Source organism: Anomaloglossus baeobatrachus, chromosome 7 (genome assembly GCF_048569485.1).
Source record: "Anomaloglossus baeobatrachus isolate aAnoBae1 chromosome 7, aAnoBae1.hap1, whole genome shotgun sequence".
NCBI classification, from domain to species: Eukaryota; Metazoa; Chordata; class Amphibia; order Anura; family Aromobatidae; genus Anomaloglossus; species Anomaloglossus baeobatrachus.
Window position 1 is genome coordinate 306,612,089 of NC_134359.1, and position 122,128 is coordinate 306,734,216.

At 50.5% G+C, this 122,128-nt stretch overlaps 2 protein-coding genes across 3 annotated transcripts in view; both read left to right on the plus strand.

The window, feature by feature from the left end:
- The window catches only part of LOC142246837 (uncharacterized), a 7,087-nt gene extending 6,967 nt beyond the window's left edge, over positions 1 to 120 (plus strand). The window contains exon 4 of the mRNA XM_075319886.1: positions 1 to 120. This exon is cut by the window's left edge and continues 792 nt beyond it. Within this exon, the coding sequence (XP_075176001.1) occupies positions 1 to 83 (83 nt within the window). The 3' untranslated portion in view covers positions 84 to 120.
- A 12,073-nt stretch (positions 121 to 12,193) lies between these two features.
- On the plus strand, positions 12,194 to 73,523 carry LOC142245712 (uncharacterized). Of its 2 annotated transcripts, none has more exons than XM_075318655.1 (7): positions 12,194 to 12,455; positions 27,255 to 27,523; positions 44,555 to 44,785; positions 46,134 to 46,183; positions 62,424 to 62,757; positions 62,865 to 63,071; positions 70,534 to 73,523. In XM_075318655.1, exons 1-7 carry the CDS (start codon positions 12,433 to 12,435, stop codon positions 71,850 to 71,852), a joined length of 2,433 nt encoding a protein of 810 aa, XP_075174770.1. In that variant the 5' UTR covers positions 12,194 to 12,432; the 3' UTR covers positions 71,853 to 73,523. The 2 variants fall into 2 exon arrangements, with proteins under 2 accessions (XP_075174770.1, XP_075174771.1); XM_075318656.1 differs by lacking the exon at positions 46,134 to 46,183 and adding an exon at positions 46,234 to 46,283.
- Positions 73,524 to 122,128: the final 48,605 nt, after the last annotated feature.

Consider the following 122,128-nt stretch of genomic DNA (forward strand, 5'->3'; position numbering starts at 1 on the left):
AACGAAGATACGAGGCGGAAATGAGGGAATATCAGCGGATGATACAACATCTCAAGAAGAAATCTCACTGTGTTCTCCAGTGAGGAGGCTGTAATATGAGGTCACCATGAAGGCATAGAGAACCTGATAGACCCGTCTGCACATCTGTCACAACTCACCTATGATCTATGACTCCGTCTCCCCAGACAGACCAACCAGTATTTATTTTCCAGGAGGACAGTGGATGGGCATACTGACGTCCATTGTGGACTGTTGGGCTTCAGGTTGACCCTCCGCTTTTCTCTCAGATGTATGGCTGCTTCAGTGGATTTCTCTTCCTGGCTGACAATCCCTACAGGTGCGTTAGCCGTGGGCATATTGGCTTATCTTTGAGACAACGCTGCTTTTCTTACAATGTCATAATGCATATTAAAAGGCTTGATAAGGTTTGTTGTTTTCACATCCCGGGTTATGCCCCACACTGATGACAATCTGTAATAACGTCATCTCTGGAGCAGGACATCTTTACAGAAGGGCACAGGGATCATTGTTAGTTTTCACAAACGATGGACGTTGACTTCTGTGGGCAAAGTTTGTCTACATTGGGAACTATATGATTTTCCCTGTTTGGGCATATTCCTGGATTTGTGAAGCTGAGTTGTTGAGGGTGAGGCCGAGGTTATTCTGAGGGCCGATGTTGTCTTCGACGGATAAATGGCCACGACTGGAGTACATTGGTTATGTCATTGGGTCTACAGCTATAGGCATAATGCATCTTCTGCTACAATGTTCTACAATAAACACTACAAGCATGTTTCTCTCTCTTTTCTTTGTTGTAATAAATTGAGGGAATGAGGAGGGTGGGTGTCCGAGTGCATGTGGAGGTCCTGGGCTGGTGCGGTTACACATGGTCTGCGGGTTGTGAGGCCGGTGGATGTGGAGGTCCTGGGCTGCTGCGGTTACACATGGTCTGCGGGTTGTGAGGCCGGTGGATGTAGAAGTCCAAGGCTGGTGCGGTTACACATGGTCTGTGGGTTGTGAGGCCGGGTGGATGTGGAGCTCCTGGACTGGTGCGGTTACACGTGGTCTGTGGTTGTGCGTCGGGTGGATGTGGAGGTCCTGGGCTGGTGCGGTTACACCTGGTCTGCGGGTTGTGAGGCCGGGTGCATGTGGAGGTCCTGGACTGCTGCGGTTACACATGGTCTGCGGGTTGTGAGGCCGGTGGATGTAGAAGTCCAAGGCTGGTGCGGTTACACATGGTCTGTGGGTTGTGAGGCCGGGTGGATGTGGAGCTCCTGGACTGGTGCGGTTACACCTGGTCTGCGGGTTGTGCGTCGGGTGGATGTGGAGGTCCGGGGCTGGTGCGGTTACACCTGGTCTGCGGGTTGTGTGTCGGGTAGATGTGGAGGTCCGGGGCTGGTTCGGTTACACCTGGTCTGCGGGTTGTGCGTCGGGTGGATGTGGAGGTCTTGGGCTGGTGCGGTTACACATGGTCTGCGGGTTGTGCGTTGGGTGGATGTGGAGGTCCTGGGCTGGTGCGGTTACACATGGTCTGCGGGTTGTGAGGCTGGGTGTGTGTGGAGGTCCGGGGCTGGTGCGGTTACACATGGTCTGCAGGTTGTGCGTCGGGTGGATGTGGAGGTCCTGGGCTGGTGCGGTTACACCTGGTCTGCGGGTTGTGCGTCGGGTGGATGTGGAGGTCCTGGGCTGGTGCGGTTACACATGGTCTGCGGGTTGTGAGGCCGGGTGTATGTGGAGGTCCTGGGCTGGTGTGGTTACACCTGGTCTGCGGGTTGTGAGGCCGGTGGATGTAGAAGTCCAAGGCTGGTGCGGTTACACATGGTCTGTGGGTTGTGAGGCCGGGTGGATGTGGAACTCCTGGACTGGTGGGGTAACACGTGGTCTGTGGTTGTGCGTCGGGTGGATGTGGAGGTCCTGGGCTGGTGCGGTTACACATGGTCTGCGGGTTGTGAGGCTGGGTGCATGTGGAGGTCCTGGGCTGGTGCGGTTACACATGGTCTGCGGGTTGTGAGGCCGGGTGCATGTGGAGGTCCTGGGCTGGACACGGGATGAGGCCTAAATGAAACCCATAGGGTCTGAGGTCACTGTTACTTCCTCTGAGTCATGTAGAGAATTCTTAGATTTGGTGATCGCTAGAGATGAGTCTGAGGGGATTTATGGAGCCACCATTCCAAGACAGTTTATATACACAGATACCTGGACTTCTTAGGTAGTCACTGACCACAATGGATTAGGAGCGCTTTCTATGGCCAATAATGGCGGAAATAAAAAATTGCACAAATGATAATTTCTTTTGGGAATCACAAATTTTGAGACAGATTCAGAGAGAAGGGTTATCCCAAGAGTGTCCTGAAGGGTGCGATCAGGAAGACGAGGAGTATAGGACAGGCGGAAAATAAACCACAGCATCAGTGCAAGAAAATATGCCCCCCCCCACCCCCCCCTGTCAGGACATAACAGTGAGGAGTGTAAAGCTCGTCATTTTACTTCTTATTTTCATAAATCAATAGTGCACATGAAATAGTCAGCTGTGTAATAATCTCATCAGACTCATCTGCTTCTCTCTGCCAGGATTGATCTGTCATTAGAAAATCTGTAGGAAGGCTTTCATATTCCTGAGATAGGAGATGGCAGCTGCTGCTGATGAGATTCTATGGAGATAGAACAGGGAGGGGGGAGCTCTGCCTCTAGCACTCCCTCTGCCTTCAGTGCCTCCTTCTGCCTCTAGCTCCTCCCTATATCTATAGCTCCTCCCTGTCTTTAGCTTTGCCTTTTTCATCTAGCTCCTCCCTCTACTTCTAGCTCCTCCCTCTGCATATAGCTTCTCCCTCTACCCATAGCTCCTCCATCTTCCTCTAGCTGACCCTCTGCACCTAGCTCCTCCTCTATCTCTGTTTCCTCTTTCTACCTCTAGCGCCTCCCTCTGCCTCCTCCCTTTGCCTCTAGATCCCCTCTCTACCTCTAGATCCTCCTTTACCTCTAGCTCCTCCCTCTGCATCTAGCACCTCCCTCTAGATATAGCCCCTCCTTCTTCCTCTAACTCCACCCTCTGCACCTAGCTCCACTACCTCTTGTCTCTGCCTCTAGCTCCTCCTTTGCTTCTAGCTCCTTTCTCTTCCTCTTTCTCCTCCCTCTGGCTTAGCCCCTCTCATGCCAGCCTCTCCTTTTACCTCTAGCTCCACCCTCTGCCTCCTCCCTTTGCCTCTAGCTCCTCCCTCGGCCTCCTCCCTTTGCCTCTAGCTCCACCCTCTGCCCCCTCCCTCTGCCTCTAGCTCCTCCCTCTGCCTCCTCCCTTTGCCTCTAGCTCCTCCCTCTGCCTCTAGCGCCTCCCTCTGCCTCCTCCCTTTGCCTCTAGCGCCACCCTCTGCCTCTAGCGCCTCCCTCTGCCTCCTCCCTTTGCCTATAGCTCCACCCTCTGCCTCTAGCTCCTCCCTCTGCATCCTCCCTTTGCCTCTAGCTCCACCCTCCTCCTCTAGCTCCTCTCTCTGCCTCCTCCCTTTGCCTCTAGCTCCTCCCTCTGCCTCTAGCTCCTCCGTCTGCCTTTAGCTCCTCCCTCTTCCTCCTCCCTTTGCCTCTAGCTCCTCCCTCTGCCCCTAGCTTCCCAGGTCTCCTGTGTAGTCTTCAGAATAATAAAACCTTAAAAAAAAAACCTTAAGGATTTTGTTGCAGATGTCGCATCAATAATAAAGCACTGACGCCGCACACGGCCCGGACTCCCTATCCCCGGATTTGGTGGGGACTTTCTGATGTTCCCACTGTCGGTGCTGAGCGATGACCCCATCCAGGTGGAGGAGCCTTCATTCCAGCATTACTGGAGCTTCTTTCTATCAATCAGCCTCTATATTCCCGTCCACCTCTTGTGATGGATTTTCTGGACTCCGGTATGGCGGTCGCTGCTTCACAATACAATAAACCAACAGAGACATAACATTAGGGGCGTATGAAATCATAGCCTGGCTGAACATTTTTGTAAAAGTATTCACCCCCTTGGCTTTTTACCTATTTTGTTATATTATACTGAATCTCTCAATTAGTGCCACAAAAAATAATGCAATAATTAATAAATACATCCCACATAGAGAAAGAAATGCAATACACAGTGTAGCCACTAGAGGGCAGTGCAGTAGATGAAATCCAGCTGTAACAATATATATTGTGTGCAATAATTGTACAAAGCCAAATCATATTACACTAAATTCATATAATGTTCTATTACAAATAACCCAGATTATGCAAAAGGAAAGAAGGTAGATAACAAGACATAAAGAATTCATAGATAGAAAACGTTTTTAGGTGTGCACTCAAAAAACAGATACTGCAGATAAAGTAGAAAAGATTCACACAGCAGCCAAAAAAATATAATAAAGACCTGATGTCTGACTGCAAAAGTGCAGGGAGCAAATGACCTGCAGGGATCACTGGTCACCCTGACGCGCCTTTCGCATAAGCTTCGTCCTGATGGTCATCACCCTCACGTGCGTTTTTCATAAGCTTCATCCTGAAGGTCATTTGTTTGTTGTCTCCCTAATGGAGAAATTTGGCATCTTCCCTCATTTTTCATACCTCGTGTATTTCTGCGTCTCTTGTGCTGTATATATGTTATTTTCCTGTGGAGGGAGTCATGTCATTGTGCATATCCCCTTCTCTTTTATTCATGTTTTTATCATTTTTTGGTGTTGTAATAAAGATTATTATTTTTATCTTGGCTTAAACTCAGGTCATTTATTGGTTTTCTGTGTTTAAATATTTGTGTAATATGATTTGAGTGTGATACATCAGCACTAAATAACGTAAGATGGGAAGGTGAAGTGAGAAGAATATAGGCAACAATTACATAAAATAAATAAAAATTGCCATGTGCATATGTATTCACCCCTTTTGTTATGAAGCCCTTAAAAATTTCTGGTGCAAGTAATTACCAGCATAAGTCACATGCTTGGTGAAAAGAAGTCCACCTATGTGCAATCTAACTGTCCAAGGGTCTTTCGGTATATAGAAACCTTTTCTGAAAGGCTACAGAGGCTGCAGCACAATTAAGTAACAAGTACTACTAACCAAACAACACCATGAAGACCAAGGAGATCTCCAAACAACACAATGAAGACCAAAGAAATCTCCAAACACCATGAGGAACAAGGAGATCTTCAAACAACACCATGAAGAAAAAGGAGATCTCCAAAAAACACCAGAAAGACCAACGAGTTCTTCAAACATCACTATTAAGACCAAAGAAATCTCCAAACAACAACATGAAGACCAAAGAGATCTCCAAACAATATCATGAAGACACATAAGATCTTCAAACAACATGAAGACCAAGGAGATTTCCAAATAACACCATGAAGACCAAGGAGATCTCCAAACGACAGCATAAAGACCAAGGAGATCTCTAAACACACCATAAAGACCAAGGAGATCTCGAAACAATATCATGAAGACACAAAAGATCTCCAAACAACATGAAGACCAAGAAGAGCTCCAAACAACATCATGAAGACCAAAGCGATCTCCAAACAGCATCTTGAAGACCAAGAAAACCTCCAAACAATTCCATATAGACTAAGGAGATCTCCCTACAACACCATGAAGACCAAGGAGATCTACAAACAAAAACAAGTCAAAGACAAAGTGGTGAGGAGTACAAGTCAGGGTTGGGTTCTAAAAAAATATCCCAATCTTTGATGATCCCGTGAAGCACCATCAAATCCATTATCTCTTAAATGAAAAGAAGGTAGCACAACAAACCTGCTAAGAGAGGGTCACCTGCCAAAACTCTCAGCCTGGCCAAGGAGGGCATTAATCAGAGAAGCAACGCTGAGACAAAAGATAACCCTGAAGGAGCTGCAGAGTTCCCCAGCAGAGACTGGAATATCTGGCCATATGACCGCAATACGTCGTACTCTCCATAGATCTGGCCTTTATAGAAGAGTGGCCAGGAAAAGCCTTTACCTACAGCTAAAACTTGAAAAGTTAATTTTGATTTTGCCAATAGACATGTGAGTCTCCCCAAATGTATGGAGGAAGGTGCTGGGGTCAGATGACATCAAAACTGAACTCTCTGGCCACCAAGGTAAATGCTATGTCTGGTGCTGTACTGTATTGTGTCATGTTGATACTTTGATCTTCAGGAATATGCAGCTTTATTGAGGGCTCTTATTGACTTTATTTATAGACGTTCTTAGTTCATCCCTCCACTATCTGCCTTTGAGTGCCAGATATTTTCTATTTCAGGTCTTCAGGTCTACCACCCTACTTCTTCCCCTGTTCCTCCTCACAGACCTTGTTGTCTCTTCTCCATCAGGAGGAGCAAACAATTTTGTGACTTGGAATGTTCTTACACTTTCCACCCTCCCTCTGACAACACGACCCGGTGACATTGGTAAACGACACTCAGTTTATTGTAGAAGACGTTAAAACAGAAAACGTTGAGATCTCTATAGAGTGCAGCTCCCAAATGTGGAAGGATCTGGTATATAAGATTTCGGGTCTCCTGGATATTCCCAGCATCGCTCTAGAAGATTTTTTTTCTCCTGCACCATCTTCCGATTAGAAACAATGTGACACATGCAACAGCTCCATAGACAACCGTCTTCTGTTAGGAGAAAGATAGACACATTGAGTTGCACGCCATCAGTGGAGGCAGAGTCTATCTTCTCTACACATACATTGTCGTGATAATGTCAGATACAACCATGAGATCTACACAAATTACGACGTCAGACCCAAAGACTGCTGATCTGTGCCTCCTGTGAGATCCCCAAAGACTAATGCTCCATATATGATGGATGTCTGTAAAGCTTTAGCCTTGACATGTCACACACTGCGTCCTACACAAAGCTGCTTGGCCATCAGGTAATATGGTGAAGAACCATAGGCTATCTCCAACTCATCCTTCTCTCCACAGATATCATTCTACCTTTGGTCTCGGCTCAGTTCTGTATCTTCACCTGATAGAAGCCAATCACTGATCAGCCTACTACTTCTACTATTATGTCAGTACACCCTGTGTGTAGGACGACTTATCTCCACCGTCTCCTCATATTAATTTACCACATATTAGAGCCGGTCACAGTCCAGGGATAAGACGTACATTGTCCTATGGGAAATAACTGCAGATGCAGAAATCTCCTGTCATAAGGAAGTTACGGTGAAGTGTAATGATAAATATGGAAATTCTTGTTCTGTAATTCAGCCTCTTAGTAAGTAAATAAGTGACAGGGGTCATGGATGGTTGGAGAGTTGGACCCCATCTACAGGGCTCAGATGTCATAACATCCGTATACATTTCTGATATTTTAGAGGAACATTCTTAGCCTCATGGTAGTTTATGTATCCAATTCACTATATCTACATTGTCAATCCCACTGGATTCAGCACCGATCTTCCCCTGGTCGGTAACATTGTGGATTCACCGTGTACCAGTTACCTACCAATATCTGGGACTGCTGCTGTTGGTTTTTCTTATGAACTGGAAGAGAAAGAGACAAAGAAGAATAAAAAACATCATATAATAAATTGCATCTCCCTGGAGGTGCCATCAATCATCCTAAAGAAAGTTCTAGAAGTGAGAAGAGTTTTTCTGGATTTGGTTTCTGGATTCTGGAGATGGTTTTGGGCTCCTGTCTCCTCGATTAGAGGACACAAGTCACAAGCGCCTCCATTACCTCTCTGGAAGGATTGGAGAAAGACTTCTTGCTTGTGTAGAGGAATCGGGTTCTTCTCATTCTCGGCAAAGAGCACCAGTTCGGAGGCCCATCGGGAGATGCTGGGCTGGTTGGTAAGAATCCTCTGCTTCTCTTCCTCATCACTCTTGAGTAAGTCGTCCACCACCACCATCACATTGTCTCGACCTTAGAAGAGAAGACGTCCCACCATTATCTTTACACTCAGAGCAAGGAGCAAAATAATCTCCTAGGAATCAGAACTTAGTCTGGCACTGGAAAGGCTCTAATGTTTGATGTGATTTATTTTATTATTGATGATTCCGCAAGAAAAAAAGCAGTAAACAAACACCAAACTAAAGGTACCGTCACACTAAGTGACGCTCCAGCGATCTCACCAGCGACCTGACCTGGCAGGGATCGCTGGAGCGTCGCTACACGGGTCGCTGGTGAGCTGTCAAACTGGCAGATCTCACCAGCAACCAGTGACCAGCCCCCAGCCTGCTGCGACGCATGGAAGCGACGCTGCGCTTGGTAAATATCGGGTAACCAAGCAAAATCTTTTGCTTGGTTACCCGATATTTACCTTGGTTACCAGCGCACACCGCTTAGCGCTGGCTCCCTGCACTCGTAGCAAGAGTACACATCGGGTTAATAAGCAAACTGCTTTGCTTATTTACCCGATGTGTACTCTGGCTACGTGTGCAGGGAGCAGGGAGCCGGCACTGGCAGCCTGAGAGCGGCGGACGCTAGTAACCAAGGTAAATATCGGGTAACCAAGCAAAGCACTTTGCTTGGTTACCCGATATTTACCTTAGTTACCAGTGTCCGCAGCTGTCAGAAGCCGGCTCCCTGCTCCCTGCACATTCAGTTTGTTGCTCTCTCGCTGTTACACACAGCGATGTGTGCTTCACAGCAGGAGAGCAACGTCCAAAAAATGGTCCAGGACATTCAGCAACAACCAGCGACCTCGCAGCAGGGGCCGGGTTGTTGCTGGATGTCACACACAGCGACACCGCTAGTAAGATCGCTGTTGCGTCACAAAAACCGTGCCTCAGCAGCGATGTCGCTAGTGATGTCGCTTAGTGTGATGTAGCCTTAGGGGCACTTTGCACACTACGACATCGCAGGTGCGATGTCGGTGGGGTCCAATTGAAAGTGACGCACATCCGGCGTCGCAGTCGATATCGTAGTGTGTAAAGCCTTTTTGATACGAATAACGAGCGCAAAATCGTCGTAATCGTATCATCGGTGTAGCGTCGGTCATTTTCATAATTTGGAAATGACCGATGTTGTTCCTCGTTCCTGTGGCAGCGCACATCGCTGTGTGTGAAGCCGCAGGAGCGAGGAACATCTCCTACCTGTGTCCCGGCTGCAATGCGGAAGGAAGGATGTGGGTGGGATGTTTACGGCCCGCTCATCTCCGCCCCTCCGCTTCTATTGGCCGCCTGCCGTGTGACGTCGTTGTGACGCCGCACAACCCGCCCCCTTAGGAAGGAGGCGGTTCGCCGGCCAGAGCGACGTCGCAGGACAGGTGAGTGCGTGTGAAGCTGCCGTAGCGATAATGTTCGCTACGCCAGCTATCACCATGATATCGCAGCTGCGACGGGGGCGGGGACTATCGCGCTTGGCATCGCAAGCATCGGCTTCCGATGTCGTAGTGTGCAAAGTGCCCCTTAAGGATCACTGTTCATTCAGAGGTGTAACTCTACTCTCACAAGAGCCTGACGGGAACCTGATGGATGTCCCACCTTTCTGTTCAGAAGTGTCTAGATGACAATGGATCCATCAAAGCTGTCATGTTCCCACCTAACATAAAACGTATATACTGTAAATCCGCTGTCTTGCTATTTGTACAAGATACTATTGGGCCACCTCAACACCCACATGAAACTGTTACACTTCGAGGGTCCAACACTGAGAAGCTTCAGTCCTTTGTGTGACTGGGATAACAAGTGATTTACTAAAATATAAACATTGGAGAAACACTCAGATGGAGAAGGACAATGGTATCTCTGATGTAACAGAGTTCTGGACACTTGTAAATACTGCCCAACATGTCTAGAGTCAGAAAAATACCAGAATAAAAGAGGATCAGAGAGGTAAAGTTCAATCTTCCCAAGCCATGGGTTGCCTAGAAGATACTAGATTGTCCTCATAGTCAAGAGATCATTGAAGGATCCATTGCAATCTGACGCACAAGAATCTCCCGTGTGTCCAGATTTAGAAAAATCACAATCATGTAATGAAGTAAAGCTTGGCAATGAAACCGTCGTATCCCTCACCCCAGACTCTTCATCCAGACTTTACCTAATGTCTCCGAGAGTTCCTGGAGCTCCAGGTCGTACAGGGAGTCGGTGACGTCTGTGAGGTTTAGTCTCCCCTGACGCTTGGTGTGGTAGAGGATGGAGAAGGAATGGTTCTGTATCTCTGACCTCCATGCCGCTTGGTTCTTGTTACTTATGGGCAGGTGGGTGACTCTGCCCAGGAGGTCTCGGTAGGTCGGGGACCTCAGGTGGTTGAGCATCCATAGAGCGTTGTCTTCCGCTGCTCGGGAGGTCACCACTACATCCAGCTTTTCTGACTTCATTCTGGCAACTGATAGAAGACAAGACAAGTCGTTCAGTTCTTAATATCATGGAAATTGCAGGTTCTCATTCTACCAGTAATAATTTAAAGGGGTTCTCCACAAACAAAATAAAAAACAACATCCTAACCCGCTGGACCGGCGCCGATCTCCTGATCTGCTGCAGCCTTCCGTCACTGTTCTCTCCAATCAGGGGGACGGCGCCGGTCTGGGGAGTTCATACATTGCTGTGGATTCATCATTTGCGTTTTTTTGGTTTTTATCGCTTTCTTTTTTCTATGGTATTCATTGATATTCTCTGCCCCATATTCTACAGATAACACATGCAGCTCGGGAAGTTTGCTTAAAAATAAAAATGCTTTTAATTTTATTTTTTCTTCTCATTTTTTTGCGTCTTTTCAGGAGACTGGGGCGATTATTGCTAAAGACTTGCGATTATTTAAAAAGTCACAATTGATGAATTGGCCGCAAACATCAGAAAAACAAAAAACGCAACCAGAGTGATGCAAAATAAAAAGGGAAACACATAAAAACTGCGTCCAGAATGGCGCAAAATAAAAAGGAAAACAGATAAAAGACCATGTCCAGAATGGCGCAAAATAAAAAGAGAACACATAAAAGATCGTGCCCAGAATGGTGCAAAATAAAAAGGAAAACAGATAAAAGACCATGTCCAGAATGGCGCAAAATAAAAAGGGAACACATAAAAACCGCGTCCAGAATGGCACAAAATAAAAAGGGAACACATAAAAGACCGCGTCCAGAATGGCACAAAATAAAAAGAGAACACATAAAAGACTGTGTCCAGAATGGCACAAAATAAAAAGGGAACACATAAAAGACCGCGTCCAGAATGGTGCAAAATAAAAAGGAAAACAGATAAAAGACCATGTCCAGAATGGCGCAAAATAAAAAGGGAACACATAAAAACCGCGTCCAGAATGGCGCAAAATAAAAAGGGAACACATAAAAACCGCGTCCAGAATGGCGCAAAATAAAAAGGGAACACATAAAAACCGCGTCCAGAATGGCGTAAAATAAAAAGGGAACACATAAAAACCGCGTCCAGAATGGCGCAAAATAAAAAGGGAACACATAAAAACCGTGTCCAGAATGCTGCAAAATAAAAAGGGAAACACATAAAAGCTGCGTCCAGAATGGCGCAAAATAAAAAGGAAAACAGATAAAAGACCATGTCCAGAATGGCGCAAAATAAAAAGAGAACACATAAAAGATCGTGCCCAGAATGGCGCAAAATAAAAAGGGAACACATAAAAACCGCGTCCAGAATGGCGCAGAATAAAAAGGGAACACATAAAAACCGTGTCCAGAATGGCGCAAAATAAAAAGGGAAACACATAAAAGCTGCGTCCAGAATGGCGCAAAATAAAAAGGGAACACATAAAAACCGCGTCCAGAATGGCGCAAAATAAAAAGGGAAACACATAAAAGCTGCGTCCAGAATGGTGCAAAATAAAAAGGAAAACAGATAAAAGACCATGTCCAGAATGGCGCAAAATAAAAAGGGAACACATAAAAACCGTGTCCAGAATGGCGCAAAATAAAAAGGGAAACACATAAAAGCTGCGTCCAGAATGGCGCAAAATAAAAAGGAAAACAGATAAAAGACCATGCCCAGAATGGCGCAAAATAAAAAGGGAGACACATAAAAGAGATAAAGCAAAGAAAAGACTGGAAAACAGATAGAAAAAGGGCAAAAGTAGAAATGAATCAGGGCCAAAATCTCATCTGGTCACAAGATCTGACCCCGACTCTGAGATCTGCCCGACCCCGACCCCCGACAATACCCCAATATACAGCGGCCGCGTCTCCTCGCCCCCTCTATACGGAAGAAACCTGCAGCCTAAAGTAAAAGTGAAAGTAGAAAACAACCAGAGAAGAGGAGGAGGAGGAGGAGGAGGAGGACCAGTGACTTCCAGGAAAAGACTGAGACACCATAGACCGAGAGACAGAGAAAGAGACAGAGAAAGAGACAGAGAAAGAGACAGAGAAAGAGACAGAGAAAGAGACAGAAAGAGACAGAGAAAGAGAGAGACAGAGACAGAGGGAGAGAGACGAAAACCCAGGAACAAAGAGGACTACGGCAAGAGAGAAAGAAAGAGAGAAAAGACAGGAACCAGACAGACAGTAAAAAAGGACGGAGCATCAACTAAGGAATAAGACATGAGCTACCGGTCTGGAGCAAGGTGAGTGCAAAGAGGGCAAAGTCTGCGGCTGACACTATATATATATATATATATAGTCACATATACACTACTTCTACAACAGCAGCAGCTCATGTGCCCCCAACACCAGCAGCTCATGTGCCCCCAACACCGGCAGCTCATGTGCCCCCCAACACCAGCAGCTCATGTGCTCCCCAACACCAGCAGCTCATGTGCTCCCCAACACCAGCAGCTCATGTGCCCCCCCGACACCAGCAGCTCATGTGCCCCCCCGACACCGGCAGCTCATGTGCCCCCCGACACCAGCAGCTCATGTGCCCCCCGACACCAGCAGCTCATGTGCCCCCGACACCAGCAGCTCATGTGCCCCCGACACCAGCAGCTCATGTGCCCCTGACACCAGCAGCTCATGTGCCCCCGACACCAGCAGCTCATGTGCCCCCGACACCAGCAGCTCATGTGCCCCCCGACACCGGCAGCTCATGTGCCCCCCGACACCAGCAGCTCATGTGCCCCCCGACACCAGCAGCTCATGTGCCCCCCGACACCAGCAGCTCATGTGCCCCCCAACACCAGCAGCTCATGTGCCCCCCAACACCAGCAGCTCATGTGCCCTCAACACCAGCAGCTCATGTGCCCCCGACACCAGCAGCTCATGTGCCCCCGACACCAGCAGCTCATGTGCCCCCGACACCAGCAGCTCATGTGCCCCAACACCAGCAGCTCATGTGCCCCCCGACACCAGCAGCTCATGTGCCCCCGACACCAGCAGCTCATGTGCCCCCCGACACCAGCAGCTCATGTGCCCCCAACTGTTACACATCGTGGCTCTCTTATTGCAAGGAATGAGGTGGTCCCCCATTCCTTGTCTGCCACGAGCCCTCCTGCTCAGCAGCGCCAAAGGTCTGGGAGACTGCAGGAGTTGCCTTCTCAGAGACACAGCAGAAGGGTGACACCTAGTGGTTCTCTCCTTGCAAGGAATGGAGCGGTCTCCCATCCCTTGCCTGCCACGAGCTCTCCTGCTCAGCATCACGGAGGCTCTGGGAGGTTGCGCAGTGTGCAAAGAATAGATGCTCATGGAAGCAGCAGGACTTCCCATGTCTCTGCACATTGTGAAACCGGGGATCCCGCCTTTATGACCCAGAGGCAGGAAGATGAGCATGTGCTCCACGTGACGTCTTCTGATTCGCTCACTGATATCACACGGCCCGATGACGAGGCTGGTGATGTGCTGAATCCTGACTGGCTGGGCCAGGACGTCACGAATCCTGATTGGGTCACGCCCGTCTCGCGCCCGCCCTTGGGTGGAGCTACACCTCCTTAAAAGCTCCCCCTGCCATCATGGCGGCGCGTGACCGTCCTTCTATGTTTGGATGTCTGGCAGCGTGCTGCCACGCCACTGCTCAGGCATTATTGTCTTTTGTGGGCTTTGCCCTTGCTGCTCAGGCAGCACCTGGTTTGCAGGTCTTGCCCCTGCCTTGCTGCTCCGGCAGTATCCTGTTTAGCAGGCTGTGTTCCTGTTCCAGGTGAGCTCCTTGAGTCTCTGTCGGACTCACTTGGTTTCTGAAGCACACGTGCGTGGGCACCTCTGTGCTACCCTCGTGCCATATTCCTGTGACTCCCGCTGGCACACGTGTGTAGGCACCTCTGTGCGTCCCCGTGCAACAGGTACACCGAGCCTTGAGATCCGTGCCATACAACCCTCACGGGTTAGGGCGGACCGGTGTACATAGATCGTCTGTGACGTTCCATACGATCACTAGCAGCAACCCTCTCACTCTTTCCTGACCATAGCAGCGGTCCCTTACACCGCACAGTGGACCTTGACCGGAGGAAGCTGTCCATTTCCCATCTTGGCACGCTTCCCCGGGTCCCCCTCGTAACACCCAACACCAGCAGCTCATGTGCCCCCGACACCAGCAGCTCATGTGCCCCCGACACCAGCAGCTCATGTGCCCCCGACACCAGCAGCTCATGTGCCCCCGACACCAGCAGCTCATGTGCCCCCGACACCAGCAGCTCATGTGCCCCCGACACCAGCAGCTCATGTGCCCCCGACACCAGCAGCTCATGTGCCCCCCGACACCAGCAGCTCATGTGCCCCCGACACCAGCAGCTCATGTGCCCCCCGACACCAGCAGCTGATGTGCCCCCCGACACCAGCAGCTGATGTGCCCCCCGACACCAGCAGCTGATGTGCCCCCCGACACCAGCAGCTGATGTGCCCCCCGACACCAGCAGCTGATGTGCCCCCCGACACCAGCAGCTGATGTGCCCCCCGACACCAGCAGCTGATGTGCCCCCCGACACCAGCAGCTGATGTGCCCCCCGACACCAGCAGCTGATGTGCCCCCCGACACCAGCAGCTGATGTGCCCCCCGACACCAGCAGCTGATGTGCCCCCCGACACCAGCAGCTGATGTGCCCCCCGACACCAGCAGCTGATGTGCCCCCCGACACCAGCAGCTCATGACATCTATGAAACCCTTTACTGGACAACCTCCTGCCACTGTTTTACTGTTGTTCTGTTGAGTTTTGCCAGCGTTCGCCCCCTTCCCCCTTGACATAAGCCATTGTGCATCAGGGTTAGTTTCGGGAAGTGACACTCTGGCCACTGTTCCTTGTTTCGCAGGATGGCTTCTTCAGGTGCTAGCTACGATCTCCCAGGATTGGTTAGTGGTACAGGTGTTATTATTTGGGAATTGTATGTATTTGAGGAATAAATGACGGGGTAATGCAGGGTCATTGACAGAATTTTTTTGTTATTATTTGTGCCCTATTTGGGGATTTTATATGGACAGTATATGGCGATTGTCACAAACCACCGGGGGGGTCACTCAGAAATCCCCCGCGCTGGCTACCAGTACGTCACAATCGGGGGGTAACAAGTGGGGGTCACCCCTCCTTTATACCTCCCGACCGACAGACAGAGCACGTGACGCGCTCTCTAGCGCCCCTCTTATAGTCAGGCCAATTATGGAATTGCCCGACAATAAGCAAGGAGGCCGCTATACTACTTATGCCGATTATTGAAGGGTCCCCGGTGAGAGTAGGGTATATATTTCCCCGACCTCCGCGGGCGGAATATATAAAATCCTCCCCAAATCTCACTGGCCTCCCCACAATAATCCTTGGCACAACTCGCTGCCACCAACCGCTTCACGGTAACTATTAGCCGAACACACAGACGTGGGATTCAAGATCGAGATAACAGAACAGCCCAAGATTAATTATATAATTTAATCAGCCTAAAGCACACTAGAAACTACAATATATACAATAGGGAATCTACAGAATATACATATGTCAGAGTACAGTTACAGATAAAGCATGGTTTACAAACAGGTATGCAATTCAATCAGTTACCTTGTGCGTCTGGCCACAGGGGGGCGCTGTAGACCAGGTTTCTAGGAACTCCCACAGATGTTTCCTGCACGTGACCCCCAGCGAAAGAACACTGGAAAATGGCCGAAGTAGGGTTATCAACCTGGGCAAATCCAGGTCCCCTCCTACCTTCGTGACCTCAGAGGGAGCACTGCTCCACCCCTGGCTGGAGTTATGGACAAAATCCACAACATGGAATATGGCCATAACTTTGCCTGGGAGCGTCGTAGGCGGACGCCGACGCTCTCATTGTGACAGCTATGAATTTAGCTACAGAACGAGAGGTTTCATGACTTGTCTACTAGTTCCACATTGGCTGATATCACGCCTGGGGTATTTCCCCAGGTCCTGCTCCCATAAAAAGGGTGTGCCAGCATCGTCCGCATGCGGAGACACCATTTTTATGGTTGCCATATTTATCGGAAATATGGCTTGCGAGATATGAACCATTTTTTACTGGAGTCGTTCTGTCTGGATACTTCCATAGCCTTGCTAACTAGATAGCAGCCCCTACTACAGGGTCACGGCAGGGAGTCATCCTGTGTCCATTGTTCCCACATCACCTCATTTCCATATCACAGGAGATGGCTGTTGGAGGTGTAAGTGGGATGTGACACCTTCCCAGATGGTGGACATTGAGAACAAGAAGGGAGGGGGCACTGCCATGGAGTGATGAGAGCGATTATGACTGGAAGTCATAATTCATCTTCATATCCCAGGGTTTGCCTCACACCTCCCCCCTTTTGAGGGCGCTAGGGGGCAGCACACTCCGGTGTTCCCCCGTGCGCCCGTCCGCGACCTCTCCTTGTCGGGACAGCCCGTCTGCGTTACCGTGGTCCCGGCCCCTTTTGTGGCGAATGGTGAAGTTGTATTGCTGGAGCGCAAGGCTCCATCGCAACAATCGCCCATTCGTCCCAGAGACGGTGTGCAACCAGCTGAGGGGATTGTGGTCCGTCTCCACGATGAAGTGGCGCCCGTATAGATAGGGTTGCAGACGCTGCAGGGCCCACACTATGGCCAGGCACTCCTTTTCCATCGTGGAATAGGCCACTTCCCGTGGTAACAGCTTCCTGCTCAGGTACAAGACTGGGTGCTCTTGGCTCGCAGAGTCCACCTGGCTGAGCACCGCACCGAGGCCGAAGTCACTGGCGTCGGTCTGTACTACAAACGGCCGCGTGAAGTCGGCTGCCTGTAGCACGGGCGGGCTGGACAGGGCGTCCTTTAGGGCCCGGAAGGCTGTCTCGCAGTCCATTGTCCAATCGACTGCAGAGGGCAGCTTCTTCTTGGTGAGGTCCGTCAAGGGCTTTGCCAGGCTACTATAGCATGGAACAAACCTCCTATAGTACCCAGCGGTCCCCAAGAAGGACATCACCTGCTTCTTGGTCCTGGGGGTGGGCCAGGATGCGATGGCTTCCACTTTCTCAGGCTCGGGCTTCAGTGTTCTCCCGCCTACCCGGTGACCGAGGTACTGGACCTCGCTCATGGCCAGCTGACACTTTCCCGGCTTGATGGTCAAACCTGCCTGGTGGATCCGCCTGAGCACCTGTGCTAGATGCTCTAGGTGATCTTCCCAGGTGGGACTGAAGACGGCAATGTCATCCAGGTACGCGGCCGCGTACCCTTCAAGTCCCTTGAGCAGGGTGTTGACCATCCGCTGGAAAGTGGCAGGGGCATTCCTCATCCCGAATGGCATCACCGTGGACTCGTACAGTCCAAATGGGGTAATAAAGGCAGAGCGTTCCCTGGCCTTGCGAGTCAGGGGGATCTGCCAATATCCCCGGCTCAGATCCATGATGGTCAGGTACTGAGCCTCGGCCAACTGATCGAGCAGGTCATCGATGCGTGGCATTGGGTACGCATCGGCGACCGTGACAGCATTGAGCCCCCTGTAGTCCACGCAGAACCGAGTGGTTCGGTCCTTCTTAGGGACGAGGACTACAGGCGAGGCCCAAGCGCTGTTGGATGCCTGGATCACCCCCAGCTTCAGCATCTCGTCAATCTCCTGGCGCATGTGTTGCTGCACCTCCAGGGAGACCCGATATGCTGAACGCCGGATCGGGGGATGATCCCCAGTGTCCACGTGATGGACAGCCAAGTTAGTCCTTCCGGGCTGGTTGGTAAACAACCCCCGGAAGGGGTGTAGGGTGGCCCACAGCTGGGACCGTTGGTCCTCCAAGAGCTGGTGGCCAACCTCCACATCCTCAATGGATCCGCCTGCCCTAACCTGGGCTAGCATATCCAAGAGGGTCTCCGCTTCTCCCTCCTCGGGCAGGTTGCACACGGGGAGCGCACATGCCTCCCGCTCATGATGTGCCTTCATCATGTTCACATGGAAGGGCTTCCGCCTTCCACGGGCAGGGTCCAGGGTGACCAGGTACGTCACAGGGTTGAGCTGCTGGTACACGAGGTATGGGCCTTCCCAGGCTGCCTGAAGCTTGTCCTGTGGTACGGGGACCAGTACCCACACCTTTTGACCCACTTGGTAGGTCCTCTCACAAGCGTTCTGGTCGTACCAACGCTTCTGATCGGCCTGGGCTTGAGCCATATTGTCGTGTACCAGTTGCGTCAAGGCCTGCATTTTGTCCCGGAAGCGCATGACATACTCGATAACCGACACTCCAGGGGTGGCCAAATCCCCTTCCCAAGCCTCTTTCACCAGAGCCAGGGGGCCCCGCACACGTCGCCCGTACAGGAGCTCAAACGGTGAGAATCCTGTTGAGGCCTGTGGAACCTCCCGGTAAGCAAATAACAGGTGTGGGAGATACCGCTCCCAGTCACGCCCATGGGAGTCGACCAACATCTTAAGCATCTGCTTTAAGGTGCCATTAAACCGCTCGCACAGGCCATTAGTCTGTGGATGGTACGGGCTGGCCACCAGATGTCGCACCTGGACTTGCTTACAGAGGGCCTCCATCAGCTGGGACATGAATTGGGTCCCCCGGTCAGTGAGCATTTCCTGGGGAAAACCCACTCGGGAGAAAATCTCCAGCAATGCGGTGGCCACCTTGTCAGCCCGAATGGACGACAAGGCCACTGCTTCTGGGTACCGGGTGGCATAGTCCACTACCGTCAGTATGAAGCGTTTCCCGGAGCTGCTGGGGATGGCCAGCGGGCCGACCAGATCCACAGCCACCCTCCTGAAAGGCTCATCGATGATGGGCAGAGATACCAGTGGGGCTTTGGGGCGTGGCCCCGCCTTCCCCACTCTCTGACAGGTTTCACACGAACGGCAGTAGGCAGCCACATCGGCCCCCATTTTTGGCCAGTAGAAATGCTGGTTTAACCTGGCCTTGGTCTTAGCGATCCCCTAGGTGTCCGGCCATCGGAATCTCATGTGCGATCCGCAACAACTCCGTCCGGAACGGATAGGGTACCACCAACTGTCGGTCCCTGGGCCACGCCTCCGGTGAACCCTGCTGGACCGTGGCCCGGTACAGCCGTCCTTGGTCCCAGACCACTCGCTCCGGGTCCGAGTCCGAGGGAGGCTGTGCCGCCTGCTCCTTAAGAGCTTTCAGGCTGTCGTCAGCTTCTAACGCTGCCTGAAACCCCTGACTAGATGTGGCCAGAATCGACGAGACTGTCACATCTTCGGTCAGTACCCCGGGACCTGTGTCCTGGCCTCCACCTGACTCGGCTGCCACTTGGTCAGAAGGGGAAGAGCTATCGGACCTCCGGGAGGCCCCTTGGCTTCCAGCACTCCCACTGCGGGTGACAGCGGCCACAGCCGCTGCGACCGTGGGTCGTGCCTGCTCCTCCTCCGTTCCTGACCAAGTCGCCGGTTCAGGCAGACCGACCTGGCTTCCTGACACCCCGGTTGTGGGGGAACCATGCACCGAGATCTTACCTGGGAGCACTTCCGCTCCTGGACCGGCCCCAATCTCACCTGCCTGTTCCCCTCCTGCAGCAACAGAACCCCGCTGTGAAATCTCTGGGGACCCCACATTTGCTGTGGTAGCCCCCACCCCACACACTGGTCCTCCCCCTGCAGCACCCTGCTCTCTGCTTATCCCTGCAGAGGGCAACAGATCCCAGCTCACAGGCTGATTACTTGTAGAGGCATTGTCACACCTTTCTCTGACCCCCTCCCCTGTCACAGCTGCAGCTGTGTGTGTGTCTATGGTGTCTGTGCAAGCAGAAATATCAGAGTTCACTCCCCCCTCTCTCACATCATTCATAGATAACACATTAACATTGTCAGGAGTCATGTCCGTACTGGCTGAAGGTTCAGCCCTTGGTGGGGGCCCAAACTGGGAGGTTATCTGCCCCAAATCTGTCCCAAGTAGCACGTTTGCGGGGATCCAATCAGTTACCCCCACCTCCCTCACCCCTCGCCCTGCGCCCCAGTCCACATAAATGTCAGTAACAGGCAGCGCCGGGTCAATGCCTCCAATCCCGGAGACAGCGAGGGTTTTTCCCGGGATCAAGTCTTGGGGGGACACCATGTCAGGCCGCACCAGAGTCACCTCCGAGGCGCTGTCTCGCAGTCCTATGGTCACAGACCGGCCGACGGTGACAGGTTGGAAGCTGTCCAGGGACCTACCACCACCCCCACCCACACAATACACCTTGGGCGGCCCTTGGGACGGGGACGGGGCCTTGGGACGCTGAGGGCACATGGCCTTGAAGTGTCCAGGTAGGTTGCACTGGTGGCACTGTCTTGGTTCTGCCACGGGCCTGGAGAGGGGAGTTGAGGGGGACACCCCCTGCAGTCTAGGGGCAGGTGGGGCAGTCGCAGAGTTCATCTTACCCCCTCTCCAGGTGCTGCTGGTGGCTGCTCTCCTGGCCTCAGGAGCCCGATTGTTGGTGTAGTCATCGGCCAGGGCAGCTGTAGCCGTGGACCCCTTTGGCTTCTGGTCTCGGATGAACTGGCGGAGATCCTCAGGGCAGTTCCACAAGAGTTGCTCCGTGATGAACAAGTCCAGGATCTCCGGTCCGGTGGAAAGCTGCAGGCCTTGGGTCCAGTGGTCGGCAGCTCGGGCAAGTGCCCGCCGGTGGTCAGCCCAGGAGTCCTTTGGTCCCTTTTGCAGGGTCCGGAACTTCTTGCGGTAGGACTCTGGAGTGAGGTTGTACTGTTGGATCAGGGCCCGCTTGATGGTGTCGTAGCCCTGATCTGCCTCAGCAGGCAAGTCCCCAAGGATATCCAGGGCCTTACCCCTTAGACGGGGGGTCAGGTATTTGGCCCACTGATCCTTGTCCAGATGGTGCTGCAAGCACGTCCGTTCAAAAGCAGTCAGGAAAGAGTCCAAGTCTCCATCCTTCTCCAGCACTGGGAAGTCCTCAACACGGACCTTTGGAAGTTTGGTGTTTTGAAGGTCACATGTGGCTGATGAGGGCCGGAGCTGAGCTAGCTGCAGCTGGTAGTCACGGTCTGCCTGTCGCTCTCGCTCTTCACGCGCTGCCTGCCGCTCCGCAGCCTCACGCGCTGCTTGCCGTTCCGCAGCCTCAGCGTCACGCGCTGCTTGCCGCTCCGCAGCCTCAGCGTCACGCGCTGCCTGTCGCCCACGCTCGGCCATGAGTATCTCGTAGGTATCCCGGTCTCCAGCCATAAGCCTGGCCAAGGCAGCTTGAAGGAGGGCCTCTGCACCTCTCAGGCCGGAGGGATCGGCAAGTGGTGATCTGCGGCACGCTGCAGAGCCAGGTGATTCACTGTCCATTTCAGAGCGGAGGGCTGGCATCTGGCTCGTTGAGGACCCTTGGGCGAGCTCCTCCTCATTTTGTCCAGCAGTGCCAGGTTGTGCGATGTCCTCTGCAGAGCTGTTCTCTGGCGTCTGGCTCCTGGAGGACTCGTGGACAACCTCCTCATCGTCTCTGGCCTTAGCATCGGCCATTCCTTTGGCTTTGCTCCTGGTGCCATCAGCCATTCTTGCAGACTTTTGGTCACTGACACAGAACTGACACCTGATGCCTCCACACACCTTACAGTATCTGCACTCTGACACTCTAGTGTTGAGCTAGTCTGAAGACCCCAGCAGCCACAGCTGCTGCAGGCAGTCTTTAGTGTCTGGGAGTATGGGTCTCACACTCACACACACTATTATCTCGATCCCACCGCTATGCCACCAATATGTCACAAACCACCGGGGGGGTCACTCAGAAATCCCCCGCGCTGGCTACCAGTACGTCACAATCGGGGGGTAACAAGTGGGGGTCACCCCTCCTTTATACCTCCCGACCGACAGACAGAGCACGTGACGCGCTCTCTAGCGCCCCTCTTATAGTCAGGCCAATTATGGAATTGCCCGACAATAAGCAAGGAGGCCGCTATACTACTTATGCCGATTATTGAAGGGTCCCCGGTGAGAGTAGGGTATATATTCCCCCGACCTCCGCGGGCGGAATATATAAAACCTCCCCGAATCTCACTGGCCTCCCCACAATAATCCTTGGCACAACTCGCTGCCACCAACCGCTTCACGGTAACTATTAGCCGAACACACAGACGTGGGATTCAAGATCGAGATAACAGAACAGCCCAAGATTAATTATATAATTTAATCAGCCTAAAGCACACTAGAAACTACAATATATACAATAGGGAATCTACAGAATATACATATGTCAGAGTACAGTTACAGATAAAGCATGGTTTACAAACAGGTATGCAATTCAATCAGTTACCTTGTGCGTCTGGCCACAGGGGGGCGCTGTAGACCAGGTTTCCAGGAACTCCCACAGATGTTTCCTACACGTGACCCCCAGCGAAAGAACACTGGAAAATGGCCGAAGTAGGGTTATCAACCTGGGCAAATCCAGGTCCCCTCCTACCTTCGTGACCTCAGAGGGAGCACTGCTCCACCCCTGGCTGGAGTTATGGACAAAATCCACAACATGGAATATGGCCATAACTTTGCCTGGGAGCGTCGTAGGCGGACGCCGACGCTCTCTTTGTGACAGCTATGAATTTAGCTACAGAACGAGAGGTTTCATGACTTGTCTACTAGTTCCACATTGGCTGATATCACGCCTGGGGTATTTCCCCAGGTCCTGCTCCCATAAAAAGGGTGTGCCAGCATCGACCGCATGCGGAGACACCATTTTTATGGTTGCCATATTTATCGGAAATATGGCTTGCGAGATATGAACCATTTTTTACTGGAGTCGTTCTGTCTGGATACTTCCATAGCCTTGCTAACTAGATAGCAGCCCCTACTACAGGGTCACGGCAGGGAGTCATCCTGTGTCCATTGTTCCCACATCACCTCATTTCCATATCACAGGAGATGGCTGTTGGAGGTGTAAGTGGGATGTGACACCTTCCCAGATGGTGGACATTGAGAACAAGAAGGGAGGGGGCACTGCCATGGAGTGATGAGAGCGATTATGACTGGAAGTCATAATTCATCTTCATATCCCAGGGTTTGCCTCACTGCGATATTACTTTACCATTTTATATTTCTATTATTTAAAAACTTTCCAAAACAAGGAACACAAAGGGAACCCAGTGCTGTTCTGGGAAACGGCAAAAGCGGTCTTGAGGGGTCGCCTGATTGGATATGCGGCCATGATCAAAAGGAAGACCAATGAGAATTATAATGCCCAGAGTGAAGCAGTGCGGGTAGCATACACAAAGTATTTGGCAAATAGATCTCCCACGACAAAAGACAGATGGCTGGAGGCGAAAAGGGGGTTCGATGAATGGGCCAAAAAAAAGCATCAACTATTTTGGTCGCACAGGGAAGCAGAGCTACATAGATTTGGCAACAAGGCGGGGAGGATGCTGGCAAATTTGGCAAGGGGTAGCAGGAAAATGACAGTGATTTCCAAACTAAAAAGAAAGGGGGGGGGGTGACCACAGATCCTAAGGAAATTAATAAATTGCTGGGACATTTTTATAGAAAACTATATGGGCCAGGAAACAATGACATGACTGACGAGGCAGAGTGGTTAAGACACGCGCACTTGCCTAGCGTAACAGAGGAAGATCTTAGTGACCTAAATGCAGATATCACAGTTGAGGAGGTGACTAGAACAATCGGGGAGCTTAACACCAACAAGGCACCAGGCCCCGACGCTTTATAACAGCGAGTTTTATAAGGCTATGAGAGATCTGATCTCGCCGGATTTAACTGCGGTGTTTAATGCATTTTTGGAAGGAGAGGAAATTCCTAAAAATTCAAACGTAGCATATATCAAATTACTCCCTAAGGGAACTAAAGACCTGGATGATCCCTCTAGCTATAGACCCATATCACTTATAAACCAGGATTTAAAAATAATATCTAAGATTATGGCTAATAGATTGGCCATGATTCTTCCAAGGATCATTACAGAGCACCAGGTAGGGTTTATTAAAGGGAGAAATGCTGTCACTAATATCCGGAAGACAATACTAGTGGTGGATGCGGTGAGATTGGAACAGATAGAGAGGGGGGCAAGACCCGCTCTAGTTACACTCGACGCAGAAAAAGCGTTTGACAATGTAAATTGGAGCTGGCTGGACAAAGTACTAGAGGCCACAGGGATTGTAGGCAAAATGAGGCTTTACATTAGGAATCTTTACGCTAACTCGGGAGCTAGGGTACACACTCCAGGTTTTTTATCAGACGTGTTCCCTTTGATGAAGGGAACAAGACAAGGCTGCCCGCTATCTCCCCTTTTATTCGACTTGGCCATTGAACCATTGTCAAGAATATTGCAGGGCCCGAATAGTTTTAAAGGGATTAAGGTAAGGGGAACTGAAATAAAGACAGCGCTTTTTGCCGATGATGTCATACTATATATGGGGGACCCTAACGTGGATTTGCCACAGACTCTAGCCCTAATTGAAAAATTTGGATTAGTCTCAGGATTCAAATTGAATAAAAAAAAGTGTGAGATCCTGTTCCTAAAAGGGGGGAATGTAAGGGATGGTTGTATATGTGGCATTCCTATAGCACAGACATCACTTAAATACCTGGGAATTATTATAGGAAGAACGGTGGAATCAATTTACGAGATGAATTATGGCCCGCTAATTAGGAAAATTATAGCACAACTAAAGGGATGGAAGGGTCTGCCTCTACCACTACTGGCAAGGTGCCACCTGATAAAAATGATGAGCTTTCCTAGACTGTTGTACCCATTCCAGACGATCCCGATATTGCTAAAACTGACGGACGTAAATAGGCTCAACTCAGCGTATGCGGATTTTATATGGAGGGGAAGGAAACCTAGAATAAAGTTACGATCACTGATGAAGTCAACGGATGAAGGAGGTCTCAGTTTCCCGGATGTTCGGGGTTACAACCTGGTGTGTATAATGAGACATGTGTTTGATTGGATGAGAGGAACGAGCAGGCACTCAGACTATGACATGGAAGTCAAGTATGCATCACCGTGGGATTTGGCGTCCATTTTACACTCCCCATTGTCCAGGGCAGATGGGCACATAAGGAACTCAATCTTATTCCGAGACACTATGCTAACATGGAAACTGGTAAGAAAGAAATTGGGACGTATCTAAGTACTTAAATCCCTGGGCATCTCCGAACTTTCCCATGGGACGGGAAAATAAGCTATTTACTAGATGGAAAGAGAAGGGCGTCGAGAGAATGAAGGATGTCATGAATGTGGAGGAGAGAAGGTGGCTGACAGGACGGGAAGTGCTTGACAAGTATGACCTTAATAGCTCACATATCATCCAATATGAACAACTGAAGCATGGAGTATTTGTAGATTTGGGGGAGCTTGGAAAGGAATTGAATAAGAGTTTGATTGATGAGCTTATGGAAAGTGATGTAGCAAGTGTAAATGTTTCCCAAATTTACTGAACATTTCGGGGAATGCTTATATCTGGGGAGGATAGCCGTACTCTAACAGCGTGGGGGAAACAATTGAAAGGGCAGGAAGTTGTAGGGGATATATTGAAGGGATGGGTACAGATGCGGAAACATGTTACCAATGAGAGATGGAGAGACACCCAATTTAGAATTTTACACAGGGCTATTATGGGCTTCAACATTCCGGGAAGAGATATGCGGTGTCCTAAATGTCAAAGAGAAAAAAACAGATATGCTACATGGACTATGGGAGTGTAAGGAAATTCACAAGTTTTGGAATCAAGTTAGATTATTTGTCCAGGCAACATGGGGAATTTCTGGAAATCTAGAGCTAATGGTGTGGATTTTTCCTTCCTTTGAGGGAGGAGTAAGAGGGGGATCGGACATGCCGGGAAAGAAGAAATATACAATAGTACATGACATAGCCATGATAGCCAAACGGTCCATCTTAAAGCATTGGATACAAAGGGAGGGACCATCCATAAAAGAGGTCATCGGGGAATTACATGATTTATTAAGGCTGGAGAAAGTGGAAGCGGAAAGGGACAAAGACAGGTTGACACCCAAGTTCTTTGGGAAATGGAGAAACTTCATTGAAAGTCAATTTACTCAGGGAGAAATAGATAATCTGATGACATCTTTTATACAATTGGAATGGTACCTTCTGAATGACAGCCAGGACAACCTGGGTAAATTGAAAATCACGTAGGTGTGGGTTCCGGAGGGAAGGGGAGACGAGACGCTAAGGTAGCAGCAAGACGTGCCAGAAAATTTGGAAGCATTCGGGGTTGGCACAGGGGCTTAATGATTCTAATTGACTTGTATCGCGTCTGTTATTTCTTAGTACTTTTGCCTTGGTTTAATAGAGACCATATCAATCAGATAAACAGTTTAAAATATCAAGTTGGGGCATCGCACCCTATTATGTCACATATTGTCAGACAAAAGTTTTTCCTTGTGTAACCATGAATATCTTGTTATGTTTATAAAAAATTGGAAAATCAATAAAAAGTTTTTGAAAAAAAAAAAAAAAACTTTCCAAAATGGCAATCAGTAGGGTGAGGTTTACTTTGTTGTCCTAGACTCCATTTTCTAAAGAATGGCCCAGTTTAGCTCTCACCGGTCATAAACCATTTCCAAAATACTTGACACACTATGAAGCAGAGGAGAAAATGGTACAAAAATCCCCCCCCCCCCCCAAAGTAAGAAGGTAGTAATTAGGATCTGTCGTGTGAGAGCAACTTTCCTCCATCTGGAATCATGGTCTTGGCTTTCTTCGAAAAAATGTTCTCCAATGAAGACCATAATATCCAACCCCCTCCTCTCCCGCTTACGGTGACCCCTCTTAGTGATATGAAGACCCGGCTGTAATTATAGGTACAGGAGACATGATACAGTCAGCAGACCACTATATACACAACACACAAGGATGTCCACAGTGTGATGGCAGATGACCTGGAGGGTCCAGAACATTTACCCAATAATGATGAGGAATGTCCCAGTACAGCCGGAGTTGAATGCTCTTTCCTGACACCATTAAGATCATATTAAGTGTGTGCAGACCATAATATCCAACCTCCCCTCCCTCCCTGCTTATGGTGACCCCTCTTAGTGATATGAAGACCACAAATCACGTGCTGCTTTCATTCTGGTCACACCTTCACTGTTTCTCTTGTAGTAACAGGATTGTCGTGGGGATCAGTTCCAGATCTTCAGAGCGAGACTTAAAATGGTTAATGGATTTCATAGAATGGACATTCCGGGATCACATGTCCGAGGTGAAGCATCTGCCAATCTCCAACTACAATAGGACAGAGTGGGAGAAAAATGTGAGGACATGCTCAGCCGTGATCCTGTATCACACCAAACACCAGGGACGGCTCAATATGACGGATGTGGATGGAGCGTTATATGATGATGAACTAAAAATGCTCTCAGAAACCCCAGGTAAGGATGACGTATGCTTCATTATTACATGGGGGCCTCGCGTAGCGCTCTGTCTAATCAGGACTCATATGTTAATGAACCTCTGTGACTTTTGATATTTTATGAAATCTTGGTCACCAGTGAAATGATTTCTTAGAGGCTTTGATGTCTCATTTCAGACACTGACTGCTTGGTCTTGGGATTTAATTCTAAAAAGGTCTTTCATGTGAAATCGAAGTCTTACGTTTTCAGTATTGGTCACGCTTGCTCAGGCTTCGTTTCCACCAGGCAGTACTGGACTCCTTGTCCAGTCTGAATTTCCTTGGTCAGTATAGGTCATTCTTGTTCGGCCATGGTCTCCACCAGGCAGTAATGGTGTTCTTGTCATGTCTGATTTTCCCTGATCAGTGTTGGTCATGCTTGGTCTCCACCAGACAGTAATGGTCTTCTTGTCCAGTCTGATTTTCCCTGGTCAGTATTGGTCATGCTTGTTCAGGCTTGAACTCCACCAGGCAGTAATGGTCTTTGTCACAAACCACCGGGGGGGTCACTCAGAAATCCCCCGCGCTGGCTACCAGTACGTCACAATCGGGGGGGTAACAAGTGGGGGTCACCCCTCCTTTATACCTCCCGACCGACAGACAGAGCACGTGATGCGCTCTCTAGCGCCCCTCTTATAGTCAGGCCAATTATGGAATTGCCCGACAATAAGCAAGGAGGCCGCTATACTACTTATGCCGATTATTGAAGGGTCCCCGGTGAGAGTAGGGTATATATTCCCCCGACCTCCGCGGGCGGAATATATAAAATCTCCCCGAATCTCACTGGCCTCCCCACAATAATCCTTGGCACAAACTCGCTGCCACCAACCGCTTCACGGTAACTATTAGCCGAACACACAGACGTGGGATTCAAGATCGAGATAACAGAACAGCCCAAGATTAATTATATAATTTAATCAGCCTAAAGCACACTAGAAACTACAATATATACAATAGGGAATCTACAGAATATACATATGTCAGAGTACAGTTACAGATAAAGCATGGTTTACAAACAGGTATGCAATTCAATCAGTTACCTTGTGCGTCTGGCCACAGGGGGGTGCTGTAGACCAGGTTTCTAGGAACTCCCACAGATGTTTCCTGCACGTGACCCCCAGCGAAAGAACACTGGAAAATGGCCGAAGTAGGGTTATCAACCTGGGCAAATCCAGGTCCCCTCCTACCTTAGTGACCTCAGAGGGAGCACTGCTCCACCCCTGGCTGGAGTTATGGACAAAATCCACAACATGGAATATGGCCATAACTTGGCCTGGGAGCGTCGTAGGCGGACGCCGACGCTCTCATTGTGACAGCTATGAATTTAGCTACGGAACGAGAGGACTCATGACTTGTCTACTAGTTCCCCATTGGCTGATATCACGCCTGGGGTATTTCCCCAGGTCCTGCTCCCATAAAAAGGGTGTGCCAGCATCGTCCGCATGCGGAGACACCATTTTTATGGTTGCCATATTTATCGGAAATATGGCTTGCGAGATATGAACCATTTTTTACTGGAGTCGTTCTGTCTGGATACTTCCATAGCCTTGCTAATTAGATAGCAGCCCCTACTACAGGGTCACGGCAGGGAGTCATCCTGTGTCCATTGTTCCCACGTCACCTAATCTCCATATCACAGGAGATGGCTGGGATGTGACACCTTCACAGATGCTGGACCTCTGAGAACAAGAAGGGAGGGGGCACTGCCATGGAGTGATGAGAGATTATGACTGGAAGTCATAATTCATCTTCATATCCCGGGATTTGCCTCACACCTCCCCCCTTTTGAGGGCGCTAGGGGGCAGCACACTCCGGTGTTCCCCCGTGCGCCCGTCCGCGACCTCTCCTTGTCGGGACAGCCCGTCTGCGTTACCGTGGTCACGGCCCCTTTTGTGGCGAATGGTGAAGTTGTATTGCTGGAGCGCAAGGCTCCATCGCAACAATCGCCCATTCGTCCCAGAGACGGTGTGCAACCAGCTGAGGGGATTGTGGTCCGTCTCCACGATGAAGTGGCGCCCGTATAGATAGGGTTGCAGACGCTGCAGGGCCCACACTATGGCCAGGCACTCCTTCTCCATCGTGGAATAGGCCACTTCCCTTGGTAACAGCTTCCTGCTCAGGTACAAGACTGGGTGCTCTTGGCTCGCAGAGTCCACCTGGCTGAGTACCGCACCGAGGCCGAAGTCACTGGCGTCGGTCTGTACTACAAACGGCCGCGTGAAGTCGGCTGCCTGTAGCACGGGCGGGCTGGACAGGGCGTCCTTTAGGGCCCGGAAGGCTGTCTCGCAGTCCACTGTCCAATCGACTGCAGAGGGCAGCTTCTTCTTGGTGAGGTCCGTCAAGGGCTTTGCCAGGCTACTATAGCATGGAACAAACCTCCTATAGTACCTAGCGGTCCCCAAGAAGGACATCACCTGCTTCTTGGTCCTGGGGGTGGGCCAGGATGCGATGGCTTCCACTTTCTCAGGCTCGGGCTTCAGTGTTCTCCCGCCTACCCGGTGACCGAGGTACTGGACCTCGCTCATGGCCAGCTGACACTTTCCCGGCTTGATGGTCAAACCTGCCCGGTGGATCCGCCTGAGCACCTGTGCTAGATGCTCTAGGTGGTCCTCCCAGGTGGGACTGAAGACGGCAATGTCATCTAGGTACGCGGCCGCGTACCCTTCAAGTCCCTTGAGCAGGGTGTTGACCATCCGCTGGAAAGTGGCAGGGGCATTCCTCATCCCGAATGGCATCACCGTGGACTCGTACAGTCCAAATGGGGTAATAAAGGCAGAGCGTTCCCTGGCCTTGCGAGTCAGGGGGATCTGCCAATATCCCCGGCTCAGATCCATGATGGTCAGGTACTGAGCCCCGGCCAACTGATCGAGCAGGTCATCGATGCGTGGCATTGGGTACGCATCGGCGACCGTGACAGCATTGAGCCCCCTGTAGTCCACGCAGAACCGAGTGGTTCGGTCCGTCTTAGGGACGAGGACTACAGGCGAGGCCCAAGCGCTGTTGGATGCCTGGATCACCCCCAGCTTCAGCATCTCGTCAATCTCCTGGCGCATGTGTTGCTGCACCTCCAGGGAAACCCGATATGCTGAACGCCGGATCGGGGGATGATCCCCAGTGTCCACGTGATGGACAGCCAAGTCAGTCCTTCCGGGCTGGTTGGTAAACAACCCCCGGAAGGGGTGTAGGGTGGCCCACAGCTGGGACCGTTGGTCCTCCAAGAGCTGGTGGCCAACCTCCACATCCTCAATGGATCCGCCTGCCCTAACCTGGGCTAGCATATCCAAGAGGGTTTCCGCTTCTCCCTCCTCGGGCAGGTTGCACACGGGGAGCGCACATGCCTCCCGCTCATGATGTGCCTTCATCATGTTCACATGGAAGGGCTTCCGCCTTCCACGGGCAGGGTCCAGGGTGACCAGGTACGTCACAGGGTTGAGCTGCTGGTACACGAGGTATGGGCCTTCCCAGGCTGCCTGAAGCTTGTCCTGTGGTACGGGGACCAGTACCCACACCTTTTGACCCACTTGGTAGGTCCTCTCACAAGCGTTCTGGTCGTACCAACGCTTCTGATCGGCCTGGGCTTGAGCCATATTGTCGTGTACCAGTTGCGTCAAGGCCTGCATTTTGTCCCGGAAGCGCATGACATACTCGATAACCGACACTCCAGGGGTGGCCAAATCCCCTTCCCAAGCCTCTTTCACCAGAGCCAGGGGGCCCCGCACACGTCGCCCGTACAGGAGCTCAAACGGTGAGAATCCTGTTGAGGCCTGTGGAACCTCCCGGTAAGCAAATAACAGGTGTGGGAGATACCGCTCCCAGTCACGCCCATGGGAGTCGACCAACATCTTAAGCATCTGCTTTAAGGTGCCATTAAACCGCTCGCACAGGCCATTAGTCTGTGGATGGTACGGGCTGGCCACCAGATGTCGCACCTGGACTTGCTTACAGAGGGCCTCCATCAGCTGGGACATGAATTGGGTCCCCCGGTCAGTGAGCATTTCCTGGGGAAAACCCACTCGGGAGAAAATCTCCAGCAATGCGGTGGCCACCTTGTCAGCCCGAATGGACGACAAGGCCACTGCTTCTGGGTACCGGGTGGCATAGTCCACTACCGTCAGTATGAAGCGTTTCCCGGAGCTGCTGGGGATGGCCAGCGGGCCGACCAGATCCACAGCCACCCTCCTGAAAGGCTCATCGATGATTGGCAGAAATACTAGTGGGGCTTTGGGGTGTGGCCCCGCCTTCCCCACTCTCTGACAGGTTTCACACGAACGGCAGTAGGCAGCCACATCGGCCCCCATTTTTGGCCAGTAGAAATGCTGGTTTAACCTGGCCTTGGTCTTAGCGATCCCTAGGTGTCCGGCCATCGGAATCTCATGTGCGATCCGCAACAACTCCGTCCGGAACGGATAGGGTACCACCAACTGTCGGTCCCTGGGCCACGCCTCCGGTGAACCCTGCTGGACCGTGGCCCGGTACAGCCGTCCTTGGTCCCAGACCACTCGCTCCGGGTCCGAGTCCGAGGGAGGCTGTGCCGCCTGCTCCTTAAGAGCTTTCAGGCTGTCGTCAGCTTCTAACGCTGCCTGAAACCCCTGACTAGATGTGGCCAGAATCGACGAGACTGTCACATCTTCAGTCAGTACCCCGGGACCTGTGTCCTGGCCTCCACCTGACTCGGCTGCCACTTGGTCAGAAGGGGAAGAGCTATCGGACCTCCGGGAGGCCCCTTGGCTTCCAGCACTCCCACTGCGGGTGACAGCGGCCACAGCCGCTGCGACCGTGGGTCGTGCCTGCTCCTCCTCCGTTCCTGACCAAGTCGCCGGTTCAGGCAGACCTACCTGGCTTCCTGACACCCCGGTTGTGGGGGAACCATGCACCGAGATCTTACCTGGGAGCACTTCCGCTCCTGGACCGGCCCCAATCTCACCTGCCTGTTCCCCTCCTGCAGCAACAGAACCCCGCTGTGAAATCTCTGGGGACCCCACATTTGCTGTGGTAGCCCCCACCCCACACACTGGTCCTCCCCCTGCAGCACCCTGCTCTCTGCTTATCCCTGCAGAGGGCAACAGATCCCAGCTCACAGGCTGATTACTTGTAGAGGCATTGTCACACCTTTCTCTGACCCCCTCCCCTGTCACAGCTGCAGCTGAGTGTGTGTCTATGGTGTCTATGCAAGCAGAAATATCAGAGTTCACTCCCTCCTCCCTTACATCATTCATAGATAACACATTAACATTGTTAGGAGTCATGTCAGTACGGGCTGAAGGTTCAGCCCTTGGGGGGGGGCCAAACTGGGAGGTTATCTGCCCCAAATCTGTCCCAAGTAGCACGTTTGCAGGGATCCGATCAGTTACCCCCACCTCCCTCACCCCTCGCCCTGCGCCCCAGTCCACATAAATGTCAGCAACAGGCAGCGCCGGGTCAATGCCTCCAATCCCGGAGACAGCGAGGGTTTTTCCCGGGATCAAGTCTTGGGGGGACACCATGTCAGGCCGCACCAGAGTCACCTCCGAGGCGCTGTCTCGCAATCCTATGGTCACAGACCGGCCGACGGTGACAGGTTGGAAGCTGTCCAGGGACCTACCACCACCCCCACCCACACAATACACCTTGGGCGGCCCTTGGGACGGAGCCGGGGCCTTGGGACGCTGAGGGCACATGGCCTTGAAGTGTCCAGGTAGGTTGCACTGGTGGCACCGTCTTGGTTCTGCCACGGGCCTGGAGAGGGGAGTTGAGGGGGACACCCCCTGCAGTCTAGGGGCAGGTGGGGCAGTCGCAGAGTTCATCTTACCCCCTCTCCAGGTGCTGCTGGTGGCTGCTCTCCTGGCCTCAGGAGCCCGATTGTTGGTGTAGTCATCGGCCAGGGCAGCTGTAGCCGTGGACCCCTTTGGCTTCTGGTCTCGGATGAACTGGCGGAGATCCTCAGGGCAGTTCCACAAGAGTTGCTCCGTGATGAACAAGTCCAGGATCTCCGGTCCAGTGGAAAGCTGCAGGCCTTGGGTCCAGAGGTCGGCAGCTCGGGCAAGTGCCCGCCGGTGGTCAGCCCAGGAGTCCTTTGGTCCCTTTTGCAGGGTCCGGAACTTCTTGCGGTAGGACTCTGGAGTGAGGTTGTACTGTTGGATCAGGGCCCGCTTGATGGTGTCGTAGCCCTGATCTGCCTCAGCAGGCAAGTCCCCAAGGATATCCAGGGCCTTACCCCTTAGACGGGGGATCAGGTATTTGGCCCACTGATCCTTGTCCAGATGGTGCTGCAAGCAAGTCCGTTCAAAAGCAGTCAGGAAAGAGTCCAAGTCTCCATCCTTCTCCAGCACTGGGAAGTCCTCAACACGGACCTTTGGAAGTTTGGTGTTTTGAAGGTCACATGTGGCTGATGAGGGCCGGAGCTGAGCTAGCTGCAGCTGGTAGTCACGGTCTGCCTGTCGCTCTCGCTCTCGCTCTTCACGCGCTGCCTGCCGCTCCGCAGCCTCACGCGCTGCTTGCCGTTCCGCAGCCTCAGCGTCACGCGCTGCTTGCCGCTCCGCAGCCTCAGCGTCACGCGCTGCCTGTCGCCCACGCTCGGCCATGAGTATCTCGTAGGTATCCCGGTCTCCAGCCATAAGCCTGGCCAAGGCAGCTTGAAGGAGGGCCTCTGCACCTCTCAGGCCGGAGGGATTGGCAAGTGGTGATCTGCGGCACGCTGCAGAGCCAGGTGATTCACTGTCCATTTCAGAGCGGAGGACTGGCATCTGGCTCGTTGAGGACCCTTGGGCGAGCTCCTCCTCATCTTGTCCAGCAGTGCCAGGTTGTGCAATGTCCTCTGCAGAGCTGTTCTCTGGCGTCGGGCTCTTGGAGGGCTCGTGGACAACCTCCTCATCGTCTCTGGCCTGAGCATCGGCCCTTCCTTTGGCTTTGCTCCTGGTGCCATCAGCCATTCTTGCAGACTTTGGTCACTGACACAGAACTGCCACCTGATGCACCCACACACCTTACAGTATCTGCACTCTGACACTCTAGTGTTGAGCTAGTCTGAAGACCCCAGCAGCCACAGCTGCTGCAGGCAGTCTTTAGTGTCTGGGAGTATGGGTCTCACACTCACACACACTATTATCTCGATCCCACCGCTATGCCACCAATATGTCACGAACCACCGGGGGGGTCACTCAGAAATCCCCCGCGCTGGCTACCAGTACGTCACAATCGGGGGGTAACAAGTGGGGGTCACCCCTCCTTTATACCTCCCGACCGACAGACAGAGCACGTGATGCGCTCTCTAGCGCCCCTCTTATAGTCAGGCCAATTATGGAATTGCCCGACAATAAGCAAGGAGGCCGCTATACTACTTATGCCGATTATTGAAGGGTTCCCGGTGAGAGTAGGGTATATATTCCCCCGACCTCCGCGGGCGGAATATATAAAATCTCCCCGAATCTCACTGGCCTCCCCACAATAATCCTTGGCACAAACTCGCTGCCACCAACCGCTTCACGGTAACTATTAGCCGAACACACAGACGTGGGATTCAAGATCGAGATAACAGAACAGCCCAAGATTAATTATATAATTTAATCAGCCTAAAGCACACTAGAAACTACAATATATACAATAGGGAATCTACAGAATATACATATGTCAGAGTACAGTTACAGATAAAGCATGGTTTACAAACAGGTATGCAATTCAATCAGTTACCTTGTGCGTCTGGCCACAGGGGGGCGCTGTAGACCAGGTTTCTAGGAACTCCCACAGATGTTTCCTGCACGTGACCCCCAGCGAAAGAACCCTGGAAAATGGCCGAAGTAGGGTTATCAACCTGGGCAAATCCAGGTCCCCTCCTACCTTAGTGACCTCAGAGGGAGCACTGCTCCACCCCTGGCTGGAGTTATGGACAAAATCCACAACATGGAATATGGCCATAACTTGGCCTGGGAGCGTCGTAGGCGGACGCCGACGCTCTCATTGTGACAGCTATGAATTTAGCTACGGAACGAGAGGACTCATGACTTGTCTACTAGTTCCCCATTGGCTGATATCACGCCTGGGGTATTTCCCCAGGTCCTGCTCCCATAAAAAGGGTGTGCCAGCATCGTCCGCATGCGGAGACACCATTTTTATGGTTGCCATATTTATCGGAAATATGGCTTGCGAGATATGAACCATTTTTTACTGGAGTCGTTCTGTCTGGATACTTCCATAGCCTTGCTAATTAGATAGCAGCCCCTACTACAGGGTCACGGCAGGGAGTCATCCTGTGTCCATTGTTCCCACGTCACCTAATCTCCATATCACAGGAGATGGCTGGGATGTGACACCTTCACAGATGCTGGACCTCTGAGAACAAGAAGGGAGGGGGCACTGCCATGGAGTGATGAGAGATTATGACTGGAAGTCATAATTCATCTTCATATCCCGGGAATTGCCTCACAGTCTTCTTGTCCAGTCTGATTTTCCCTGGTCAGTGTTGGTCATACTTAATCATGCTTAGTCTCCACCAGGCAGTAATAGTCTTCTTTTCCAGTCTGATTTTCCCTGGTCAGTGTTGGTCAGGCTTGGTCTCCACCAGACAGTAATGGTCTTCTTGTCCAGTCTGATTTTCCCTGGTCAGTGTTGGTCATGCGTCTTTAGGCTTGATCTCCGCCAGGCAGTAATGGTCTTCTTGTCCAGTCTGATTTTCCCTGGTCAGTGTTGGTCAGGCTTCGTCTCCACCAGACAGTAATGGTCTTCTTGTCCAGTCTGACTTTCCCTGGTCAGTATTGGTCATGCGTCTTTAGGCTTGATCTCCGCCAGGCAGTAATGGTCTTCTTGTCCAGTCTGATTTTCCCTGGTCAGTGTTGGTGAGGCTTGGTCTCCACAAGACAGTAATGGTCTTCTTGTCCAGTCTGATTTTCCCTGGTCAGTGTTGGTCAAGCTTGGTCTCCACAAGACAGTAATGGTCTTCTTGTCCAGTCTGATTTTCCCTGGTCAGTGTTGGTGAGGCTTGGTCTCCACCAGACAGTAATGGTCTTCTTGTCCAGTCTGATTTTCCCTGGTCAGTGTTGGTGAAGCTTGGTCTCAACCAGACAGTAATGGTCTTCTTGTCCAGTCTGATTTTCCCTGGTCAGTGTTGGTGAAGCTTGGTCTCCACCAGACAGTAATGGTCTTCTTATCCAGTCTGATTTTCCCTGGTCAGTGTTGGTCATGCTTAATCATGCTTGGTCTCCACCAGGCAGTAATGGTCTTCTTGTCCAGTCTGATTTTCCCTGGTCAGTGTTGGTGAGGCTTGGTCTCCACCAGACAGTAATGGTCTTCTTGTCCAGTCTGATTTTCCCTGGTCAGTGTTGGTCATGCTTCTTTAGGCTTGGTCTCCACCAGGCAGTAATGGTCTTCTTGTCCAGTCTGATTTTCCCTGGTCAGGCTTCTTTAGGCTTGGTCTCCACCAGGCAGTAATGGTCTTCTTGTCCAGTCTGATTTTCCCTGGTCAGTGTTGGTCATGCTTCTTTACTCTTGGTCTCCACCAGGCAGTAATGGTCTTCTTGTCCAGTCTGATTTTCCCTGGTCAGTGTTGGTGAGGCTTGGTCTCCACCAGACAGTAATGGTCTTCTTGTCCAGTCTGATTTTCCCTGGTCAGTGTTGGTCATGTGTCTTCAGGCTTGGTCTCCACCAGGCAGTAATGGTCTTCTTGTCCAGTCTGATTTTCCCTGGTCAGTGTTGGTCAAGCTTGGTCTCCACCAGACAGTAATGGTCTTCTTGTCCAGTCTGATTTTCCCTGGTCAGTGTTGGTCATGCATCTGTAGGCTTGGTCTCCACCAAGCAGTAATAGTTTTCTTATTTCGGATTTTCCCTGGTCAGTGTTGGTCAGGCTTGATCTCCCCCAGACAGTAATGGGTCTTCTTGTCCAGTCTGATTTTCCCTGGTCAGTGTTGGTCATGCGTCTTTAGGCTTGGTCTACACCAAGCAGTAATGGTTTTCTTGTCATGTCTGATTTTCCTTGGTCAGTGTTAGTCATGCTTGTTCAGGCTTGGTCTCCACCAGGCAGTAATGGTCTTCTTGTCATGTCTGATTTTCCCTGGTCAGTATTGGTCATGCTTGTTCAGGCTCGATCTCTACCAGGCAGTAATAGTCTTCTTGCCATGTCTGATTTTCCCTGGTCAATATTGGTCAGGCTTGGTCTCCACAAGGCAGTAATGGTCTTCTTGTCCAGTCTGATTTTCCCTGGTCAGTATTGGTCATGCTTGTTCAGGCTTGGTCTCCACCAGGCAGTAATGGTCTTCTTGCCCAGTCTGATTTTCCCTGGTCAGTGTTGGTCATGCGCCTTTAAGCTTGATCTCCGCCAGGCAGTAATGGTCTTCTTGTCCAGTCTGATTTTCCCTGGTCAGTGTTGGTCAGGCTTGGTCTCCACCAGACAGTAATGGTCTTCTTGTCCAGTCTGACTTTCCCTGGTCAGTATTGGTCATGCGTTTTTAGGCTTGATCTCCGCCAGGCAGTAATGGTCTTCTTGTCCAGTCTGATTTTCCCTGGTCAGTGTTGGTGAGGCTTGGTCTCCACCAGACAGTAATGGTCTTCTTGTCCAGTCTGATTTTCCCTGGTCAGTGTTGGTCATGCTTCTTTAGGCTTGGTCTCCACCAGGGAGTAATGGTCTTCTTGTCCAGTCTGACTTTCCCTGGTCAGTGTTGGTCAGGCTTGGTCTCCACAAGACAGTAATGGTCTTCTTGTCCAGTCTGATTTTCCCTGGTCAGTGTTGGTAAGGCTTGGTCTCCACCAGACAGTAATGGTCTTCTTGTCCAGTCTGATTTTCCCTGGTCAGTGTTGGTCAGGCTTGGTCTCCACCAGACAGTAATGGTCTTCTTGTCCAGTCTGATTTTCCCTGGTCAGTGTTGGTCATGCTTAATCATGCTTGGTCTCCACCAGGCAGTAATGGTCTTCTTGTCCAGTCTGATTTTCCCTGGTCAGTGTTGGTGAGGCTTGGTCTCCACCAGACAGTAATGGTCTTCTTGTCCAGTCTGATTTTCCCTGGTCAGTGTTGGTCATGCTTAATCATGCTTGGTCTCCACCAGGCAGTAATTGTCTTCTTGTCCAGTCTTATTTTCCCTGGTCAGTGTTGGTCAGGCGTGCTCTCCACCAGACAGTAATGGTCTTCTTGTCCAGTCTGATTTTCCCTGGTCAGTGTTGGTCATGCTTAATCATGCTTGGTCTCCACCAGGCAGTAATGGTCTTCTTGTCCAGTCTGATTTTCCTTGGTCAGTGTTGGTGAGGCTTGGTCTCCACCAGACAGTAATGGTCTTCTTTTCCAGTCTGATTTTCCCTGGTCAGTGTTGGTCAGGCTTGGTCTCCACAAGACAGTAATGGTCTTCTTGTCCAGTCTGATTTTCCCTGGTCAGTGTTGGTCAGGCTTGGTCTCCACCAGACAGTAATGGTCTTCTTGTCCAGTCTGATTTTCCCTGGTCAGTGTTGGTCAGGCTTGGTCTCCACAAGACAGTAATGGTCTTCTTGTCCAGTCTGATTTTCCCTGGTCAGTGTTGGTCAGGCTTGGTCTCCACCAGACAGTAATGGTCTTCTTGTCCAGTCTGATTTTCCCTGGTCAGTGTTGGTGAGGCTTGTTCTCCACCAGACAGTAATGGTCTTCTTGTCCAGTCTAATTTTCCCTGGTCAGTGTTGGTCATGCTTAATCATGCTTGGTCTCCACCAGGCAGTAATGGTCTTCTTGTCCAGTCTGATTTTCCCTGGTCAGTGTTGGTCAGGCTTGGTCTCCACCAGACAGTAATGGTCTTCTTGTCCAGTCTGATTTTCCCTGGTCAGTGTTGGTCATGCTTAATCATGCTTGGTCTCCACCAGGCAGTAATGGTCTTCTTGTCCAGTCTGATTTTCCCTGGTCAGTGTTGGTCATGCTTCTTTACTCTTGGTCTCCACCAGGCAGTAATGGTCTTCTTTTCCAGTCTGATTTTCCCTGGTCAGTGTTGGTGAGGCTTGGTCTCCATCAGACAGTAATGGCCTTCTTGCCCAGTCTGATTTTCCCTGGTCAGTGTTGGTCAGGCTTGGTCTCCACCAGACAGTAATGGTCTTCTTGTCCAGTCTGATTTTCCCTGGTCAGTGTTGGTCATGCGTCTGTAGGCTTGGTCTACACCAAGCAGTAATGGTTTGCTTGTCATGTCTGATTTTCCTTGTCAGTGTTAGTCATGCTTGTTCAGGCTTGGTCTCCACCAGGCAGTAATGGTCTTCTTGTCATGTCTGATTTTCCCTGGTCAGTATTGGTCATGCTTGTTCAGGCTCGATCTCTACCAGGCAGTAATAGTCTTCTTGTCATGTCTGATTTTCCCTGGTCAATATTGGTCAGGCTTGGTCTCCACGAGGCAGTAATGGTCTTCTTGTCCAGTCTGATTTTCCCTGGTCAGTGTTGGTCATGCTTCTTTAGGCTTGGTCTCCACAAGGGAGTAATGGTCTTCTTGTCCAGTCTGATTTTCCCTGGTCAGTGTTGGTCATGCTTAATCATGCTTGGTCTGCACCAGGCAGTAATGGTCTTCTTGTCCAGTCTGATTTTCCCTGGTCAGTGTTGGTCAGGCTTGGTCTCCACCAGACAGTAATGGTCTTCTTGTCCAGTCTGATTTTCCCTGGTCAGTGTTGGTCATGCTTAATCATGCTTGGTCTCCACCAGGCAGTAATGGTCTTCTTGTCCAGTCTGATTTTCCCTGGTCAGTGTTGGTGAGGCTTGGTCTCCATCAGACAGTAATGGCCTTCTTGCCCAGTCTGATTTTCCCTGGTCAGTGTTGGTCATGTGTCTTTAGGCTTGGTCTCCACCAGGCAGTAATGGTCTTCTTGTCCAGTCTGATCTTCCCTGGTCAGTGTTGGTCAAGCTTGGTCTCCACCAGACAGTAATGGTCTTCTTGTCCAGTCTGATTTTCCCTGGTCAGTGTTGGTCATGCGTCTGTAGGCATGGTCTCCACCAAGCAGTAATAGTTTTCTTGTCATGTCGGATTTTCCCTGGTCAGTGTTGGTCAGGCTTGTTCAGGCTTGGTCTCCACCAGGCAGTAATGGTCTTCTTGTCATGTCTGATTTTCCCTGGTCAGTATTGGTCATGCTTGTTCAGGCTCGATCTCTACCAGGCAGTAATAGTCTTCTTGTCATGTCTGATTTTCCCTGGTCAATATTGGTCAGGCTTGGTCTCCACGAGGCAGTAATGGTCTTCTTGTCCAGTCTGATTTTCCCTGGTCAGTATTGGTCATGCTTGTTCAGGCTTGGTCTCCACCAGGCAGTAATGGTCTTCTTGTCCAGTCTGATTTTCCCTGGTCAGTGTTGGTCAGGCTTGGTCTCCACCAGACAGTAATGGTCTTCTTGTCCAGTCTGACTTTCCCTGGTCAGTATTGGTCATGCGTCTTTAGGCTTGATCTCCGCCAGGCAGTAATGGTCTTCTTGTCCAGTCTGATTTTCCCTGGTCAGTGTTGGTCAGGCTTGGTCTCCACCAGACAGTAATGGTCTTCTTATCCAGTCTGATTTTCCCTGGTTAGTGTTGGTCATGCTTCTTTAGGCTTGGTCTCCACCAGGGAGTAATGGTCTTCTTGTCCAGTCTGATTTTCCCTGGTCAGTGTTGGTCAGGCTTGGTCTCCACAAGACAGTAATGGTCTTCTTGTCCAGTCTGATTTTCCCGGGTCAGTGTTGGTCAGGCTTGGTCTCCACCAGACAGTAATGGTCTTCTTGTCCAGTCTGATTTTCCCTGGTCAGTGTTGGTGAGGCTTGGTCTCCACCAGACAGTAATGGTCTTCTTGTCTAGTCTGATTTTCCCTGGTCAGTGTTGGTCATGCTTAATCATGCTTGGTCTCCACCAGGCAGTAATGGTCTTCTTGTCCAGTCTGATTTTCCCTGGTCAGTGTTGGTCAGGCTTGGTCTCCACCAGACAGTAATGGTCTTCTTTTCCAGTCTGATTTTCCCTGGTCAGTGTTGGTCATGCTTAATCATGCTTGGTCTCCACCAGGCAGTAATGGTCTTCTTGTCCAGTCTGATTTTCCCTGGTCAGTGTTGGTCATGCTTCTATACTCTTGGTCTCCACCAGGCAGTAATGGTCTTTTTGTCCAGTCTGATTTTCCTTGGTCAGTGTTGCTGAGGCTTGGTCTCCATCAGACAGTAATGGCCTTCTTGCCCAATCTGATTTTCCCTGGTCAGTGTTGGTCATGTGTCTTTAGGCTTGGTCTCCACCAGGCAGTAATGGTCTTCTTGTCCAGTCTGATTTTCCCTGGTCAGTGTTGGTCATGCGTCTGTAGGCTTGGTCTCCACCAAGCAGTAATAGTTTTCTTGTCATGTCGGATTTTCCCTGGTCAGTGTTGGTCAGGCTTTATCTCCCCCAGACAGTAATGGGTCTTCTTGTCCAGTCTGATTTTCCCTGGTCAGTGTTGATCATGCGTCTTTAGGCTTGGTCTACACAAAGCAGTAATGGTTTTCTTGTCATGTTTGATTTTCCTTGGTCAGTGTTAGTCATGCTTGTTCAGGCTTGGTCTCCACCAGGCAGTAATGGTCTTCTTGTCCAGTCTGATTTTCCCTGGTCAGTATTGGTCATGCTTGTTCAGGCTTGGTCTCCACCAGGCAGTAATGGTCTTCTTGTCCAGTCTGATTTTCCCTGGTCAGTGTTGGTCATGCTTCTATACTCTTGGTCTCCACCAGGCAGTAATGGTCTTCTTGTCCAGTCTGATTTTCCCTGGTCAGTGTTGGTCATGCTTAATCATGCTTGGTCTCCACCAGGCAGTAATGGTCTTCTTGCCCAGTCTGATTTTCCCTGGTCAATATTGGTCATGCTTGTTCAGGCTTGGTCTCCACCAGGCAGTAATGGTCTTCTTGTCATGTCTGATTTTCCCTGGTCAGTATTGGTCATGCTTGTTCAGGCTTGGTCTCCACCAGGCAGTAATGGTCTTCTTGTCATGTCTGATTTTCCCTGGTCAGTATTGGTCATGCTTGTTCAGGCTCGATCTCTACCAGGCAGTAATAGTCTTCTTGTCATGTCTGATTTTCCCTGGTCAATATTGGTCAGGCTTGTTTAGGCTTGGTCTCCACCAGGCAGTAATGGTCTTCTTGCCCAGTCTGATTTTCCCTGGCCAGTGTTGCTTTGTCTTGTCCACTATTAGTCTATACTTTCCAGTCTTCGTCTTCACTTACTCTTCTCCAGTCTTGATTTTATTTCTTCATTCTTTGTCTTCACTGTCCATTGGTCTTCTCTGCACGATGTTGGATTAACTACCTTAACAAAAAAAACACTAAAATAATATCTTTCTTATATATTCGTTGTTAAAAATATGAAAACATGGTCATTAGAACCTAGACATAGCAAAATGTATGCCAGGTAGTGTGGGGTCAAGAACGCTCAGGTCCAAAGACTACATAACCAAATACAAAGCACAAAATATGTAAGGACACTCACTCTCAGATGAGGTAACATTTTCTGTGGCCTTATATTTTAATGTTGCCTATTGGTCTTATGGTTCTTGCACATGGGCCAGTCACATTGCTTTGCCTCCTATACTCCCTGGTGAAGGTTGCTCCACTTCTTGCCATTTATGACCTATTCTATTGATATTTAATGATTGGATTGGAACATTTATCAAACAGGACATTGTGGTTATTATTTTAGCCATTATTTATTCATTGTATTCAGTAGGGTACGGGCTTCTACCTTACATGAGGGTCCCTTATTCCTCCGGCTCTGGGTTATGTGGTGGCTTTTCATGGTTTGGTGACCACTTTAGTTTGCATTAGGATCGTTCAGGGTCAGTCCACGTTAAGAGGGTGCGCCATATCGTTATTTTAGGGTGCCTTCCCCCGTGGTTAGGAAGGAATATTTTAGGGTAAGAAATGTCTTCCCCATTAGTCCCCCCACCTTAGTTTTTTTATTGATCCTTTGTGCTTTGTATTTGATTATTTAGCTATCTGTAGCATATATCTGAGCGTTCTTGACCCCACACTACATGGCATACCGTACATTTTACTATGTCCAGTTTCTAATGCCCATGTTTTTAACAACTGATACATCATAAAGATACTATGTTTAGTTTTTTTTCCCTGTATATGAATAATAATAATATAATAAAATGAATGAATGAAATAAATGAAATAATAATTTCATATTTTCATAGGTTGTCTTTCCAGTCTCAGGTTATTAGTCTCTGCTTTCCAGTTTTGGTCTTCTCTGACCAATATGCATGTCCTAGTACAGCTTTGGTCTCCCCTTTTTAGTCTAGGTCTTCTATGTTTAGTTTTTGTCTTCCTTGTCAAGTATTATTTTTCCCTTCTCATTCTTAGTTTTTTTCTTCATGTCCTGTCTTGGCATCACTATGTGGAAGTGGTCTCCTTTTCCATGTCCACCATTGGAGTCTTACTTCAGTATTGGGGTCACCTGTCATATCTTGGTCTTTTCTATGCATTCCTGGTCGCATTGTCTTGGTCGCCCCTGCATTGTCTTTGTCTCCCCTGTCCATTCTTGATCTCCCCTGCATTGTCTTGGTCTCCCCTGTCCATTCTTGGTCTCCCATGACTTGCTTTGGTCACCCCTGTCCATTTTTGGTCTCCCCTGCAATGTCTTGGTCTCCCCTATCCATTCTTGGTCTCCCCTGCATTGTCTTGGTCTCCTCTGTCCATTTTTGGTCTCCCCTGCATTGTCTTGGTCACCCCTGTCCATTCTTGAACTCCCCTGCATTTTCTTGGTCTCTCTTGTCCATTTTTGGTCTCCCCAGCATTGTCTTGGTCTCCCCTGCCCATTCTTCGTCTCCCTTGCATTCTCTTGGTCTCCCCTGTCCATTTTTGATCTCCCCTGCATTGGCATGGTCTCTCCTGTCCATTCTTGGTCTCCCCTGCATTGTCTTGGTCTCCCCTGCATCGTCTTAGTCTCCCCTGTCCATTCTTAATCTATTTTTTTCCCACTTTTGCTCCCTCTTGTGCATTTTTGGTCTATGCTGTGACATTATAAAGACTGCCAGTGATATGAGAGGTGTTAGTTGTTTGTAATTGTTGGGTCTTATCACAGATTGTTTATTTTCATGGTGTCTTCTTTTATCGTATCTTATGTATGAAATCTCCCTTTCTCCAGGCAGAAGTAACGTTCTGGTCGTGTTGGATGATTTGGAGAATTGCTCGGATACAGAGAGGCAGAGGATCCTGGAAGCACAGCCCAAACTGAAGAGGTTTTCCTCTGATCTCCTCCTTTTCCCTGAAGAAGGCAAATATGAAGAAGCCATGAAGAAGAAGGAAGAATTCATTAAGCTCCTTGGCATTAAAGCAGCAACCAGGGATCCCCAACCCAACTCCACGAAGACTAAAGGTAAGAAAGTGGGAAAGACAATTGTATAAAATACCAGTATTATATGATAGGTATTTATGACTGGATCCTCACAGTCCATATAGACGGCTTGTACTTCACAGACGTTTGCCCCATTTGTAATAAATGATTGGAGGTTTCAGTCAGTAGTACAGGATGATGAAGATCGGGGATGGACACCCCACCACTCATCCATGTCCCTGTGGAGGATGAGGAGTAGAGGATTCCAATAATCAGAGCTTGCTGTCTGTGTATGGAGAAATAGAGAAGATTAATCCTTCACGATCAGAAGCCTGAAATATCATCACGAGTCCAGCCTAAAGCCTGCTTTACACATATCAATTTCTCGTGCGATCGCATTTGCGATCGTACCCGCCCACATCGTTTTTGCGGCACAGGCAATCTGTTGCCCATGTCACACAAAGTCGTAAACCCCCGTCACACATACTTACCTCCCAAACAACCTCGCTGTGGGCGGCGAACATCCACTTCCTGAAGGAAGAAGCGGCGGGGCGGAGATGAGCGGGACGTAAACATCCCGCCCACCTCCTTCCTTCCGCATTGCCAGCGGGACGAAGGTAAGCTGTGTTCGTCGTTCCCGGGGTGTCACACGGAGCGATGTGTGCTGCCCCGGGAACGATGAACAACCGGCGCACAGAAGGACGTGCGATTTTTAGAAAATGAGCGATGTGTCAACGAGCAACGATAAGGTGAGTATTTTTGCTCGTTAACAGTCGCTCGTAGCTGTCACACGCTATGATATATCAAACGGCGCCGGATGTGCGTCACTTACGACGTGACCCCGCCGACATATCGTTTGATATATCGTAGCGTGTAACGTGCCCTTAAACCACCATGTCTGGCAGAGGTGAAGTGTGACTTTCCTGTAAACAAAACAAAGACTCAACTCTTTACTTTAATCCCCTATCTAAATATCCTGAGCAGAGCGGCTTGTGGAGACCTCCACCCCCGGTAGCAGGACCCGGGCACTGTCTTCCCCTCTGCTCTAACCCTAGGTTCACAAGGTTATTTTTCAAGTTTTTTTTCTCTCTTGACTCATAGTTAGAATTAGAACAAAGTGAAAGTCCCTAATATAAACCCCTCAGAAACGCCCCATAGGCTGTAAGCAGTACACGTAGAGTGAGGCCGGTGGGGCCACCATGTCTGCACTACCAGGAGCTTCACTGTAATAGTCACCATCACTCCATCCATGAGGACCTCAAACTCTTCCCATGTGCCGGATCCTAGTACCTCGCCCGACAGGCTGCACATCACTTCACCAGGTGGCCATGTACAGAGACAAGATAGAGGTCCCGTGAGTTTAACAAGAACATTCTTCTTTTTTTCAAAGCTGCTCAGTCCACGACACAAAACACAAGACATGTTGAACCAAAAACAAAGGTAAGAAAGTCCTTTGTGTAGATCACTGTTGTGTCTTCCTTTCTCCGCAGATTCATCCAGTTCCTTCTTTCCTTCCATCCCTTCCTGGCCCTCATTTGATGTAATCGCTGGTAAGTTGCTAGGAGGTTGCTGGTGAGATGTCACACTGCGACGCTCCAGCGATCCCACCAGCAACCTTACCTGGCAGGGATCGCTGGAGCGTCGCTACACAAGTTGCTGGTGAGCTCACCAGCAACCAGTGACCAGCCCCCAGCGCCGCGTGGAAGATGCTGCGCTTGGTAACTAAGGTAAATATCGGGTAACCAACCCGATATTTACCTTGGTTACCACCGCACGGAGCTACACGTGCGCTGGCTCCCTGCTCTCCTAGTTACAGCACACATCGGGTTAATTACCCGATGTGTGCTGCAGCTCCATGTGCACAGAGCAGGGAGCAGCGCACAATGCTTAGCGCTGGCTCCCTGCTCTCCTAGTTACAGCACACATCGGGTTAATTAACCTGATGTGTGCTGCAGCTACATGTGCACAGAGCAGGAGCCGGAAGCACAGGCAGTGAGAGCGGCGGAGGCTGGTATCAAAGGTAAATATCGGGTAACCAAGGACAGGGCTTCTTGGTTACCCGATGTTTACATTGGTTACCAGCCTCAGCAGAAGCTGGCTCCCTGCTCACTGCACATTAGTTGTTGCTGTCTCGCTGTCACACACAGCGATCTGTGCTTCACAGCGGGACAGCAACAACTAAAAAATGGCCCAGGACATTCAGCAACAACCAACGACCTCACAGCAGGGGCCAGGTTGTTGCTGGATGTCACACACAGCAACATCGCTAGCAACGTCACAAAAGTTGTTCGTTACCAGCGATGTTGCTAGCGATGTTGCTTAGTGTGACGGGGCCTTAAGGTATGCCTGGTGGACAATGTAGCATTGAATCAACTTATTATTAACTGACGGGAATACCGCAGTCGGAGATTGCAATATCTCTTCCCATTCCTCTCCCTGTAGAGAGGGAATTAGAGATCTCCATCTATCCTGGGCTGGCAAGGGGTCCGACTCCACCCCCACCGACAACAGGTAAGTATATATGGCTGAGATTAAACCCCGAGGTCCCTGTGATTTTAGGATACCTATCATCGGGAGTGTTGATATCAGTTTCCCCGTTCCAATTTTCTGCATATGGGATTGAATCGCTGTGCGAATCTGCAGGTATCTAAAAAATTGCGACCTTGGGATATTATATTCAGTTTGGATCTGGTCAAAGGATTTGAAGGTTGTGGTTCCCGGGGCATATAGATCACCCAGTGTAATGACATTGTGAGTGACCCAAAATTGTGCTGAGGGGTGATCTCTCAGAGTATGGAAGTGGCTATTCCCCCATAATGGGAGTTCCGCCACCAGTCCCTCAAAATGTGCCACTCTCTTAGCTTGTCGCCAGACCAATCTTGCCAGCTTGAGGAGGGGTAGTTGCCGTGATATTCTCAGTCCATCTAATTCCAAAAAACCCACCAAACAGTCAGTCCCGGCCGCGTGTGCCAAGTGACTCTCGGAGTTCGGCAGTTGACAACCAGGCATCCAGGCCACTAGTGCTTTAAGCTGCCCCGCCAGATAGTACAGGAAGAACTCCGGTGAAGCCATCCCTCCCAGTCTCTTGGATCTCTGTAAAATGGATAACCGAAGTTTGGGTCTGGATCTCCCCCATATGAAAGAGGTAGTAAGCGAGTTCAGCGTAGAGAAGAAGGATTTGGGTACGGATACTGCACTATGTTGTAGTGTGTAGCTAAGCTTTGGAAGTAATATCATTTTGATTAAATTTATTCTGCCAACCACTGAACCACTGACAGGGGTAGCTTGCTCCACAAGTTATATTTAAGTGTAACGTGCTCCAGAAGTGGTGTTATACTCGTCTGCAGGTCTAGTGTATGGTCTTTCTGTATGTGTATTCCCAGGTATTTAAAGCTAGTTACCACTTGCAGAGGTGACCTACCCTCCATTGAAATTCCAGACCCATGCATTAATGGCATCAAAGCCGACTTATCCCAGTTGATGCGTAGTCCCGAAAACTCCCCAAATGTATCTATAGTGTCTATAACCACCGGTAGAGTCTCTTGCACTCGATCTAAGAAGACAACCATGTCATCCGCATACAATCCTATTTGATCTGTGCGGTCGGCTATAGTGATTCCAGTGATCTGTGGACGAGAGCGGATTCTAATTGCCAAAGCTTCAATAACTAGTGCAAACAATGCTGGAGACTGAGGGCATCCCTGTCTTGTGCCCCGATTCAATGAGAAGGGCGTACATAGCACCATTGACTAGTATACTGGCTGTCGGGGACCTATACAACATATGAATCCAGTTACTGAATTTAGGCCCAAAGGCGAATCTCTGGAGGCAGGCAAATAAAAATGGCCATTCTACCGAGTCAAAAGTCTTGGCCGCATCCAGCGAGGCCAAGGCCCACTCGTTCTCCTGGACCAGTGTGCTATATTGCACTATGGACTGGACCCGTCTTATATTTATAGAGGTGTTTTCCCGGCATAAATCCGGTTTGATCTGGGTGAACTATACTCAATATAACTGAATTAAGCCTGGACGCCAGTATTTTGGTAAAGATCTTATAATCCACGTTAACTAGGGATATAGGACGGTATGAACCGCAGTCTAGTGGGTCTTTACCCTCCTTCCTCAGCACGACTATATGTGCTTCGTACAAGGAGGCAGGTAGAGAGTCACCGGCTGAAAAATGTGAGAAAACCTCTAAAAGAATCGGGGCCAATACGTCACAATATTTACTATAGAATTCTATGGGAAGGCCATCTGGACCCGGAGATTTCCCCCTAGCCATATCTGAGATGGCTGTAATCACTTCATCCAGTGTGATGTCCGCATCCAGAGACTCCCATTGCGATCTGCTCAAAGTGGGAAACTCCAGATCCGATAGATATGCCCCACAGCTTTGAACTCCATGAGGGCTTCTAGAAGTATATACGGTTTTATAATATTCATGAAAGCACTCCAAGATATCTTCAGGGGATGTGGCTGTGGAGCCGTCCACCCTCCGTATACCAAGTATTGTATTTGAGGTGTTATGCTGCCGAACCATATATGCCAGTAATTTACTAGACTGGTTTCCAAGCTCAAAGTAAGATTGTCGAGTGAAGACCAGTTTGCGTTTGGACTTGGTCTCAGAGTGTTGCATATACAGCCTGTATGAATGCATCCAGGTTGCTCTGTTCCCATCGGTTGGGGCTGTAATATATTCTGCCTCTAGGTCCTTAAGTCTCCCCTCCACCATGTCATCCTCATTTCTAGTCGCTCTTTTAAGATATGTTATGGTTGAAGAATGACACCCCTGAAGGTAAGCCTTGAGAGTATCCCACACCAAGTTAATAATCCAGGGTTTAGGGTGGATTTTTAGAAAATGTTCTATTTGGGTCAGAGTCCTATCGCTTTGATCAATTAATTTCAACCAAAAGGGGTTTAAAGGGTGTACCACATCATCCACCCAGGTCGCGACGTTGCTTGACCCAAAAATATAATCCAGTCTGGACAGCGTACGTCTAGTGGAGGAGTGACATGTATATTCTCGAGTGTTAGGGTGTCGGAGTCGCCAAAGGTCTATCCACCCGCCTCCCTCCACGCATTGCTGTAAGTCAGTCGAATCCGGGGTCGATTGTTGTCTCCCCCCATCTACCCGAAACCTGTCCTGCTCCTCATTCATCACAAGGTTAAAATCCCCCATGCATAACACATATGCATCTGGGTAGCTGAGGGCAAAGCTCAGTGCCTGTTTAAGAACGGAAACGCGAGCCGGTGGGGGGTTATAAATGCATAGTAGTACATAATCTCTAGAATCTATAGACGCATATATAAACACAAACCGCCCCTCCGGGTCATGCCTTACCACCTTTGCTTCCCATCGTCTGTTTTTATGGACCAATAAAGAGACTCCTCTGGAGTAGGTGGTGTGGAACGCATGCGTCGACCATTGTACCCATGGTTTGTTTACTAGTCTGGCTGTGTCTCGTGTGAGGTGAGTTTCTACTGGTGCCACCAGCTGAGCCCTGATTTGCTTAATTTGGGAAAATACCTTGATACGTTTTTTGGGCAACTTAAGGCCTCTGACATTCCAGGTCATAACTATCATCTCTGACCCCATATCATATAAATCTGTTTATAGAACCAGGATCCCAAGTATAAGGCGCGTTTCACCCCGCAATTAGATGTGGTTAACCCACCAATAGTTTTAAGCCTATCTCTGCGAAGAAATAAAGTTAATGCAATAGCAGCTGTAAACATAGAAAAACAATATCGAACTTCAGGACCTTTCCGATAAGTCCTGTAAAACATTTCAAACATCAATGGGGATACCACCACTGAATGCAGTGTCCTGGTATAGGTGGTATTAGAGTGCACAAAATAGGGCTCCCATCTCACAGGAACCAACTCCTGGCCAATTCCTCCATCACTCAAGGCACGGAGAAGTCTTGTCTTTCTCCAAAGGGGGCTTCAAGCTTTAATGGGAGATGAAGGGCACCAGAGGGCTCAGCAAATGTCACTTAGTAGACGTAGCCTCATTGCTTCTGCCCCTTAGGTCTCGGGTGTAACTGTAACCAGTCCTCAGCCTCAGCAGGTGTAGTGAAAAACAGAGACGACCCTTCATGCACTATGCGGAGTCGGGCAGGGTATAGCATAGAATAGATGATGTTTCGCTCCCTTAATTTTTTCTTCACATCCATGAAGTGGGCCCTCTGTTTCTGGAGGTCCACCGAAAAGTCTGGGAAGATCGAGAGTGTAACATTGTTAAACTTAAGTGGGCTCTTCTGTCGGGCTAGGCGGAGTGCTGTGTCTCTATCTCTGCAGTTGAGCATCCTTGCTAAGAAGGGACGCGGCGGTGCACCTGGAATAGGAGGTCTCATTGGAACTCTGTGCGCCCTCTCCACCGCAAACGTCGAGGAGAACTCGATCCCAAGATTAGATTTCAGCCACTCCTCCAGGAACTGTCGCGGGCAGAGGAGGGGACGCCGCGCTCTCCCACTGCTCGGGTCCGGCTACCGCTGCTGCTGCGGCCTGCTGCTGCTCGGTGGCTCGAGCGATGGGCCGGATCCCGGGGACTCGAGCGGCGCCCGTGAGTGAAAGGGGTTTGGTGGTTGGGATAGTTTATTGTCCGTGACGCCACCCACGGTTGTGGTGATTGTGTGGACACCACCGCTGCTCTGTCTGGGGATCCCGGGAGTGGTGGTATGGAGCAGCCAGTTGTTGATTTGCCCCTCCGTGGGTAGGGGGTTTGGTGGTCCCGGGGCCCAGTGATGGGGTTGGGATGGTGGACAGGCGAGTTATGGGGCCTGTGGAGGTGCAGGGATGCAGGGGCAGTGCTGTGCCGCACGGCACGGAGGTACTCACTCAGCCAAAGGATGATGACAAAGTTCTCGGTAAACAAACGGCTGGTTGGACGGGTCCCTCGGACGGCTACGGTGCTGATGTTCCCTGCAGTTAGCGGTGACGGTCTCTTCCCTGCACCTATGTATAGTCCTTTGGTAGCGATGGATTCCCACCGGTAACCCGCTCCCCGACCTGGATATGAGCCGGAGGAGCCCCTCTCTTGCCCGCAGGCGCTGGCCCTGGGAAACTGGTGCCTTGGCGGTGGCGGTGTCTCCCCTTAACGGTCGGACTGTTGCCTTCAATCGGGACTTGGTTGTTGGGAGACCCAGTGGTCCCCTTCACTGACGGATTTGGCAAATTATGGCGACTCCTAGCCTTGCCGGGATCCGAAAGGCCCCTGCCCTGGTGCTGACTGTTCTTTGTATACCGCTCCGGTACCGCCAGGTCACCACCCGCCCACGGTCCTTTCGGCAACCTCCGAGCAATCTCTCCTGCAGACGGTCACTGCCGTCTGCCAACCTTGCTGTCTCAGTCCGGGGCACACACCCGGACCAACTTCAGGCTTCTTGCTGTCACTTTTCTCTGTCACTTCTTCCTTCTCTCACTACACCTCCACTGTTTACTCCTTTTACTTCAAACTCCAAACTCTATCTCCCTGGTTTTCCCGCCTCCAGGGCTGTGAACTCCTCGGTGGGTGGAGCCAACCGCCTGGCCCACCCCCTGGTGTGGACATCAGCCCCTGGAGGAAGGCAACAAGGATTTGTGTTCTGACCTTGGTGTTCCTGCAGGGAATCTGGGGTGCGTGTGGTGTTGTGACCTGTGACCCCTGGCTTGCCCAGGGCGTCACATTCCCCCTTAGCAAAACGCAGACCGTCCTCGGGCTGCCCGTCCAACACCGGTTTTATTTTCGTTTTGTTTTTCTGAAAAGATAAAAAAAACGGTAACGGTACAAGTAGAGAATCATCATCCCACATCGGGAGGCACATTTCTTAAACGTTACGGTTTTAAACGGTTAACGGTTACGGTCTCCACTCTCTCCCACCCAAGCAACCTGGCCCTGATGCTGCCCCTAGAAAACAGGCAGCACCCCTTGACCCCAGTCCTGCACCAAGTTACCCGAGCGGGATCTGTCCTTCCCCTCCAGAGGGTAGCCACTGGTTCCTGCGGTGGCTGGGCCCCAGCCGGCTCTACTGCGGGCCCTCCCTCCAACCTGCCTCTCCGGAGGCGGCAATTGCGGAAACGGTAACGGTAACACAACTTAATTACAAGCCACTTAACGTCTGTGGTTGCCCTGCAAGTTCACGGGCTTGTCCATGAGTAGTTCCTCATGCAAACAATTTTTCAACGGTCCCCACGGGGACAACGGTGCCGGCAACGGCCGGTTTTCCAAATCACGGTTAATCAGGTGACTGTTCGGTAATCATCACTTATCATCTTTTGCAAACTTTTAAACACACACAGACTTTCTGGTCCCAACGGGGATGGTGCAACGGTACTCCGCTGCCATCACTCGGAGTCCTCAGCTAAGGCGGATCCATCCCCCTCCACCAGCATATCCAGCATGCACTGACATGCCTGCTGTGACAGGGGCACCCGGTACCCATTTCCACCGGTACGCGGGGTATGGAAAACCACTGGGTCCCCTACATAGCGGGAACGCTCACTTGCCTCCTCAAGCTCAGCAGCGGACCCGGGGCTGGGGCCGGAGTCATCATCTCTTGTTCCTGCGTCAGGCGGGTTACCGCCAGCTGCCGCAGCCTCCCGGCCTCCAGCATCCAACACTTCAGACCCTTCTGCGGTAGCACGGAGCAGCAGATTAGGCGAGCTTACACTGAGGCGCCCCATAAGTAACGGCAAGGGTGATGCATAGGCCGAGACTAGGCCGGGCCCCTCAGCCGCAGCGGCCGGTCCTGGTAGGACATAGGGACGTGGGTCACCAGTCGACTCTGTTACATCCATTCCCCCTCCGTACATCGGGGCAGTTGTAATCAGCATCTCCACCTCATTGGTCCACTGCTCCATCATCCGGAAGATCTGATCCTGCTGACGCTGGTGGAATTGAATCACCCGGGCCTTCATCCAGGCCACGGTCCCGGGCTCGGGGTCTGGCACAGTCACTGCCGGGACTTCTGGCACCATTCTGTTAAGGGGCCGCGGTCCTAGCGGTTCCCCCTGGTGCACTTCAGGGACGTCCTGGACGTCTGCAGCCGGCTGGCCCGCCGGGGCGGCTTGGCAGGGTATCGCTACCGGTTGGGCAGGTAGCGGGCCTAATGGCGGAGCGGCAGCAGCTATCACGGGTAGCGGGGAGAGAGGCAGGGTGAGCGGAAGCCGGCCGGGCCCCTCAGCTCCAATGGCCGATCCGTCAGGAATACAGGGGCGTGGGTCGCTTACCCGCTCCTCCAGATCCTCTTCCACCTCGCGTCTCCGCATAGCAGCCACCGCGTCCGCCATGTCGGTCTCCCAGTCCTCCAGGAGGAGTTGCATGCGGGCCTGCAGACGGTTACTCAGCGGGACGGTCCGGTCCCTCAACCACGTCGCCGTGCCGGGCGCGGGGGCTTCCTCGTTGGGAGTTGGGTTATGCATCTTGGTAACGAGGTCTTCCAGGAACCCAATATCGCTGCAGAGTCCTGGCGTCCCTGCTTTTATAGCTGCGTTCACATGCAGCCAGTCGCCATTCCGTCTCTCTTAGCCTCTTTCCGGCCCCTCCTCTATCGGGGCGGGGTTTTGGCCTTCGCGCCTCTGCTACTTGAGAAGACGCTCGAGTGGGAACTCTTCGCGCCAAAGATGGCGGCTTCTGAAATTTTCCGGCCGGACACCTCCGGCGGTCACAAGGCGCACCTCTACCAAACGGCAGAGCGGTAGGATCCTGTTTGTGACGCCAAGTTGTCGCGGGCGGAGGAGGGGACGCCGCGCTCTCCCACTGCTCGGGTCCGGCTGCTGCTGCGGCCTGCTGCTGCTCGGTGGCTCGAGCGATGGGCCGGATCCCGGGGACTCGAGCGGCGCTCCTCGCCCGTGAGTGAATGGGGTTTGGTGGTTGGGATAGTTTACGGTCGGACTGTTGCCTTCAATCGGGACTTTTGTTGTTGGGAGACCCAGTGGTCCCCTTCACTGACGGATTTGGCAAATTATGGCGACTCCTAGCCTTGCCGGGATCCGAAAGGCCCCTGCCCTGGTGCTGACTGTTCTTTGTATATCGCTCCGGTACCGCCGGGTCACCACCCGCCCACGGTCCTTTCGGCAACCTCCGAGCAATCTCTCCTGTAGACGGTCACCGCCGTCTGCCAACCTTGCTGTCTCAGTCCGGGGCACACACCCGGACCAACTTCAGGCTTCTTGCTGTCACTTTTCTCTGTCACTTCTTCCTTCTCTCACTACACCTCCACTGTTTACTCCTTTTACTTCAAACTCCAAACTCTATCTCCCTGGTTTTCCCGCTTCCAGGGCTGTGAACTCCTCGGTGGGTGGAGCCAACCGCCTGGCCCACCCCCTGGTGTGGACATCAGCCCCTGGAGGAAGGCAACAAGGATTTGTGTTCTGACCTTGGTGTTCCTGCAGGGAATGTGGGGTGCGTGTGGTGTTGTGACCTGTGACCCCTGGCTTGCCCAGAGCGTCACAGAACCGTTCCGGATGCTGACACTCCGAGTGTTCTGGCAGTCCTATGATCCGTATATTGTTTAGACGCATGCGATTCTCCAGATCATCTGCTTTCTGGCGCCATGCATTTGTTGATCCGGCCATTGTAGTCATTTTAGTTTTAAGTGGTTTTATTTGATCTTCCAGTTCTGACACTCGTGTCTCAACTTCTGTTGTTCGGGCCCTCAGGGATTGCATGTCTTGACGCAAGCGGCCCACCTCTGAGTGTACCTCCTCAATCTTCCCTGTGAGGGAGCTATTGCTTGTAGAAATTGCTTGTAGAAGCTGTTCATACACCTGTCTTAGGGTTAAATCATTTTGCTCTTCTGACCCATCAGCCAGTGGTGCTTGATCCTTTAGAGTGGTATTTCTCCTGGCTTTAGGGGCATCTGCCTGACTGACCACCCCTTGCATACTCTTTAAGCTTATCAATAGCTCCACTTTGTTTAGGGGGACTCATGTTGATTCACTGGGGGTTTGCCGCTTCTGCACCCCTCTATTAGCGTGCCCCCGTGCGATCAAATCCGTGCCTCTGCAATGTATATTTTTATAATATGTCCGTCTCCACTTGCCCACCTCTTCCAGAGAGCCAGAAAACTGCAACTTTTATATTGTAAAATAACAATGAAGGGAGTCCCAGGGCAGCACAGCACTTAGAGTATATTTATCAGGGTGATGCAGGCCTGCACAGTGTGGGCACTTCAATATGTGTCTCTCCTATGCTTTCATGTGTCAGAGAGTCTGCAGGGCCCGTCTTTCAAGGCTCACACTCCAAACCCTCCAGCACCCTAGGGGTTAATGCCTCCTGCACAGCCGCCGGCTCTAAGTGTGCTGCTCACTGATTGCCAGACACACAGCTAAGGGGGAGATAACTCCCTGTGCTCACCGCTCCCGGGTCTTCCTCTGTGGGTATATGCCTGTTGCTCCTCTTGGCTCCTGGAGTCACACGCCGCCGCTCACCATGCAGCTGCAGGGAAGATGGCCACCGCGTCCCACGCTCCAGCCCCAGGGGATTCAGTGATGTGCAGGGCTCAGGGAGCAGCTCCAGTTGAACAGCCAGCCCCCAGACAATGCCTCTGCTCCTGGATCGTCCCTCAGGGTATGTTTCCTGCACTCCTCCTTGCTCTCTGGAGTCACACAGCGCCGCTCCCTGAAGGTGCCGGCCGCGGGGAAGATGGCTGCCGCTCCACGTGCTGCAGCCTCAGGAGATTAGTCTGCGCTGGCAGGATTAAAAGAAAAATAGCACCGATGGGGATCGACAGGCTCCAGGCGACGTCCCTTGTCATAGCAGCTGGTGGGCAGGTTGTCGGATCAGGTACCGGGTGTTAAACAGCGAGGATGAAGTCAGGATTAGAGGGGCTCCTTCTCTGTGCGTCCTCTCTGGTAAGCTACATCACTCCGCCCCCTTCCGCCACCATTTTGCGCACGTTGCGCCCGCAGCCTGCATTGTATCAGCGTAGGGATAAAGCGAGCAGCTGCTGGGGAGAATGTAGTCCTCTTAATAACACAAAAAGCCCTTTTCAGGGCTTCCTGCAGCATAGGTCAGTGTAGTGTCCAGAGGGACAGTGTCACTACCTCCATGGTACCGTTCAGAAACCAGAATACAATAGCTCTTTTAAGAACAAAGTCACAGCAGAAGGGAGAGATTGTGGATTAGATAGGAAATCTGGACCTGTTTTCACAATGTTTACGGTTTCACAGCCTAACTTGTGCCGTCTGTCCACATCAGCCACATTAATACATTGCTAATGTGGCGCCCCTGTGGCTTCAGGTGCCACAGGGTACTGCACCTCACCCGGGGTACAGTATTCACCTTGGATACGGAGGAGGTCATAGTCGGTAAACCACCACAACACATCCAACACATAACACGGGAGCTCTGTCACTGGGACTGGGCTGGGGTGGACATCACAAGGTATGGGAACTCCTGCCCACTAGTTCAGCTACCCAGGAGGTGGAGCACCTGCAGGGGAAGTGAGGAGCCATCTGACACGTAATTCAGTTAGCACCAGGAGTTAGCTTCAGGTGGAGTCCGCGCCAGGTCGGACTCAGGATGAGAAGTAAGAAGACACTGAACAAAAAGGGGCCCGTGGTCCAGAGCTGGAAGCTCGACCCAGGTTCTTAGGAAGATGGAGGATCCCAGGGTTCGCAGGGAGTGCAACAGGCACCCGTGACCCGTTCCAGGACCCACGGTCACGGAACTGGGCCAGGCCACCGTGACAACCCAGATCGACACCGGCCCACTGACGAGTAATCCCCAAGGCCACGGCAGTGTCAATAAATTGGGAATAAGGGTTGTGGAGTTTTGTATTTGTGACGCCACCTGTGGTGTGCGGCCAGGTATTAGCCGCCGCTGCGGGAGGTCTTCTCTGGGGTGGATGACAACGCAGCCCAGATTTGAGCAGAGGCCAGGGCAAATGCAAAATGAGCATCACCAGTATGCGGAACCACATGGCAGCCAAGCACCCCAGTAGGTGGGCAGAACATCAGAGTACCAAATTTCTGTCTGCGGGTCAAACCACTGCCATGTCGCCTGTGCTACGTCCTTCACAATCTGCTGGAAGTAGGCGCTCATTCATCCTGCCCACAAGGTGCAATTGCACAGACACAGCAAACATCAACCACATCCACGTCCTTGTCACAGGGAAGCGTCCAGTTGTCTGTTCCTGAGATCTTGGAAAGGAAGCATAAATACCCAGCCATGCACCCACAGGCACAAAACCTAAACTCACACATTGCCAAATTGCTAGCCGTGGGCTGTTTAGGCTTGTGGTAACACAGTGTTTCCGTGATCTCCTGGCTGTGGCTGCGCCACAATACAGTGTTCCCAGCTGCCATTATTTTGCCCGTTGTGTCGTCCCCGCATTACACAAGCACGTGTTAAAAAATCTCAAATGGGCTCCGATCAACGCCGTAACCAGGAAGGTCCACCTAACAGCCGACACGTGGACCCGTTGTTGTGGACAGGAACGATACATATCTGTCACGGCACACTGGGTGAACATGGCAGAGGCTGGGACAATGTCACAAACTGTAACATCACACATCCTACCCACGCCAAGAATAGCGGGCCCAACTTCTAACAGTGTTTCCGCCTCATCATATGGCTCTTCCAATCCTCCTCCTCCTGCTCCTCATCCTCTGCTGAATTACCCTCCTCATCACTGCCAAGCTGGGAGCTGTGCATCGGCAAAGCGGCAACACCCTCTGCTGAAGCTGATCTGTTTAGGTCACAAACCACACACTGCAGCAGAGCTGTGGCAAGGTATAAAAGAGCAGACCGATCAGTGGATCTCCCCACTGCACCTGCAACCCGGTCTGGTCATCTGCAACAATGAGCGTAACCTGGAGGCGGCTTAAAAGGTCGGCAAGCTGCCATGCACATGTACCAGAAATATGTTGTTCAGAAATTTATTTTTATATTTAGTTGTTCAGAAATTTATGAAAACATAGTCTGACTTGCCATACTTACTTCAGAAGGTGCGCCGTATTAGCGCCCATTTCCACCATTCCTCTACCGCTTTTGCTGGTCTTACAGCGCTGCGAAAGCGCTTTAATTTGCCATGTCACGACTCATGTGTGAGCTGCCCTCGTGGTGGAACTCTGCATATCATATGTAGGCGAGGATTAGTGAGCAGCAGAGGACAGTAGCTGAATACCAGCTCCAACATGCCCGTCAGACTGAGAGTCAGCCATCACACAACTGTTCAGTGGGTGTGGATCGCTGACATTTGTGAGGTTCTTGAGAACTTTGAGTGCTGCACCAAGCTCGTGAGCGGTGATCAGGCTATTATCAGCTTAACCATCCTGCTGCTGTGTTTGCTGAAACAATCACTGCATAATCTCAAAGAGGAAGCCTTGAATGCCCAGCACAAGGCTATGGAGCTAGATATCCCCATGGGTGATACTACCCAGCCCAGCCAAAATTCTGAAGCAACATTGGGTGATGATGAGGAGGATGAGGAGGAAGAAGACTTGTTTTTCTGCGATAGTGAAGGGACTCCCAATGCTACACAAGGGACTCGCAACCCCAGCTTCATGTCTGTCCAGCATGGATTGGCTGAAGAGGACGAGGTGGAAGAGGAGGCGAGTCACCATGAGGATAAGATTGGTGTTGTTCCTCCTGGTGGGGACACAGAACCTTTGCCTGTTTGCAGCTTGGCCCCCATGGCACAGCTCATGTGTAAGTGTCTGTGGCAAGACCCTCGCGTGATACACATTTTATCCAACAACCTTTACTGGTTAGCCACCTTTCTGGACCCATAGTACAAGGAGAAATTTCCTTCTCTCTTTTTGGAGTCTCCAAAGGGTTGCACAATGGAATCCTTCAAGAGGCTTGTTGTAGATGAATCGATGAAAACATCAACCTCAGACAACGCTGGTGGCAGAGTTACCGGCTCCTTTCAACACCAAGGATTAATGGGGAGAGACACCAACAGCAGGTCCAACTGAGGTGGGGGGAAAATGTGTGAAAACTGGGCCATTTTCAATAAACCAGGACATCAGCAAAGGCCATCTGTGCCTGTAACAATGCCAAAGAGGGAGAAGCTGCACAACATGGTCAAGGGGTACTTAAGTGACCATGTCTGCGTTCTTTCTGATTCTTCAGTTCCCTTTAATTATTGGGTGTCCAATCTGAACACTTGGCCTGACCTCTTCTTATACACTTGGAGGTGCTGGCTGCCCGGCTGCTAGTGTAACGTCAGAGCGTGTTTTCGGTTCTGTTGGGGCAATCGTCACTGACAGGCGCTCTCGCCTCTCCACAGAAAATGCAGACAGACTTACTCTGATTACATTCTACAAGGACTGGATTTCTCCACAGCTTCTAATCCCTCCTCCAAAATCTTTATTATGAATACTGCTGTTACCGTTCACCCCTTCCCATATAAAGCTGTTTTTTCCTGCGTCAATCAGGACTCAGCCCATAGGGCTATTTTTGTAAACACTAGGCACATTGTGCAGTGGACAAACCAGGACAGTCCTACTCCAGCCTAACTACTATTTGTCATTGGAGGCCCTTGTGATGGGGACTTCCTGCGTCAACCATGACTCAGGCCATAGGGCTAATTTTTTTAAACAATGCACATCCGTGTGACAACCGCATCTTTTTTGTTCCGTATACGGTCCGTTTTACATACGTGAGCCTTCTGTTTTTTTTTCTGGACTGCAAAATAAAAATGGAAGGAGGGTTACATATAGTCAAAAGCTAGAAAGATAGCTGGATAGATAGATAGGACATATATAATGTCCCACTCCCGGCATTTTGTAATCTTTCCCCGTTAGTGCCTTTCATGTGGCACGAAAGGGTGCTTAGCCTTGTATTTAGCCAAAAAAATAAATATTTAAAAAGCCAACGTAGGGCCTCCCCTATTTTTTGTAGCCAGCTAGGCTAAAGCAAACAACTGCAGCCTCCAGACCACAGCTGGCAGTTTCACATTGGCTGGTAATACATAGCAGGGGGGCAAGGGCACCCCATGCTTTTAAATTAAATTAATAAATAATTTAAAACAAAAATGTGGGTCCCCCCTAAATTAGATCACCAGCCAAGGTAAAGTGGACAGCTGTGGTCTGGTATTCTCAGACTAGGGAGGTCCATAGTTATTGGACCCTCCCGAGCCTAAAAATAGCAGGCCGCAGCTGACCTTGAAGTCACTCATCCATTAGATGCACCAATCCTGGCGCTTCGCAACAGCTCATCCCGTTCCCCTGGTGCGGTGGCAAACGGGGTAATATATGGGGTTGATACCAGCTATGTAATGCCACCTGACATCAAGCCCTGGCATTTGTGATGTCACAGCACCTATCAGATACCAAATGTCACTAACCCAGTCAGTAATTAAAAAATAAAAAACAAAAAAAAAATACTTGAAAAAACACTCCCCAAAACATTCACTCTTTCACGAATTTATTGAAAAGAAAAAACAAATCCGGGTCCGACATAATCCAATAAGGGAGTCCCACGACAATCCATACTCTCTATCCCAGTCAATGAGGAACAGAATGTTCCCCATTGGCTGGGAGAGTTGTGCAGTGACCTGAGCTAACATCATGAGGTCAGGCCAGGTCACTGCAGGGGCATAACGAGCGCTGATGTCATGAGGTTAGCTGAGTTCATACCTGCAATGATGAACTCCGCTGAACTCGTGACGTCAGCGCTCGTCACTGAGTTCCATGGCCGCTGTGTTCTCACGGAAACTGTCCCGTGAGCCTGTGACGTCACTGCTAGTCACAGTGTGGGGCTGCCCGCGAGACTTGATATGAGAACGCGGCATCAGAAAAGTCAGTGACGAGCGCTAACGTCACGAGTTCAGTGGAGATTATCACAGTAGGTAATGATCTGAGCTAACATCCTGATGTTGGCGCTCGTCATCCCGCAGCTGCTCGCACACTGCTGGGTGGGTCACTGCGGGGCTGGCCAGGGCAGTGCGACATACACTGTAGGGGCACCGATAGCAAAGACAAAGTACTTATTACGAGTATAGCAACTATAAATATTATGGTGCTCGCTCATCTCTAATTATATACAATTACCGGTGCATTAGAAATACTGTACATAAAGGGGCACGAGGCGAATGCTCCTACACCAGGACCGCAGCTCACACATTGATGTATTTCTCTGATTTTCAGCGTTCCTATCAGGGTGTCACGCTGATCTGGCCATCTTTTCGGTGGGTGACATAATCCCCATCACACACTATAAATCAATGATTAGGCTGATCGCTTCCTCGGCCAGCTCTCCCTTACTAGGAGCGCTCCTGTGTTTTCTTAGAGAGGGATGTCTGATGGCAGCTTACCTCTTAGAGAATAATTGGTCTTTTAAAATCAGACATGCCGGATCCTTTACACCCTCGATACCAACTGTCGGGAGCCCCCTATACTCAGTAAACTGTTGACCTAACCTGTGGGTATTGGTGCATTTGGACAACGCTAATCTAATGTGTATGGGAACATTTTTGGGGCATTTTTGGACACCGCTCGCCCCACGATATTACATTAGGGTAATCTGTGCCCTAATTCTGCTCCCAGTCGGTGGGTGCACCGATACCAAGCTCTGGTGATGCATAAAAGCCAATTTTCTGGAAAGCCAAGTATTAATATGTGGAGGACATGATGCACATTATACAGACTGCTCGTCCTATCAGATTGTGATTTTCCCGTCTATAAATGAGTGCACCCCCGTACGATCGGTCACATGGCTGACGGCTGACAAATCTTCTTCTACTTTCAGAAAATCAGCAGAAAAATCTCAGATTACACAACAAAATTTCCTTCAATTGAGGTTGCACCTGTGCAAAGTCAATCAAGACTGAAAATCGGCATCTTCTCGAGGTCTGCGGAGAGTAACTATGCCTGGCTGCTGGACTGGCTGAACACGCATGTGACGAGACCGGTGGACGTCCGTGCTGTCTACATCAGGAATAACGCCTCAACGTTTTACTCAGAGCTCTCAAAATGCTCCTTCGCCATCTTGTATCACACAAAGACACAGGGACGAATCAACATCACAGACGTCACCGACAACTTGTACGATGTGGAGCTCCGGGACCTCTCCGCGACTCTCGGTGTGTAGGACAAGTCATGAGGATGGTGATGGCTCCATCATCTCCGGAGTTACAGGAAGGTGGTTAGAAATTCTGTAGATTTCTGACTTTTTTTGTTTTTCCTACAGGTCAAGAAAACGTCATTGTGGTGATCGATGACCTGGAGAAAACTGACTCATCTGAGAGGAACCGGATTCTGGGGAACCAGCCCAGCATCGGACGACTGGCCCGGGGGCTGTTTCTATTCCAGGAAAAAAAGAAAAACCCTGAAAATCTGGAAGAAATCAAGCGGATCCTGATGACGAAAGCACCGAGCTTTGAAGTCCTGGGTGATGGTGAGTATCAGTGAGCCGGGGTTTCTTGTCTGTCATCATACCACACCAATACATGCATGACAACTGATGTCACTGTAGGGAATGTTTCCACCATTAATAGAGGGCCAGTGTTAGGCAGGGCAGACTGGCCTCCTGCCCAGGGCTCCCATCCACAAAGACGCCCCCTGCTCTGTCCTCACCCATCTATAGAAGGAATGCCTGGCCATCTTCCTGGAATGAGTCTTATGTCTACAGGCTCAGTCTGCAAACTCTGAGACCCAGAAGGCAGTGCAGCCAGTGCCCAGACAGAAGAAGAGGCCGAGCACAAGTGCACACGGCTGACCACCGCTACTGGAGCTGCAGATAACACCGGGCAGTGCAGCCAGTGCCCAGACAGAAGAAGAGGCCGAGCACTAGTGCACACGGCTGACCACCGCTACTGGAGCTGCAGATAACACCGGGCAGTGCAGCCAGTGCCCAGACAGAAGAGGCCGAGCACAAGTGCAAACGGCTGACCACCGCTACTGGAGCTGCAGATAACACCGGGCAGTGCAGCCAGTGCCCAGACAGAAGAAGAGGCCGAGCACAAGTGCAAACGGCTGACCACCGCTACTGGAGCTGCAGATAACACCGGGCAGTGCAGCCAGTGCCCAGACAGAAGAAGAGGCCGAGCACAAGTGCAAACGGCTGACCACCGCTACTGGAGCTGCAGATAACACCGGGCAGTGCAGCCAGTGCCCAGACAGAAGAAGAGGCCGAGCACAAGTGCACACGGCTGACCACCGCTACTGGAGCTGCAGATAACACCGGGCAGTGCAGCCAGTGCCCAGACAGAAGAAGAGGCCGAGCACAAGTGCAAACGGCTGACCACCGCTACTGGAGCTGCAGATAACACCGGGCAGTGCAGCCAGTGCCCAGACAGAAGAGGCCGAGCACAAGTGCAAACGGCTGACCACCGCTACTGGAGCTGCAGATAACACCGGGCAGTGCAGCCAGTGCCCAGACAGAAGAAGAGGCCGAGCACAAGTGCACACGGCTGACCACCGCTACTGGAGCTGCAGATAACACCGGGCAGTGCAGCCAGTGCCCAGACAGAAGAAGAGGCCGAGCACAAGTGCACACGGCTGACCACCGCTACTGGAGCTGCAGATAACGCCGGGCAGTGCAGCCAGTGCCCAGACAGGAGAAGAGGCCGAGCACAAGTGCAAACGGCTGACCACCGCTACTGGAGCTGCAGATAACACCGGGCAGTGCAGCCAGTGCCCAGACAGAAGAAGAGGCCGAGCACAAGTGCAAACGGCTGACCACCGCTACTGGAGCTGCAGATAACACCGGGCAGTGCAGCTAGTGCCCAGACAGAAGAAGAGGCCGAGCACAAGTGCACACGGCTGACCACCGCTACTGGAGCTGCAGATAACACCGGGCAGTGCAGCCAGCGCCCAGACAGGAGAAAAAGCTTAGCACAACCGCACAGTGCACTGCTGACCGCTGACACTGGAGAGCACCGCTGACATTGGAGTGTACTGCTGACCACTGACACTGGAGAGCACTGCTGACCGCTGACACTGGAGAGCACTGCTGACCGCTGACACTGGAGAGCACTGCTGACCGCTGACAGTGGAGAGCACTGCTGACCGCTGACAGTGGAGAGCACTGCTGACCGCTGACAGTGGAGAGCACTGCTGACCGCTGACAGTGGAGAGCACTGCTGACCGCTTACACTGGAGAGCACTGCTGACCGCTGACACTGGAGAGCACTGCTGACCGCTGACAGTGGAGAGCACTGCTGATACTGGAGCTGCAGATAACACCGGGCTGTGCAGCATTTGGGACGGAGAAAGGGCTGATATGTCTGCACCTCTCCTTCCTCTGCGGCAATGCCCCTTAGGATCTGCAGCTCTATTGCGGTGGTTGAGGTCTGCAGTGCGCTGTGCACTTGTGCGCTGCCTCTTCTCCTCTCTGTGCAGCGGACACACACTGACTGGTTACACTGTGTCCTGACAGCCGCTGTTCAGCATCAGGACATTATGTGTGCAGCGCTGTCACTATTTTGCATGGCAGCGCTTGTCAGGGCGCAGTATAGCGGCTGTGTTTCCACCTAAAGGAAGTGCGCCCCCTAGCTAACAGCGGAGAATGGATACTGCACCTCTCCAGTGGTCGCACAGTACGACACACCAGGTAGCAGCACTCACCCCTAAACTAATAAAAGTGAAAACACCAAAAATAAGAGAAAGAAGCACAAATAAAAGGTGATAAGAACAAACAGAGCCCATGATACCTTAGCTCCCCGCCTGATCCAGCACCTGCCGATCCCCTCTGTGCTGGCACCAGGGCCTGGGATTGGCTGCAGCAGTCAGGTGATGTGCATCAGTGGATGGTATTCTGATGAGGCGCTGTTCCAATCATATGACCACTGCAACCGATCACTGTACGCAGTGGTCTTTGGTCAATGTGGAAAGTCGCCACTCCTAGTGCTCATAATCTACACATCCATGGACTACTGAGCCCGTGGACCGCTGTGTACAGCTCATACAGACGCGGAGGGCGTCAGAGCGGAGTCATGACCGATCACTGGGGTCACAGGACTCCGAGCCCAGAGATCAGCAGCCCCATTCAGGGGCTAGAATATAGAAAAGGTTTTACAAACTGACCCTTTAACCCCTTATTCACTGGGCTTTTGCACTTTTTTTGTCATTTCTATTATCAGTACATTGTCATTTAAATGTTTGTGCACCCCTTGTCAACATTGCTGTTATTACGAACAGTTAACCAAGTTGAAGATGAAATGATCTCTAAAAGGTATAAGGTTACAAATGACACATTTCCTTTGTATTTTAGGCACAAAAAAATAATAATATATACATATTTTCATCTATTACATTTTAAAAATTACAAAAAGGAAATGGGCCAATGCAAAAGTTTGGACACCCTTGTACATTTGTGTGCTTAGATAACTTTGACCAAGGTTTCAGATCTTAATGATGCTGTCAGGGTTATGGCTGGTTCACTATCATCAGGTGATGGAAATTTCACAGCTTTATAAAAACCCGGCCTCCTCTAACCTTGTCCCCAAAGCAGCAGCCATGGCTTCTTCTACGCAGCTGCCTGGCACTCTGAAAATGGGGGAGAGCCACAAAGTAAGAGAAGGCTATAAGAAGATAGCAAAGCCTTTTCAAGTTGCCCTTTCCTCAGTTCAAAATGTAATTTAGAAATGGCCGTTACCAGGAACACTGAGAGGTGTAGATAATGTCTGGAAGACCAAGCTAAACGTCTATGAGAGCTGCTGGTAGGATTGCTAGAGGAAAATGGGAACCCCTGCCTGACTGCAAAAGACTCTGGAGCTGTGGTACATTGTGTTCAGAGACACCTGCACAAATATCACCTTCATGGAAGAGTCATCAGAAGAAAACCTCTCCTGCGTCCTCACCATAAAATTCAGCATCAGAAGTCTGAAGAACAACATCTAAACAAGCCGTAGGCCTTGTAGAAACGAGTCCCGTGGACTGATGAGGTTACAATAGACCTCTATGGCCACAATGATCAAATATATGTGTAGAGATAAAGGGCACAGAATTTCAGGAAAAGAACATCCTGACAACCATTAAGCATGGGGGTGGATCAATCTTGCTTTGGCGTTGTGTTGCAGCCAATGGCACAGGGAACATTTCACGGGTAGAGGGAAGAATGGATTCAATGAAATTTCAACAAAATCTTGATACAAACATAACACCACCTGTAAAAAAAACTGAAGATAAAAAGAGGAGAAAAGAGGAAGAAAGAGGATGGCTGCTACTTATGGATATTGATCTTAAACACAAAATCCACAATAGACGACCTCAGAAGGCGAAAGATGAAGGTTTTACAATGGCCTCACAGCCCCCTGATCTGAACATCACTGAAAATCTGTGGCTTGAACTCAAAAGAGTCATGCATGCAAGACGAGCAGGAATCTCACAGAACTGGAAGACGCCTCCAGGGAAGAGCAAAGCATGCAAGACGAGCCAGGAATCTTATAGAACTGGAAGACGTCTCCAAGGAAGAGCAAAGCATGCAAGACGAGCCAGGAATGTCACAGAACTGGAAGACATCTCCAAGGAAGAGCAGTGAATGAAAGATGAGCTAGGAATCTCACAGAACTGGAAGACGTCTCCAAGCAAGAGCAGTGCATGCAAGACAAGCCAGGAATCTCACAGAACTGGAAGACGTCTCCAAGCAAGAGCAGTGCATGCAACACGAGCTAGGAATCTCACAGAACTGGAAGACGTCTCCAAGGAAGAGCAGAGCATGCGAGACAAGCCAGGAATCTCACAGAACTGGAAGACGTTTCCAAGGAAAAGCAGTGCATGCAAGACGAGCCAGGAATCTCACAGAACTGGAAGATGTCTCCAAGGAAAAGCAGTGCATGCAAGACAAGCCAGGAATCTCACAGAACTGGAAGACGTTTCCAAGGAAAAGCAGTGCATGCAAGACGAGCCAGGAATCTCACAGAACTGGAAGATGTCTCCAGGGAAGAGCAGTGCATGCAAGACGAGCCAGGAATCTCACAGAACTGGAAGATGTCTCCAGGGAAGAGCAGTGCATGCAAGATGAGCCACGAAACTCACAGAACTGGAAGACGTCTCCAGGGAAGAGCAGTGCATGCAAGACGGGCCTGAAATCTCACACCACTGGAAATGTCTATCGGGAAGAGCCGTGCATGCAAGACGAGCCAGGAATCTCACAGAACTGGAAGACATTTTCAAAGAAGAACAGAGCATGCAAGACGAGCCAGGAATCTCACAGAACTGGAAGACGTCTCTGAGGAAGAGTAGTGCATGCAAGACGAGCCAGGAATCTCACAGAACTGGAAGACGTCTCCAAGGAAGAGCAGTGCATGCAAGACGAGCCAGGAATCTCACAGAACTGGAAGACGTCTCCAAGGAAGAGCAGTGCATGCAAGACGAGCCAGGAATCTCACAGAACTGGAAGACGTCTCTGAGGAAGAGTAGTGCATGCAAGACGAGCCAGGAATCTCACCAAGCTAAAAGACTTCTCCAAGGAAGAATGGAGGAAAATCTCTCAAACAACAAATGAAAGACTTTTGGCTGCTACAAAAAGTGTGTACAAGCTGTGATACTTGTCAAAGGGGGCACTACTAGATACTATCCATGCAGGGTGCCCAAACATTTGCATCAGCCCATTTTCTTTTTTTGTTCATTTTAAAATGTAAAAAATTAAAATATTTTGTTTTGCCTAAAATACAAAGAAAATGTGTTATCTATAACTCTCCTGGACAAAGAACAATATTCTCCTGGACAGAGGCCAGTACTCTCCATTATTCTCCTGGACTGGCCTAAGGGGAAAACCTTTCTCTTGGCGAAAACCTGACAAAACAATCTGTCTGCCAGTGAGGAGTCTTATAGCTGCACTGCTCCCCTGGGAAATATTCAAATTGTCTCTTCAGGGAGGATGGAGGAAACTGGACAGAGGACAGAGGACAGTATTCCCCTGGACAGAGGACAGTATTCCCCTGGACAGAGGACAGTATTCCCCTGGACAGAGGACAGTATTCCCCTGGACAGAGGACAGTATTCCCCTGGACAGAGGACAGTATTCCCCTGGACAGAGGACAGTATTCCCCTGGACAGAGGACAGTATTCCCCTGGACAGAGGACAGTATTCCCCTGGACAGAGGACAGTATTCCCCTGGACAGAGGACAGTATTCCCCTGGACAGAGGACAGTATTCCCCTGGACAGAGGACAGTATTCCCCTGGACAGAGGACAGTATTCCCCTGGACTGAGGACAGTATTCCCTTGGACTGAGGACAGTATTCCCCTGGACAGAGGACAGTATTCTCCTGGACACAGGACAGTATTCCCCTGGACAGAGGACAGTATTCCCCTGGACAGAGGACAGTATTCCCTTGGACTGAGGACAGTATTCCCTTGGACAGAGGACAGTATTCCCCTGGACAGAGGACAGTATTCCCCTGGACTGAGGACAGTATTCCCCTGGACTGAGGACAGTATTCCCCTGGACTGAGGACAGTATTCCCCTGGACTGAGGACAGTGTTCCCCTGGACTGAGGACAGTGTTCCCCTGGACTGAGGACAGTATTCCCCTGGACTGAGGACAGTATTCCCCTGGACTGAGGACAGTATTCCCCTGGACTGAGGACAGTATTCCCCTGGACAGAGGACAGTATTCCCCTGGACAGAGGACAGTATTCCCCTGGACAGAGGACAGTATTCCCCTGGACAGAGGACAGTGTTCTCCTGGACACACTTTCATAAACTATACTGCTGAACCTCATGGTGCTTTTGTTGTCATTGTGTGTGCTTTCTGTTGTGATGCAGGATCTGCTGCTCAGTGGTCTTCTTTGAGGTTATCACAGATGAGGTGACATGGAGAGCCCTTGCATACTACATGTCCTTTGCTTTGTGTACCTGAGCCCACCTTCCCCCTTCCACTTGGGGTCTACACCTGCTTAGTTAACACAGTACATCGCACATTCTGTGATGATGAATATCAGCTTTCTAGTTTGTGAAGGTTTGGTCAGGAGAATGCTTTTTTACCTCCCTGGACTTCCCCTTTAACAGCAGTGATTGGAGCAAGTTCTGATTGCTGCTGCTTGAGGCAGATTCCGGCTGTGTAAGGACTCGGGCCTACTCCACTCACCCCGACGTGCTTAATGACAAATATATTAAGAAGTTACAGACATTTACTTGACTTCTTTACCTTGAGAGTCCAAAATCCCGCCTGGGGTGAAGGGATACTAATTTAGAGGCATTTTTTCACAAAGGCAGATGATGTTAACAGAATGAGAAATGAACCTGTACTTCCCATTCAATCACCTATTTCTCCAAAGTGGTGGGTAGTGCAGTGTCCATGAGGTCTCCCCGCTGTTCAGTCACCAGCGGGTGGTGTGGTGTCCATGAGGTCTCCCCACTGTTCAGTCACCAGCGCGTGGTGTGGTGTCCACAAGGTCTCCCCGGTGTTCAGTCACCAGCGGGTGGTGCAGTGTCCACAAGGTCTCCCCCACTGTTCAGTCACTAGCGGGTGGTGTCCATGAGGTCTCCCCCGCTGTTCAGTCACTAGCGGGTGGTGTCCATGAGGTCTCCCCCGCTGTTCAGTCACTAGCGGGTGGTGTCCATGAGGTCTCCCCTGCTGTTCAGTCACTAGCGGGTGGTGTCCATGAGGTCTCCCCCGCTGTTCAGTCACTAGCGGGTGGTGTCCATGAGGTCTCCCCCGCTGTTCAGTCACTAGCGGGTGGTGTCCATGTGGTCTCCCCCGCTGGTCAGTAACCACCTGATAGTAGGTGACTAGAACTGGCCTTCATCACACAACCCATTAATATAAGCACCAATGCAACTTTCTAAGGTCCAGTTAGCTTCCATCCTGAGGTCATCACATTCACAGAGACCTGCAGATTATGGGATGTAGCCCTCATTTCTGTGGTAGAAAGTAACACATCACATCTGTTTTATTCCTTTCTATGTAGATTATCGCCAGGACAATGATGCCAGGAAATATAAAGAACCAAGAACACATACGAGGTTTACAGATTCGGCTCATTCCCGGGACAGCAGTGTAGACAACGACTCCTCAGCTTCATGGGGTCAAGCTACAGAAGGCAGAAGAAATCCAGACAAGTCCTCTGCTCAAGAGACAACACAAGCAGGAGCTGGTGACTCAGGAGGACCAGAAGCAGAAAGGATAAATCTAGACCCCATTGGACCGACCCTTCGTAGTTCTCAGGCTGATGCTGAGGTGGGAAATACAATGCAAGAAGCAACTCAATATTTGAACTTATCTTTAGAGACATTTAGTTTGGCATATATGAAATGGCAGAAGTGTCAGCAAGTCAAAGAAGAAGAATCCAGAGACGTAGAGGAACAAGTAAGAAGAATCCAAAGAGAAAATGAAGAACTGAAATGTGAGAAAAGAAACCTAGACACGAAGATCGTACAGAAAGCGGACACTGAAAAACAGCTACTAGAAGCATTAACCAAGTCCATGCAAGAGAAGGAGGAGAAGGAGCGCATCATAGAGAGGCTCCGACAAGATCTGCGCGATAATCAAGTAACTACCTGGAAGAAGGAAGAGGAAATAACCGAGCTGCAGAAGAAACTGAGTGACAAAGAACAACTGGTAATGGAGGAAATCCGAGCCAGGAATCAAACCGAGCGAGACATGGAGAAGCTCCTACAAGATCTGCGCCATAAGGATAGGATTATAGAAGAAGATAAAGACATGGTCCAGAACTGGAGAGAGAAAATGGATGAGCTGGTCAGAAAAGTAAGTGACAAAGAAGAACTAGTAATAAAGGAAATACAAGCCAGGACTCAGATACAACACACCATGGAGACGCTCAAGCAAGACCTGCGCCATAAGGATAAAACCATCGAGGAAAATGAAATCACGATCTGGAAGATGAAAGAGAAAATTAAACAACTAGAAAATGATAAACATAGAATGGAAACTAATCCAAGCCAAGAACAAGCCGGACATGCATCCCAACTATATGAGGTGAGGAGCCCAATACCTGGACAAGAAGCTGATGGAACAAGTTCTGACCAGGTCGTGGAGAAAAGGGACAGAACCCAAAGGAATCCTGATGCATTGTATAATCAGGGGCAGAGACCCTCAGAGACACCAAGTCTGAGAGGAGCAGATGAGGTGATCCAGGAACTGAGACGTACAATCCAGAAAAAGGACGAGGAAATCCAGGAGCTGAAGACTATGCTGGAGGTTCATAAAACATTAATAAACGATATACTGGAGGAATCTGAGGGAAAGAGGAAGAAACTAAAATACTAATCAAAGTCTTGACTCTGAGGAGACCGCAGTCTTGATTTCCTAATCTTTTCTGCTCTTTTGTCCTCTACAGAAACAGCCAGAACCTGGACGAGCGCCCCATCTCACAATGACTTCATCATATATTATATACTGTCTCTGAAGAACGTACGCTAGGACTTGGTCCTGCTAAATTATCTCTTGAGGCTCCTGCTGATGGTCCCTACTGTACGGCCAGATGGTTCTACACTGAGGCTTATTGTCCATGTTTCCACCTAATTCCTGATGATGGACCCTATTATGACATTATTTGTTGTATTCCCACATACGGCTACACAGCTGAATGTGAGCATCCCAGAGGTTCTGCGCTGTGGCCCAGGGATTATCTAGCGGTCCATAACGAGGCATTACCATTATAGATGAGGAATCTACTCTCAGATCTGTTCACATCTGCCTGCAAGATTCCATTCTGGACGATTTGGGAAATTGAATTGTTGGTAACAACCATTTATGTTACTCTGAGGTCTCCCAGATCCCGGGTGTAATGAGCAGAGGAGTTACAGAACACAAAATATCCTTCTCACCTGTCCTGGGTCCTCGCCCCTCCTGATGCTGCAGCTCCTCGCCGGCTCCTTGCTTCTTCCCTCCGGTCTCCTCTTACATCTTCACTGTTTGGTGACTTGTCCTCAAGTGTTGTAATGTCCACTCAGGACTGGTCAGTGCCGACGAGCGCAGACCTAAGAGAAGACCAGAGCCGGAGCCAAGAACTCCACCAGGAGAGGATTGGAGGGCTGAGAATGTTTCTTTTGTTACCTTCTCCTTTCTCAGCCCTCAATTTGAGTGCATTGAACCTGAATTTAACAAATTCCAATTTTTTGTAAAGTTCACATTGACATCTTATCGCCTCCAATCGATTGTTCCTCTCCAGTGATAACTTCATTGTGTTTAGTATGACGATTGGCCAAGATCAGTAGAGAATCTGACCGCAGGGAAGGAATGATGGGAAGTTCCGGGATGCCGAGCCGCCAACCCAAGGGACCGCAGCCACCAATCACCGGCCTCGGTGGTGTAACCCCACCATGTAATAGACAGGTGGCCGCCCCCGGGGGCAGAGCTGCAGCGGTTATCAATAGAAATTATTTTCTTATTTTATCACATTTCTCCATATTTTTCATGATTTTCAAAAATCCTTTTAATGCTTCATAGAATTGTAATCTGCCCCATAGGAGTCTCCATCCACAACTCACCACAGACTGAGTGGACGGACTTGTCACAATCTCATCCATTAATTCTGCCATAATCTATAGATACAAGTGCGGAGGGGGTTGTATCATCTACTGAGTGCTGGAGTCATGTAATGAGGGTCTCACAGAAAACACTGAGAGAAGGGTCTGATATCAGCAGCTCATCAGGAGCAGCCGGAATGTATTATCTACAAGCTATAGATCCCACGAGCGCCGTACTGAGTCATTTCCCAGAATATCTTCAAAGACTTCAACATTAGACTTTATAATAAGACTCATCTAAGTCCGAATTCACACAATTATTGCTGACGGGAAGTTTTCTATACAGTTTCCTATATATTAAAGAGTCTAATAAAGAATTACTCAGTATGGTAACAATTCCTGTCACTGTTTGTAGTAGATCATGATCATCATGGGACAGATCCAGATCACCAGATACATTATTGCCGATATTAGGATATTAAAGAGGACTTCTCACAGATAATTACAGTGAGGAGCAAAAGGGTAACAATGTTTTGCACTTTTGGCTTCCAGGCTCGATATCTCTCCATCCTCTACAGCTTCGAGCGCGAGACGACCTTCATTTTATAGACAATCCTCTTGGCTTCTCATACATAAATGTGACTTGTGGCTATTTAGCAGAAGATCAGTTATATAGATTCTCGTCATGTCACTGTATTCAAATCAAAAAGGTCCGTGGAGCCTCTGTAAAGGCCACTTTACACACAGAGATAAATCTTTGGCAGATCTGTGGTTGCAGTGAAATCATGGACATATTGTTCCATTTGTACACAGCCACAAACCTGGCACTGATTGTCCACAATTTCACTGCAACCACAGATCTGCCGCAGATTTATCTCTGTGTGTAAAGTGGCCTTTAGGAGTCTCGACACGGATAATAGCCAGATTTCCCTCCGAGAAGGACCTAGCCAAGGAGTGGCTCTTTTTAGGAGACCACGATAACCACCATATTAAGTGGACCTTTTGGTCAATATTCAACTCTTGATGAGTTTAAAGATATGACAAGGGAAATACCAAGGTCAGGTATCCATCCACAGACAGCTGTTTTGGGGTATTGCCCCTCATCAGTGTGGAGTAGGATTCTGGCCAGGTGGGAGCAATGCCTAGTAGACCAACAAGACAATCGACACAGAAAATAGCCAGATATTCCTCCGGAAGGACCTAGCCATGTCACTGTATTGTTACTGTTTTGCTCCTGGTGGTGGAATAATCTTTTTCTTCCCATATACTACAAATCACAACCTGTTCTCACATTCCCTAGTAGCTCAGTGTGTTATTAGGTTGATTACAAGTGAAAGTCATTTTTCGAATCGAGCAGCCATGAAGAAAATTTCCCAAGAGAAGAGAAGCCGCATCATCCAGCTCATTGATAGCGATCTCTCAGCCAAGAAGATTGCCAAACTGCATCTTGTGAGGTCGTGACCAGGTGGAAGGAGAGATATGGAGCCTGAAAGTCACAAGGTCAAAACATTGTTACCCTTTTGCTCCTCACTGTAATTAATCAGAGTAATTCACCATTTATCTACGGGACGTTGCTCATCAGTGTATACACACAAAAAATAATTGAGAGTTTATAAACATTGTCTTGTGTAGATATTACTGATGTACATGTGTGTGACGCCCCCTGGTGTTCCTGAGGTGTTACAGTAATGTCATGGCGTGACCTAGTGCTGCAATCCCAGTACAGCTCCGGCTGCAGCTACAATCAGGTTATTGTGGTTATGTCTTTATTAAAAGAAAATTCATAACATAGCAATAGAGGAATTCCCCTAAGGAAAAAGAAGAGAAGGTGGCGCTTTCTGAGCGTAGTGAGGTTAAAAAAGAGAGTGAAATAGAAAACAAGGATTTCTCCCCTGACGGAGCGATGCATATTTGGGCCAAACGCCTAAAAATGCATGAAATAAATTCAATGGGTGCAGCCGACCTGGTGGGCGATGGAGATTCCTCCACGGGAGTCTCGTCATGGCGTCATGAGGGTGGAGACACCAGGGGAGTGCGCTTCCATCATACCAGAAAAAGAAAATAAAATGGCATTAAGAACACAACGCGTTTCGCCTGCATCCTGCCTTCTTCAGGTGTCTGGAAAATATATATAAATATATACAGGCTATAGATAGTATACTGGGCTCATATATACCCATCCATATGTGGCGGACGGAGTCACCAATCAACCTGACGAGCCACATGACACTTGATATAACATCAGAAATGTAAAAATATTAAAAAAGAAAATGTTTGCATTTTTATTGCCCAAATTGAAAAAAGCAATAAAAATAAATAATAAATGATGAGACAGAAGCTGATCCGCTATAAAGAATAGCAACGACAGAGGACTGACTAGAAGGAGGTTTCTACAGAAGCCCAAAGGGATCAAAAGGCCAAATAAAGCAGAGAGAAAGGAAGGTGAGTGCAGCTGTGAAACGATCGCCGACATGAAAACACCGCAACGTGTGAACTGGACCTGATCTCCCGCAGCATTCACCGCAGTTTATATATCCAATAGGATGATTTCTGCTTTATACATCACGGTTTATTTGTTGCAGGACGTACCGTTAATCACATTCATATCCCCTTTATGATTGCCGGTGAGATGTGGAGAAAGTCTCTGTATTATAGCCCATTCCTAGTGTTGTGTGTATGACCGTTCCTGCGGGATCGCGGTCTGTGCAGTGCGGCCGATATATTGTATAAAGACACCGTCCGAACCACAGGACCATCTCCGACGTTCCATGTCAGCGGAACGATCGGATTTGTTTAGAACGGCGGTGAATAATTCCACAACGACGGCGCGTTCTCACCCTACATCTGATAACTCCTACATCCAGAGGTCGGGCTCTGCATGGAGTGGATCTGCAGAGGTCGGGCTCTGCGTGGAGTGGATCTGCAGAGGTCGGGCTCTGCGTGGAGTGGATCTGCAGAGGTCGGGCTCTGCGTGGAGTGGATCTGCAGAGGTCGGGCTCTGCGTGGAGTGGATCTGCAGAGGTCGGGCTCTGCGTGGAGTGGATCTGCAGAGGTCGGGCTGTGCATGGAGTGGATCTGCAGAGGTCGGGCTCTGCGTGGAGTGGATCTGCAGAGGTCGGGCTCTGCGTGGAGTGGATCTGCAGAGGTCGGGCTCTGCATGGAGTGGATCTGCAGAGGTCGGGCTGTGCGTGGAGTGGATCTGCAGAGGTCGGGCTCTGCGTGGAGTGGATCTGCAGAGGTCGGGCTCTGCGTGGAGTGGATCTGCAGAGGTCGGGCTCTGCGTGGAGTGGATCTGCAGAGGTCGGGCTCTGCGTGGAGTGGATCTGCAGAGGTCGGGCTCTGCGTGGAGTGGATCTGCAGAGGTCGGGCTCTGCGTGGAGTGGATCTGCAGAGGTCGGGCTCTGCGTGGAGTGGATCTGCAGAGGCCGGGTTCTGCGTGCAGTGGATCTGCAGAGCTCGGGCTCTGCGTGGAGTGGATCTGCAGAGGCCGGGCTCTGCGTGGAGTGGATCTGCAGAGGCCGGGTTCTGCGTGGAGTGGATCTGCAGAGGTCGGGCTCTGCGTGGAGTGGATCTGCAGAGGTCGGGTTCTGCGTGGAGTGGATCTGCAGAGGTCGGGCTCTGCGTGGAGTGGATCTGCAGAGCTCGGGCTCTGCGTGGAGTGGATCTGCAGAGCTCGGGCTCTACGTGGAGTGGATCTGCAGAGCTCGGGCTCTGCGTGGAGTGGATCTGCAGAGCTCGGGCTCTGCGTGGAGTGGATCTGCAGAGCTCGGGCTCTGCGTGGAGTGGATCTGCAGAGCTCGGGCTCTGCGTGGAGTGGATCTGCAGAGCTTGGGCTCTGCGTGGAGTGGATCTGCAGAGCTCGGGCTCTGCGTGGAGTGGATCTGCAGAGGTCGGGTTCTGCGTGGAGTGGATCTGCAGAGGTCGGGCTCTGCGTGGAGTGGATCTGCAGAGCTCGGGCTCTGCGTGGAGTGGATCTGCAGAGCTCGGGCTCTGCGTGGAGTGGATCTGCAGAGGTCGGGCTCTGCGTGGAGTGTATCTGCAGAGCTCGGGCTCTGCGTGGAGTGGATCTGCAGAGGTCGGGCTCTGCGTGGAGTGGATCTGCAGAGGTCGGGCTCTGCGTGGAGTGGATCTGCAGAGGTCGGGCTCTGCGTGGAGTGGATCTGCAGAGGTCGGGCTCTGCGTGGAGTGGATCTGTAGAGGTCGGGCTCTGCGTGGAGTGGATCTGCAGAGGTCAGGCTCTGCGTGGAGTGGATCTACAGAGGTCGGGCTCTGCGTGGAGTGGATCTGCAGAGGTCGGGCTCTACAAGGAGTGGATCTGCAGAGGTCGGGCTCTACAAAGAGTGGATCTGCAGAGGTCGGGCTCTGCGTGGAGTGGATCTGCAGAGGTCAGGCTCTGCGTGGAGTGGATCTGCAGAGGTCAGGCTCTGCGTGGAGTGGATCTGCAGAGGTCAGGCTCTGCGTGGAGTGGATCTACAGAGGTCGTGCTCTGTGTGGAGTGGATCTGCAGAGGTCGGGCTCTGCGTGGAATGGATCTGCAGAGGTCGGGCTCTGCGTGGAGTGGATCTGCAGAGGTCAGGCTCTGCGTGGAGTGGATCTACAGAGGTCGGGCTCTGCGTGGAGTGGATCTGCAGAGGTCGGGCTCTACAAGGAGTGGATCTGCAGAGGTCGGGCTCTACAAAGAGTGGATCTGCAGAGGTCGGGCTCTGCGTGGAGTGGATCTGCAGAGGTCAGGCTCTGCGTGGAGTGGATCTGCAGAGGTCAGGCTCTGCGTGGAGTGGATCTGCAGAGGTCAGGCTCTGCGTGGAGTGGATCTACAGAGGTCGTGCTCTGTGTGGAGTGGATCTGCAGAGGTCGGGCTCTGCGTGGAATGGATCTGCAGAGGTCGGGCTCTGCGTGGAGTGGATCTGTAGAGGTCGGGCTCTGCGTGGAGTGGATCTGCAGAGGTCATGCTCTTGTGACGCCCTGGGCAAGCCAGGGGTCACAGGTCACAACACCACACGCACCCCACATTCACTGCAGGTACACACAAGGTCAAAACTAAAATCCTTGTTGCCTTCCTCCATGGGCTGGTGTTCACACCAGGGGGTGGGCCAGGCAGTTGGCTCCGCCCACCGAGGAGTTCACAGCTCTGGAGGCGGGAAAACCAGGCAGTTTAGCTCAGGCAGAGCTTGAGTGAAGAGTTAAGCTAGCGAAGTGAAGGAGTAAACAGGGAGAGTAAGAGGAGAGTTGAAAGTGACAGAGAAAGTGACAGCAAGAAGCCTGAAGTTGGTCCGGGTGTGTGCCCCGGACTGAGACAGCAAGGTTGGCAGACGGCGGTGACTGCAGGAGAGGCTGCTCGGAGGTTGCCGAAAGGACCGTGGACGGGTAGTGACCCGGCGGTACCGGAGCGGTATACGAAGAACAGTCAGCACCAGGGCAGGGGCCTTTCGGATCCCGGCAAGGCTAGGAGTCGCCATAATTTGCCAAATCCGTCAGTGAAGGGGACGACTGTCTCCCAACAACCAAGTCCCGTTTGAAGGCAACAGTCCGACCATTAAGGAGAGACACTGCCACTGCCAAGGCACCAGTTTCCCAGGGCCAGCGCCTGCGGGCAAGAGTGGAGCTCCTCCGGCTCATATCCAAGCTGGGGAGTGGGTTACCGGTGGGAACCCATCGCTACCAAACAACTACACATAGGTGCAGGGAAGAGACCGTCACCGTCAACTGCAGGGAACATCAGCACCGTAACCGTCCGAGGGACCCGTCCAACCAGCCGTTTGTTTACCGAGAACTGTGTCGTGTTTACTGGCTGAGTGAGTACCTCCGTGCCGTGCGGCACAGCGCTGCCCCTGCACCTCCACAGGCCCCATAACCCGCCTGTCCACCATCCCAACCCCATCACTGGGCCCCGGGACCACCAAACCCCCTACCCACGGAGGGGCAAAACCACAACTGGCTGCTCCATACCATCATTCCCGGGATCCCCAGCCAGAGCAGCAGTGGTGTACACTCAATCACCACAACCGTGGGTGGCGTCACGGACAATAAACTATCCCAACAACCAAACCCCTTTCACTCACGGGCGAGGAGCGCCGCTAGAGTCCCCGGGATCCGGCCCATCGCTCGAGCCACCGAGCAGCAGCAGGCTGCGGCAGACGCGGCAGCCGGACCCGAGCAGTGGGAGAGCGCGGCGTCCCCTCCTCCACCCACGACAACTTGGCGTCACGAACAGGATCTTACCGCTCTGCCGTTGGGTAGAGGTGCGCCTTGTTACCGCCGGAGGTGTCCGGCCGAAAAATTTTAGAAGTCGCCATCTTTGGCACGAAGAGTTCCCGCTCGAGCGTCTTCTCGAGTAGCAGAGGCGCGAAGGCGAAAACCTCGCCCCGATAGAGGAGGGGCCGGAGAGAAGCTAAGGGGGACGCGATGGCGGCTGGACGCATGTGAGTGTGGCGGTACAAACAGAAACGCTGAGACCCCACGGTCCGCCGACCCTGGCAAGGAATGTCCGCCCCACCTAGTTATGCGGAGGCTACCGAGCTGGTGCCCGGGACAGCGGCATGGCTGAGGGCCCGGACGGCGGGGATCTGCCGTCACTACCGGAGCCAGATCTGCAGACTGATGGAGCAGTGGACCGCGGAGGTGGAGGCGATAGCTGCTGTTGCGCGAGTGTATGGAATGGAGGCCATGATGGAGGAGCTGGTGAGTGACCCACGCCCCTGTGTTCCCGGATCACTCCCGGGATCCCCAGCCAGAGCAGCGGTGGTGTACACTCAATCACCACAACCGTGGGTGGCGTCACGGGCAATAAACTATCCCAACAACCAAACCCCTTTCACTCACGGGCGAGGAGCGCCGCTAGAGTCCCCGGGATCCGGCCCATCGCTCGAGCCACCGAGCAGCAGCAGGCCGCGGCAGCCGGACCCGAGCAGTGGGAGAGCGCGGCGTCCCCTCCTCCGCCCGCGACACTCTGCGTGGAGTGGATCGGCAGAGGTCGTGCTCCACAAGGAGTGGATCTACTGAGGTCGGGCTCTGCATGGAGTGGATCTGCAGAGGTCGGGCTCTGTGCGGAGTGGATCTGTAGAGGTCGGGCTCTGCATGGAGTGGATCTGCAGAGGTTGGGCTCTGCGTGGAGTGGATCTGCAGAGGTCGTGCTCCACAAGGAGTGGATCTGCAGAGGTCGGGCCCTGCGTGGAGTGGATCTGTAGACGTCAGACTCTGCGTGGCGTAGATCTGCAGAGGTTGTGTTCTGCGTGGAGTGGATCTGCATAGGTCGGGTTCTGCATGGAGTGGATCTGCAGAGGTCGGGCTCTGCGTGGAGTGGATCTGCAGAGGTCGGGTTCTGCGTGGCGTAGATCTTCTGACGTCGGACTCTTCCTGACAATCCTATAGAGCCTGGAGTTTCACCGCATCATCCACACCGCTCCATACTATGGTCATGGACAGGGAAGGGTGGGGGACCTGGTCCTGGCTCTAGACCCCCCTTGTGTGTGAAGCCCCCGCCATAGCTCTGTGTGCAGACAGGACAGGTTTAGCACCTCCTGCTGATGATGGATGGAATTGATGAGATGAGGCTATTACTTCACTTGGTGCCTGTCAGCCGCTGTTCACACATTGGTGGCTTTGGCCCTGATTTTCCCATGAGTCTCCGCAGTCAGTCAGTGTCGCTGCAGGGACAATCCTCATACAATGTGCGGGGGGGAAATAGCTCAAAGTCTGAGTCAGGAGGAAAGTGAAAGCCTGAACGATTCCTGGAAATCAGCAGAGGAAGAAAAACAGCAGAGGAGACATGAAGCAATGCGGGGAGGGCAGCAGAGACTGCAGCAGAGACATGAAGCAATGCAGGGAGGGCAGCAGAGACAGCAGCAGAGACTGCAGCAAAGACTGCAGCAGAGACAGGGTGTCAGCAGCAGAGACTGCAGCAGAGACAGCAGCAGAGACTGCAGCAGAGACAGGGCGCCAGCAGCAGAGACTGCAGCAGAGACAGCAGCAGAGACAGCAGCAGAAACAGGGCGCCAGCAGCAGAGACAGGGCGCCAGCAGCAGAGACAGGGCGCCAGCAGCAGAGACAGAGCGTCAGCAGCAGGGACAGCAGCAGAGACAGGGCATCAGCGGCAGAGACAGAGCGTCAGCAGCAGGGACAGCAGCAGAGACAGGGCATCAGCGGCAGAGACAGGGCATCAGCGGCAGAGACAGGGCATCAGCGGCAGAGACAGGGCATCAGCGGCAGAGACAGGGCATCAGCGGCAGAAACAGGGCATCAGCGGCAGAGACAGGGCATCAGCGGCAGAGACAGGACATCAGCGGCAGAGACAGGGCAGCAGCAGAGACAGGGCGCCAGCGGCAGAGACAGGGCGCCAGCGGCAGAGACAGAGCGCCAGCAGCAGGGACAGCAGCAGAGACTGGGCATCAGCAGCAGAGACAGGGCGCCAGCGGCAGAGACAGAGCGCCAGCAGCAGGGACAGCAGCAGAGACAGGGCATCAGCAGCAGAGACAGGGCGCCAGCGGCAGAGACAGGGCATCAGCGGCAGAGACAGGGCGCCAGCGGCAGAGACAGGGCGCCAGCGGCAGAGACAGGGCGCCAGCGGCAGAGACAGGGCATCAGCGGCAGAGACAAGGCATCAGTGGCAGAGACAGGGCGTCAGCAGCAGAGACAGGGCATCAGCGGCAGAGACAGGGCACCAGCGGCAGAGACAGGGCGCCAGTGGCAGAGACAGGGCGCCAGCGGCAGAGACAGGGCGCCAGCAGCAGAGACAGTGGCAGAGACAGGGCGTCAGCAGCTCGGTGGATCCTCTGAGCAGGTCTCATTGTGGCCCCATAAAGTGGAGCAGATGCAGATACTTCACTAACAATACTCATCAGTCCTGTGCTGACAATGCTGTGAGGGAGTGGAACTGCTGCCCCTGTAGGAGGAGACCTATGGTCAGAGCTTTCCTGCACACACCCTGCATTGCCTTATATGTGTAGAGGTTGTAAATATTCATGTGATGGGGTCCTTTAGGGAGTGTGTTATGAAGGTTCTAGGATGTTTTATAATGTAATGTTGCCACCTTATTTTCGCTTATTGTGTTACAGGTACTTGGTAGGATAATTAATAGTTAATGTGGGTGGAGACAGAGCAGAGGCTGCAGCCATGTTGGAAAGTCAGAGAGTGTGAGGGCAGAGTAAAGAGAGTATGTAGGGATCTGGCCTTCCACACCAGGCGGGCCCGCTTCTGGCATCCTGGACCCAGAAAATCCCAGGTGTGAAGACTACTGGAGGTATGGAGCCTAAGGCTCAGGGTTGGTGTTAGGAAAACACCTGAAAGCCCCCTACTCCACAGGGGAGTGAGACCAGGAGTCACTGGGTGGGAAAGACAAAGGGTCCGAATCAAGAGACAGAGATTGTGCCAGGAAGTCCTCAGGCAGCGAGCAGGAGAAGTCCAGGGGTAAAGCAGGAGAGAGGGTCTGTACCAGGAAGTCCTCAGGCAGTGAACAGGAGAAGTCCAGGTGTAAAGCAGGAGAGAGGGTCCGTACCAGGAAGTCCTCAGGCAGCGAGCAGGAGAAGTCCAGGTGTAAAGCAGGAGAGAGGGTCCGTACCAGGAAGTCCTCAGGCAGCGAACAGGAGAAGTCCAGGTGTAAAGCAGGAGAGAGGGTCCGTACCAGGAAGTCCTCAGGCAGCGAGCAGGAGAAGCATGAGAGAGGGTCTGTACCAGGAAGTCCTCAGGCAGCGAGCAGGAGAAGCATGAGAGAGGGTCTGTACCAGGAAGTCCTCAGGCAGCGAGCAGGAGAAGCATGAGAGAGGGTCTGTACCAGGAAGTCCTCAGGCAGCGAGCAGGACAAGTCCAGGTGTAAAGTAAGAGAGAGGGTCTGTACCAGGAAGTCCTCAGGCAGCAAGCAGTAGAAGTCCAGGTGTAAAGCAAGCGAGAGGGTCTGTACCAGGAAGTCCTCAGGCAGCAAGCAGTAGAAGTCCAGGTGTAAAGTAAGAGAGAGGGTCTGTACCAGGAAGTCCTCAGGCAGCTAGCAGGAGAAGTCCAGGTGTAAAGCAGGAGACAGGGTCTGTACCAGGAAGTCCTCAGGCAGTGAGCAGTAGAAGTCCAGCTGTAAAGCAGGAGAGAGGGTCTGTACCAGGAAGTCCTCAGGCAGCAAGCAGTAGAAGTCCAGGTGTAAAGTAAGAGAGAGGGTCTGTACCAGGAAGTCCTCAGGCAGCGAGCAGGAGAAGTCCAGGTGTAAAGTAAGAGAGAGGGTCTGTACCAGGAAGTCCTCAGGCAGCAAGCAGTAGAAGTCCAGGTGTAAAGTAAGAGAGAGGGTCTGTACCAGGAAGTCCTCAGGCAGCGAGCAGGACAAGTCCAGGTGTAAAGTAAGAGAGAGGGTCTGTACCAGGAAGTCCTCAGGCAGCAAGCAGTAGAAGTCCAGGTGTAAAGCAAGCGAGAGGGTCTGTACCAGGAAGTCCTCAGGCAGCAAGCAGTAGAAGTCCAGGTGTAAAGTAAGAGAGAGGGTCTGTACCAGGAAGTCCTCAGGCAGCTAGCAGGAGAAGTCCAGGTGTAAAGCAGGAGACAGGGTCTGTACCAGGAAGTCCTCAGGCAGTGAGCAGTAGAAGTCCAGCTGTAAAGCAGGAGAGAGGGTCTGTACCAGGAAGTCCTCAGGCAGCAAGCAGTAGAAGTCCAGGTGTAAAGTAAGAGAGAGGGTCTGTACCAGGAAGTCCTCAGGCAGCGAGCAGGAGAAGTCCAGGTGTAAAGTAAGAGAGAGGGTCTGTACCAGGAAGTCCTCAGGCAGCAAGCAGTAGAAGTCCAGGTGTAAAGTAAGAGAGAGGGTCTGTACCAGGAAGTCCTCAGGCAGCGAGCAGGAGAAGTCCAGGTGTAAAGCAGGAGAGAGGGTCTGTACCAGGAAGTCCTCAGGCAGCAAGCAGTAGAAGTCCAGGTGTAAAGTAAGAGAGAGGGTCTGTACCAGGAAGTCCTCAGGCAGCGAGCAGGAGAAGTCCAGGTGTAAAGCAAGAGAGAGGGTCTGTACCAGGAAGTCCTCAGGCAGCGAGCAGGACAAGTCCAGGTGTAAAGCAGGAGAGAGGGTCCGTACCAGGAAGTACTCAGGCAGCGAGCAGGACAAGTCCAGGTGTAAAGCAAGAGAGAGGGTCTGTACCAGGAAGTACTCAGGCAGCGAGCAGGAGAAGTCCAGGTGTAAAGCAAGAGAGAGGGTCTGTACCAGGAAGTCCTCATTCAGCGAGCAGGAGAAGTCCAGGTGTAAAGTAAGAGAGAGGGTCTGTACCAGGAAGTCCTCAGGCAGCTAGCAGGAGAAATCCAGGTGTAAAGCAAGCGAGAGGGTCTGTACCAGGAAGTCCTCAGGCAGCGAGCAGGAGAAGTCCAGCTGTAAAGCAAGAGAGAGGGTCTGTACCAGGAAGTCCTCAGGCAGCGAGCAGGACAAGTCCAGGTGTAAAGCAGGAGAGAGGGTCTGTACCAGGAAGTCCTCAGGCAGCTAGCAGAACAAGTCCAGGTGTAAAGCAAGAGAGAGGGTCTGTACCAGGAAGTCCTCAGGCAGCGAGCAGCAGTCCAGGTGTAAAGTAAGAGAGAGGGTCTGTACCAGGAAGTCCTCAGGCAGCGAACAGGAGAAGTCCAGGTGTAAAGCAAGAGAGAGAGTCTGTACCAGGACGTCCTCAGGCAGTGAGCAGGACAAGCATGAGAGAGGGTCTGTACCAGGAAGTCCTCAGGCAGTGAGCAGGACAAGCATGAGAGAGGGTCTGTACCAGAAAGTCCTCAGGCAGTGAGCAGGACAAGCATGAGAGAGGGTCTGTACCAGGAAGTCCTCAGGCAGTGAGCAGGACAAGCATGAGAGAGGGTCTGTACCAGAAAGTCCTCAGGCAGTGAGCAGGACAAGCATGAGAGAGGGTCTGTACCAGGAAGTCCTCAGGCAGTGAGCAGGACAAGCATGAGAGAGGGTTTGTACCAGGAAATCCTCAGGCAGTGAGCAGGACAAGCATGAGAGAGGGTCTGTACCAGGAAGTCCTCAGGCAGTGCGCATTAGAAGTCCAGGTGTAAAGTAAAAGAGAGGGTCTATACCAGGAAGTCCTCAGGCAGCTAGCAGGACAAGTCCAGGTGTAAAACAAGAGAGAGGGTCTGTACCAGGAAGTCCTCTGGCAGTGAGCAGTAGAAGTATAGGTGTAAAGCAAAAGTGAGGGTCTGTACCAGGAAGTACTCAGGCAGCGAGCAGGAGAAGTCCAGCTGTAAAGCAAGAGAGAGGGTCTGTACCAGGAAGTCCTCAGGCAGCGAGCAGGAGAAGTCCAGGTGTAAAGCAGGAGAGAGGGTCTGTACCAGGAAGTCCTCAGGCAGCGAGCAGTAGAAGTCCAGGTGTAAATCAAAAGAGAGGGTCTGTACCAGGAAGTCCTCAGGCAGCGAACAGGAGAAGTCCAGGTGTAAAGCAGGAGAGAGGGTCTGTACCAGGAAGTGAATCCAAGAGAACACAGTCCTGCACCACCCATACACGCCTATCACACCTGGGATCACTGGAGGGTAAGGAATATAGCACCAAACGTCCTTGTTGGAAGCCGGATCAGCGTGCAGGTCCAAACAGCAAAAGTCAGTTCAGTTCATCAATACAGAAGAAGAATAAGACCGCACCAATGCTGATGTCTTTTTCCGGCTAATCTTTATTCCATAAACTCGGTTAAAAGGTGTTGTAAAATCAGCGGGTGGAGGAGACCTGGATGCGGCCCCTCACTATGGACGACGGCCGTTTCGCCTGTGATTAGGCTTCCACGGGTCCACTATGGACCCGTGGAAGCCTAATCACAGGCGAAACGGCCGTCGTCCATAGTGAGGGGCCGCATCCAGGTCTCCTCCACCCGCTGATTTTACAACACCTTTTAACCGAGTTTATGGAATAAAGATTATCCGGAAAAAGACATCAGCATTGGTGCGGTCTTATTCTTCTTCTGTATTGATGATCTGTACCAGGAAGTCCTCAGGCAGCGAACAGGAGAAGTCCAGGTGTAAAGCAAGAGAGAGGGTCTGTACCAGGAAGTCCTCAGGCAGCGAACAGGAGAAGTCCAGGTGTAAAGCAAGAGAGAGAGTCTGTACCAGGACGTCCTCAGGCAGTGAGCAGGACAAGCATGAGAGAGGGTCTGTACCAGGAAGTCCTCAGGCAGTGAGCAGGACAAGCATGAGAGAGGGTCTGTACCAGAAAGTCCTCAGGCAGTGAGCAGGACAAGCATGAGAGAGGGTCTGTACCAGGAAGTCCTCAGGCAGTGAGCAGGACAAGCATGAGAGAGGGTCTGTACCAGAAAGTCCTCAGGCAGTGAGCAGGACAAGCATGAGAGAGGGTCTGTACCAGGAAGTCCTCAGGCAGTGAGCAGGACAAGCATGAGAGAGGGTTTGTACCAGGAAATCCTCAGGCAGTGAGCAGGACAAGCATGAGAGAGGGTCTGTACCAGGAAGTCCTCAGGCAGTGCGCATTAGAAGTCCAGGTGTAAAGTAAAAGAGAGGGTCTATACCAGGAAGTCCTCAGGCAGCTAGCAGGACAAGTCCAGGTGTAAAACAAGAGAGAGGGTCTGTACCAGGAAGTCCTCTGGCAGTGAGCAGTAGAAGTATAGGTGTAAAGCAAAAGTGAGGGTCTGTACCAGGAAGTACTCAGGCAGCGAGCAGGAGAAGTCCAGCTGTAAAGCAAGAGAGAGGGTCTGTACCAGGAAGTCCTCAGGCAGCGAGCAGGAGAAGTCCAGGTGTAAAGCAGGAGAGAGGGTCTGTACCAGGAAGTCCTCAGGCAGCGAGCAGTAGAAGTCCAGGTGTAAATCAAAAGAGAGGGTCTGTACCAGGAAGTCCTCAGGCAGCGAACAGGAGAAGTCCAGGTGTAAAGCAGGAGAGAGGGTCTGTACCAGGAAGTGAATCCAAGAGAACACAGTCCTGCACCACCCATACACGCCTATCACACCTGGGATCACTGGAGGGTAAGGAATATAGCACCAAACGTCCTTGTTGGAAGCCGGATCAGCGTGCAGGTCCAAACAGCAAAAGTCAGTTCAGTTCATCAATACAGAAGAAGAATAAGACCGCACCAATGCTGATGTCTTTTTCCGGCTAATCTTTATTCCATAAACTCGGTTAAAAGGTGTTGTAAAATCAGCGGGTGGAGGAGACCTGGATGCGGCCCCTCACTATGGACGACGGCCGTTTCGCCTGTGATTAGGCTTCCACGGGTCCACTATGGACCCGTGGAAGCCTAATCACAGGCGAAACGGCCGTCGTCCATAGTGAGGGGCCGCATCCAGGTCTCCTCCACCCGCTGATTTTACAACACCTTTTAACCGAGTTTATGGAATAAAGATTATCCGGAAAAAGACATCAGCATTGGTGCGGTCTTATTCTTCTTCTGTATTGATGATCTGTACCAGGAAGTCCTCAGGCAGCGAACAGGAGAAGTCCAGGTGTAAAGCAAGAGAGAGGGTCTGTACCAGGAAGTCCTCATTCAGTGAGCAGGAGAAGTCCAGGTGTAAAGTAGGAAAGAGGGTCTGTACCAGGAAGTCCTCAGGCAGCGAACAGGAGAAGTCCAGGTGTAAAGCAAGAGAGAGGGTCTGTACCAGGAAGTCCTCAGGCAGCGAGCAGGAGAAGTCCAGGTGTAAAGCAGGAGAGAAAATCTGTACCAGGAAGTCCTCAGGCAGCTAGCAGAACAAGTCCAGGTGTAAAGCAAGAGAGAGGGTCTGTACCAGGAAGTCCTCAGGCAGCGAGCAGGAGAAGTCCAGGTGTAAAGCAGGAGAGAAAATCTGTACCAGGAAGTCCTCAGGCAGCTAGCAGAACAAGTCCAGGTGTAAAGCAGGAGACAGGGTCTGTTGTTATGATCCGGAACCATGGAAGACCACCATAAATCACTGGTAAAAGGTGACAAGAGAATTGGCAAATAATCTGGCTGCCATCCCCTTACTAACCATCAACACTAGAAGTAGCCGAGGGGTGAACTAACATCCTGTGCACCGCGAACCCAGCCGGAGAACTAACTATCCTAACGGAAGGAAAGATGAATAACTCTCTGCCTCAGAAAATAGACAAGAATAGCAAGCCCCCCACATTCAAAGACTGCGGTGATATAGGAAAACACAATACACAGATAGATGACAGGATTAGCAAAAGGTGAGGCCCCCACTGACTAAAATAGGAAAGGACAGGAAAGCAACTGAGAGGGAAGATCACTGCATGCAAATAAACTACTACAACGACTACAACCACAGCAAATGACAAACTCAGATAAGAGCAAAAAGCAACAAATAAAGAGCCAAGCACTTATCTGGGGTAGATGTGGTCTGGAGCAGGATGAAGCAGGCTGGTGAACAAAGAACAAATGACATCCGGCATAGCCTGCTATCAGACCAGGGTTTAAATAGGCAGAGAGTTAGCAATGGAAATGCCCATTGCTCCAGCACACCTGGTCTCTGTCCAAACCATTTTTGGCCACAAGAGGGAGCCTCACAGCGGCAAAAACATAACTAACATTCACAACAATACCCCTCCTTGAGGAGGGATCATCGAACCCTCACCAACGCCACCGGGTCGCTCAGGATGAGCATAATGGAAGGCGAGAACCAACCTGTCCGCATGAATGTCAGAAGCCACAACCCAAGAGTTATCCTCCTGCCCATAACCCTTCCATTTCACAAGGTATTGAAGCTTTCGCCTACTCCGATGGGAATCCAGACGTTTTTCAACCTCATCCTCCAGATCCCCTTGTACCAAAACAGGGTCAGGAGGCGCTGCTGCAGGAACTGCTGGCTCCACATGTTTCTTCAACAAGGACTTATGGAAGACATTGTGAATCTTAAATGACACAGGCAGAGTCAAACGGAAAGATACAGGGTTGATAATCTCCGAAATCTTATAAGGTCCAATAAATCTGGGCTTAAATTTAGGAGATGGAACTCTCATAGGAATATTTTTAGAGGACAACCACACCATGTCCCCCACTTTAAACCAGGGACCAACAGTCCGACGCCGGTTGGCAAACTTTTGGGCAGTTTCTTGGGACTGAAACAATTTATCCACTACCTGCCCCCAAATCTGCTGCATTCTGTTTACCACCGAATCCACCCCCGGACAGTCAGGAGCCTCAAGCTGCCCTGAGAGGAACCTGGGGTGATACCCAAAATTGCAGAAAAATGGGAACACCAATGTGGTAGAGCTAGCTCTATTGTTAAGGGCAAATTCAGCCAAAGGCAAAAACGAAATCCAATCATCCTGATCCGCAGAAACAAAACACCATAAATAGGTCTCCAGGGTCTGGTTAGCCCTTTCAGTCTGACCGTTGGTCTGAGGATGAGATTATACGCACCCTTAAGATCCAGTTTCGTAAACCATTTGGGACTCTTCACTCTAGAGAAAAGATCAGACATCAGACGCAAAGGGTACTGATATTTGACCGTAATTTTATTAAGAAGACGGTAATCAATACAAGGCCTCAACGACCCATCTTTCTTAGCAACAAAGAAGAAGCCGGCACCCAAAGGAGAAGATGAGGGCCGAATGTGCCCCTTCTCCAATGATTCCCTGATGTATGACCGCATGGCATCATGTTCGGGCACAGACAAGTTGAAAATCCGCCCCTTGGGAAATTTACAACCGGGCACCAACTCAATGGCACAGTCACAGTCCCGGTGTGGGGGCAGAGAATCAGATTCCTGGTTATTAAATACATCACGGAAATCAGACAAGAAAGCCGGAACATCAACTGCCTGAGCAGACGTGGACGACACGGAAAGGACCTGATGCAAACCTTGACAACCCCAACTAGCTACCGACAAGGATCTCCAGTCAAGAACCGGATTATGGGTCTGCAACCACGGAAATCCCAGTACCAAGGTATCCTGTAGATCATGCAATACTAAAAATCTACACGTTTCCTGATGCGCTGGTGCAACTCTCATAGGCACCTGGGTCCAAAATTGGGTTTTATTTTCTGCCAAAGGGGTAGCATCAATGCCCCTTAAAGGAATAGGAGTTTGCAAAGGAACCATGGGGAAACCACAATCCCTAGCAAACCCAAAATCCATCAAATTGAGCGCTGCCCCTGAGTCCACAAAGGCAAATGCAGAAAAGGAAGACAATGAGCAAATCAATGTGACAGACAAAAGAAACTTTGGTTGCAAAGAACCCACAGTAACAGAAGTAGCCAATCTCCTTTCACGTTTAGGGCAGACAGAGATGTTATGAGAAGCGTCTCCACAATAGAAGCACAGTCTATTCTTCCGTCTGAACCCCTGCCGACTAGCATTAGAAAGGACCCCATCACACTCCATAGGCTCCAAAGGCTGTTCCACAGGCACAAAATCAGCAGGTATCTTCCTGCGCTCACGTAAACGCCTATCAATCTGAATGGCCAAGGTCATAGAGGCATCAAGACCAGAAGGGATGGGGAATCCCACCATTACATCCTTCACAGCATCAGCAATACCCTTCCGAAAAAGAGCCGCAAGCGCATCATCATTCCATTTGGTAAGGACCGCCCACTTTCGAAATTTCTGACAAAACGTTTCTGCAGAATCCAAACCCTGAGTTAAGGACAACAAGACCTTTTCTGCTTGGTCCACAATATTGGGTTCGTCATATAATAATCCCAAGGCCTGAAAAAAGGAGTCCACATCACTGAGAATCGGATCATCAGACGCTAAAGAGAAGGCCCAGTCCTGAGGGTCACCACGCAGTAAGGAGATGACAATCTTAACCTGCTGTACGGGATTCCCTGAGGACTTAGGGTGCAGGTCAAAAAATAATTTACAATTATTCCTGAAGCTCAAAAATCTCGACCTATCTACCGAAAAAAATTCAGGAACAGGAATTTTAGGCTCTGCAAGGGGAGTCTGTGCAAGATAAGACTCTAGACGACGAACCTTAGCATCAAGATGAGCAACACGCTCACCCAATTCATCCATGCTAGAAAAAAGAAATCTTCCACGGAAGCCAAAGAAAAAGAGGAAAAACACACACAAAAAAAAAATCTCAGCATTTTTTTTGTTTTCTCCTTCTTAAGAGTACCCTTTAAATTTGTTGGCCGGATGTACTATGATCCGGAACCATGGAAGACCACCATAAATCACTGGTAAAAGGTGACAAGAGCATTGGCAACTAATCTGGCCGCCATCCCTTACTAACCATCACAACTAGAAGTAGCCGAGGGGTTCCTGTGCACCGCGAACCCAGCCGGAGAACTAGCTATCCTAAAGGAAGGAAAGATGAATAACTCTCTGCCTCAGAAATAGACCGCAAAGGTATAGCAAGCCCCCCAAATTCAAAGACTGCGGTGATATAGGAAAACACAATACACAGATAGATGATAGGATTAGCAAAAGGTGAGGCCCTACTGACTAAATAGGACAAGACAGGAAAGGGACTGATGGTGGCCAGAGAAAAACCCTGCAAAAATCCAACAACCTGATAGTACAAAAAAGCGCTCAGATCACTAGATCTGAACTCTGTCCTATACCAGGCGCTCTTGTCATACCAATGAACAGAAAGCAGGAACCATGACAAATTCAAGAAGCAACAAACACATGGACTTATAAGAGCAATACTCCAAACATAGCTGCAGGGAGCTTCCCAGATAAGCAACTGAGAGGGAAGATCCCTGCATGCAAATAAACTGACAACAACCACAGAAAATGACAAACTCAGATAAGAGCAAAAAGAACCAAACAACAAATAAAGAACCAAGCACTTATCTGGGGTGGATGTGGTCTGGGGCAGGATGAAGCAGGCTGGTGAACAAGGAACAACTGACATCCGGCATAGCCTGCTATCAGATCAGGGTATAAATAGGCAGAGAGTTAGCAATGGAAACACGCATTGCTCAACACACCTGGTCTCTGTCCAAACCATTCCTGGCCACAAGAGGGAGCCTCCCAGCAGCCAAAGCATAACTGACATTCACAACAGTCTGTACCAGGAAGTCGTCAGGCAGCAAACAAGCAGTAGAAGTCCAGGTGTCCCAGAAAATGTCGCCTGTCACTGTGGGGGTGGCCGAGGCACGGACTGACATTACATAGCTGTGCAGCAGCCAGGAATCGTCCCTGCCCACGACTACAACTGCCCGTGCCACCCCCACACCCCCACCACTGCGAAGAAAATCTGATGTCCTACAATGCACCCTTTACATGGTCCAATGTGTTGGATAAATATCATACACTGAGTTGGGCACATGTAGGGTTAATGGTTAAGACCAGCCCTGACTGAGAGAAGTTATATGGGCAGAAGAGAGTGCTGGTTCCTGAAACATCTTAGAAGAAAGGCGATCCGCCACTCTGTACGTGCCTGGATAGGATCCCCTTCCATAACCAGTGTAGTAAAGAATCCACCATTAATGGAAACTGCACGTTCCCGGATAGGGGGTGTGCAGAGATATGTAGGGGGTGTGGTGAAGGTGTGCAGAGATATGTAGGGGGTGTGCAGAGATATGTAGGGGGTGTGGTGAAGGTGTGCAGAGATATGTAGGGGGTGTGCAGAGATATGTAGGGGGTGTGGTGAAGGTGTGCAGAGATATGTAGGGGGTGTGCAGAGATATGTAGGGGATGTGGTGAAGGTGTGCAGAGATATGTGGGGGTGTGCAGAAATATGTAGAGGGTTTGCAGAGATATGTAAGGGGTGTGCAGAGATATGTAGGGGGTGTGGTAGGAATGTGCAGAGATTTGTAGGGGGTGGGGTGGTGGTGTGCTGAGATATGTAGGGGGTGTGCAGAGATATGTAGGGGGTGTGGTGGGGATGTGCAGAGATATGTAGGGGGTGTGCAGAGATATGTAGGGGGTGGTGGTGGTGTACAGAGATATGTAGGGGTGTGGTTAGGATGTGCAGAGATATATAATGGGTGTGGTGGGGTGTGCAGAGATATGTAGGGGGTGTGCAGAGATATGTAGGGGGTGTGTTGGGGGTTGTGGAGACACGGGGGTCAGTGGGTGCTCTCTTGTGGAGACATGGGGGTCAGTGGGTGCTCTCGTCCTCTGGCCCGGCCGCCTTTAGAAAGACAGCATGGCCCAGGGCTCATCCCAACTGAACACCCGACCTCCTTACCCGTGGGCGTAACACTACTCAGACAACACAGGGTGAGGGAACCACAATAATTAGACTTTATTGGATCCCCAAACAATTAACGGCACATAACACATAACCAGCAAAACACACAAATGTAACAGGCAACAGAGTCTCCCCCTTCCGCTGCTCACCAGGGATTAGAATGTCCATGCCTCAGAGCTTCCAGGGCTAATTAATCCAATCCAGCAGCACCCCGCTTTTGGCGGGCACCCACCGAGCAAGGAATAACGCCAGATTTAGGAAGCTGGCTGAGGTCCGCAAAGTCTGTGGCCAGATGACTGGATTGTCCCAAGCTAGTAGCTGGTACTTCCTTATGTAGTCCTTGATATCTCAGCTGAATCCTTGCATTCGATGCTGAAGTCCATGTAGTGATATAATCCAGGTTATGGCTTGCCAATCGGATCCGCAGGTACTAGATTGGTAGCATGCAGCAAGAGTCTACCCGGGCAATGGACAGTCCTCCTTCTTATACCCCTGAGCTCGCCATTCAGACCATTGTGGTCTTCACGATTGGTGGATAAGACTGGGCTCTTATTGGCTAGATTTCAAGCCGTATACAAAATATCCCTAGTAGTAATAATCTCTGGCAGAGACGAGGGAGAGACAGCTAAGTTACATCGCATCTAGCAATACACATAGTAATACAATGGGAGATTTGCATAATTGATTTGTCTGGGTGTCTGACCTTCACTGGCCAAGGCAATTACATGAGTCAACAAGAACTGTAACACTAAACTCCTAAGGGTACCTTCACACTTTAGCGATGCAGCAGCGATCCGACCAGCGATCTGACCTGGTCAGGATCGCTGCTGCATCCCTACATGGTCGCTGGTGAGCTGTCAAACAGGCAGATCTCACCAGCGACCAGTGACCAGCCCCCAGCCAGCAGCGACGTGCAAGCGACGCTGCGCTTGCACGTAGCCGGCGTCTGGAAGCTACGGACACTGGTAACTAAGGTAAACATCGGGTATGGTTACCCGATGTTTACATTAGTTACCAGCGCACACCGCTTAGCTTAGCGCTGGCTCCTTGCTCTCCTAGCTACAGTACACATCGGGTTAATTAACCCGATGTGTAATGCAGCTATATGTGCAGAGAGCAGGGAGCCGCGCACACTGCTTAGCGCTGGCTCCTTGCTCTCCTAGCTACAGTACACATCGGGTTAATTAACCCGATGTGTACAGCAGCTACATGTGCAGAGAGCCGGAGCCGGCAGCACAGGCAGCGTTAGAGCTGCGGAGGCTGGTAACTAAGGTAAATATCGGGTAACCACCTTGGTTACCCGATGTTTATCTTGGTTACAGCTTACCGCAGCTGCCAGATGCCGGCTCCTGCTCGCTTCATTTGTCGCTCTCTCGCTGTCACACACAGCGATCTGTGCGTCACAGCGGGAGAGCGCCTTTGAAGAAAACGAACCAGGGCTGTGTGTAACGAGCAGCGATCTCACAGCCGGGGCCAGATCCAGTGTCACACACAGCGAGATCGCTAATGAGGTCACTGCTGCGTCACAAAAAGCATGACTCAGCAGCGATCTCGGCAGCGAGCTCGCTGTGTGTGAAGTACCCCTAAGAGTCTGGAAGAAACAATGAGGGGCTTATGCTCCGTTTATAAACAAGATATCACCATGTCTGGCTGGATTTTAAGAAACAATCCATGCTAGGTACTGACAGAGTCCCTGTCACCACAGGGGTGTGCAGAGATATGTAGGGGTGTGCAGAGATATGTAGTGGGTGTGGTGGGGATGTGCAGAGATATGCAGTGGGTGTGCAGAGATACAGTGCCTACAAGTAGTATTCAACCCCCTGCAGATTTAGCAGGTTTACACATTCGGAATAACTTGGCATTGTGACATTTGGACTGTAGATCAGCCTGGAAGTGGGAAATGCAGCAAAAAAGAATGTTATTTCTTTTTTTTTTTTTTTTTTTTTAAATTGTGAAGTTTATTCAGAGGGTCATTTATTATTCAACCCCTCAATCCACCAGAGTTCTGTTTGGTTCCCCTAAAGTATTAAGAAGTATTTCAGGCACAAAGAACAATGAGCTTCACATGTTTGGATTAATTATCTCTTTTTCCAGCCTTTTCTGACTAATTAAGACCCTCCCCAAACTTGTGAACAGCACTCATACTTGATCAACATGGGAAAGACAAAGGAGCATTCCAAGGCCATCAGAGACAAGATCGTGGAGGGTCACAAGGCTGGCAAGGGGTACAAAACCCTTTCCAAGGAGTTGGGCCTACCTGTCTCCACTGTTGGGAGCATCATCCGGAAGTGGAAGGCTTATGGAACTACTGTTAGCCTTCCACGGCCTCGACAGCCTTTGAAAGTTTCCACCCGTGCCGAGGCCAGGCTTGTCCGAAGAGTCAAGGCTAACCCAAGGACAACAAGGAAGGAGCTCCGGGAAGATCTCATAGCAGTGGGGACATTGGTTTCAGTCAATACCATAAGTAACGTACTTCACCGCAATGGTCTCCGTTCCAGACGAGCCCGTAAGGTACCTTTACTTTCAAAGCGTCATGTCAAGGCTCGTCTACAGTTTGCTCATGATCACTTGGAGGACTCTGAGACAGACTGGTTCAAGGTTCTCTGGTCTGATGAGACCAAGATCGAGATCTTTGGTGCCAACCACACACGTGACGTTTGGAGACTGGATGGCACTGCATACGTACCCAAGAATACCATCCCTATAGTCAAGCATGGTGGTGGCAGCATCATGCTGTGGGGCTGTTTCTCAGCCAAGGGGCCTGGCCATCTGGTCCGCATCCATGGGAAGATGGATAGCACGGCCTACCTGGAGATTTTGGCCAAGAACCTCCGCTCCTCCATCAAGGATCTTAAGATGGGTCGTCATTTCATCTTCCAACAAGACAACAACCCAAAGCACACAGCCAAGAAAACCAAGGCCTGGTTCAAGAGGGAAAAAATCAAGGTGTTGCAGTGGCCTAGTCAGTCCCCTGACCTTAACCCAATTGAAACCTTGTGGAAGGAGCTCAAGATTAAAGTCCACATGAGACACCCAAAGAACCTAGATAACTTGGAGAAGATCTGCATGGAGGAGTGGGCCAAGATAACTCCAGAGACCTGTGCCGGCCTGATCAGGTCTTATAAAGACGATTATTAGCTGTAATTGCAAACAAGGGTTATTCCACAAAATATTAAACCTAGGGGTTGAATAATAATTGACCCACACTTTTATGTTGAAAATTTATTAAAATTTAACTGAGCAACAAAACTTGTTGGTTTGTAAGATTTATGCATCTGTTAATAAATCCTGCTCTTGTTTGAAGTTTGCATCTTATCAAACCTGCTAAATCTGCAGGGGGTTGAAGACTACTTGTAGGCACTGTATGTAGGGGGTGTGGTGGGAATGTGCAGAGATATGTAGGGGGTGTGCAGAGATATGTGGGGGGTGTGGTGGGGGTATGCAGAGATATGTAGGGGGTATGCAGAGATATGTAGGGGATGTGGTGGGGGTATGCAGAGATATGTAGAGGGTATGCAGAGATATATAGGGAGTGCGGTGGCAGTGTGCAGAGATATGGAGGGGGTGTGCTAGGTATGTGCGGGGATATGGGGGCTGTGTGTGCTGAGGTGGTGCAGATATATGAGATGAGAGGTTGTGCAGAGGATGAATGGAGTTTGCAGAGATATGGGGGCTGTTTGTGAGGTGGTGCAGGGGATCTGCATGGAGCAGATCTGCAGAGGTCAAGTTCTGCGTGGAGTGGATCTGCAGAGGTCGAGTTCTGCGTGGAGTGGATCTGCAGAGGTCGGGTTCTGCGTGGAGTGGATCTGCAGAGGTCGGGTTCTGCGTGGAGTGGATCTGCAGAGGTCGGGTTCTGCATGGAGCGGATCTACAGAGGTTGGGTTCTGCATGGAGCGGATCTACAGAGGTTGGGTTCTGCATGGAGCGGATCTACAGAGGTTGGGTTCTGCATGGAGCGGATCTACAGAGGTTGGGTTCTGCGTGGAGTGGATCTGCAGAGGTCGGGTTCTGCGTGGAGCGGATCTACAGAGGTTGGGTTCTGCATTGAGTGGATCTGCAGAGGTCGGGTTCTGCGTGGAGTGGATCTGCAGAGGTCGGGTTCTGCATGGAGCGGATCTACAGAGGTCGGGCTCTGCGTGGAGTGGATCTGCAGAAGTCGGGTTCTGTGTAGAGTCGATCTGCAGAGGTCGGGTTCTGCGTGGAGTGGATCTGCAGAGGTCGGGATCTGCGTGGCGTAGATCTTCTGACGTCAGACTCTTCCTGACAATCCTATAGTGCCTGTAGTTTCACCACATCATCCACACCGCTCCATACTATGGTCATGGACAGGGAAGGGTGGGGGACCTGGTCCTGGCTCTAGACCCCCCTTTTGTGTGAAGCCCCCGCCATAGCTCTGTGTGGCGCCCTGGACTAGCCAGGTCGTCACAGGTACTACAACACAACACCCCCACACCGAGATAGGCACATCAGTCAGACACAAATCCTTGTTGCCTCCCTCCAGGGGCTGATGTCCACACCAGGTGGGGTGGAGCCAGGTGGTTGGCCCCACCCACTGAGGAGTTCACAGTCCTGGAGGCGGGAAAGGAAGTCAGTTGAGATCTGACTAGGAGTCAGGAGAGGAGTGAAGTGGTAGTAGAGGAGAAAACTGACCATGTCCGGGTACGTGGCCCGGGCACCGAGAGCAAGGTTGGCAGACGGTGGTGGCCGTCTGCAGGAGAGGCAGATCAACGCGGAACCGTAGGACCGGGGTCGGGCAGTGGCCCGCCGGTACCAAACCAGGGAGCGAAGTGAAGCCAGCACAAACCGGCAGGGCCTGCGGACCCCGACTAGGCTTGGAGTCGCCGTTAAACAGGTCAAATCCGTTAGTGACCGGAACCCCAGGGGTTTCCAAACAGCCAAGACCCGATTGAAGGCAACCGTCCAAACAGCACAAGGAAAATACAGCTACCGCCACAGCTAAAGTTCCCAGGGCCAGAGCCTGTGGGCAAAAGGGCTCCTCCAGCCCATATACACGCTGGGGAGCGGGTTACCGGTGGGAAGCCATCGGGACCGAACACACACAAAAGGTGCAGGGAAAGGCAGCCACCACTAACCGTCCGGGAGAAACCACAGCAGCCGGCTGCGGGACCTGTCCATCCAGCCGTTTGGTTTACCAGAGACTGTGCATCCATTTGTGGCTGAGTGAGTACTACCGTGCCGACTGGCACCGCGCTGCGCAGTCCAGGCGACCCTACACCTTGCCAGCCCTGCCTTCCCGTCACCTCACCGGGTCCCGGGACCACCAACCCCCTACCCACGGAGGGGGAAAACATCTCAGCTGCTCCCTAACAACGCTCCCGGGATCGCCGTCACCAGCAGCGGTGGTGCCCACCTTCACCACAAACCGTGGGTGGCGTCACGGACCAAATCCCCAAACCAAACCACCCGAGCGCCAGCGAGAGCGCAGCAGCGACGGCGTCCTCCCCGCCCGCGACATCTGTGTGCAGACAGGACATGTTTAGCACCTCCTGCTGTTGATGGATCGGAATTGATGAGATGAGACTATTACTTCACTTGGTGCCCCTCAGCCGCTGTTCATACATTGGTGGTTTTGGTGCTGATTTTCCCATGAGTCTCCAGGGCACACGTCTGTCAGTGTCTCTGCAGGGACAATCCTCATACAATGTGCGGGGGAGAAATAGCTCAAAGTCTGAGTCAGGAGGAAAGTGAAAGTCTGAACGATTCCTGGAAATCAGCAGAGGAAGAAAAACAGCAGAGGAGACATGAAGCATTGTGGGGAGGGCAGCAGAGACAGCAGCAGAGACTGCAGCAGAGACTGCAGCAGAGACAGCAGCAGAGACTGCAGCAGAGACAGGGCGTCAGCAGCAGAGACAGCAGCAGAGACTGCAGCAGAGACAGCAGCAGAGACAGCAGCAGAGACTGCAGCAGAGACAGCAGCAGAGACAGCAGCAGAGACTGCAGCAGAGACTGCAGTAGAGACAGCAGCAGAGACAGCAGTAGAGACTGCAGCAGAGACTGCAGCAGAGACAGGGCGTCAGCAGCAGAGACTGCAGCAGAGACAGCAGCAGAGACTGCAGCAGAGACAGCAGCAGAGACTGCAGCAGAGACAGGGCGTCAGCAGCAGATACAGCAGCAGAGACTGCAGCAGAGACAGCAGCAGAGACTGCAGCAGAGACAGGGCGTCAGCAGCAGAGACTGCATCAGCAGCAGAGACTGCAGCAGAGACAGGGTGTCAGCAGCAGAGACGGCATCAGCAGCAGAGACAGCAGCAGAGACAGGGTGTCAGCAGCAGAGACAGGGTGTCAGCAGCAGAGACAGCAGCAGAGACAGGGTGTCAGCAGCAGAGACAGGGTGTCAGCAGCAGAGACAGGGCACTAGCGGCAGAGACAGAGCGCCAGCGGCAGAGACAGGGCAGCAGAGACAGGGCGTCAGCAGCAGAGACAGGGCGTCAGCAACAGAGATAGCGCATCAGCGGCAGAGACAGGGCGTCAGCGGCAGAGACCGGGTGTCAGCGTCAGAGACAGGGCGTCAGCGGCAGAGACAGGGTGTCAGCAACAGAGGCTGCTCACTCTCCCCAGTCTCACAAGCTCGTTGCCTTGGAGTAACCCTCGACTCTGCTTTATCCTTCAAGCCGCACATCAAAGCCCTCTTCACCTCATACCGATTACAACTCAAAAATATCTCCCGGATCCGTGCTTTCCTTAACCAAGAATCAGCAAAAACATTAGTGCATGCCCTCATCATCTCCCGCCTCGACTACTGCAACCTCCTGCTCTCTGGCCTCCCTTCCAACACTTTGGCACCCCTCCAATCTATCCTAAACTCTGCAACCCGCTTAATCCACCTCTCCCCTCGCTACTCCCCAGCCTCTCCACTCTGCCAATCCCTTCACTGGCTTCCCATCACCCAACGACTCCAGTTTAAAACATTAACCATAACATACAAAGCCATCCATAACCTGTCTCCTCCTTACATCTGTGACCTAGTCTCCCGGTACCTACCTGCACACAACCTTAGATCCTCACAAGATCTCCTTCTCTACTCCTCTCTTATCTTCTCTTCCCACAATCGCGTACAAGATTTCTCCTGTGCCTCCCCCATACTCTGGAACGCTCTACCTCAGCATATCAGACTCTTTCCTACTGTGAAAAGCTTTAAGATGAACCTGAAGACCCACCTCTTCCAACAAGCCTACAACCTACAATAGCCCTCAGTCCAGTAGACCACTGCGCAACCAGCTCTGTCCTCACCTATTGTACTGTAAAATGATTGAAATTAATACATCAAGTTATCAAATATTTCATAGTAAGACATATACGTTCATAGTTCTGTTCATGTTGGAGGGCATAGGTTATTAATAAAGTTTATAAGGGATAAATATGCCCATATTGAATATACTTGAGTGATGAGCATGGAGGGATATATTTGAATCCTTCCCGAAGCTTTCCGAAGTTTCCAGAAGGTTACGTAATATGGAACTATATTCAACTGTGTTACACTAGAATGCCCTATATGGTCTGAACAGCTGGTATATAATGCACGATGGAGGGGGCTACTGGTCGCTCTCCACACTGCCTGCTGTGAGAAGACTCGAGGCTGCAAAGATGAAGACACGCTAAGAGAAGACATCCCCTGCATTGCCATTCAGGAGCCAAAGAAAGATGGGTAAAGACTTCCCATTGATCAGTATGGACTAAATGAACTCTTATTTTTGCGTAAGCTATCAAAGTATATTATTTTTCCTTTCTGTAACTGAATCTTGGCAACCATTTTTAAATAGATAAAATACATTTATTTTTTTACATCTTTGGAAGTTCTTTCTTTCATGCGGCTTTACGTATTTGAAGAAAAATATATTTAAGAGTATATTTTTTAACATTTGGTGAGCCACCCATTCGTAATTTTTTACGTTTTTGTTGTTCCTTCACTTTGCATAAGGGGGGTCGAAGTCCAGTATCTCCTGCAAAGGATCAGGAATCGACAATTTATAAAAAATCACGCAGAACCTAGGAAATACGTATAAGTCAAGATTGCATGAATGTTTTTTTAATGAACTTTAAAGTCTTTACAAAGTTACAGAAGTTAACTTTTGACGTATTTTTGAGCAAGAAAGATAAAGTCAGTCCATAAGAAGTATTGGACGTGCTGAACAAGGTGAATCAAGTCTTACAGGATCATCCATCAGATCATCTGATCATTTCAGGTAAGAAAATGGATTTTATCTCTTCATATGTTAAGCAAAGTAAACTTCAGTTCACTTATCCAGAGATTTCTAATGTAGAAGAGATTTGGTTACGCTTTTATGAGGAGTGTGAACTTGAGAATTCACGTATAGAATGTGTAAGGTCTTTTAATAGAGAGAAACAGAAAATCAGAAATGTCTGTCATTTAGTCTATGATTTTCACAGGTTAATCGTAGAAAAGTGTAAAAATGGTGGAAATAGACAACCTGAATTGTCAGGAGAGTTAGTGACAGAGAAATCCAAAGACTGCTTAGAACTTGGAATGTCAGTCAGTGATATTGTGAATTCTGACTGTAATGTTGTAAATGATCAGTCAGATGATTTAGACTGTAATTTTGTAAATCGGAATTTTGATAATGGCGACAGACACGTGTTACCTAATCAAGGTGCCTTTCAAGATACGGAGAAAGAAGCAGGAAATGACGTAGTGAAGCCAGAAGGGGGAGGAGCCAGAATGGGACACAGGCAGAAAGCCGTCAGAGAAGGACACGTGGAGAGAGAAAATGGCGACAATCAGTTTCTAAAAATAGAACAGGCTAAGTTAGGGATTACACTTAGAAAAAATTTATTGGACATATGCAAATTAATTCCCGCATATAATCCTAAAATACATGTTTGCAGAAATTCAGAGATATTTGAAAGTTCCATCGAGAAATTTAATTTAACCAATAGTGAGACGAATCAGTTATTCCGTATGTGGTTACCTCAGCATTTCTTTAGACAATTGGCATTAAAAAAGTCTTCTGACAATGAGACATTTGATTGTTCAAGTGATAACGATATCATAAGGCTGAAATATCTCATCTTCTGTGCAAGGAATGAATCTGATCCAAACTATGAGATGTTGAAGGAATTACAAATTGAACAGAATGAGAGTACGTTCTCATTTATGTCCGTTTTTGAACGTTTGTATAGGGCGGTCATTCCAAATGTCAGATTGGATGGAATGATACGTTTATTCATCAAGAAATTTAATTTCCTTGATAATGCAGCCTGTGCAGTGGCATTAAATAAAAAGTCCCTATTCGAATGTACGACATTTATCAATTTTGTTAGAAGTCGCCAAAGTCAATCAAAACAGAAATTAATTAATTCTGAAAAACCAACACAAAAAAGGGAGAGTTTCCGTGAAAAACCAACAGTGTCTCCCAGATCCAGATATTTCTGTGACAGGGTGTATGCAGTTCGGAGGAAGATGCATACGTGTTACAAACCATACAATCCACCCCAATTTCTGTCATCTAAAAGTCTTTTTCCACAGGAAAAACCCTTGTCACCAGTGACGGGATCGATCACTGGGATTGAGGATCCCAGACAAATGATGAGTAAAAGCTTTGAAAACCAGAAACAGGTGTCTTGTGCAGACTCTTTCCCTGGGATAGGATTTGATAGCCAGCAACAGCTGGGGGGTCTTTCAGAGAGGGACATTCTCTCTCATATAAGAGAAAGCCTTGAATTACATAAGTTCCGAGATTCCTATAAGTTCAAAGGGAATCTAATAAATCGAATCTTTGAAGAAAAAATTAGGTATGGTCTTCAGTTAAATAAAGTGGATTTCTGGGTAAATTAATTTTATTGTTTGACAAATGTGCTTATTCATATACAGTGAATCAATACATATATATATATATATATATACATATATATATATATATATATATATATATATATATATATATATATATTAAAAGTAGTGATAGTAAATCAAGGTCATATTTTCATTTAGTCAAATGATAGTTTAATGTTATAAATAATAATTTGATCTCTGTATATGAATAATAATATTTAAAATAAAACAATAAGAGAAAGTAACAGATTCAAAGTGTTTCATTTTTATCATGAATATGACAATAATTTTATTCTTTTATTTCCCTCAGAATTTATCAGTAAAGCAGATTGATGAAGTATTAACTTTTTTATTTATACATATGTTCTTGTCCTCAATCAGGTAACATATATTTTATTGGGTAAGATTAATCGCGAAAGCACGAATAATAATAATAATTATTTTCTCAGGTACCAATTGCCAGAGAACTATTATTTTAATGTTTCTTTTATGAATACACATACATCTTCTTTAGAGTTATTAGAAATGTAATCTGAGCTTTGGAGTGTAGTAAAACTGCTTGCTGTTTTGGAATGGTGTTCCTTGCACGTACTAGAGCATGTGACTTGAATTACTAAAGCTAATATCAAATATTTCTATGGTCAAATGTACAGTATGTAATACATTGGAATTTGTATTTTTTAAGAAGTACTTCAAATTAGTAACATAATTTTTGAAATGCGCATAGAATATTGGAAAAAAAAAAGGGATATGTGTTTGTCAGTTTCTATGTAGAAGTGGTGTATGTTAAAGACCATGGCAGTCTTGTGTGCATAGATGTGTCAATGAATGATTGATTGTTTGAGCAGCTGCTAAAGTCAAAGTATTTGGATCCAGAGAGAGAGAAAAAAAAAAAAGGGGGAATTTTTGTTTTAACTTAGAAGTTATAAGATATGTATGTATACTATATAGAATAAATAAGTTATAGTACATAAGTATAAATAATGAAGGAATTTATACAAGATATATATTTTAATTCTTAGACATATGTCTTTAGTATAGAGATATTAGGAGATTTTTTTTTATTATTAAGGGTTTATTCTGAAGAGTTACATTCTAGAATAAGGTTATAACGTTTTGATTTTCTTATATCTTTTGTGTTAGTCACTTCTTTTACTGATACACAGATTGGTAATCATTTTTTCTTTTCAAATATGGAAGTGATATTTATAATATGGTCTTGAAGATATATAACACAAATTTTAATTTAATTTAATCTAAACATATTAATTTTTATAATATCATATTTCATGATATTGAAAGGGAGAGGTTTGGTCTCAATCACACACATTTATATTTGATAAATATATGTGTTTACAGGATACTTTAATAATTAATATTTCAAGTACAAAGGAAGAATTGGGAATAAAAAAGTATATTTGAAGTATATCATAATGCATTTATATACTAAGAGAAGTGTATTATTTGCAAGGTTACATGACTTAATTATTTTTATTGGTTATTGATAGGTTTGGTAATTTTATAAGATACTGGTAATATTAAGGTTATCTGGTAACATTAAGGTTATGTATTATTAAAGACATAGGTGTTATATACATAGAAGGCCTTATTTTTATTTCAAGTTTTATTTTTATTCCGATTTTCATTTTTCTTTTTATTCCTATTTTTTATATTAATTATTATTTAATATTCACATTTTTAATCAAAATCTAAATTCTACAATTTTTATTTTTTCTTCAGATTTTAAATATCTCAATTGAGAAAACACTTCAATATTTAGTTCAGTAATATCTAATATAAGAATATTACTTTATTAAATATGAATCATATTAAAAGGGAAAAGTTCCATTTTTTTGGAAGAAAAGATACTTCCTTCATCATATATACAATTGTTTACTTTCTGGTAATACATTATTTTTATATTAGTATGTTAACACAATAAGGATGAAGCATTACTTATAGTTACACATTTCCTTATAGTAGGTTATTTAATAAATAATAGACAAATCAAATAAATTAAATTAGAGTAATAAAGATGGAAGATTAAGGTACATCTAGGTTTACCTTCCTATATTTACAAATAATATATATTATATTTTTAATCAATAATAATTTATAATGGGTATTGTTGTGTTTTGATGGTATCATCCAGTCTTTTCTAAAAGGTTATTTGCTTTGGTTTATAATTTACAAATGATCTAACTAATAAGCCACATTGTTGCCTTTCATATTTATAATATGATACATGTTATAGGTACACATTATATTGTTTCATATTTTACATTATATTTTGGTCACATTCAACACATTGCCACCTATGGGTTTGGAAGGGTAATGCACCAATGATAAAAAAGGTCATTACAAGAAAATACTATTGTCTATACCATTATGCAGTATTTTATCATTCTGAGTATCAATTATATTAATACTTTTACGATAATAATAATAATGACATGGTATTATAGTATTAGAGTTATGATACGCTGTGACATTTATTAGTGATAGTTATTGCCATATTTGGTATTTAGGTAGGGAATGAAGTCTTCAATCAAGATTAGAGAAGATAAAAAGACTTTATATTTTTCCTAAAGTTAAAAGGGATTCTGCAAAAAGGTCCAAAAGGTAACGTCTCAAATAAGACTGTGTAACATACAAAATACACTTACCGTGCTTGCATCTCAGAAACACAATAGTCCTATGATTTCAGGATGGACAATGACACATGGTCTGTGCATTAAGACCTCCCTAAAGTTACTAAGAAGAGCAATGACGTGTTAAAGTTAACCCCTGTCGTGCTGACCAAGAACGTCTTAACATCTGTTCCTGGGTTATTTGACAACAGGCAGCATGAAAGGTGACTAGTGTAAATCACACTGCACAGACATCAAAGACTTTTTGCTATTCTTCTTCTACACTCATGAACTGTGGTTTATCAACATTGGCTATGGACTTTGCAATAAAAAATAAAGTTTATGGACTGTGATCTAACAATGATAAACAATATGGGACTGTATGAATTGGTAACCATTCATTTTTATCAAAGGATTTATTTCTAAGAGACTGTGTTTATGCCGGATTACATCGGAGATAAGAAGACATCAACTCAGAGGACATCATATGGTGACCGGATTTGGTTTTTGCATTTCTTTTTAGGTCTAGCGAAGTATAGTTTTATACATTTTTATATGATCAGTCACAGCCTGTCATAACATGAATCCACATTATTATATTATTGAACTTACATGAATAATGCAAATTAATTATTCTTCATCATTATTATTGATATTAATCCGTTATTGCCAAATAAGGAAAGAAGATTTGTTATTTTCTTGATGTATTAATTAATTTTCGGGGTTGCTCCACCCACTTCAAGGGGGAATTGTAAAATGATTGAAATTAATACATCAAGTTATCAAATATTTCATAGTAAGACATATACGTTCATAGTTCTGTTCATGTTGGAGGGCATAGGTTATTAATAAAGTTTATAAGGGATAAATATGCCCATATTGAATATACTTGAGTGATGAGCATGGAGGGATATATTTGAATCCTTCCCGAAGCTTTCCGAAGTTTCCAGAAGGTTACGTAATATGGAACTATATTCAACTGTGTTACACTAGAATGCCCTATATGGTCTGAACAGCTGGTATATAATGCACGATGGAGGGGGCTACTGGTCGCTCCCCACACTGCCTGCTGTGAGAAGACTCGAGGCTGCAAAGATGAAGACACGCTAAGAGAAGACATCCCCTGCATTGCCATTCAGGAGCCAAAGAAAGATGGGTAAAGACTTCCCATTGATCAGTATGGACTAAATGAACTCTTATTTTTGCGTAAGCTATCAAAGTATATTATTTTTCCTTTCTGTAACTGAATCTTGGCAACCATTTTTAAATAGATAAAATACATTTATTTTTTTACATCTTTGGAAGTTCTTTCTTTCATGCGGCTTTACGTATTTGAAGAAAAATATATTTAAGAGTATATTTTTTAACATGTACCATCACCCATTCCCTGTAGACTGTGAGCCCTCGCGGGCAGGGTCCTCTCTCCTCCTGTAGACTGTGAGCCCTCGCGGGCAGGGTCCCCTCTCCTCCGGTACCAGTCTGTTTTGTACTGTTAATGATTGTTGTACTAGTTTCTATGTATACCCTTTCTCACATGTAAAGTGCCAAGGAATTAATGGCGCTATAATAATAATAATAATAATAATAATAATAATAATAGTGTATAGTATGTGACCCTCTGAGAATGGAGTTTGTCAGTAGCGGTGAGCAGTTGTACCGATGTGACCTCTTAGGAACTGAGAGTATCTGTGATTGGCTGCAGCATTACACCTCGACCCGTGCAGCCCTTACGGTGGGATGAGGTCTTCCGGTATTGTTATGGGATATAAGACTGTACACGAGAACGGAAAGGTTGTGTGTGCACAGAAGTGGCCGAGCTGTACAGCAAGTCAGCTGTGCATGAAGACCCGTCCCGAATATCAGATGTGTGCAGTTTTCATCATGTTAATGTTCAGTAAATGTGCCGCCCCCGCGTCAGCAGCTGGGCTCGGATCCGGATCCGCGGTGGCTTGAGGGTCTCCGGATCCGGTGGGGAGTCATGCGGCTTCTCAAACGAAGAGGGATTATATACAGGGTATGTGTTAGAGTTCGTGACGCCACTACTGGTGTGTGGGTAATTAGGAGTACCACCACTGCAGTTGGGAGTACCCGGGGGCGATGGAATAGGGCAGCCAGGACCCCAGACTTGTGACCCCTCACATCGTGCCACCAATGGGCTCTGGAGGAGACATGTTCTGTGCGGGGACAGACAGCACTGCTCTATCTGCGTCTGATGGAGGAGACGTGTTCTGTGCGGGGACGGACAGCACTGCTCTATCTGCGTCTGATGGAGGAGACGTGTTCTGTGCAGGGACGGACAGCACTGCTCTATCTGCCTCTGATGGAGGAGATGTGTTCTGTGCGGGGACGGACAGCACTGCTCTATCTGCATCTGATGGAGGAGACGTGTTCTGTGCGGGGACGGAGAGCACTGCTCTATCTGCCTCTGATGGAGGAGACGTGTTCTGTGCAGGGACGGACAGCACTGCTCTATCTGCGTCTGATGGAGGAGACGTCTTCTGTGCGGGGACGGACAGCACTGCTCTATCTGCATCTGATGGAGGAGACGTGTTCTGTGCGGGGACGGACAGCACTGCTCTATCTGCGTCTGATGGAGGAGACGTGTTCTGTGCGGGGACAGACAGCACTGCTCTATCTGCGTCTGATGGAGGAGACGTGTTCTGTGCGGGGACGGACAGCACTGCTCTATCTGCGTCTGATGGAGGAGACGTGTTCTGTGCGGGGACGGACAGCACTGCTCTATCTGCGTCTGATGGAGAAGACGTGTTCTGTGCGGGGACGGACAGCACTGCTCTATCTGCGTCTGATGGAGGAGACGTGTTCTGTGCGGGGACAGACAGCACTGCTCTATCTGCATCTGATGGAGGAGACGTGTTCTGTGCGGGGACGGACAGCACTGCTCTATCTGCATCTGATGGAGGAGACGTGTTCTGTGCGGGGACGGACAGCACTGCTCTATCTGCGTCTGATGGAGGAGATGTGTTCTGTGCGGGGACGGACAGCACTGCTCTATCTGCGTCTGATGGAGGAGACGTGTTCTGTGCGGGGACGGACAGCACTGCTCTATCTGCGTCTGATGGAGGAGACGTGTTCTGTGCGGGGACGGACAGCACTGCTCTATCTGCGTCTGATGGAGGAGACGTGTTCTGTGCGGGGACAGACAGCACTGCTCTATCTGCGTCTGATGGAGGAGACGTGTTCTGTGCGGGGACGGACAGCACTGCTTTATCTGCGTCTGATGGAGGAGACGTGTTCTGTGCGGGGACGGACAGCACTGCTCTATCTGCGTCTGATGGAGGAGACGTGTTCTGTGCGGGGACGGACAGCACTGCTCTATCTGCATCTGATGGAGGAGATGTGTTCTGTGCGGGGACAGACAGCACTGCTCTATCTGCGTCTGATGGAGGAGACGTGTTCTGTGCGGGGACGGACAGCACTGCTCTATCTGCATCTGATGGAGGAGACGTGTTCTGTGCGGGGACGGACAGCACTGCTCTATCTGCCTCTGATGGAGGAGACGTGTTCTGTGCAGGGACGGACAGCACTGCTCTATCTGCGTCTGATGGAGGAGACGTGTTCTGTGCGGGGACGGACAGCACTGCTCTATCTGCGTCTGATGGAGGAGACGTGTTCTGTGCGGGGACGGACAGCACTGCTCTATCTGCGTCTGATGGAGGAGACGTATTCTGTGCGGGGACGGACAGCACTGCTCTATCTGCCTCTGATGGAGGAGACGTGTTCTGTGCGGGGACGGACAGCACTGCTTTATCTGCGTCTGATGGAGGAGACATGTTCTGTGCGGGGACGGACAGCACTGCTCTATCTGCCTCTGATGGAGGAGACGTGTTCTGTGCGGGGACGGACAGCACTGCTCTATCTGCGTCTGATGGAGGAGACGTGTTCTGTGCAGGGACGGACAGCACTGCTCTATCTGCGTCTGATGGAGGAGACGTGTTCTGTGCGGGGACGGACAGCACTGCTCTATCTGCCTCTGATGGAGGAGACGTGTTCTGTGCAGGGACGGACAGCACTGCTCTATCTGCGTCTGATGGAGGAGACGTGTTCTGTGCGGGGATGGACAGCACTGCTCTATCTGCCTCTGATGGAGGAGACGTGTTCTGTGCGGGGACGGACAGCACTGCTCTATCTGCCTCTGATGGAGGAGACGTGTTCTGTGCGGGGACAGACAGCACTGCTCTATCTGCGTCTGATGGAGGAGACGTGTTCTGTGCGGGGACGGACAGCACTGCTCTATCTGCATCTGATGGAGGAGACGTGTTCTGTGCGGGGACGGACAGCACTGCTCTATCTGCATCTGATGGAGGAGACGTGTTCTGTGCGGGGACAGACAGCACTGCTCTATCTGCGTCTGATGGAGGAGACGTGTTCTGTGCGGGGACGGACAGCACTGCTCTATCTGCGTCTGATGAAGGAGACGTGTTCTGTGCGGGGACGGACAGCACTGCTCTATCTGCGTCTGATGGAGGAGACGTGTTCTGTGCGGGGACAGACAGCACTGCTCTATCTGCCTCTGATGGAGGAGACGTGTTCTGTGCGGGGACGGACAGCAGTGCTCTATCTGCCTCTGATGGAGGAGACGTGTTCTGTGCGGGGACGGACAGCACTGCTCTATCTGCGTCTGATGGAGGAGACGTGTTCTGTGCGGGGATGGACAGCACTGCTCTATCTGCGTCTGATGGAGGAGACGTGTTCTGTGCGGGGACGGACAGCACTGCTCTATCTGCGTCTGATGGAGGAGACGTGTTCTGTGCGGGGACGGACAGCACTGCTCTATCTGCGTCTGATGGAGGAGATGTGTTCTGTGCGGGGACGGACAGCACTGCTCTATCTGCGTCTGATGGAGGAGACGTGTTCTGTGCGGGGATGGACAGCACTGCTCTATCTGCGTCTGATGGAGGAAACGTGTTCTGTGCGGGGACGGACAGCACTGCTCTATCTGCGTCTGATGGAGGAGACGTGTTCTGTGCGGGGACGGACAGCACTGCTCTATCTGCGTCTGATGGAGGAGATGTGTTCTGTGCGGGGATGGACAGCACTGCTCTATCTGCGTTTGATGGAGGAGACGTGTTCTGTGCGTGGACGGACAGCACTGCTCTATCTGCGTCTGATGGAGGAGACGTGTTCTGTGCGGGGACGGACAGCACTGCTCTATCTGCGTCTGATGGTGGAGACGTGTTCTGTGCGGGGACGGACAGCACTGCTCTATCTGCGTCTGATGGAGGAGACGTGTTCTGTGCGGGGACAGACAGCACTGCTCTATCTGCGTCTGATGGAGGAGACGTGTTCTGTGCGGGGACGGACAGCACTGCTCTATCTGCGTCTGATGGAGGAGACGTGTTCTGTGCGGGGACGGACAGCACTGCTCTATCTGCGTCTGATGGAGGAGACGTGTTCTGTGCGGGGACGGACAGCACTGCTCTATCTGCCTCTGATGGAGGAGATGTGTTCTGTGCGGGGACGGACAGCACTGCTCTATCTGCGTCTGATGGAGGAGATGTGTTCTGTGTGGGGACGGACAGCACTGCTCTATCTGCGTCTGATGGAGGAGATGTGTTCTGTGCGGGGACGGACAGCACTGCTCTATCTGCATCTGATGGAGGAGATGTGTTCTGTGTGGGGACGGACAGCACTGCTCTATCTGCGTCTGATGGAGGAGATGTGTTCTGTGCGGGGACGGACAGCACTGCTCTATCTGCGTCTGATGGAGGAGATGTGTTCTGTGCGGGGACGGACAGCACTGCTCTATCTGCGTCTGATGGAGGAGACGTGTTCTGTGTGGGGACGGACAGCACTGCTCTATGTGCGTCTGATGGAGGAGACGTGTTCTGTGCGGGGACGGACAGCACTGCTCTATCTGCGTCTGATGGAGGAGACGTGTTCTGTGCGGGGACGGACAGCACTGCTCTATCTGCTCTGATGGAGGAGACGTGTTCTGTGCGGGGACAGACAGCACTGCTCTATCTGCATCTGATGGAGGAGATGTGTTCTGTGCGGGGACAGACAGCACTGCTCTATCTGCCTCTGATGGAGGAGACGTGTTCTGTGTGGGGACGGACAGCACTGCTCTATCTGCGTCTGATGGAGGAGACGTGTTCTGTGCGGGGACGGACAGCACTGCTCTATCTGCGTCTGATGGAGGAGACGTGTTCTGTGTGGGGACGGACAGCACTGCTCTATCTGCGTCTGATGGAGGAGACGTGTTCTGTGCGGGGACGGACAGCACTGCTCTATCTGCGTCTGATGGAGGAGACGTGTTCTGTGCGGGGACGGACAGCACTGCTCTATCTGCGTCTGATGGAGGAGATGTGTTCTGTGCGGGGACAGACAGCACTGCTCTATCTGCGTCTGATGGAGGAGACGTGTTCTGTGCGGGGACGGACAGCACTGCTCTATCTGCGTCTGATGGAGGAGACGTGTTCTGTGCGGGGATGGACAGCACTGCTCTATCTGCGTCTGATGGAGGAGACGTGTTCTGTGCGGGGACGGACAGCACTGCTCTATCTGCGTCTGATGGAGGAGATGTGTTCTGTGCGGGGATGGACAGCACTGCTCTATCTGCGTCTGATGGAGGAGACGTGTTCTGTGCGGGGACGGACAGCACTGCTCTATCTGCGTCTGATGGAGGAGACGTGTTCTGTGCGGGGATGGACAGCACTGCTATATCTGCGTCTGATGGAGGAGACGTGTTCTGTGCGGGGACGGACAGCACTGCTCTATCTGCCTCTGATGGAGGAGACGTGTTCTGTGCGGGGACGGACAGCACTGCTCTATCTGCGTCTGATGGAGGAGACGTGTTCTGTGCGGGGACGGACAGCACTGCTCTATCTGCGTCTGATGGAGGAGACGTGTTCTGTGCGGGGACGGACAGCACTGCTCTATCTGCGTCTGATGGAGGAGACGTGTTCTGTGCGGGGACGGACAGCACTGCTCTATCTGCGTCTGATGGAGGAGACGTGTTCTTTACGGGGACGGACAGCACTGCTCTATCTGCATCTGATGGAGGAGACGTGTTCTTTACGGGGACGGACAGCACTGCTCTATCTGCGAAAAAAAAGAGAAAAAAAGATAACCAGCACGATCTGAAATTGGCCTGCATCATATAAAAAGTGAAAATTCACAAATTTATTCCAACTGTACTATAATAAAAAAATGAGATTTTTAGCAAATAATTGATCAATTTTTTGAGCCACCCCTGCCAACGTCACGGCAAATCTCAATAGGGGGGTCCTACTCTACATTCTGTATTTCATGTGCCATGCGGCCTCCTAGATAAAGTTAAAAGCAGAACCATAATGGAGCACACATACCTGCAACCTGTATATAGCCGCTTCCATGTTGCAAAAAAGGCACTTGTGGATAGAGACCAGCCCAGGTCCCAGCATTTGGAGAAAGCCCCACACATACCAGGACTATATCAGAACTGATCCTCCCAGTGCCAAACAGCAACCATTGATAAAGGCGGACCAGATCCAAGAATGGTGCTTAATTAGCATTGCCTGTGGAAAGGGGTGAGGTAACTGAATCTGAACAGCTACCAACAGGAGGAATATATTGCAAACCAAAATCAGGCGTGCATGGTATGGTGTTGGTCAGACACCAGATTTGTAGCATAACTACGGTCAAAACAGAGAAAAAAAGATAACCAGCACGATCTGAAATTGGCATGCATCATATAAAAAGTGAAAATTCACAAATTTATTCCAACTGTACTATATTAAAAAAATGAGATTTTTAGCAAATAATTGATCAATTTTTTGAGCCACCCCTGCCAACGTCACGGCAAATCTCAATAGGGGGGTCCTACTCTACATTCTGTATTTCATGTGCCATGCGGCCTCCTAGATAAAGTTAAAAGCAGAACCATAATGGAGCACACATACCTGCAACCTGTATATAGCCGCTTCCATGTTGCAAAAAAGGCACTTGTGGATAGAGACCAGCCCAGGTCCCAGCATAGAAGCGGTTATATACAGGTTACAGGTATGTGTGCTCTATTATGGTTCTGCTTTTAACTTTATCTAGGAGGCCGCATGGCACATGAAATACAGAATGTAGAGTAGGACCCCCCTATTGAGATTTGCCGTGACGTTGGCAGGGGTGGCTCAAAAAATTGATCAATTATTTGCTAAAAATCTCATTTTTTTATTGTAGTACAGTTGGAATAAATCTGTGAATTTTCACTTTTTATATGATGCATGCCAATTTCAGATCGTGCTGGCTCCCCTCTCTCTCTGTTTGGTCATAGTTATGCTACAAATTCTGGTGGCCGGTCACCACCATGCCATGCACGCCTGATTTTGGTTTGCTTTGTATTCCTCCTGTTGGTAGCTGTTCAGATTCAGTTACCTCACCCCTTTCCACAGGCAATGCTAATTAAGCACCATCTTGGATCTGGTCCGCCTTTATCAATGGTTGCTGTTTGGCACTGGGAGGATCAGTTCTGATATAGTCCTGGTATGGTGCAGAGCTTGCTCCACATGCTGGGACCTGGGCTGGTCTCTATCCACAAGTGCCTTTTTTGCAACATAGAAGCGGTTATATACAGGTTACAGGTATGTGTGCTCTATTATGGTTCTGCTTTTAACTTTATCTAGGAGGCCGCATGGCACATGAAATACAGAATGTAGAGTAGGACCCCCCTATTGAGATTTGCCGTGACGTTGGCAGGGGTGGCTCAAAAAATTGATCAATTATTTGCTAAAAATCTCATTTTTTTTTTTTTTTTTTATTGTAGTACAGTTGGAATAAATCTGTGAATTTTCACTTTTTATATGATGCATGCCAATTTCAGATCGTGCTGGCTCCCCTCTCTCACTGCTCTATCTGCGTCTGATGGAGGAGACGTGTTCTGTGCGGGGACGGACAGCACTGCTCTATCTGCGTCTGATGGAGGAGACGTGTTCTGTGCGGGGACGGACAGCACTGCTCTATCTGCGTCTGATGGAGGAGACGTGTTCTGTGCGGGGACGGACAGCACTGCTCTATCTGCCTCTGATGGAGGAGACGTGTTCTGTGCGGGGATGGACAGCACTGCTCTATCTGCATCTGATGGAGGAGACGTGTTCTGTGCGGGAACGGACAGCACTGCTCTATCTGCGTCTGATGGAGGAGATGTGTTCTGTGCGGGGACAGACAGCACTGCTCTATCTGCGTCTGATGGAGGAGACGTGTTCTGTGCGGGGACGGACAGCACTGCTCTATGTGCGTCTGATGGAGGAGACGTGTTCTGTGCGGGGACGGACAGCACTGCTCTATCTGCGTCTGATGGAGGAGACGTGTTCTGTGCGGGGACAGACAGCACTGCTCTATCTGCGTCTGATGGAGAAGACGTGTTCTGTGCGGGGACGGACAGCACTGCTCTATCTGCGTCTGATGGAGGAGACGTGTTCTGTGCGGGGACAGACAGCACTGCTCTATCTGCCTCTGATGGAGGAGACGTGTTCTGTGCGGGGACGGACAGCACTGCTCTATCTGCGTCTGATGGAGGAGACGTGTTCTGTGCGGGGACGGACAGCACTGCTCTATCTGCGTCTGATGGAGGAGACGTGTTCTGTGCGGGGACGGACAGCACTGCTCTATCTGCATCTGATGGAGGAGACGTGTTCTGTGCGGGGACGGACAGCACTGCTCTATCTGCCTCTGATGGAGGAGACGTGTTCTGTGCGGGGACGGACAGCACTGCTCTATGTGCGTCTGATGGAGGAGACGTGTTCTGTGCGGGGACGGACAGCACTGCTCTATCTGCGTCTGATGGAGGAGACGTGTTCTGTGCGGGGACAGACAGCACTGCTCTATCTGCGTCTGATGGAGAAGACGTGTTCTGTGCGGGGACGGACAGCACTGCTCTATCTGCGTCTGATGGAGGAGACGTGTTCTGTGCGGGGACAGACAGCACTGCTCTATCTGCATCTGATGGAGGAGACGTGTTCTGTGCGGGGACGGACAGCACTGCTCTATCTGCGTCTGATGGAGGAGACATGTTCTGTGCGGGGACGGACAGCACTGCTTTATCTGCCTCTGATGGAGGAGATGTGTTCTGTGCGGGGACGGACAGCACTGCTCTATCTGCGTCTGATGGAGGAGACGTGTTCTGTGCGGGGACGGACAGCACTGCTCTATCTGCGTCTGATGGAGGAGATGTGTTCTGTGCGGGGACGGACAGCACTGCTCTATCTGCCTCTGATGGAGGAGACGTGTTCTGTGCGGGGACAGACAGCACTGCTCTATCTGCGTCTGATGGAGGAGACGTGTTCTGTGCGGGAACGGACAGCACTGCTCTATCTGCGTCTGATGGAGGAGATGTGTTCTGTGCGGGGACAGACAGCACTGCTCTATCTGCGTCTGATGGAGGAGACGTGTTCTGTGCGGGGACAGACAGCACTGCTCTATCTGCGTCTGATGGAGGAGACGTGTTCTGTGCGGGGACGGACAGCACTGCTCTATCTGCGTCTGATGGAGGAGATGTGTTCTGTGCGGGGACGGACAGCACTGCTCTATCTGCGTCTGATGGAGGAGACGTTTTCTGTGCGGGGACGGACAGCACTGCTCTATGTGCGTCTGATGGAGGAGACGTGTTCTGTGCGGGGACGGACAGCACTGCTCTATCTGCGTCTGATGGAGGAGACGTGTTCTGTGCGGGGACAGACAGCACTGCTCTATCTGCGTCTGATGGAGGAGATGTGTTCTGTGCGGGGATGGACAGCACTGCTCTATCTGCATCTGATGGAGGAGACGTGTTCTGTGCGGGGACGGACAGCACTGCTCTATCTGCGTCTGATGGAGGAGACGTGTTCTGTGCGGGGACGGACAGCACTGCTCTATCTGCGTCTGATGGAGGAGACGTGTTCTGTGCAGGGACGGACAGCACTGCTCTATCTGCATCTGATGGAGGAGACGTGTTCTGTGCGGGGACGGACAGCACTGCTCTATCTGCGTCTGATGAAGGAGACGTGTTCTGTGCGGGGACAGACAGCACTGCTCTATCTGCGTCTGATGGAGGAGACGTGTTCTGTGCGGGGACGGACAGCACTGCTCTATCTGCGTCTGATGGAGGAGACGTGTTCTGTGCGGGGACGGACAGCACTGCTCTATCTGCGTCTGATGGAGGAGACGTGTTCTGTGCGGGGACGGACAGCACTGCTCTATCTGCGTCTGATGAAGGAGACGTGTTCTGTGCGGGGACAGACAGCACTGCTCTATCTGCGTCTGATGGAGGAGACGTGTTCTGTGCGGGGACGGACAGCACTGCTCTATCTGCGTCTGATGGAGGAGACGTGTTCTGTGCGGGGACGGACAGCACTGCTCTATCTGCGTCTGATGGAGGAGACGTGTTCTGTGCAGGGACGGACAGCACTGCTCTATCTGCGTCTGATGGAGGAGACGTGTTCTGTGCGGGGACGGACAGCACTGCTCTATCTGCGTCTGATGGAGGAGACGTGTTCTGTGCAGGGACGGACAGCACTGCTCTATCTGCATCTGATGGAGGAGACGTGTTCTGTGCGGGGACAGACAGCACTGCTCTATCTGCATCTGATGGAGGAGATGTGTTCTGTGCGGGGACAGACAGCACTGCTCTATCTGCGTCTGATGGAGGAGACGTGTTCTGTGCGGGGACGGACAGCACTGCTCTATCTGCCTCTGATGGAGGAGATGTGTTCTGTGCGGGGACGGACAGCACTGCTCTATCTGCCTCTGATGGAGGAGACGTGTTCTGTGCGGGGACGGACAGCACTGCTCTATCTGCGTCTGATGGAGGAGACGTGTTCTGTGCGGGGACGGACAGCACTGCTCTATCTGCGTCTAATGGAGGAGATGTGTTCTGTGCGGGGACGGACAGCACTGCTCTATCTGCGTCTGATGAAGGAGACGTGCTCTGTGCGGGGACGGACAGCACTGCTCTATCTGCGTCTGATGGAGGAGACGTGTTCTGTGCGGGGACGGACAGCACTGCTCTATCTGCCTCTGATGGAGGAGACGTGTTCTGTGCGGGGACGGACAGCACTGCTCTATCTGCGTCTGATGGAGGAGACGTTTTCTGTGCAGGGACGGACAGCACTGCTCTATCTGCGTCTGATGGAGGAGACGTGTTCTGTGCGGGGACGGACAGCACTGCTCTATCTGCGTCTGATGGAGGAGACGTGTTCTGTGCGGGGACGGACAGCACTGCTCTATCTGCGTCTGATGGAGGAGACGTGTTCTGTGCGGGGACGGACAGCACTGCTCTATCTGCGTCTGATGGAGGAGACGTGTTCTGTGCGGGGACGGACAGCACTGCTCTATGTGCGTCTGATGGAGGAGACGTGTTCTGTGCGGGGACGGACAGCACTGCTCTATCTGCGTCTGATGGAGGAGACGTGTTCTGTGCGGGGACGGACAGCACTGCTCTATCTGCATCTGATGGTGGAGACGTATTCTGTGCGGGGACGGACAGCACTGCTCTATGTGCGTCTGATGGAGGAGACGTGTTCTGTGCGGGGACGGACAGCACTGCTCTATCTGCGTCTGATGGAGGAGACGTGTTCTGTGCGGGGACGGACAGCACTGCTCTATCTGCATCTGATGGTGGAGACGTATTCTGTGCGGGGACGGACAGCACTGCTCTATCTGCGTCTGATGGAGGAGACGTGTTCTGTGCGGGGACGGACAGCACTGCTCTATCTGCGTCTGATGGAGGAGACGTGTTCTGTGCGGGGACGGACAGCACTGCTCTATCTGCGTCTGATGGAGGAGACGTGTTCTGTGCGGGGACGGACAGCACTGCTCTATCTGCGTCTGATGGAGGAGATGTGTTCTGTGCGGGGACGGACAGCACTGCTCTATCTGCCTCTGATGGAGGAGACGTGTTCTGTGCGGGGACGGACAGCACTGCTCTATCTGCCTCTGATGGAGGAGATGTGTTCTGTGCGGGGACGGACAGCACTGCTCTATCTGCGTCTGATGGAGGAGACGTGTTCTGTGCGGGGACGGACAGCACTGCTCTATCTGCGTCTGATGGAGGAGACGTGTTCTGTGCGGGGACGGACAGCACTGCTCTATCTGCGTCTGATGGAGGAGACGTGTTCTGTGCGGGGACGGACAGCACTGCTCTATCTGCCTCTGATGGAGGAGATGTGTTCTGTGCGGGGACAGACAGCACTGCTCTATCTGCGTCTGATGGAGGAGATGTGTTCTGTGCGGGGACGGACAGCACTGCTCTATCTGCGTCTGATGAAGGAGACGTGTTCTGTGCGGGGACGGACAGCACTGCTCTATCTGCGTCTGATGGAGGAGACGTGTTCTGTGCGGGGACGGACAGCACTGCTCTATCTGCCTCTGATGGAGGAGATGTGTTCTGTGCGGGGACGGACAGCACTGCTCTATCTGCGTCTGATGGAGGAGACGTGTTCTGTGCGGGGACGGACAGCACTGCTCTATCTGCGTCTGATGGAGGAGACGTGTTCTGTGCGGGGACGGACAGCACTGCTCTATCTGCGTCTGATGGAGGAGACATGTTCTGTGCGGGGACAGACAGCACTGCTCTATCTGCGTCTGATGGAGGAGACGTGTTCTGTGCGGGGACAGACAGCACTGCTCTATCTGCGTCTGATGGAGGAGACGTGTTCTGTGCGGGGACAGACAGCACTGCTCTATCTGCGTCTGATGGAGGAGACGTGTTCTGTGCGGGGACGGACAGCACTGCTCTATCTGCGTCTGATGGAGGAGATGTGTTCTGTGCGGGGACAGACAGCACTGCTCTATCTGCCTCTGATGGAGGAGACGTGTTCTGTGCGGGGACGGACAGCACTGCTCTATCTGCGTCTGATGGAGGAGACGTGTTCTGTGCGGGGACGGACGGCACTGCTCTATCTGCGTCTGATGGAGGAGACGTGTTCTGTGCGGGGACAGACAGCACTGCTCTATCTGCGTCTGATGGAGGAGATGTGTTCTGTGCGGGGACGGACAGCACTGCTCTATCTGCATCTGATGGAGGAGATGTGTTCTGTGCGGGGACGGACAGCACTGCTCTATCTGCATCTGATGGAGGAGACGTGTTCTGTGCGGGGACGGACAGCACTGCTCTATCTGCCTCTGATGGAGGAGATGTGTTCTGTGCGGGGACGGACAGCACTGCTCTATCTGCATCTGATGGAGGAGACGTGTTCTGTGCGGGGATGGACAGCACTGCTCTATCTGCCTCTGATGGAGGAGACGTGTTCTGTGCGGGGACGGACAGCACTGCTTTATCTGCGTCTGATGGAGGAGACGTCTTCTGTGCGGGGACGGACAGCACTGCTCTATCTGCGTCTGATGGAGGAGATGTGTTCTGTGCGGGGACGGACAGCACTGCTCTATCTGCGTCTGATGGAGGAGACGTGTTCTGTGCGGGGATGGACAGCACTGCTCTATCTGCGTCTGATGGAGGAGACGTGTTCTGTGCGGGGACGGACAGCACTGCTCTATCTGCGTCTGATGGAGGAGACGTGTTCTGTGCGGGGACGGACAGCACTGCTCTATCTGCGTCTGATCGAGGAGACGTGTTCTGTGCGGGGACGGACAGCACTGCTCTATCTGCGTCTGATAGAGGAGACGTGTTCTGTGCGGGGACGGACAGCACTGCTCTATCTGCCTCTGATGGAGGAGACGTGTTCTGTGCGGGGACGGACAGCACTGCTCTATCTGCGTCTGATGGAGGAGATGTGTTCTGTGCGGGGACGGACAGCACTGCTCTATCTGCGTCTGATGGAGGAGATGTGTTCTGTGCGGGGACAGACAGCACTGCTCTATCTGCGTCTGATGGAGGAGACGTGTTCTGTGCGGGGACGGACAGCACTGCTCTATCTGCGTCTGATGGAGGAGACGTGTTCTGTGCGGGGACGGACAGCACTGCTCTATCTGCGTCTGATGGAGGAGACGTGTTCTGTGCGGGGACGGACAGCACTGCTCTATCTGCGTCTGATGGAGGAGACGTGTTCTGTGCGGGGACGGACAGCACTGCTCTATCTGCGTCTGATGGAGGAGACGTGTTCTGTGCGGGGACGGACAGCACTGCTCTATCTGCCTCTGATGGAGGAGACGTGTTCTGTGCGGGGACGGACAGCACTGCTCTATCTGCCTCTGATGGAGGAGACGTGTTCTGTGCGGGGACGGACAGCACTGCTCTATCTGTATCTGATGGAGGGGTCTGGGGAATGGAGGACGTTCCCCCCGGACTGCACTGTGCTCTTTTGTAAGACAGGAGAAAAATTACCAAAGACACCTACATAATGTTCATAGACATACTTCCTAGAAGAGCGGGTGCCATTATATCTGCAGAAGAGCGACTCCATATTAATGTCTTTGGCTGTAGATGAGGACAGAGAAGCCCCCGGAGGTGGATGTGGGGGGGGCACATACTTTTCTCCATATTAATGTCTATGGCTGTAGATGGGGACAGAGAAGCCCCCAGAGGTGGATGGGGGGGGGGGGGCACATACTTTTCTCCATATTAATGTCTATGGCTGTAGATGGGGACAGAGAAGCCCCCAGAGGTGGATGTGGGGGGGGGGGCACATACTTTTCTCCATATTAATGTCTATGGCTGTAGATGGGGACAGAGAAGCCCCGGCAATAGAGGGATATATTTAATATTAGAAATCCCTGCCGCTGCTGAGCTTATGGAGTCTTGGGGGTGGTTCTGTATGAGAAGCCAAGAAACTGAAAAACACTTGGTCTGAGTCCGCTCACCCTCGTCCGCTCACCCTCGTCCGCTCACCCTCGTCCGCTGACCCTCGTCCGCTGACGCTCGTCCGCTCACCCTCGTCCGCTCACCCTCGTCCGCTCACCCTCGTCCGCTGACCCTCGTCCGCTCACCCTCGTCCGCTCACCCTCGTCTGCTCACCCTCGTCTGCTCACCCTCGTCCGCTCACCCTTGTCCGCTCTTCCATCCCGTTCCTGCCCGGTGGTACAAGCTTTGTAGCACGTGGCAATAGGAAAAATGAACAAAGGTTTTTTTCTCCGGCGATGCACCACGGACTTGAGGATTATTTCAAAATTGTGCTTTTATTAGATTACAATCATTCCATCTTAGTCATGAACCGGTCATGACCAGTACCACTGCGGTGGTTGAAACGCGTAGCACGTGTGCCCCTCCCTGCGTGGAGTGGGGTTTTTTTACTGTTGACCGATGGAATGATTGTAATTTAATAAAAGCGCAATATTGAAATAATCCTCAAGTCTGTGGTGCATCACCGGAGAAAAAAATCTTTGTTTTTCCAATCACAGAGAAGGACCGCCCCCGAGGATTCAGAGGGAACATATTTTCTGCAAGTTCTGCTGAGATCTGGCTATAGAAAATGCAACATGATCACATTTATGGACAATCAGCACAGAATATATAGAGGGGAGAGGAGGAGAGGGGGATGGGTGGGCAGCTTCTTCTCCACAAAGGGTTAACACAGCCTACTTTATATAGAAGTATGAGGAAGCACAGTTTTACTTTCACTTTACCCTTTTAAATACCTTGAGTATTTTTACTTGCTGCATTTCACCAAAACCAGCGCCTCTCCACAGAACCTGCTCCTCTCCACAGAACCTGCTCCTTTCCACAGAACCTGCTCCTCTCAACAGAACCTGCTCCTCTCCACAGACCCAGCTCCTCCAGAACCAGCGCCTGTCC

Bases quoted from the DNA above. Each gene is read 5' to 3' on its own strand.
- LOC142245712 (XM_075318655.1), top strand. From the start codon at position 12,433: ATGAGCTACCGGTCTGGAGCAAG. The intron at 46,184-62,423 runs GTAAGAAAGTCC...TTCTACTTTCAG, and splicing joins ATGTTGAACCAAAAACAAAG to AAAATCAGCAGAAAAATCTC. The intron at 62,758-62,864 runs GTGTGTAGGACA...TTTTTCCTACAG, and splicing joins GGACCTCTCCGCGACTCTCG to GTCAAGAAAACGTCATTGTG.